General features: G+C 43.9%; 6 protein-coding genes and 3 pseudogenes across 9 annotated transcripts; 4 read left to right on the top strand and 5 right to left on the bottom strand.

Moving 5' to 3' along the window:
* Positions 1-7,135: 7,135 nt before the first annotated feature.
* LOC133899648 (large ribosomal subunit protein cL37-like) lies at positions 7,136-8,440 on the bottom strand. The gene is made up of 2 exons (XM_062340680.1): positions 8,325-8,440; positions 7,136-7,648 (listed from the first exon to the last, which is right to left on the bottom strand). Exons 1-2 carry the CDS (start codon positions 8,428-8,430, stop codon positions 7,323-7,325), a joined length of 432 nt encoding a protein of 143 aa, XP_062196664.1. The 5' UTR covers positions 8,431-8,440; the 3' UTR covers positions 7,136-7,322.
* Positions 8,441-17,525: 9,085 nt separating this feature from the next.
* LOC133899668 (probable peptide/nitrate transporter At3g43790) lies at positions 17,526-41,756 on the bottom strand. 3 transcript variants are annotated; one of them, XM_062340701.1, is made up of 18 exons: positions 41,670-41,756; positions 41,319-41,588; positions 21,526-21,566; positions 21,360-21,420; positions 21,068-21,170; positions 20,878-20,980; positions 20,738-20,791; positions 20,553-20,615; positions 20,112-20,161; positions 19,942-20,017; positions 19,551-19,751; positions 19,315-19,402; positions 19,051-19,136; positions 18,603-18,710; positions 18,292-18,336; positions 18,108-18,196; positions 17,960-18,003; positions 17,526-17,814 (listed from the first exon to the last, which is right to left on the bottom strand). In XM_062340701.1, exons 2-18 carry the CDS (start codon positions 41,491-41,493, stop codon positions 17,714-17,716), a joined length of 1,488 nt encoding a protein of 495 aa, XP_062196685.1. In that variant the 5' UTR covers positions 41,494-41,588; positions 41,670-41,756; the 3' UTR covers positions 17,526-17,713. The 3 variants fall into 3 exon arrangements, with proteins under 3 accessions (XP_062196685.1, XP_062196700.1, XP_062196694.1); XM_062340716.1 differs by lacking the exon at positions 21,526-21,566; XM_062340710.1 differs by lacking the exons at positions 41,319-41,588; positions 41,670-41,756 and adding an exon at positions 22,268-22,560.
* A 1,507-nt stretch (positions 41,757-43,263) lies between these two features.
* LOC133899657 (probable anion transporter 1, chloroplastic) lies at positions 43,264-49,532 on the top strand (annotated as a pseudogene).
* Positions 45,746-46,292, top strand: LOC133899686 (calmodulin-like; annotated as a pseudogene).
* Positions 49,533-55,190: 5,658 nt separating the features above from the next.
* On the bottom strand, positions 55,191-62,112 carry LOC133899709 (leucine-rich repeat protein 1-like). Its single transcript, XM_062340755.1, has 6 exons — positions 61,740-62,112; positions 60,350-60,421; positions 59,501-59,644; positions 59,263-59,334; positions 59,095-59,166; positions 55,191-55,611 (listed from the first exon to the last, which is right to left on the bottom strand). Exons 1-6 carry the CDS (start codon positions 61,955-61,957, stop codon positions 55,542-55,544), a joined length of 648 nt encoding a protein of 215 aa, XP_062196739.1. The 5' UTR covers positions 61,958-62,112; the 3' UTR covers positions 55,191-55,541.
* A 6,211-nt stretch (positions 62,113-68,323) lies between these two features.
* On the top strand, positions 68,324-75,148 carry LOC133899695 (transcription factor TGA2.3). 2 transcript variants are annotated; one of them, XM_062340737.1, is made up of 9 exons: positions 68,324-68,741; positions 69,821-69,946; positions 71,058-71,135; positions 71,226-71,285; positions 73,060-73,137; positions 73,222-73,273; positions 73,379-73,650; positions 74,231-74,476; positions 74,636-75,148. In XM_062340737.1, exons 2-9 carry the CDS (start codon positions 69,884-69,886, stop codon positions 74,780-74,782), a joined length of 996 nt encoding a protein of 331 aa, XP_062196721.1. In that variant the 5' UTR covers positions 68,324-68,741; positions 69,821-69,883; the 3' UTR covers positions 74,783-75,148. The 2 variants fall into 2 exon arrangements, with proteins under 2 accessions (XP_062196721.1, XP_062196728.1); XM_062340744.1 differs by lacking the exon at positions 68,324-68,741 and adding an exon at positions 68,792-69,514.
* A 1,361-nt stretch (positions 75,149-76,509) lies between these two features.
* LOC133899718 (uncharacterized) lies at positions 76,510-91,654 on the bottom strand. Its single transcript, XM_062340766.1, has 5 exons — positions 91,495-91,654; positions 91,281-91,364; positions 87,473-88,065; positions 84,744-84,919; positions 76,510-77,367 (listed from the first exon to the last, which is right to left on the bottom strand). The coding sequence occupies exons 2-5, from the start codon at positions 91,300-91,302 to the stop codon at positions 76,884-76,886; spliced, it is 1,275 nt and encodes a 424-aa protein (XP_062196750.1). The 5' UTR covers positions 91,303-91,364; positions 91,495-91,654; the 3' UTR covers positions 76,510-76,883.
* A 9,989-nt stretch (positions 91,655-101,643) lies between these two features.
* Positions 101,644-104,940, top strand: LOC133902857 (pentatricopeptide repeat-containing protein At1g80270, mitochondrial-like; annotated as a pseudogene).
* A 1,655-nt stretch (positions 104,941-106,595) lies between these two features.
* LOC133909858 (eukaryotic translation initiation factor 6-2-like) lies at positions 106,596-108,464 on the bottom strand. The gene is made up of 7 exons (XM_062352403.1): positions 108,309-108,464; positions 108,077-108,176; positions 107,892-107,977; positions 107,729-107,773; positions 107,458-107,588; positions 107,166-107,276; positions 106,596-107,058 (listed from the first exon to the last, which is right to left on the bottom strand). The coding sequence occupies exons 1-7, from the start codon at positions 108,316-108,318 to the stop codon at positions 106,801-106,803; spliced, it is 741 nt and encodes a 246-aa protein (XP_062208387.1). The 5' UTR covers positions 108,319-108,464; the 3' UTR covers positions 106,596-106,800.
* Between the last annotated feature and the right edge of the window lie 35,715 nt (positions 108,465-144,179).

Consider the following 144,179-nt stretch of genomic DNA (forward strand, 5'->3'; position numbering starts at 1 on the left):
ATCTTTAGGAGTAGTTTTATTCAAATCTCTAAAATCAATGCATATTCTCAACTTACCATTATTTTTTTCTCAATCGGGACAATATTAGATATCCATTTAACATATCTACAAGGACAAATAAACCCCGCAGCAAGCAACCGGCTTATTTCTTCCTTGATTCGTCCATACATACTAGGATTAAATTTTCTAGCCAGTTGTTTGTGAGGTCTAAAACCAGATTTTATGGGAAGCCGATGCTCCACAAGCTCACAGCTAAGTCCCGGTATTTCATGATACTCCTAAGCGAAATAATCCATATATTCTTTGAGCAACGCAATCATTTTAATCTTAAAATCAGCATGCATGTTTCTATTAATAAATGTCGGCCTTGGCACAATTCCATCACCAATATCAATCTCCTCTAATTGATCCGCCAACGAAAAACCTTGTCCTAGCTTCTCTACCTCATTAAAATCATCAATAGTCTCACAAATATCGTTATTTTTGGACCGATACTGCTCCATACGTTGTTGCAACCAATCCAAATAACTTTGCTTATCCATTTATAATATTACATTGTTAAGCCGAGATGTAGAAATTGGTTGTACAGACACATGTACAAAACCATCTCTAGTAAGACTAAGAAAATCATAATCTGAAAGGTCTTGACCAGATAGACATTGCATATTCCCATGTTGCAATCTATCAAAGCATCGGCTAAAACAACAAAAACCGATATATCTGTATGGAAAATCTCTATTTCATCGTCTACCCATTGAATCAATAATTGGTGCAAACTAGAAGGCACACAACGATTTGCATGAATCCAATCATGATCTAATAACACGTTGTAGCTACCTTACACACCAGCAACGAAGAAAACCGTATGCACCGTCTCACCCCCAATAGTTGGCTCCATAGAGATCACACCCTTGGCTTCTATAGGATCGCTCGTGAAGCCATTAAGCACCAAATTTATTTTCACTATCTCGTTGCCCTCTTTTCCTAGATTCTTGAAAACTGAATACGGCATTAAGTTTACCGTAGCTCCACCATCAACTAACATTCTAGAAATCAGCCTTCTATCAATATGTCCTTTAACATATAATGGCTTCAAATGTTGGCTCGACTCCTTAGACTTCTCAAATATGGCTTCCTTCGGACCAAGATTCAATTGATCAACCTCTTGATCAATAGCTCAAAACTCCGAAGGCAAGATAAAAACCATATTAACAACCATACCGTCATGAGGTGAAGTATCATCTCTAATTATAGGAGATTCTTCTAGCATATCACCCTCATAGTCACTAGGTGTCACAATAGATGCTACAATTTGCTTCATTCTCTATTCCTTCTGAATTGGCATTATCGGCTTGATCTCATTAAAGGCTTCATCCCTTACCTTTTCAGCTTGAGCTTCTCCCAACTCTTGCTTGTGTAGTTTTTGTAACCTTCTCTTTTAGGAGCGTAAGAGACCTTTAGGACACCATCAAGGCTAAGATTTAGTTCTGGGCAGTAAGAACATCTTCCTTTCAACCTTCCGATCGCCCGAACTATCGATCGGCTTGGCACTAGAAGCAATTTCTTCAATCTTTGGCGCCACGGATCGTGACACTTCTGTAGATGACGCCGCTTTGGTTCCAAGATCAGTACTAATCACCTTTATAACTTTCTCTTTGTTGCCACCACTCAAACCACCATTAGTCGATTGTTTTTGCACCTTGTCTTCGTCAACAACCGGTTGTTTTTCTTCTATTTTAGATCTAATTTTTCATTAGAAACACCCACATTATTCACATGATACACCTTTTTAATTTACATTCTATCCCTCCAATCATTTGACTGATTTCTTAAATCAAACCAGTCTTATCTAGGATGAGATAGTCTGTCGAATGCCGAATGTTTTGGTGCTATCCGCCCCAGATGAAATGGCTCAATTGACATAGGATGTGGTGCCCAATATCCATTTCAACCCCACGGTAGACACAAAGGACACATTATAGGAGGAGTCCCCCACATCATAGCATTGATGGCCCAAAAGGAGGAAACAGAGCTGCTCCAATATTATTCTCCCATTGCCTTATCCTCCCTCCCCCCCTCCTAACTCATGCTTCGGATGTGATCTTGAACGCTTAAGTGTATTTGACCGACTGCCTCCCTTTTGGCCGGCCTTGCCACTCTCATACTTATCCAAAAGTGCACTAAATGTGGGTTTTGGCTTCTCAAGTTTCTTAGTGATTTTTCTCTTATCTTCATTCACCTTCCAACAATCAACTTCTGGGCCTTTCGGTTTGATCATCTTTGGTTTTCTATTATCATCACCAATGATCACTTCTTTGCCTTTAGTCGATTCGGCTTGAGATGGCCAAATCAAGATTTCTTGCCCTCACAATTAACCATGTTGACAGGAAATGGATCATTATCTAGCTTCATCTTTGAACTTTAAGCAAATTGCAATCGTCCTTTATTAATGACTGATAGAACCTGTCGACGAAAGATATTGCAATCATTAGTAGCATGAGAATATGAATTATGCCATTTGCAATACGCACGCTTCCTTAATTATTTTGCGAGGTGGAATAACAAGATTAGGAGATAAACTAATTTACTTTTCTTGTAGCAATAGATAAATATCTTATCATATTTAGTAACATCAAACGTAAATTTTATCTCTTCTTGCCAATTCTTTTGGGGAGTCAGCTTCAAAGCAAGGAATACAAATAGTTTAGACTTAGACTTTCATGCCCACTCAGCTACACACATATCAACACTCTCATCATCCGATGAGTCATCATCATATTCAACTACATTAACACTAGGACGATCCACTTTGTTCTTCTAACTAAAAATTTGGACTTCTATATACTCTTTGGCACGACTTTCTTGAGCTAGAGCCCACTGCAATACTTGATTTATATGTGAAAATTCTTGTCCTTCTAACATCTCTTTTATATGTGCATGTAAACCAGAAAAAAACTAACTCTACAAGATCTCTATCGAAAAGTGCTACATTAACGGTTTTTATATCTCTAAATCTCCTAATATATTCAGAAATAGACTCATCATATTTTTGTTTAACCAATGTTAAGTGAATTAGCCTCAATTTTTTTGTCTCCATTATAAAAATATTCATGAAAATTTTGCTCAAGTTGTGCTCATGTATAAATAGAATTAGGTGCAAGAGAAGTAAACTAAGTAAATGCATTGTCGAAAAGTGATAGAGGAAATAAGCGCAATCTTAAAGCATCACTACTACTGGCTTCACTAAGAAATTGTCTTGCGGTGTTCCATCATGGTTCTAGCATCCTCCCCATTGAATTTAATAAAATCAGACACTTTGAACCAACACAGATATGAAATTGTATCATAATAATCGGGGTAAGGCTTTTGATAAACATGTGCTCTGCCTTTAGGTTCTACCACAAAATGCTCCCTCAAATGACTAGCCATTTGTTCTCTAATGCTCTCGTGCCTTATAGGTTGCTTGGCCATGGGCCAAGTAGCAGCCGCATTGCTTTGTGGAATACTCTGTGGAGGCACTATTGGCTGCACATATGGAGTATTTAGTGGAGGCACATTAAAATAAGTACCCGGCAATGGACCATAAAGGATACTGGTACCTTGTGGAGGTATCGGAGGCGTACTATATGCTACGGTATTGTATTGAACTATAGGCATGTTTGATAAAATTCCATTAACTCGGTTGTTGTGATTAGCTACATGCAGACCCGAGCTAGTTATATTAGACATAGCATTTGGTAATGGAAAAACAAACGATGTGACTTCTGGTTTAGTAGCATTCAGTGTAGCAAGTGGAGGTGTCACAATGTTGGCTGAATCTAGAATATTAGTTTGACTATAAATTTGTTGCATCGGCGTGTTTCATTGTATTGACATAGGTGACATGAATTGCGCCGATGAACCAAAAGGGGCTTGCTGACTTTTGCTATTGTTATTCGAAGTTGAGGCACTAGCATCATGTGACAAGGACTGTTTTAGTGTATCTCTAATACCTTGCACCTCACGAGCCATAGAATCGAAAAAGCTACTAAGCGATTGATCTAAACCCTGAGCCAATGTATCAAATTTGTTACTCATAGCAGCACCCATGGATTGATCAATGGGTGAACAATGTATTCTTGCAAAGCATGAGGAACATCACTTGCATTGGGCTTTACCTCAGGTTTAGTGTAGATGATTGGTATTGGATCGCTCTTCTTAATCAGCCCTTGCCTTGTTTTATGATAGCATGCAAGCATCATCCTCTCCACCTCCTGTTTTTGAGCTTCAATAGCTTGACAATCATTCTTAGGAAGCTCTTCAAGCGTTGGTGCGATGAAATTGTTGGGGTTGATTTCGGCTTCCTCACTAGCCATGACCGAACAACAGGGGGTATGCGCTGAAACCCTAGGTGCTGAAGTCGATGAGAACCCTCGTTCCCCAGCGGAGTCGTCAATTTGTGTTGGCACAAGATTTTGCAACATGTGTAACACACAAATCCTTGAATCATGGATAACTATCTCAATTTCGTAGGAAAATTGTGACTTGTTTACAAACAAACAAGCAAAAGATTTCGAACAACAACGGTGAGAGTGGTTGCCCAGTTGATTTACAAGTAGATCAACAAAGAAAAACCATCCAAACCGTGGAGATTTGGAGCAAAAGAACTAACCCTAATATGAAAGAGAGAAAAATGAAAGTAGATGCGAAATTTGACGATTGACTGATTATTGCAATTGGCATCCAGCCGCTCAACTATATATTGGGGCGGCTTGGACTTGGCCCTTGTAGAAATACGACTCTCAATCCTAAAACCCACGTATACAAGTCATGTTCGGCCAAAATTAGAAAAAGAATCTGAATAGATCTAAAAATCTAACTCGATTCAGACTCAGACTGAGCACCGGATGGTCTGACGAGAACAAATTTCTGAACACCGGACCATTCGATGAGTTCAATTCAGTTGAAACCCTAAACTTTGTTCTAATGTACACCAAATGTTCCGACGTAGAAATGAACTCACCGGATGCTTGCGTCGGACTAATTCCTGAGACCTTCGAACTCTTTGCAGTAAATTGTATTTGTGCACATCGGATAATCCAGCGTTCATCGGACACCTCACCGGATGGTTTTTTTTTTCCAGAAAGTAAACCTTCTGCAAAAAAACTCTTTTATATGCATCGGATAGTCCGGCATTCACCGGATTATTCACTGGACAAATGTTGCAGAGAGCAACTCTCTGCATCCTTTGTGCAAGAAAATACGAACTCACTGGATATTCCGGCGTGTACACCAGAACCTTCGCTGGATAAATTTTTCTAGAGAGCAAAACTTTCTGCAAGAAATTGCCTTTGTATTCACCGGATAGTTTGGCGTTCACCAGATGTATCGCCGGACAGATTCCAAAGAACGCAACCTCTCTGCAAGAATTTACTCTATGTACTGGATAATCCGGTGACAACACGATCTTAAGCACTGGACTATCCGACTTTCAAAAAACCTGGGCCGTGCTATTTGTTACTATCAGAACAGTTAATGAGCCTCATTTTTCTGGTAGCTGAGCTTTCATCTCCCCCAGTATGACAACACATTTCGCAACAATGGCATATGCCCCATGCCATTTCTTTCTTCTTCCACACCAATCGCAATCGTCTGTATATCTTACATTATATTGGGGTCGATGGCGATGATTGTTTCCTTCTTCTTTCACTGGGCTGGAGATCCGAGGCGGCGATCAGATCATACCGATCATGATGAAAATGATGGGGAGTAAAGTGACAAAGTAACACCAGAGAGAGATGTGAACTACACTGATCAGTACCGGCACATGAGCAAAAGCGTTTCCACAGCGCCTCCCCTGATAGCTTTTTCTCTCGTCGCAACGCAGCGTCCCAATTCCGGTGTTTCTGCAAGCCACCTCGCCATGGATCACGCCATGATCCGGTCATCTTGAGGGGAAGCAAACCTGACTCGATCGGCAACGCAGTCGCTGCTGTTCTTCTTTTCACTTTGCTGCCCCGAGTGACCGAACAGACGAAGAATCTGATTCTCTTCCATCCAAAACCTGAAACCAATCTGTTATCTTTCAATTTTCAGTTAGACAAGTAAAAAAATTTCCTCTTCTGTAGTTATGCCAGTGGAAAGCAGGTACATTGTAGATTGGTGCTGTACGTAAACAACAGTTTCCAATGGACTAGTTAAAATGACTATTTTGTTTCAGACAAACGAAGAGGTAGAGACTTCACTGTAAAATTTAACGACATACAAAACTGAAGAAATTGGGAGCATATGATGATTGTTCCTTTCTTCGGTATCAAGGGCCATAAAGAGAACTAGTGAAGCGTGGGGCAGTGTCAAATACTAACATACCATGAACATGCACAGTAGCCAACTGAGCAAGCAAACAAAGATTCCTTTGCCCAGCGATGGAATCCACCTTGTGAGGCTGAAAACATGGTCAGTTACAGGCATGATCAGTTCATGTGATGCATCTTATAAAATCTTCAAAAGTTCTGTACGGGTGATGCACGTTCTAATATTTTTTTTTCACTGTATATCATGCAAACAAAAAACAGTCTGAAAACTGCAAAAGCGTTGCAGTTAACATTATACTGAACTCCCGGCAATACACCGACAAAGAGTGCCCAGGAGGCTAGGAAAGTTTGCTTCATAAGAGGGTTTACAACAAAATCATCGAAAATGGATCCTTTGGATCATTCAAGTTGTTCCTGGCGATGATAAAACAGAATTCACCGCAGCTGTTTTGTATCCAGGCCGATGCGTGAACCTATGTACTCATGCAGGGAAGAACACAGGCTGTATAATATATGTAGGGAAGAACAAGACGCTTGCTGATGACTGATGAGCAGTGGTTTCTTATCCTAAACCAATGTTCCTTTATAGAAAGAACCATAATGTTTGACAAGTAACAGTTATGACTTATGATGTTCAATTGTTGTTCATACATGATATGATATTTCTTGTCCTCAAGAGGACCATCTGGTTGGCATTACAATAGCATTTATCATGATGTTTGACAAGTAACAGCTAGAACAGCTAGTTATGCAGCAAATACTAGAGATAATGCTGGCCCTGAACTCAGCCAAAAGCACATCATTTTCTTACAAGCTTCAAGGAAAATATCAGAGGCACTGACTACACTAGAATGTAAGATGATTTCATTATGGAAAAGCATAATTACATTTTACAGGCATTCTGTTTCAGATTCTGAACAGCAAAATTGTAGAAAAGAAACAAGCTCCAACGTCTCGATTCGCAAAGATGGTGCTAGAGGAACAAGACACATAGGTCTACAATACAGTGGCGGCTGGTATCACTGCCATTCAGACGTTCTTGAGCTTCTTCATCTTGGATGGCGGCCACCTGCCCTTCTTCCTCAGGCGCCTCTTGCGGACAAGCCGCTTGCGCCGCTGCCTCAACTTCTTGGCCAGCTTCATCCGTGCTCTCTGCTCCATGATCATCTTCTGCTTCGACTCGAGTGGCATTTCCTCGATCTTAGCCACCGTTTTCGGTTCTTCTGGTTGTGCTTCACTGCCCTCTGTGGCAGCATGAACAAGAACCGGCCTCTTCTTGGCAAAAGAAACACAAGTGGCAGTCACATTCAGAGGGCTCTGTAGGGAGACGAGGTTCTTGCATTGCAGCCTTGGGGCTGCAACAAAAGTAATAACAAAAGGCAAACCACTTAATAGGATCTAAAGCACACTATATCGCATATGGATATTCTGAGCTCATATAGTCATATATGCCCAATGGAGTCATGGGTTCATGGCTCCCAGCATATGCAATGCAATGCAATACAATACTTAGCGGCAAATTTAGTACTTACTAACATCACTAGATCAACCAGAGAGAAAAAGGTGTGGACATATAATCATCTGTAGCAATTAGCAAGCATAGTGTGCTCTAGTGCTTAGTTGCATCTTAAATATATCACCATCTAATGACTGGCTTACACTCATATTAGTCGAATAAAGCAGGAAAGGAGCAAAATTTGCGGTCGTAGTTACTTTTTAAGACCCAATCGATACACATCTAGCATATTTTGAGCGTAATGCACTGAAGCTCCCAAGAAATTGCTGCACATTAGGTGTTCGACGAAATTCCCGAAGGACGCAAGAGCATCACAGAGACGCAGAAACGCCCGCGGCTCGAATGGCGCACGCTCAAACCGATACCAGACCACCAATCTCGCCACCTCAGTTCGCGGTAGGGGATTACAGCTTCAGACGCAAGCCAACCTCCCAAGAATTAATCCCAACCAGAATACGGGGGCGTTGGAATCGCACAAGACGCCGGGGGTCGAGGAGGCATTAACCGGAGCTTACTGCTGCAGGAGACGATGGTGGCCGCCGGGGCGGTGGAGAGCGCCCGGGAGTGAGGAGGGGAGGGGGAGGCGAGGAAGGAGACGGTAGGCGATAGGAGGAGCGCCATTGGGGGGGGGGGGGGGGTTGGCTTCGACCTCTCTATGCTAGGGGATAATAACCGGATAGGGCTGTGCAGCCTGTGCTGGAAGAGAACGGCCCCCCGTTCGATTGCAAATCAACGGTCTTGTTTGATCATGCTTGACAAAGGGCGAGAGGCCCCTTCTTTCTGCACATCGTGTGTGGCCCACATGTCACTGAGAGAGAGAGAGAGTGTGCAAAAGAAATATGGAGCTCAATTGGGTCATATTTGGTTGCCAAATCAACGCTAATTTTGGTTATGATTAGAAGTTTCAAGAGAATTTTCCTTTTATGTCATCAAAACTTAAACTTTTGTTTTATATGTTATTCCAAATTTACACGTCACTTCTCTGCCACTAGATTAAATATGTCATCCTGGTATGCCACTCACTTTCTCCTATGCCATCCGAAATATGGCATTCCCTCCCTTCTATACCATTCAAGATATGCCACTCATTCTCATCTATTGGAACTCAGTGTAAACAATAGACTCGAGAGTGGGAGATTTAATCGGATGTTTCATTCATTCATCATCGTCGTACATTTAGACATGGGGGAAGGGATGTCTCCGTGTGGGGAGATGCCCAATCACAATAACAACCGCCAGAGTGGTTATCTCTTGATTATATTTCGTAACACTTCCCTTGATCGTCTGTATAATATGTCATCAAAAACTTTTTTAAAACCTAGTGAAAAAAATAGGAGAATACATATAGAGAGATATATATATACACTTGTATTAATACTATCTTATTAAAAACCTTATATAAGAAAACTTAATAGAAAAACTCATAAAGGAAAATAGTGTAATATTTATGATATGAGGGATCATTAACAAGTTATATATTTGAGGAGTTTACCCCTTCTGAACTTTACAACTCTTGAAGTCATTTCATATCAATTTCATGAATGGAATAAATATGTTGGTAAAGACTTTGTGAATAAATCTGTAGGATTATCACATGATATTATTTGCAAAGTATTTTTATCTCCTTATTTCTGTAATTCATGAGGATAAAATAATTTTGAGGCAATATAGTTTGTGATATTGCTCTTTTCTATAACATATATGTATTTCAGCAATACAAGCAGCATTATCTTCATAGATAATAGTAGATGATTCTGATGAATCAATACCACACGATTCTTATATATAGTTAATAATTTTGTAAAGTCATACACATTCATGTGTTGCTTCATATAATTATTTTAGAATGATTAGTGAAAATAGCCACAAGAGTCTGATTTTGATGACTTCTATTAGAAGTCTTTTCCGCCATATAAGAATACAAAGTCTCTTTGTGATCTTATATTATGTGGATCAAATAAATAGCCAGTATCTGTATATCCAACCATAGCCATGTCTTAGTTTTTCTAATAGATAAACCAATATCACTTTGTACCTTGAAAATATCTAAGGATTTTCTTTACTCCTGCCCAATGGTGTTTGTTAGAGTTGTGCTATGTTTAGCTAGTAGGGATAGCAATAGGTCGGGTGGAGCAAAATCATGCCCGACTCAAAACCCAGCAAACTTAACCCGATCTGACCCTGAAATGCCAAACGGGTGAAAAATAAAATCCAAACTTGCACCCATCGGGTGCCTGTCGGGTTTCGGGTGCCCGTCGGACTGGGAGTTATTCACCACAAAGGCACAGAGCAAGGGTATATCGGGGTAATCGACGGGGATGTGGCTGTTGGAGATGCCCTCACCACCGAAGTAGCAGTGCAGGTGGGAGCGGCGGCTGCAACCGCAGGGCGCCCTCCATGGCTACTCGGACTCAGTGTAGTCCATGGTGGCCAAGGCAGCGGCTGCTCAGAACCGTGCGATGCGCATCCCAGTGTGAGACCATCTCCATGGAGCGTGATGCAGAGGGGCGGAGCACCGGAGCGGAGGGCGTGCGTGGAGGGGGTGACACAGACGGGGTCGTGGAGGGTGCCAGTGGCATTCTGGAGTGTGGGAGCGCAGAGCAGTGAAGAGGCAAAAGCAGAGTGCAGCGAAGAGCTTTGAACGAGAGAAAGCGGTGGAGGCGAATGAGGAATGAACGAATGGATAAGGATAAGGTCTAGGGTTCGATGGCGTTCGGAGAGGTGCTCATGGGTTATGAGTCTGCGTGTGGGTTGAGTAGCCGACGAGCCGATTGAGAACCAGAGAAGTTGGGCTGTCTTGGGTGACCATAGGTTAGTCACGGGGGAAATATCAAAACTGCACCCACACCCGTGACAGTGGGGCACCTAACCCGCCAGACTCATGGGCAGGATTTAGGACTCGAACCCGCACTCAGCGGGTGCAGAACCCACGTGGCTGGTTGCCATCCCTATTAGCTAGCAAGTTATCTATAAATGCAATATTATGCATGTTGCAATTTATAAGATATATTAGCACTCCAAAGGTACTGAGATGTGGAATTTTAGGTCGTAATATCTCTTCTTCTTCATCCCAATATTTGAATGGATCTTTATCTATTTCAAGGGATTGAAAGACCATAGCTATTTTAATGGATATGATATATCCATATTGAATTTCTTCAATATCTTCTGGATATATACAGACTAGTATACAAGTATTTCTAATGGAATATGTTCAAGTTATAGAGTTGAACAAAATTTGGTTTTACCAAATTATTCATCTCAAATTCCATCTTAAGATGATGGCATGTCTTGTATATTTTTAATGATATTGAGATCATCTATATATACCGATATGATATAAAATCCCTTTGAGGATTTCTTTATAAATCCACATGAGCAATCTCATTTGAGTAACCCTTCTATAGAAGAAACTCACTTAGTTTGTACCATTTTTATCCAGCTGTTTTAAGCTATGAAGTGGCTTTACACAATATATGTTGTGATTTGTTTCCGGATTCAGAATTTTAAGCCCTTCATGGACTTTCATTTAGGTTTCTGAATCAAGCAACCAGATTCTGGCAATGATATTAAATATCAGAACATTATTCCACTTACAATTGGAGTATATTTCATTGAAAATCGATGTTGGGTCTCTGCGTGAACCCTTGTGCTATAAGTCTCACTTTGCATCTCACCACATCATTGTTTTCAATCCGTTTGCGGACGAAAACCTATTTCAATCCTACAGGGAGTATATTTTGAGAAGTAGGCATTACTATAGTAAATACCTCTCTTTTATTGAGCGAGCACAATTCTACCTCAATTGCTTTCTTCTTTTTGATCTAGTACAAGTACTTGAGGCATCATGCCATGGCCATGGACTTTGCCCTACGTCCAATTGAAGATCTTTTACAATTTACAAGAAGTAATACTTGTTAATAATTCTTTCTATTGTATGATTCTCCATAATCAATATAGTTTTATGGATAGGATATTCTATTTACCCTTTCTGACTCCTCGTGATTCCCACAACAATAGAGTTAGGATGTTTCGATGCCCAAGCACCTAAATTAGTGTGCACATATGTGATGTGTCTTGGATGTTGAGTATCCACATGCCTTGTATATTGAGTATCCATAAGGTGTCTATCAACTTCAGGTTGATTTGTATTTACTGTATTATTTCCTCGGATGCTTATAAAAAGTATTATCCCTTGTGACCATAACTCTCCCTTTCTTATTTGTATTTGGGAGTTGAGTGGTTTTATTAGATAGCTAGCGCATTGAATGCAGAGATATGATTTAGTAACATATTTATTGTCAGTAAATGTATATGGTAGATATTTACAATGTGTTGCAAATTTATAAATGTTTGAACTTCATGTTCATATTCTTTAGTACGTGGATATAAGGACCGAATATCCATATCTAAGGACTGAATGCATATGTACATTTGATCTCCCCCTAATACTGAAAATTATCCTCATCAGCGTATCGGGCTATGAATAAGTCTCCTATTAGGAGCTTGAGGCATTTTATGATTGACGAAAAATATACCTCATATATATCCACAATTTCTTATGAGAGCCTATTGATGTACGCTGCGGTGGTGATATCGGTACAATATAACCAAATTATCGTAGATGGGAAATACTTATTTGCTTTCCACGTACTTAATTGCAATGGGGAAGAAGTATGCTATGTAGTTGGTCTTTATTAAATTAAATTTGCGGCATGTAATACCTCATGATCCCAACATGAGGTTGGTTCAGTGCAATTCTAAAGTAATGGTCATGTCATGAATTTAACTTTCTTGATGAGAAATTTCACCAAGACCATTTTGAGCGTCTACACATAAAGTACTTAATGATTCAAATTAATGCCTAAGGCCATATAATAATTATTTAAGGCTCGTAAAATAAGTTCAACAACATTATCTAATTCAATGGATTTTATCTTGTGATCAGAATAATTTGCTCTTAATTTGAGCAATAAACTTGTAGATGCATCTATGAGTATCATAAAGTAACTTAATGGTTTATATAATGGTTGAATATGACCACATATATCCCCTTGAACGCGTTCAAGAAAATTGAGTGGCCCATTTTTAATTTTACGGTAGAAGTGCCTTAAAAATAATTTTTCTGTGGCACATACAATGCACATAAAATCTGAGGATTTTAGAAATTTCATAAAATTAATGTTGTGACCAATAGAAATGCTTATAACTTTTCTTATCATCCCTAAACCAGGATGACCAAGGCGATAATGCCATCTCTTCAATTTATCAAGATTCTGAAAAACTATCCTAAATGCAACATGTGGTACAAGATTGATGTCTGTATTATACAATTTAAATGAAAATGAAGGAAATTTCTCAAGCATTTGCTTGTCATATCTGTAATGGTGATGAAAAAATATTCATCATTGTTGTCATTATGAGTTTCTAATAGAAATCATTTTATCCGATATCTTTGTAACTTAATAGGGTATATGCAGAATGAAGATATATGAGTGTACCATCGATTACTATTTGAGCACCCATAGGGAGAATGAATGTGGCTCTATCGGAACCGACAATCAATGTATCATGCGAGCGATTGTCTTAATATTTTCTTACCTCTTTTTAAGAGTATAGAAATATTTTGTCTCCTTCATCTGATTATTTCCCATAAAAATCTATATAAAGTAAATCAAAGTTAACTCATATATAGAATATATCAATAGTATCTTTTGAAGATACAAATAATGACAACAATAAAATTACAATATTTAGTAATACGTAGATAGGTTGATAACAATTTATGGTATTTAGTAGATAAATTGTGGTATCCAAACATGTCTAGGTAATTATATTCTACAAGCATGTTATTTTTGTTAAGGAAGTTGTCCAGTTTTTTTTTATCATATTGTTGTAATGCTCTTGAGGAATATATTGAGAGAGGAACATACTAAGAACAAATTGTATACTTATCCCCTTGAACTTGTGTTCCTTTTTCAACAAATATGAGGTATTGATCAACTAAATGCTTATGAGTAAGGCATTTCTTAGTAAGATGATTCATACATTCATATTTATGACAAACTTGCGAGTTGTTATTATGGTCATTTTTTCTTGAAAATTCCATTAGCCTTGTTAGATTTATAATAATGCTGCTTAATATTGCATTTCCACTTTCCTTTGAATTTCTTCAAGGTGCGGTATTGCTGTGGCAATACCCTGTTAGTCGGAATGAAAGTGGATAAAATATTCTCGATCATATCTGCATCTAAGATGGGTTGATCACAAAAAATACAATTGTCAGCAGAATTTATAAACAACGAAGGTATAATCTGCCACAGACTTAAAGTCTTATAAATGAATGAGTGATCATTCATATTACTCATTTTCCAAAAATACAAAGCAATATATTCGAATTATCCAAATACTATTGAGACTTTAAGTTGAGGTGCAGTTATTACTGCAATGAGGTTGAGGTGTAGTTATTGCTAGAATGAGTCCTTGGGACATTAAATAGAGTTTTATATCCATAACCCAAGATACATAGTTGTGACCATCTAACATGAGTTTATTAAACTCTTTGTTGGAAATATGAGTCATATACTATATAAAATGACCATGTATTCAATTAATTTACCATGATAGTAAATTAAATAACATGAAAATATTGTAATGGTGCAGAATTTGAAATTCAACATGAGTCTCGAATATAGATGTAGTCTTCTATAAAGAAGAAATGACAAAGTCGCTCCTAATGTTTTGCATTTCATTCCTAAGTGAATAGGTGATTTGATAATTACTGTCAAAATATAGACTCTGTTCTATAAATTTTGGTTATACACGTTGAAAGTAGTCATCAAGTTGATATGTATCATAATGTAGACCTCACAATAATGGGTTAGAAACTCGCTACTATGAGCAAGAATGGGTGACACTATAGTCGCAGTCAATGCTCTATTCTCCACTGCCTTGTGTTTGACAAATGTTATAGAAGATATGAATTAAAAATATTTTACACTAATTTTTGCTATTTTTTAAACAAAAATTTGAACCAAAATATTTCAAGAGTGATATTAAGGTGTAAACCTTCAATACAAGACATGCGAAAAATTCACTACTAATGTCTCGGACTCCACTTCTAAGAAAGTGGGTGACATATGGTCAGTGCCGAAGACATAGACTCTGTACTTGTTAAATAATGGTAATAATGCAAAATTAAAATTCAATATGAGTATTGAATAATTATTAGTGTAGACCTTCATGACGGGCGAAAAATTCGCTGCTAAAGTGTTAGTCTCCATTTTGAAAAATGGGTGACATGTGGCCACTTCCAAATACTTAGTCTTTGTGCATGTAAATATTGGAAAGCATATTGAAGGTAATTATCATTTGGTGTAGACCTCACAATAATAGGTGAGTAACTCACTGCTATAACATGGGTGTCATCCAATTAAGATGGACGATGTTATAGTCATAGCTATGGTTACAGTGTCTACTACCTTGTGTTTATGCCGATAAAATGGTAAGGTAATCACCACAAATTTTTCATAAATGTCTGCATATAATTTAAGTTGTGGCTTAAATAAATATTGAAATGCATAAATATTTGAATATGTAATTGCAAATAAGCAATACACATTGTGTAATAATCTGCAATCACATACCATGATAAAGTATTACTGAGGTAATACTAAAAGATATGTAGTAATACACAAATACCACAATTCCTAAAGACCTAAGGGTCTGGATTGCGATATTATATGAAGTTAACAGTGCATAATACAATTAGCATTAAGTTCGAGGACTTAAACATAAATAAAATTTGATGTTTTTATATAATTACAACTATAGCGTGTAATTTTATAAAAAACTAGGGGCTCTCTGCTTTGCATATGCCAGGTTGATATTGGGATTGCAGTCCGATTGTGGCCCATTCGACTCGTTGGCCTAGCTCATTTGGCAAGCCCATGTAGCCTTGTATAAAAGGCCGGTGGGGGTGGGGGGGCTTAGGGTTAGGGTTCCCCATCCCCCAGCCGTCGGGGTAGCTGGTCGCCATGGGCTGAACACCACCGCTGTATATCAAAAACAATGCTCACCTCAAACACTTTCTAGAGATCATCTTAAATAATTTCATTGATATTTTCCACTGCAAAATGGAGCAGTGAGATAAGACTTGTAGAAAACATTTTTTTTACAAAATGGAGTAAAAAAGAACTTTTTTGGCGATGGAATTAGCAAAGGGGACTAACCTCTTTGGTGAAGCTGATGTTTCTCACCTGAGAAGAGGTATGGTTTAGACATTTATCAAAGTAAAAAGTCTCCAACCATTTATTTATAGGTACGAGCAAACATTTGTCAAAGTAAAAACTCCAGCGGCAGCCCTAAGATTTTTATTTTTTTTGTCAATGCACACATAAGGTTGACATGGTCATCTGAAAAATATGAGCTAGAAGCATCCAGCCACAAATTTGGAAATGATTGATTCACATATAAGAAACTAAGAATCATGTGAAAACAGCACCATGAGTCCAGTGACCACGTTGTTACTTGTTACAAATCGCATGTTGTTGGCTTGCTTGTGGCAATCACCTCGGAGGAAGTCAAGCAGCTACTCCAAAAAGGCGGTGTAGGAGGCAGATTAGGAATGCACGAGAGGACTGGAATTATCACAATACCAATGTTTTAGTCGGTTCAAAAACTGATTGCAATAAATGTTCATCAAGCACTAAACTTGAAAGAGAGGAAAACAAAGAAGCATGCCTGTTGGGTTTTCTAGTAGGGCAAATTTCTTATTTGTCATAAAAAAACTTCATCTTCCCTCTGTGCCATTTAAATTTTTAAATTTTCTTCATTGCCATGGATTTTATTTTTCGTTCCTCTCTTGCCATTATATCCACATTTCTGTTCGAGCCTCGTCAAATTCACTGTTTATCAGCTCTGTTTCTCCAAAAATTAGTAGTCCTTTTTTTCTCCAAAAATCCTAATTTTTTTTTATATGTTTCATAATCCATGTGCAACCAATTTTAATTGGATTCACCTAAAAATCTTGTGTATAATTTAAACTAAAATTCTTCAAAAAAAAAAGACTACTTTTATAACTTCTAATAATTGTTAGGGCCACAAATAAAATCTAAAAAATCTAGAAAAAATCACTAATATTTTTCTTATATGATGGACTAATTTATAAAAGTATTCTAACACCTAATTATGGTGAAAAAGTGAGGTCTTTTGTAATGCTCCATTATACGCAACATGATATAATAGATGGAAATGGAGCATTACAAAATAACTCACTTTTTTACCATATAACACAGGGCTAAAAATAACTTATATAAAATAATATTTGTGATTTTTTAGATTTTTGGAATTTTATTTGAGGCACTAACAATTATTAGAAATTATAAAAGTAGTTTTTTTTAGAATTTAAGTTTAAATTCTACACAGGCTTTTTAGATGAATAAATTAAAATGAGTTACACATAAATTATGGAACACATAAAAAAAATTTAGGATTTTTAGAGAAACAGAAGAGCACGTATTTTTGAAGAAACAGAATCGGTGAACAATGAATCGGTGGATAGTGAATTTGATTGAGCATTGAACCAAAATGTGGACGGAATGGCAAGAAAAGAACGAAAGATAAAGACGATAGGGATGAAGGTAGTTTAAAATTTTAAGTGGCACTAAGGGAAGAGAATTTTTTATGGCAAATAAGGAATTTACCCTTTCTGGTACTGTACACAAAACATCCGAACCTTTTACAACTGAATATCTCTGATTACACATCCAAACATAAGACCGAAAGTACTTTACTCATACAATACATGCTTTTTTTCTTGCAGTTTAAAACGCAGGCCTGCAACTGACTGCAGTGCCCCTGATTTAACTCACGATTAACAAGGCAAACTATATGTACATAGTTACTAACGCCTCATCGCAATTGGCAGTGAGAAAAATGGCTGGAATGTCAGTACGAGCCCTATTACCGACACCAAATTTAACATCAGGAACATGATCTGATCACCTGCAAGTTGCATAGATGAAACACGAATTTGCACTTAGTAATTTGTATTTAGCTGCTTCTGCTTGCCATCCTAGGTAAGGCAAAGCCATCAGCAGTAATTAATTCAATTAGCAAAGCTTGGAGCAACCCTGTATGTGTTGTTTACCTGGTAAGAACAACCCACTTATGTGCTTCTGAGCCCACGAAAACCTGTAGAAAAGGCAAGGAGAGGAGTTAAGCAATTGTAATGCACACTTACAAGCCAATCAAAGCTAACCCATGTTATTATTGTTCTGGGAAAGAAAAGTACTCACAGAATTCCCGCTGCTGCTGGAGCTACAGCTTTGAACATTGACATCAGAGTCACAGAGATGCCGTTTGCAACACCTCTTTGTTCTTGTGTCTGCACATGTTTCATCAAACAAGTTAGAATCTAGAAAAATAATAAAGCAAATGTGTTGAGATGAATGAGCCTATTGAGACAGGATTGATGCATACCACTGCAGTGTTTTGAAGAATGTTGCACGCAATAGTAATCGTAGCCTGTTTCGTTCAAAACAATACATCATAATTTGTTCATAACAAAATTTCCTTGTAAGATGACTGAACTCATTTTCTCTAAAAGAACACTTTCTACATTGTTATTAGTACTCTTTCTCTTTATAGGAGGCAGCAAAAGAAAGTTGACATTATCATCAAATTCGCTAAATAAAACTCAGAATTGTGGATTTGTGTCAGCACATATGAGATTCAAATTTTCCTAAACTAGTTGTTGATGACGATAAAAGAGATCAAAGTCACTGACTCACAGCGAACATATTCTTCAAAAGTGAAGCTATGTTGATAAGTATTTTGAGCTCCAGCCCATGTAGGTTGGCCGTGAAAGGATATGTTGCGAGGAGAAGTATAGACAAGATCTACAAATGAAACACCATTTGAATTGGGTACTTGAAAAGATAAATCAGATCAAAGAAGTATCTTAACAAAGATAGGAATGTGCTTCAATACACCTCTTTTAGAAGGAAAAAAAAACCGTGGGGGAACACCCACACAGTTTCCATAAGAAAAACAAATAAAATATTTCCCCAATCTAATATTCAAATCTATACCTATATCTAACCATTTATTTGATTTATTTTATTACGTTGATGGATATTTGTTGCCCAACGTGATGGTAACTATAAAGTTTAAGGTTATTAATTATTTTTACAAGATGTGTACCGGAACAAACCCCACAAAAATGTATATCTCACATACCGCCGCGGGACGGAATGGCTTGATTGGTCCAAAATATTTGGCAATGGAAGGGTAAATAGCAAGTTGATATACCAAAACACCAAAACCTACAAAGATCGAATGAAATTGTCATTAGGTAAATAATTCAATGGCAATGCTACGGGGAAGTGGTAAAGAAGCATGCTACTTATGTGCTAATTTAATTCATTTTGCAGATTTTGTGCTACTTATAGCGCTTCTCATGTGCAATAATTATTAGATTAAAACTTAAAAAAGAACATATACCTGATATGGCTAGCACAGTACCAACATCCTGGGATGTCAAACTCAGGCCTCGGAATTTTCTGCTACTCACTGCCCAGAGTGAAAATGTCTGAAGATGATATTTAGGGAGCATATTAGCATTCGCATGAGCAGTTAATTCAAGGGCTACAATGTTATACCAGCATCCTCTCATATTGACTTGTTACTGAATATGTTGATCTGATGATCATTTAAGCTTGAGAAATACATGAGATTACCTCAAGATAAGCTGTGTCATGGAGAGAAAAGACACAATATAGGATCACTGCTGACATCAATTGCCAGTTCTTTAGCAGGTTCTTCGTAGATTCGCCCCTAGATTCTTTAGATTTTCCACCTTCTGAGTTCGACTCACCAATTTGTGCCTCCAGTTCATCAATAGATTCTACTTTGTCATCATGGTGAAAGTGCAGAGTTTCCTGAGGAAATGAGATAAATGCTAAGGAACTTTCTCTAAATCTTGATAATTTTTTTGAAAGAAATGCTTTTTGTGGAAGTACTGGAAATTTATAATGAACTACTTCTTGATATATTTCATTTACTTTCTTGAAGGGATGTAGTAAGTTGGATTTTTAAGGGAAAAATCATAAGGGAGATGATACGGTATACCGGGAGCCAAATGCATGCAATACATGCTCCTGCTGCTAGTACTGATATGACGAAGCAAGGGAGGAAGTATGGAAACCTGAAAATAGATGGACAATTCAAAGATTTATCTCATGCTCAAAATGATACAAAAGTTTATGTAACAGAAATAGCATGAATAATTAATAAGTTACCTCCCAAATATGGACTTTTCGGAGAAAAGATTTGGGTACTTCTTTGCAGGCTAACACAGTATAGAAGATACATGATGTTAGTCATGTATTTTTGCAGTAATTGCTTTATTGGAATACTAAATACAAATTTCTCATGGTGCTTGTGGAAGACTTAATATTAGCTGATTAGCTGGCAGAGGTGTGAAACTAACCAAAGAATATATTTACACCAACTTTGTTCCCCGTGCGCTATTTTTACAGTCTTGTTGGGTGAGATTTTAAACTTCATCATGCATGGTTTGGTAATGAACATCTATCCTCTTTGTAACTCTATCGTGTTTACTTGAGTTCTTTTGCATACCCATGAGAGGTCAGCTTTGATGAAGTGAAACAAGGTGCAAGTACACTTTGGTATTTCCAATTTTTTAACTTTTCTCGATATAGAAGTGCAATTATCCTCACCTGTGCAAGAAACCCTCCAATAGCTGGTCCGACAACAAGAGCGATTGCTCGTGACGATGTAACCTAGGACATAATGTTAGACATAAGTTAGCTAAAAGTAAACATAAATATCACAAACTGAAGAATTTGTTCGAAGGAAAAAGTTGGAGGTTTGAAATGCAAAACACTGAAGAGATTGTTAGTACAAGAGAGATTCCTAGTGCTTGGTGCTCTTTCCTGCAGACTTCTGAAGCATAGGCCTGGAAAATGCAGATCAGCCATGAGCATCTAATACCTAAGTGTCATTTGCTACCTAGGGCCAGCCATTGACACAGAGATGAAGTACCTTGATTGGTCCCAGTATGCCACAGAGCAACCCAAGTAACCCCCTGGTTACAATTGCCATCCAGTAAGTTGTGCTAAGGCCAAATAGTGTGTTAAACACAATCCTGAAAAGTAAAAACATGATTTACTTCAGCCCAATTGATGAATGGAGCACTGAATATGATTTCACAATGTTGTTGAATTTCGCATACACTGAGAGGATGCTGATCACAATGCAGGGTTTCCGTCCATACTTGTCAGCAAACATGCCCCATGGAACAGCACTGATGGTTCTTCCAAGGAAATAAGTCGCCCCTTGAAGAGAGATTACAGTCAGTAAGAAAATAGCCAGTACCGAGGATGAATCATAGTCGAATGACGATAGTAATTGCAGGTTTACACAGTTATTCGATGACAATGCACGTGAGACCTTAGTTGAAGAATATAAACATATCTACACAATTAAGTCTTGAAATCCCAACCATGAGAGAAGACATTGCTCACCAACAAAACCAGCATAGAACCCGATGTCTTGCTCTTGCTTTGTGACTTTCAAGTCCCTGATCTGTTATTGTAACAAAAGTAAACATTTTATTTCAAAATTCATGGAGAAGCAAGTTTTCTGCAAGTTAATGAAGTAAAGTTTGAGATTTTAAACATCTGTATATACCATGAAGTATAGATAAGGGAACAATGACTGGATCGGCATAGCTGGAACAGCAAAAAAAAAAGAGGGATCAATCAACAATTAATAGATAAAACTAATTAATGTGATTGAACTGAAAAACTGACAACAAAAAAATTGCACGCCTTCTTTGGACAGAATAGGACCGATGTCCCAAAAAAAATTATTTTTTAACCCCCAAAAAATGAGACATAGTCACACATAGGCATAGTGATCAAAGTCTGTATTGGCACTTTAATGTCACTAAAATTACCCAATGATAGTCACTGGGTGTACTTACATGTTATCACTAACATACAACTAATATCAACTACAATGATTTAAATGGCTGTTTTGAACCATCGATCCCTTAAGGTACAAACAAGGACCGTTGCTTTGGACCGCTCCTGATGTCCTATGAATTTCTTCTAAGTGATGTTGTCAACTAGATGTAAGACATGCCCTGAATCCATGGACGTTAATCACCAATAACGGAAAAACCACTAGCTACCACTACCACACAATCAACAAGAATCGATACGCGCAACCAGTCTTGGCGTCATCTTCACCTACTCGCGATCGAAGGCTGTGACAAGACAATTCTGAATCATACTGACATTGAGAACGCTATGGCCTGATCTCTACATTCTACAGCTAGAGCTGCTTCGCATTTTCATAAGGTCATGACCAGATTGATCAATGCCTACATCTCGTATACTTGTAGAAGAGGCTCGATCATGGATCATACCGGCACACAGGCAAGCGATCCAAATGTAGAGGAAGTCCGTGTAGGGTATCCGGTCGCTGGCCTGGACCTTCCTCTCCTGCATGCACCCGGGGCAGCGCTCGTGCCACGCCTTCCCGTCACCGACGAGCAACGGCGCCTCGCCGCGGCCGCCGCCGCCACTACGGGCCATGATCTCGATGGCAGGCAACGCCTGCCGGTGCCAGATGGACGTGCTGCGTGACTCGTCCCAGCCGTGCGGCAGTGCAGATCGTGGCCGTCTGAATCAGATGGTCGCATGGGTTCCGGCCGGGAGTTGCAGGGCATGCTCTTTAAAGCGAGGTCGATCGATCAATGGAGTTTAATCGGAGCCGTGATCCGTAAAAGCTGTGGCCTCTAGATTTTTGTTCTTTGTTTTTCTTTCCTTGGTTTCGGTTCTTGTCGTTGGTTTGGCTAAATTTAGGTGGCGGGATCAAAGGGTTAGCTGAGTCAGTCGTCCCGTCGTTCGGAACGGCTTCACCGCCAGGTAGAGATGGAAATGCGGCTTCGTTCTCCTGTATCCATAGGGAATTCTCTTATCCCAGAATAAGGAAATTTGATCCTCGTGAATTTATGTAGACACAGAGAAGAAAAAATGCTTCCCATCTCCGCTTCCCACTATATATCTGATATCACATATGTACATATTATTCTTAGTATTTAAATATATAAACATTATATTAAATAGAGAAAATAATAAATTACTATTATATTTTCTTGTCTAATCTATAATATTTAACTTATTTTATATTAATTATCCTTGTATGCATCAATAAACTACTTATTTATACTACAGACGTATTGTTAATAAATAGAAATAATCAACTATGATTTAATTTTACATCTCATTTGAGATCCGGTCCCCACAAAATTTCCCACGGGGATGGATATGGGAGAAAACTTTCCCCGATAATTAAATGACGAGGGGATGAAGAAACATTCTGCGCTCGGGATTGGTCCCGTTGCCATCCCTTAAATATGCTGTGGACCATACACATTGCAACTCTCTCTCTAAGGATGTGTCACATCAACGCAGATAATCGTATCTAAGGATGTCTTTTCTAAAGAGTTCATATGAAATTACTAGAGCGGCGGGGCTTTCTGGCCAGTCACGCTATCTACGTCGGCGAAAAAAATTTATTTGTCGTCCGATGCTTGTCTTACCACGCTCGTCATGCGTGGGGTGCTCATCACGCACCTGGCTAGTGCGGTCCACGCGTGGGCCATCTGATTTTCTTGGGGCAAAATATCCCCTTCTAGAAAGGGCTCGATGCACACATCCACCCTTTTCTCCACCTCATCTGCCTCACACCTAGGGACCGCTCCGCACACCATCGCCCGTTGCCTCCCCTCCCATGGCTGCTCCGCCCAGCTGCCTAACTTCTTATGGTGCGCTATTCCCAATCGTCCTCTCCCATCCCCCTCATCTCCCACACCAACTAGGGCAAGGCTACATTTGGTTTCTTTGCCCTCTTCCCTTTCTTTCTTCTGCCAAGACAGCAAGGAGGTGACCAACAGCTTGATCCAGTGGGGATGAGGTCGATTTGGGCGAGCAGAAGCTTGATCCGGTGGGGAGGGGGCCACAGTAGCTCGATTTGGTGACGAAGATGTCGATTCAGTCGACCTGCGGTAGTGGGGAGGATGAGCATGAGCTCGATGTGGTGGGGAGATGCCGAGCAGCAGCTCGATGAGGTGGGGAGGACTCCTCCTTAGTCGGCGCTGCCAGCGTCACATCGCTACCTCTCCCCCTCTTGACGTGGCTTGCCTCCTCCCTGCACCATCACCTCTTCTTTTCTCCCATAGCTGAATCAGCTCATCGTTGGCTCCTCCTCTCTGCCATCAAGCACTTCCTCCACTTCTCACTGCTTTGCCACCCTCTGGAGGCATGTTGGGCTATCTGTACTGCCATTTGCACAATTCTCCACTAGGTGATCGTTGGAGCTCTTCTTTCTTTTTCTTTGTTCTTTTTTACTTCGTAGGGCTTATTTATTATGCCTTTGATTTAATTATTGCTATGATTTACCATGGAATGATGCACGAGTAGAGGTAATCAATTTGTATAAGGTTCCAAAAAAAATAGCTTTTTGTCATCAATATTGTTTTACATTGCTACAAGTAGTAGATTAATTTTTGTTGTGTAATGCTTCCATGATCAATTTTAGTTCTGCAATTATGCATTGCCTGTGAATAAGGTTGCACATGGCACTTATGTGCATTCACAATTCTTGATTTTGCAGAAGCCAACTATTATGGTGGATAAAACTACACCAACATCTCTTTGTTTGTTGCTCTATAAATATGTGTGATACCTATTTTATGAATCTTGATTTCTAATCCTTTGCTTCAGTGGCTGTCGAATATCTAACTATGGGGTATATACATATAAGGAGTATACCATATAGGGACGGGATATACCGTGTGCATACTTAATAACTCTGGATATTACGAAACCGAAACTGCGATATCTGATATTCCCAGAATCTAGAAGGTGTATACTAAGAAGACCTCGATTGCTTACCCAACTGGAGAAGACTAGTATCCATAACAATTTTATCTACTTAAACGATAAGAATGACTCCCTATCGATTACGGATGGATAGGAGGAGGTATATCACCCCTATATAAGGCAGGGACCCAAATCCCTTAGGGGAGACTCTTTTTTCTAGCTACTCTAGACAAGCATCAGGACCTTGACGCAGGAGGAACTTGGCGACTTTAGCCCTAGGTTACATTAGATCTGACCTACTCCTTGTAATAGGTTAATCACATTATTTGTACTCGCATGAATACATATACATAATCATCCACACAGGACGTAGGGTATTACTCCAACCGGAGGTCTGAACCTGTATACATCATGTGTGCCTCGCTTCATGTTCGATCTTTAATCCACGAAGATAACCCCGTTATTTTCTAGACACATTGTCAGGAACAAATCATCGACAGTTGGCGTGCAAGGTAGGGGTTTTCTTCCTTTCAGGATCGACTATGCCTCGAGTGCACATCGGCATCGGATTCTCCGACGTCGGCTTCTACGACTACTTCGGGTCAACAATGATCACCCTCGAATCACCCCTAGCCGGGTCGGAGATCACGTTTGGAAACTACGATTTTACTCTGGGACCATCAAGGTGAACTAATCTGCACTGGTATATTATTGAGTCCAGACTATTGGACGCATACCGCGAGGTGGGACATCTCGAGTGGGATCTCAAGGAGCGCAATGTTCTCCAATGCATGGACACCGACAGCGATGAGAGTGGCAACAACGACTCCACCGCCAGCCAGAGTAGCCGAACAGATCGATTCATGTTCATGGCTAGAGGAGCTGACACCCCACCTGTTGACCCAATCGCGGTAGATCCAAACGCTGTGGTAAACAATGGCATAGAAATCCCTAAGGATCCAACGGAGGTAGACGCCTCTCATGGTACCAGCGTTGCTGACGATATGCCGTTGAAAATATCTACAGCTGGGGCCTTACGTGTCCTTGACACAACTCTCCATCAATGGACCACGGAAGGTCAGATACCTCCTAGTCTTCAACGACGACTTTCGGTGGGCACACCTCCACCGCTAGCATCAAGGGATGAGCTCCCCCAGAATAGCAACCACGGAGCAGCATCGTCTTGACCCCAGCCAAGTCTAGGGAGCGATGTTTTCAGCACTCTGAATGCTAATGTCCAGGGAACCCATCTGATCCTAAGATCTCTTCCGGAGTTGGATCCCGTGAATCCTTTGACCCCTATGGTTAACCAGGTCAGGACCTTACTCGATGCGACCTAATCCAAGCCGCTTGAGCAAACAATCCTAGTAACTCTAGGCGCCTCAGCTAGCAAGGCACTGGCTCGAGGAACTACAAACGTGAGTATCCCTGAGTCGAGGGATCCTAGGTTGGAATCTTAGGTGATGAAGTCTGAGCACCACTTTGCGAGCCAAACTGTAACTACCCTATCTATAGGAAAACCTGAGGAATCGCATTTCTCACAATCGGCATGATCTACGTACAGTGATAGATAACCACCGTGAGGAACACCGTGAGGACCATCTCCGTCAATACGATCACGGATCTCCAGGACGAGATGGTCGACATGACTCCCCTGCTCGAAGGAACAGGCATGATAGTCCTCCCCCACCTCATCTTGAATAATTCGATGGAGGCTATGAAGCTTTCGTACATGAGCTTCAGTCGATACGGTGGCCCGAGAAGTTCAAGCCGAGCTCAATCTAGAAGTATGATGGGAAGATCAACCACAATGAGTGGTTACAAATCTATACCACGATTATTCGAGCTGCGGGCGACGATAACAAGATAATGGCCAATTAGACCACGCTCGATGGACCTGCCAGGTCCTAGTTGTTGAACCTGCCTTCTAACTCGATCCAATAGCGGGCTGAGTTGAAGGCTCAGTTCATAGTCAACTTCCAAGGCACATTCGAGCGTCCAGGAACGAAGAACGATCTCCATCAGCTGAACCAGGGTGAGGATGAGTCACTCTAAGATTTCATTCGCCGATTCAACGATAGGTGTAACACAATCCCAGACATCTCTTACAAGTTAGTCATCATCGCCCTCAAGCGAGGCATCCAGGACACGGATCTGCTTGTGAAGATGGCTACTTGGAAGATCCATATGGTCAAAGAGCTCTTCGAGTTAGCCGACATGTGTGCAAAGTGAGCGGAAGCCCAGGTACGTACCAAAATCCTCAATCTGGCAAGGACAACTCCGAGTCTTCAAAGAACGGGGGGAAGAAGAACAAACTCGGTGATAAGTGCAAGGGTCCAGATACAACCATAGCTGTGATTGATAGGAGAAAGTCGCAAAACACTAGGGACAACAAAGACCTAAGCCGAGGTGGTGGGAAGTGATGTCCTGTTCATCAGACCAGCCAACATGACTTTAACGAATGCCATGTCATCAAAAAGAAGGTCAATGAAAAACTCAAAGCCGTTGTTGCTGAGCATAACAACAAACAGGCCAAGCCGAATGTTAACAGTGATGAGCCCAAATTTCACGAGGTCGACCAAAGTCTAGCATATATCTTCGGAGGATCCATTGCGTATGAATCTAAAAGGCAGTACAAGACGGACGAACGAGAGGTCAATTTGGCTCTGACTGGGTCTACTTGATATCTCAAATGGTCAGAGGCTCCGATCACCTTCAATCAAGTGGATCATCCAGCTACAGTTCCACACCCTAGTCAATACCTAGTTGTGGTCCAACCAACTATCCTCAACATCAAAGTCTGCTGAACTTTGGTCGACAAGGATAGTTGCTTAACCTCATCTTCACCAAGACCCTATACAAGATGGGAGTTCAAAGGTCGAAGCTTAAGGCAGGAGTCGAGCCTTTCCATAGCATAACCCCTAACTCATCGACCATAACCCTGGGCCAGATCGAGTTGCCGATCATGTTGGCACGTCCGACAACTTTCGTACAGAGAAGCTTACCTTTAATGCTACAAACTTTGAGACAGCATACAACGTGATCCTAGGTCACCCAATATTGTGCAAGTTTATGGCAGTGGTGCACTATGCATACCAAATGCTCAAAATCTCGAGTCCCAAAGGGGTCATAACTGTCATGGGAGATCAATGCGCAGCAGTCAAATGCGACATGCAAAGCCTAGATATGGTCAAACACCTCAGTCGAGTTGCAACTACTTCTAAAGGCATGGTTTCCAAGCATCTGAAGCATCAAGCCACCATTGGGATTAAAGACTCCAAGCTTGTAAGTCTTGCTGACACCTCGAAGTCCAACGATGCCGCCAAGGGTGAGATCAACGACGATGCTAGCAACAAAAAAAATGATGGCGGCGTCAAGACAATGCCCCTCGACTTGTTTGAACCAGCCAAGATGATTAAGGTTAGGGCTAACCTCAACCCCAAATAGGACTTGAGCTCATCACTTTCCTCCGGACAAACCAAGATGTGTTTGCATGGCAACTGTCTGACATGCTTGGAGTCCTTAGCAAGGTGATTGAGCATCGATTAGCTATTAAGTCCGACTCTAAACCTATGGTGCAAAAGCAGCGAAGATTTGCAAAAGATAGAAAGCAAGCCATCTAGGAGAAGGTCGACAAACTACTTAAGGTGGATGTGCATCAAGAAGTTTGTCACCCCATATGGCTCGCAAATCCTGTCCTCGTCAAGAAAGCTAATGGAAGATGGAGAATGTGTATCGACCTCACCGGTCTCAACAAAGCCTGTCCAAAAGATCATTTTCCTCTTTCACGCATCGACCAGATTGCCGACTCTACAGTGGGTTGTACATTGTTATGTTTTCTAGATGACTATTTGGGGTGTCACCAAATTAGCATGGGAATAGAGGATGAGGAGAAAACTATTTTTATTACTCCTTTCGGTGTATTTTGCTATGTAAAGATGTCCTTTAGTTTAAAGAGTGTTGGTGCTACTTATCAACAGTGTATTCAAAACTGTCTATAGGCCCAAATTGGGTGCAATGTGAAAGCTTATGTTGATGATATTGTGGTCAAGTTGAGAACTGAGGATGTATTGATTGACAATCTCGAGGAGACGTTCGACAACCTCAGGAAGTATCGTATGATGCTCAATCCAGAGAAGTGCACATTTAGCGTTTCGTCCAGCAAGCTTCTCAGCTTCCTGGTGTTGAGTCAAGGTATTGAGGCCAACCCACGTAAAATTGAGGCTCTTGACCAGATGCGGTCACCCTGAACACTGAAGGAGGTTCAAAAATTAACATGATACATTGCATCTCTTAGTAAATTTATTTCTAAGATGGGCGAGTGAGGGATACCTTTCTTCAAGTTGCTGAAGAAGCATGACCGGTTCGAGTGGACGGAAGAAGCGAAGCGCGCCTTCCAGGACTTAAAACAGTATTTATCGTCTCCGCTAATTCTTACACTGCCTAACAAAAAAGAGGAGTTTTTTTTACATTGCAGCTACCCCACAAGTTGTAAGCACAGCCTTAGTGGTCAAACGGGAATGTCTCAAGAAGAAGGCTAAGGTCCAGAGACATGTTTACTATGTAAGCAAAATCCTACACGATGCCAAGCTACGATACTTGCAAGTACAGAAGTTGTTATATGCAGTCTTGATGTCTTCCCGGAAGCTATGACACTATTTTCAAGCGCATAGAATCACCATCATGACGACGTACTCACTGAACGATGTCATACGCAATAGGGAGGCCATTGGACGAATCGCGCAATGGGCAATTGAGATCAATGAATTCGATGTCTGATATATACCACACATAAGCGTGAAGTCGGGGATACTAGCGGGATTCATCGCCGAATGGACAAGCGTTGAAGAAACAAGGCCAAGAGTGGTCGAGGATCACTAGACGCTTTTCTTCGATGTATCGCTCATGCTTCAAGGCTCGAGAGCTGGAATTGTGCTCAAATATCCAACGGGCGACGAACTCAGATAAATACACCTAATAAAGTATAACGGCATAAGAGATTGTCAGATATCTCATGCCTAACGGCTACAAAAAGGTTCTGAAGTTCTAGTCGATCCCATGTGTGTTCTCTATCGAGTTTATGTTCGAACACTGGTTAAACACGCGAGTCAGTGAAAGTTTGCAAAATACCATCATGTTTTTTTGTTTCCAGTTTTACACTAATATTGTATTATTATTATGGTCTCATCAAGTAGTAACTTGAGGGCCATACATCTAGCAATTTGTCTAGTTGAGTTTCTAGATATCAATGGATATTCGATCAATAAGTCTTAAAGGTGATCTACACGCTTACGGGTCAAGATTGCATCTACTCATGCTAACTCTATTTCATCGATAAGGAAATAGTGACAATAGCATGTTATATAGGCAAAATATCAGCAACGTTTCATGGCAATAATCAGACAAATGCGTACTAAAAAGCTTATTACTCAACTAAGGAGAAAGTTTCGATGATATCCATGTACAAGAACGCCATTTGAAATTCCTCTCAAGGATTTTTATGGTCCTAGAAACATTGTCATGATAAGAAACTTCGAGCACGTTATAATCGTCCTGGTCGTAAGCTGAGTTCATTTGGCGGAAGGTGGGAATTCGACCAGGGTTAGTAACTCCGGGTACTGATGATACAACTTCGGAGGTCATGCCCAGCAAAATTGATCTTTCTTTCGCCCAAGGAACAACCTCTCATTCTAGTGGCTCCCAAATATCATTGCTGAACACATGGAGGGAGGCCGGCGTCAATGCATTGTGTTGACTGGATCATCAATTTGTTCACCAACCTTCAGGAAAAATGTGTGACATTCGACCAGGAGCAGTCGAGAACCATTCTGATCAGGTTGACAGATCTCAAACTCGGGTATCAATTTTTCCAATGTTGCCACTCCATCCAGAAAATCCGAAATACGCCACCAAAATCTACCGCTAGAGATCTAAAACCACTATTGTGGTCCGTTGATAAGATAAATGTGCACCCCCAAAGGCAAACTCGTCCAATCGGGGGTTTCCGCCATAAGATACAAGGAGAAAGGTAAAGTTCTTTAGTAGAATGCAAACAATGGTGGATGAGTTCAAAGGGCGAAACTACAGAGGAGGCAACGGGGATAAGACAATAGAGCTCTCCCTAAGATAATTAAATAGGTCTTACCTCAAGGTGAGACTTAGAAATCATTTCCTCTTCAGACAAAAATTGTGGCGCTTTGATCTGTGTGAAAGATAGGATGATGGCATCGTGCAAATCGCTGCACGACCATCTAATCTCATTTAATGCGCCTATACCCAATTTTTGAATTTCGAAGATCTTTTTAACTCTACTCAGAGACGGACGTCGAGAAGTCAATATTACTGGCCTTCATCGAGTCTCGAGTGCGGATAACAACAAGGTGCTCGACCTAAAAGTGTTTCCACTCGATACTCGGAAGAGTGCCTCTTCTTATTCAATTTTTTCAATTGTAAATTTGATTTACCTTACTCGACCAGGCTTGGATATGGCGGTACATGAGTAGGTGCTTACAGAAATCCTCCCTGCCGAGTAGAGTTAGGATGCTATTATCGAATATCTAACTATAAGGTATATACATATAAAGAGTATACCATATATGGATGAGATATACTATGTACATACTTAACAACTCCGGATATTACAGAACTGAATCTGCGGTATCTGATATTCTCGGAATCTATAAGGTGTATACTAAGAAGGCCTCAATTTCTTACCCAACTCGAGAAGACTAGTATCCATAACAGATTTATCTACTTAGATGATATGAAGGAGCCCCTATTGATTACGGATGGATAGGATGTGATATATCACCCCTATATAAGGTGGGGACCTAGACCCCAGTGGAGGCTCTTTTTTCTGGTTACTCGAGACAAGAATTAGGACCTTGACACAGGAGGAACTCGGTGACTTTAGCCCTAGGTTAGATTAGATCTGATCTACTCCATATAATAGGTTATCCATATTGACTGTACTCGGGTGAATACATATATATATAATAATCTACACAAGACGTAGGGTATTACTCCAATTGGAGGTTCAAACCTTTATACATCATGTGTGCCTCGCTTCATGTTTGATCTCTCATCCACGAAGGTAACCTTGTTATTTTCTGGACACATTGTCAGTAACAAATCCTCGACAGTAGCCTTGTTGGTAGTGCATTCCAGGCGTCACTGTGGGATTGGCGAGAATGTTCTCGTCGGTTGTGAAGCGCTGTTGTGTGGTGCGGTTCATGCGTCGAGGCAAGCACCGAACTAAACATTACCAACTGGAGGCGGTGGTGAGGTATTGAGGTTGTACTGCCCATTGCTCCCCACGTATTTGTTTGGAGAATGGATATGCTCCTGCATATGCATGTATAACTAATTCTATTCATGTTTATTCAAGCTTGCAATTTGCATCTTACAGGTACTTGACTCAACAGGAGCTTCTGGATTTCTTTATCTGCTATGGTTCCGGTAAGTGAGAGATATTCTACATCTACACGCACGTACCTGCACTTTAGATGAAGCTCTACTAGCGATTTCTACAAGTCGATGAAGCTCCCTACACAATCAGCTAGTATCACTCAATCAGTTGAGCTGTATATGTAAAACTGGGGGGAAAACATATTTCTTGCAAAATCATATAGTCATACATTGTTCCTTCCCAGATTAGGTTAGTAGATTGAAATGGATTTGATTCATCATGGGTTTATAGTTTGTTTGTACTCAGGCAGAATCTGGCAAATAGATGTAGAACAAATTATTTTAATCTTATATTTAACTGTTCGCAATAGGATTGTAATATTGTCATCCTTTTCAACTTTGGGCCTTGAGTTCAAAGATCAAGTTCTCCACCTATGCAGGGCACTGGCATAGCTCCAGCATAATATATGTCAATGGATAGATCAACTCTCATAACCCATGCTTGCTAACTTTTTCCCTGTCTTGTTATTTTGGTCTGCTCCTGTACATACCTAACCCTTGATTTTTAATTAAAAATACACTGTGGGAACTACCTAGCAGTTTTGCGTCAAAAGATTATAAGGTTGTTCCCTTTGAATTGTTACAATGCCTTGTCATTGTGCACAAATTCGGTGGCTGCACAAATTCGGTGGCTCTACACAATGAAGTCATTCATTTCTGATAACATTTGCCTTGCCTACTATGCAGGATTGCAGTATTCTGACGCATGCTACCTTGATGCTTTGTAGTGATTTGGATGTTCAAGAGGGCCAATGATTAAACAATTAGCTGATGTCTACTGTCTCTGATGCTGAGTATATACCATGATGTGAAGAGCTACTATAGGTATAGAGGAATATATGCTGGTGCTGCTCCATTGGGCATGGTAATTTTGGCATCCCTCTTGATTTCTTCCTGCTCCCCCAAGTACCACCGCAAAAATTTATCTACATGGCAGTCTATATATATTTGAATTCATCCTGATTTGTGTTGGTCCTTTGGTTAAGACAAGACTAGAAATGCTAATAAAAAAAGAAGGTTGGCCAACCAATATGGTGCGAGCCCATATTTTTTTGTGTCTTGTTATTGTACCAACATCATCCTTCCTGTCATCTTGAGTTCGGTTGTGCTATGTTATTGTATCAACATCATCTGGTTGTTAGATATTATTTGAAGTTTGGGCTGGAGAGGAAGCTTACAAGGGTTTTTTTTCACATGGCACCAGAGATCTAATAAGCGTTTTGCTTGGGACATCTAAGCTTGTTGCTAGCTAAAACTGGTCAGTGCCCCTCTTCTTCATGCCTGCGAGGAAATTCTTTGTTGGTTCCCCGATGGCTATTTCATCCACTTTTTGTACATTATCCAGGAGGTACAGGGCTTCATGGAGCCCATGAAATCAAGTAATTATCTGGTCTGTTGGCTTAGATGAATTGTTTTTAGTCCCTGATAATATCTTTGTTACATGCAAATCATGGTCAAGTTTGGTGAATGTTATTTCTTGAAGCCTTGTTTGTTTATTCAGGAATGTGCATTTTGCTCATTTTTAACAATGCTAAAGATAATATTGAGTTATCAGAATTGTTTCTAAACTATGTGATCTTGTGATGAAAATTGTATCTATCAGCTTTTTTTGATAATTAAGATGTTTGGTCGTGCCGAGGTTTTTTGCTTTATGTATAGCCAATGCTTTGTTTGCAGTTATTTTTTTGAAAGAGATGCTAAACTTTCAGGACAAAGGTCGAGACCAATATTTGTGTTGAGATGTGTACCTTTTTTTTTTCTTTGCACAAAGATTTGTTCAGTTTCCAGAGAATGCACTCATGACAATTGTTATGGCTGTTGTAGGTATCCTCCATGCATTGTGCCTTGAGATCCTCCAGAGTATATGCAACAAATCAATATGGATGGCTTTAATATCCTTAACACACGAAATCAGTATAGGTGCTTCTTTTGTTGGAGGAATTGATTTGGCTTTGGTGTGAGGTGAGATTTGGTTCTACTTTTTTTTGTTTATTTTGGTTAGATTCCTTCATCTGAGATCATGCTGAGTTGAACGACAACGTTGCAGATATAAAATGTGTGATTGATCTATGAATGTATAATTTGTTTTGGGAGACTAATACAGTAGGCTTGAATATGGTATGATTCACAGGAACATGTTGTTGAAATTGGATTTTTATTTGCGGTGTGCCAATTACTCCTCCTCGACGCCAAGCGTGTCCTCCCTCCATACAACCCTGGTTCCATCAGTTGTCTTGCATCGATGCCGCTATGGTTGTCCCCCAATGTGATAGCTGATTCTAATCGATTTGTGCTCTCTTCCTTTTCCTATATATGTGTGCCACGCCTCTGTTCTTTTAAGTTGTTGGACCATTTCTTATTTATCTCTAAAATTTCTTTCAAAGAAATTGTCATATGTTGTTGGACCATTTCTAGTTGCCTATTTATAAGGGGTTGATATTGAAGGTATTGAACTGAACAATTGAACTATAAGATCATCATAGTATCAATATCATGTATATGCTCTTTGTCTAGTATGTCCTAATATATTTGCAATTTATATCAACCAAAAATATATATATATATGAACTCAGATTAAAAGTTATCAAGCTTAATACCCGTGCATGGGCGCGTGCAAGCCACTAGTGGATTATTAAAATGTCGAAAACTTACTGTCATACTTAAAAAACACGTGTCTTGAGATGGTTTGGAGATATATCATCCTTACAAGCTCGGATAAAAGGGATCCCAGCAAGGTGCGCATACAGATCAACACCGGGTCCGGCCAACGTGCTACGGCAGGTGTAACCTCGGTTCGACGTGCACCTGGTCGATGGCGGCTCCCTCCTGCTAGCTTCGTCTGCACGCCGTAATACCATACGTGTAATATTTAGGGCTAGTAGTATTTTTAGTTTTAATTTGTGTGACTAAAGTATTTCAGTATGGTAATTTAATATCATCTTAATAGTGTAAATAGGTTTGTATTAGCTTTTAAGTCCTTGTATTATAAAAATAGCACATCTAAATTAACTTTTTATACGAAATGATATCAAAATATAAGAGATATATTATGTGTATATGGATCCGTTCTACAAGTAAATAATATTGTATCCGAATTGAAGGGGAAAATAAAAAAAATTCCTAAAAGTCACTTGGATTTTAACTTTTCTACAGAAATTATTTTGTTGAAAAAACCCTAAAAATTTGGTTTTGTTGAAAGATATCCCCTAAAAATTAAAAAAAAATTAAAAAAATCACAAATTTTTTTTAAAAAAAACTAGAGACAATTCTAAGACCTTCTGTGAATTTTTTTCAAAAATAATATCCTTTGCATCATATTTCATGGAGAGAAAGTTTAAAAAAAAGAAAAATGTGCAGCTTATTTATTAACTCATGTTATTTTAACTTTGTCATGTCTACCATTATTTTTCCTACATAAATCATTGTTTAAGTAAACTAATAAAAGTGGTTTCACTAATTTTGGATGTTATGAATTAGTTATGAATTAATCTATCTGCAATACAATTATAATGATAATGATGTGGGATCTATGAGATGTGAGATGAGGTGAGATGTGGGCGGTGCTAGGGGTAAGTCGAGAGTGGAACCCGGATGCTATAGATCGCTTGCATCGTTTAAGCACCATTCATTAGTGTCGTTGGCTTTAGCACTTTTCCGTACAACCACATATTCGGATAATGGTGAATGAGCAGAGTATCATACGTCGTGCTGATGCTTGTCGTGCGTCCCTACGACGCGTAAGAAAATAAAGAGGAAGTAGGGTGGCGGGGAGCTAAAGGTGTTCAGGACACGCTCGTGGTAACTCTGGTACCATAGGGACATGTGTAAGTGAGTAGTTTCGGGTATGAGAAAGGTTGTTTCGGAGTCAGAGGATAGACCCGGGTTGTGTGGGTAAAGTTATACCCCCTGCTGGGTGTAAGAACAATTCAAATTGTTGCACTCTTAGTCATGAGCATGCTTTTGTCTATCCGCATCGGTCGTAGAGTTTACGAATTTAGTAATATGATATAGTATGTTGAGTTTGGTTGTCAAGGATTATTGATTATATGAGATGGTTCCTTTTACATATATGTGCAAGTTGATCTTGCAGAATAGATGTATTTTGAGTTAAGTATATATGCTCACACATAGATGTTAGGTTGCTTACGCTTATAAATTTATTTAATATTGTAGTCTACTCCTTGCTAATGACTTAAATGCATAATCTTTAGAGTCGAATTATTATATATACATATTATGGATTAAATCTTGTGAGTACCTTCATACTTACGTTGCTCTTTCATATTCTGACAGTGCTGAGGAGCTCGTATTTAGCTACTTCATGCCCACCAATGTAGCAGGCGAGAATGTATAGTGCAAACTACTCATGTGGCGTGTTTTTGGGTGAGCCTAAGGGTATATAGCTTTACTTAGCTTTTGATGTTAATAGGTGTTATCATCCGTTGCGTAGTTTCTAATTTTGGTTAAGAAGTGATCTGTTATTTACCCTTCTAGCTTCCTTTTATTATAAATTATGTAAATAGTTAAGTACTTAAGAACTTGTAATATAATCTAATTACTCGCTATTTCTTAAGCTTTGTTGTGTTGTTATATGTTAAAAAGACATATGTTTTGATCTTGGACACAAAATATGTGCTGGGACTATCAGAATTGGACTCTGGTTAATCACTATGAATGTAATTATATTATAAATCATTTTTTATGATTAATTAAAATACAATTTAGATGGTTCATGTCGCCATCTTCTTTAAATCCTTAGCGTTAGTCACATGTACAGACCACTAACTTGCTACAAGGACATCAAATAAAGGATCGATAAATTTGAAGATATTTTCATTGGATGTAAGAAAAATTAAGAATCATTTTTAGAGAGATTGTTGGACTATTCCTTTGTGTTATAGCAATTGTTGTTCCAAAAGAATATGTGATCCCCGTGTACATAATAAGTTTTGGATGCTCTTTTCTTTGTCATGTTTAATGAGAGGCTTCAATGGAAAAAAGAATAGTGACCCACTGGTTCCAAAATTTGTTGACCATAAGCCACCAAATGAATGGATGTAGATGATGATGCACCACAACAAAGAGAATTTGTATATAAAAGTTCCTCAAGTAAAGAAGTCTCGCTATTTGGTTATGGAAGGAGATGATGAAGAAAAAAATTTGATCTTCTAGCAATGAAGAGGAAGAGGAGGAGACGGGTATGCTTGGTTCGCGCCTACGTTTAGTCACATCATATATTTTTTGGCAGATGTTTGGTTGACGGTCATAATTGTATCAAGCCACAGTTTTTTAGTTACCGATCCACACGTTATACACTTAATTTTTTAACTAACTTTATCATATTTATAGCTAAGAATTTATTAGTCACATTTAGCTAACTTTAGATGTGGTAAACGTAGGTGTGAACCAAATATGTCATAATATTCTCTATACAGATGATTTAAACGATCATAAGAATAGTAAGATCGGTGATTTGAATGATGATGACACTTAGCTAACTTTGGAGGGTTTGGAAAAAATCAAAATACAAGTGATTTTTGGGGATTTTTGCATTACGTGCTCTATGCTGCTCCATGTATGTAACTATTCATTGTTTCGAGAAAATCACATCAAATCAGAAGTATGTCGCCCGTCACCTAGCTGTTAGTCAAAAGGTGGAATCAATAAGGCAGCGCGCCACTTGATCATCTCGGTCGTAGTCGACCGGATAATCGATCGCGATCCTTGGATCGCATATACCATCACTAGCTAGAAGAAGGCAGAAACCGACTCCACCAGCCGCCTGCCCAGCTAACTAGCAAGACTACTCATCTGCAGGTCTTGACCACGCAAATCGAAAGGCTCCTGCCCGTACGCCTTCAATATTCTCGATCGCGCCCTGGCGTTCTCTGTCGCTCGGTGCGTGACAAGCAAGTGGAAACGGCCGGTGTGCTTCCCGGGAAACTTCGCGTGCGACGACAGTGACGAGTATCAACCGACATGAAATAAAGCCGGGGCCGGCCATCAACTAACCGTTCGCGCGACGGCGACTGCAGCCAGACAGGGAGGAGATGAAGCAAATTTTATAAGATTCTTGTTGAAAAACTCTTTTAAGATTTTGATCTATATCATTATTTTCTAATTCAGTTAATATATATAACTGAGTGAAAGAAATTAAACATGTAACATATATAAAGAAGAGTTTTCCTATAATATTAAATCTTATAAAATTTTCTTGCGAAAGAAGCTAGCTAGGGCGCACAGCAACTGCCAGACCGGGCGGGACAGGATCACAGGAGTAGTATGCATGCAACGGTGTTTAAAACACCGTACGTGCCAGGACACGGTCTGCACTTAATAGTACTAGTGGCTAGTAAGAACTACTACTATTCCGATATATAGTACTCCTATACATTATTGTTCAAAAAAAATATAGTCCTCCTATATCTAGAGCTAGAAATATCAACAAAGCAGTGCCATATATGCACTAGCTAGCTCGTCACTTCGTAATCGATCGCAGGCTAGAGAGAATCCTTCGCATCGCTAGCAGACGGGATCACTACGCCACCACCACATCATATCTCCCGGACCTTTCAGCTAGCGCGTCTAGCTCAGCGCTCGATCCACCATGCCATCCATCGAGCGACGGCGAGGTTTCCGCGAAACTTCCTGCGTGATCAACTGTGGACGGACGTACGGACCGACCACTCGGCCGACGGAGGTGACCTGAGGTGTACGTGCAAGTGCAGCTGGGCCTCCAAAGGAAGGCTTCTCATCGAAGCGTGGATGCTGACAAGCAGGAGCACGCCAACCAAACCGGCCAAGCAGTGGCGGAGCTTTTTGTCAAAATTCAGAGAAGACCATGACAGAATATCTCGTGAATGTGAGAAAGTTAAAAAAAATCGTCGGGTTAAATATATTCTAAGAAGGACTAAATTAATAATATATGATAGATTAAACATAAAATACACTACAAAATAAAAAATATATAAAATATAGAAAATTTGTTAGGTCAGAAGGCACTAGCCCACCTTAACCACAACAATACTCCACCCCTGCAGCAAAGAAAATAAAAAGATAAAGATCTCAACGAATTTATAGTGCGTCCCATTAACCATTCAGCATCGATCAAGGAAGGATTTATTTTAGGGTTTTTAATAATCTATCACTATCATCTTTTTATAATATTTCCGAGCTAGGGGAAGTAGGATCTGTGTTGTCTCTTGAAAGAGATGTCTCACCACTAGACGATGGAGGCATTGTTAGACAATGACTTTATACAACCACTCGCCATTATATTATAATGATAGTATGAGAATTTTTTTTAATTGTCAATATGCACCAAGACTCCAAGAGTATAACTGGATCAAAGCAAAAAAGTCTTTCCTACTTTTCTGTTAGGCTTCCATATGATTTTTTTTTTATGGTTAGGTTAATTTACAGATCATCCCCTACTTTTTAGTGAAATTTATTTAAAAAGTATAAAATAAGAATAGATTAATAGAAAAGATTCTAGGTTAGTTCAGTACAGATATTAATTTGATTGCTCTAATAGAAAAAATAGTTCAATTTCTTCTTTTTCAACTTCAACTCTGTGCTTCATTTATTGTTGAGACCTATCATCACGTATGTACAGGAGGTAATTAAGAATCGGTCCCATACCACACCTAGCTACTAGCCACTTTGCCATAGTACACTATATCTTAGGAATATTCTCGACCAAACCAGGCAAATTAAAAAGACTATATAGAGATCGATAGAAGCTAGCTGCAAGATTTGTGGCTATAGTTTTATTCGGTATAGCTTATTACTGATTTTTATTTCTTAGAAACTATAAGATGAAATAAATAGAATGGTTTATTATTGGCTTTTGAAAAGTTGCATTATGATGAAATAAATTAAAAACTGATAAGTTAGTTGAGAGTAAATTTTCTAAAAAGTTTGTTTACTGAGAACTTAAAAAAATTCAGCAAAAACTAACAACTTTAGGCATAAAGTATAAATGGCTTTCAGCAAAAACTTATAAATTTTAGTTATACCAAATAGGACCTATACCTCAAGATTAAGAAGCTAGCGAGATCCATTATTATCAAATATTTCCATGAAGCAGCAATTTCAAAGTAAGTAGTACTATGAGCAGGGACGGATCTTTAGGGGAAGAGGAGGGCTGAGAAAGTAAGAAGGACATGAGCCCTCTAATTGCGTCCGTCACTGATCGAGTTACTATATTCCAAGTTTGTAACCAAACGAGCCTTGGAGTATGTGCTATGTGCTCATGTGGCCTAAAATGTGTGTGGATGGAGGCATGGAGCATACTGCACTACTCCTAGAATTTGCTAGACCGTGCGCCACGTATAGCTTTTTCGCATAAACTATGGATGGTCCACGATCCGGACGGCCACAACAGGGAACCACTGCTTCTTAATTTTTGTTGCGTAACGGATAACGCACGTACATGCATTTGCATGCAGTGGGCTAAAGTCGTTTCAGAATATATTCGGTCAAATTTAATTAAAGATTAATCTCTCTCGCCGGGACTTGCAGTTGTTCAAATTAATTATGAACGGACCTTTTTTCTTAATAAAAAAAGAATATGATCTGGTAGTGAACAATTAAGGAAGGTAAACAAGAGTTCTAACTCGGCAGCGGTAAATATAATTCATGGGCTAGCTAGCTTGCTGTTACTACTGAGCTTTTTCTTTTAAAAAAATAGTTATCTGCTGTTGTTACTAAGTACTTCTCTCTTCGTTCAATCCCCCTGGTTAATGACTAATTTACTCTTCTTAATTGGCTGCATGCGTGCCGTACGTACTGGATGGATTCTTCAGAATTTCAGAGTTGATGAATTCAATCCTGATCGCCTTTAATTATTTAGAAAATAATAAAGGAACAACATGTACAGTTTCCCTTCTCCACCGCTAGCTCCTTTTTCTCTTTGTCTACGTTGTTCCAGGCCCCCCACTATGCAAGTGTGTGAATTCCTTATCTTTAGTCATCGATGCGTCACCGACGGTGAAAATATTTTAGTCATTGAAAATAACTTAGGACCGGCCCGGTGTCCGGACGCCTAGAACGTGCCGTGCCGCGCGCTTACCAAAGAACAAAGAGAAACGCCACGAACATACGAGAGAGAGAGAGACTCACCGGCGGTGAGGCAGACGACCCAGATGTAGAAGAAGTTGAGGTAGGGGATGCCGGCCTTGGTCTTGTTGATCTGGTCCAGCCGGCACCCGGGGCACCCCTCGTAGTAGTGCTGGCTCCTCGCACCACCCAGCAGCAATGGCGCCGCCGCAGCACCGCTCTCTCCGCCGCTGGCCATTTCGTCCCTCTTGATCTCGCCGGCCGGAGCTGAAGGAGGGCAGGTCGATCGTCTCTCTCTCTCCTCCCCGCCTTTGAAGAGTAGCTAGCTAGAGCCTAGAGTCACAGAAGATGTAGATTAAGACCCGGCCGATCGCGCGTAGCTAGGCTATAGCTAATGCAGCAGTAACAACGTACTGGTGGCTTGAAACAGAAACTTGCTGCGATACAACGAGGGAGAGGAGGGTGGTGTGTGTTCTTATAGACGACGTGAGAGGCAGGAGCCAAACCACACTGCACGTACGTATACAGGGCGCGTACGGAGGAAACAAATTCTATATAACTTTATTCTTAAAAAAGATTTCTTTCCTGTAATGACAAATGTTTACTTCATCTCTCTCCTCTTAAACCTAACTATTGAATCACGGAATAGATGACGTAGATAGGATTTCACGAGAATCTTTCTGGACAGAGTTATATAGAATTTGCTTCCGCAAACAGGTATGTGGGGTCTCGATCGGCACCACGTGCAAACGTCTTCTTCGCTAGCTACACATGACCGAGGAGTCAAGTTAATTTGACCGTTCCGCCGTGGCATGGTTAAGTTGAACGTGATTAGTCCAGCCGTTTGGTTTACTACTCCAACACTCCGCGAGGTCATTGTTCGGCAACTTGGGACAATTCTGACAGTTGGATGTGCTTCAAGACTCGCGCATCCTTCGCCTTGGTCTCTAGAAGCAGAACCCTGGTGGTTGTTTTTTCTATGGCGGTTGTCTTTTTGCGGCCTCCTGATTTTTTGTTTTTCAGCGCTGATTGTGGGCCGTTGGATAGACATCTAATGGCTCATAGCCTCTCTTCAATCTTCATTCATCTGAGACCGCTCGTCGTTGTGCTCGCTTTTTCAAACAACGCTGGCTCGCTCCCCCGCCTTTGGCTGTCTCCGGCAACGCGATCGCCGCCCCTCCCTCGCTAACCTCCCGTCAACACTGGCCCCGCCCCGGCCCTGCTCACCGGTCGTCATCTGCCACCGCGACCGATACCCCCTGTCTTGCCGCCCCGCCTACATCCTCCACCAGACTAACTTACTTCCTCGAGCACCCCTCTAAGTTCAAAGAGCGCATCGATAGCCACAAAACCCGCTCTCCTAACCCTAACACTCACCAGCGTAGCGGCACCGTCGCCTGATCGATCTTCCTGAAATTTAGCAAGCGTGTTTTTCCTTTCTATTTTAGACCATCTCCAACGGTTTCCCTTCAGGGACCAGAATCCCTTCACGACGGGATTTTCGTTCCCTTCAGCGCTCCAACAGTTTCCCTTCACGGTTCCCGTCATGACGGGATTCCCAGGGTCATTCCCTCCAGGATGGGATTCTCTCTCATTTCCCTTCACGATTCCCCTCGAAGAGAAGCTGTTGGAGATGAACGAAAATAAAAGGAATGAGAACGGAAAAGAGAATCGGGAAGGGAACAAAATGAAGAGAATATAGTTAGAGATGGTCTTAGTTCGGTCGAAGCCCAACCGAAATGTAAAATGCACTGGATAGCCCGGTACAGTAAAAGCCTGAAACGTAAATCACAGGCTTGATAGCCTTGTCTATCGGGCGATAATTTCCTGGGCTTTTCCAGTTTTCCTTGCTAAAAAAAAGTGGCCCGGGTCCAGAATGTGCAGTTGAATGTCCGGGCTCCGGTGTGTTTGGAAACGGGCCACCTGGCCGCATCGACGTCGGTGGCGTCACCCGCCACGTAGGCAGATATAACGCCCGGCTCCCGATTTGCCGAGCCGCGGACCGGCGCGCGAGAGCCATTCGTATCCCGAGGCGGGCGCGACGGCCACACCGCTTCGCATTATCGCAGTCCGCACCCGTCCCCCTCCACGGGCTCGCTCGCCGCTCCCAACCCTCGCTCCTGCTGCGGCCATGCTCCTCCGCCTGCTGCCGCTCTCCTGCCCCTCCCTCCCCGCGCCGCCGTTCCGCGCCAGCGGCCGGTCTGGCTCCGCCGGTACCCGCTCAGGGGTTCGGACTGGGGGGAGGGCGCGGAGGCGGGCGCTCCGGGGACGGACGTGCAGCCGGAGACCCCCAAACGGGGCCGCCACGGCGGTGGCGATGGCCATGAGCCGCACGCGGCTGGGAGCGGCGGGGCGCTGCTGGGTTCGGTGAGGAGGCTGCTGCTCGCCGGGGCGGCGGAGGGGGAGGAGGAGCAGGGGCGGTTCCCGAAGCGGTGGGCCATCGTCTTCCTCTGCTTCTCCGCCTTCCTCCTCTGCAACATGGACCGCGTACGTGCCTCTGCTACCCCTACTCTTCAGTCTTCAGCCTTCACATCACCTGCATGACCGCAATGCAACAAACGATCAAACCGGCCGCATGATTCCGCAGGGTGCATGCATAGTACAATAGTAGTATCGATTGGTTTGCGAGAGGTTTACATTAGGCAAATTTTACGGTATATCTAAATAACTGTGATCGTCTATCCTAGATCGTGATGGTTAGGATTAAAAAATGAGCTCTTTTATGGTGGTCCACACTACTTATAGATAAGAGGTAGTATAAATCTAATTCGACGATCCATGTAATTAGATATTTTGATAATAGTGGTAATTTTGTTAAAATTACCCACATGCTTTTGCTAATAGAAAGATCGACGCCGCAAACGTCAGATCGTTAACCCTAGCTGATGGGTAGCAAATGAACTCTCATACCGAATGCAGATTAAAATGTTAAAACGGCAATGAAATATTACTCTATTTAGAGACATATAACTGCAGTTAATTAGTTTTATGTCACGTATTTTTCTTTTCAAAATAACCCTAATACTACCATACTACTCACATATACTACTTATACTACCGATGAGAAATGAGTAGTATTCTGGCTAATCTGGACCGTTAGACTCTAAAAATATATGGCTCATATTAATTTTGAATCACTGTAAAATTTCTCTAAAAAATATGACTTATTACTCTAGAGGTAACAGGTCACCCTTATCTATAAGGAAAAATTTTGTTTCTACCCTTGTCTTCCTCCTTCCCTCTGTTCTTGCATCTCGTTCATGGAGAGGTTGCCAATGGTGGCCACCAGAACCTTCCCTCGCTCCTCTCCTTCAAGACCTACAACCCAAACGCCACCGCCTAGAGACCTGGGTTTGCCCCAACCCGTGCTCCGGCACATGGTTCGGGACCCGATGCTACAAGGGCAGGGTGGTGGGGTTCTTCCTGGACAACGCCTCGCTGGTCGGCGCCGTGGCTCCTCTCCTACTGCTCAGCCAGATCAGGGTGCTCGCCGTCAGGAACAACTCCCTGTCCGCCCTCTCCCTCCCCTGGACAACTCCATGAGCCCATGGCTGAGGCACCTGCTGGTCTCCCTCACAGTGGAAGCCTCAACGTTTCGCTGGGTGCTCTGCTCACTCTTAGAGCAGAGAAGAACGGCTTCCATGGAAGCTTGGAGGTGTTGTGCATTCCGATGCTCGGGAGCTTTAACGTACGTGTCGGGGAACAAGCTCGCCGAGGAGATGAACGGGGATGAGAAGTGATAGAAGAACAGCGCTCTGGTCTGCTTCGAGGGTGGCGAGGAGCTGCGGCTAGAGAGCCTCCTCAAGGCCTTGGCGGAGGTGCCAGAAAAGCGGTGCATTGGTCTGCTTCGAGGGCGGCGAGGAGCTGCGACTGGAGAACGTCCTCAAGGCCTCGGTGGAGGTGCTCAGAAAGGGTGTGCCCGGGAGCACGTACAAGGCGGTCCTCGAGGATAGCATCGTGGAGACCGTGAAACGCCTAAGCACGCTACAATTCCCCGCTAGCCGGAGCAAGGCCCTCAACCGCCATTAGTAACCGGATGTAGCCGGTTATTTTTTTCTAATATATTTAATTGTTTTTCCTTATAAAAATCAAAGGCTCATATCTATTTTGATCTCTTACCTCGTAAGAACATTTCTAAGAGATTTTCTAAAACTCATTTCCTTTATTTTTTTCATATAGGGAGTCCTCCTAATAATATTTTCTCTATAAATCTCTTTTATCTCCAATAAACTCTTAGTACCTTATTCCCTATATATCCTCTACTGTATCACCGACGGATAGACATCGCATGTCATCTCTCTCCTCTTCACGAGCAAACAGAGCAAGACGTTCATACCCCTATGCCGGCTACGTCCACTGCGCTCCGCTCCCTGTCCTTCCTCACAACCCCCTTTGCTAATCGAATCCTTTCGTCTCATATAACTATAATCCATCCATCATATGATATCTCCAACAGTATCAAAAGATGAATCGATTGAACTGAGAGAAGAATGGACGAGGTGGAGCTACAGCTGGCAAGGAGCAGATCGACGACTTAGTTCCGGGAGGCCTTCATCCTCTTCGACAAAGATGGCGACGGTATTGCCCTTGCATCGTTCTTGTTCATCAATAAATTGAATTGCGCGAGCGCATGCATGCAATGCGTCAACCGATTGATGCAAGAATTCACCTGTAGGGACGATCACGACCAAGGAGCTTGGGACGGTGATGTGTTCACTGGGGCAGAGCCCCAAGGAGGCAGAGCTGCAGGACATGGTCGAAGAGGTGGACGCTGACGACAACGGCACCATCAACTTCCGCCAGTTCCTCACCCTCCTCGCCCGCAAGATGCGCGACGCCAGCGCCGATGATGAGCTCCACGAGGACAGTGAGGACAACAGGGACAACCGGCGGTGGGAGCATGGGCCCAATAGGATTGGGAGTCTGAGAGAGGTTCCTTACTTTTAGCTAAGATGATGGTGTGTTTAGGGGATTAGTAAAAATAGGAATTTTGTTTGGTAAGCTGTTGGAGAGTGTTTTTTAGTCAAAATCTTTAAATTTACCTATAAGGAACAAAATAGGATATCTTTTAGAGATACTCTAAGAGGTCAAAGGTGTACCTTAACAGGGCCCTTTATATTAACATCATTTGCAGGTAAACATGAGCATTGCCATTCTGCCTATGTCCGCAGAGTTTGGTTGGAACCCACAAACTGTTGGTCTCATTCAGTCATCTTTCTTCTGGGGCTACCTCCTAACTCAGGTCAGTACGAGCAAGCCTTGCTTCATGCAGGAAATCTGCATCTAGGATCAATGACCCTGGTTTTTATTTTAATCCCATCATCATTGCAGATCGCTGGAGGAATTTGGGCAGATACTGTTGGGGGAAAGACTGTCCTTGGTTTCGGTGTGGTTTGGTGGTCAATAGCAACAGCTCTTACACCCGTCGCAGCAAAGCTTGGCTTGCCATTTCTTCTTGTTGTGCGGGCTTTCATGGGAATTGGTGAGGTAAGCCTTGATTAGCCGCAGACTTAAGTCTGTTTGGTTGGGCGTCACATATTGCCGCAACTAAGGTTAGACATGTACCAACATTGTGGCGCGCCTACCTTTGGGGCAAAATAGAATTGTTTGGTTGGTTGCCATGCCTTAGTCAAGTTATGGCAAACTTAGTATGGCCACTGTTTGGATCTCCACCACAAGGTCTGCCAGAGGTTTGGCAAAAAGTATACGGCAACTGTTTGGTATAGAATTATGGTTTAACTCTAATGTAGAGAGACCTTAACTTAACAGTTCCTTTTCTGCGATGTAATTATTTAAAATGGTCATCAGCCTTAAGTTCATAGTTCTAGAACCCTTGAGAAGTAGATTTACATGGAGCTACACACTCCTGTACTCTCACGGACTCACCACTGGGAATCCATCCCAGCCCCTACTCAATATTGAATTTTCATGCTCATGAACCCGTCTCCACTTGCCCAACTATGACAAATTTCTTTCGGTTGCTTAGTTCTGCATCTTTTGTTGTCAATATTATTTATACAGTTGTATCCGGTATTGATATAATAAACGTATAAATTCATCCCCCAGGGGGTTGCCATGCCTGCAATGAATAATATTCTTTCGAAATGGATTCCTGTATCAGAGAGGAGCAGATCACTGTCTCTTGTGTACAGTGGAATGTACCTTGGGTCAGTGACAGGACTTGCATTTTCCCCCTTTCTGGTACATAAGTTTGGTTGGCCATCAGTCTTCTATTCTTTCGGGTCTCTTGGGGCTGTTTGGTTCACGACATGGGCAAGCAAGGTATTCTTCAAGTGTTGTACTGTACATACGAAATTCTTCCAGTGTTGGGAGTATTGTCCTCTGATTTCATCATATCATCCCTGAATTTTATTGCACGTTTTTTAAGGCATATAGTTCCCCACTTGAGGACCCAGGAATCAGTGCTGCAGAAAAAAAGCTTATTACTAGTCAAACCACAGCAGGCGAGCCTGTTAAAACAATTCCGTGGAGATTAATATTATCAAAACCACCTGTTTGGGCGCTTATAGTTTCTCATTTTTGCCACAACTGGGGAACTTTCATTTTGCTCACATGGATGCCAACATACTACAACCAGGTAATGCTAAACATCAGATTTTCCACCTGAGGATCCTAAACTTTTAACATTTGTATATTAAAATTTTTCTTTGAAATAGGTTCTGAAATTCAACCTCATGGAATCTGGCCTTGTCTGTGTTCTTCCCTGGTTCACGATGGCAGTTTCTGCAAATGTTGGTGGTTGGATTGCAGACACGCTTGTCAGTAGAGGAGTATCTGTGACAACAGTTCGAAAGGTAAAGCGTTCCCTTGGCTTCTAATTAGTAAAATTGGGAGCCAGATTTTTTTCACAAATCCTGAATTTCTCTTTCCACAAGGAGCTATAGAATTGAATCACTATACATTCTCAAAGAGTGTAGTCAAGCTGTGCGAAGGCTCTATAATCAGTAGACTTTAGGGAAGTGAGAAGTCAACCTCTTTTTGTATACATCCTGTTACCTGGCAGATTTTTTTTCCCACTGCGTCACATGTATTTTCACCTCTTTTCTGATCATGCAATCAATCGGATTCTTGGGCCCAGCATTTTTTCTAACTCAACTAAGCTATGTCAACTCACCCGCCATGGCAGTGTTGTGCATGGCTTGTAGCCAGGTAATTGTCCATCTGGCTTGTTTTCTGTTGCCAATTTATTTTGGCTATTTTAAGGTCTATCGTTACATGCTAAGCATAATATGTTGGTTGTGTTCTGTTTTTCCATTCGCAGGGAACTGATGCATTCTCGCAGTCTGGTCTATACTCAAATCATCAAGACATCGGCCCTCGATACGCAGTAATCTCTTCTTCCATGTTCTATAGCCTTATGTAATTGCTACGTGAGAAGTTCTGAAACCTAGGTTGTTCTATAGCACAACCTTTAATTACGTGCAGAACTCATAGCCTTATGTAATTGCTATGCCTAGAATGCAAGAGAATCCATGAGGTGCTAAATGGTGGTTGCTTTCTCCCATCTTTCAGGGTGTACTACTTGGTCTTTCCAACACGGCTGGGGTTTTAGCTGGTGTATTTGGCACAGCAGCAACAGGATACATCTTGCAGCACGGTTTGGCCTAATCTCACTCTCTTGCATCGCATACTAGCAACCTATTTTAGAACCCACCTTGGTTGATGAATGCCATCCCCTAAAAAAATGCAGGTTCTTGGGATAATGTCTTCGAGTTATCAGTGGTGCTCTATCTGGTTGGGACTTTGGTATGGAATGTATTCTCAACCGGCGAGAAGATTATTGATTGAAGCATGTACATAGCGTGCTTATAGTTCAAGGTGACAAATCCGTCTCGGATCGACAACTTACTCCCTGGATACAATTCAAGATAACAAATGTGTTGTTGTGCAACTCAACTCTGGGAAGAGAGGCGACAGCAGACTGATAGCTATAATACATGTGATTCCCAGCACGAGAAGTATCAAAACTCCACTCAATCCAGGATGCTACTTGGCTGTGCTGGTGCCCTGGTAACGAGATGGATGAGTTGAGCGATGAACGCCAGCCGGTCACGCGACTGTATATTTTGTTGAGTATAGGTATCCTGTACAGCATAGCAGAAGAATTCAGTATTCATCATACACCGTGGTAATTTTGACTTATTATTCTTTCCACCTTATTTCTGTAACAGCTCAGCGTAGTTTAGAACATAGAGATCTGGGAAGGAGCCTTTACTAACGTTATTAACATTTTATGAATATTTATCTATTACCTTTATATATATATATATATATATATATATATATATATATATGTATATGTATATGTATATGTATATGTATATGTATATGGGTATGGGTATGGGTATGGGTATGGGTTATGGGTTATGGGTATGGGTAACATATTATTCTGGTCTATATTGGCCAATGAGGACTGACTCTATATATCGGCATCAAGTCTATTGGACAGATATCTCTCTTCCCACAATTCCAGTCTAATGTAACATAGAATCAGAGGAAGGTTTAGGGTTAGAGTTACCAAGATCCAAATTTTGTTGACGCTGTTGTCTACCGCCGTCAAGGGGCCGTTGCCCCCATTCTCTGTTGTCACGCGTGTTTTAAGGTCACCCGTCGCGGGCACATCGCACGTTCTTCAGCCGCTCATCGCGAGCATGTTCAGCCGCCCCTCATCGTCAACGACTTAGCAGCCCAAATCCGCGCCGAACCCTATCGCCAATTCGCGTCGAACTCCGCTACCCTTCGGATCTGTGCTGCGTCGGACCACACCACCCTTCAGATCCGTGCCAATTTCCGTCGCCTTCGTTGCCGGATCCCACCGCCTTTGTCACCTGTCACCGGTCGAATCTCCATATGGAGTTGGTGTGCCGGACACCGCTGTTGTCTTCATGCAACTGTGGCCGCTGCCCGACCGTTAGGCAACTCCCGTCACTGCCCGACCGTCAAGTCTTGTAGCGACACTCTTCAGGAGGCTGTCGCCGTCGAGGTTCTCTATCCTCCAGTCATTATTGCTGCAGTTGCCTCTAGTTCTTACACGCAGAGATAGAGCACATGCACGGACCTCATCTATTGCTGCTCTGCATAAAACAAGGAGGCATTCCTACTGTTGCACTACTGCATGTACTGTTCATCTGCTCCTGTTGTGCTAATGTATTGCTACTGTTCATCTGTTGCCCTTAGCATTTTCAATATGTCGCAATCCACTGTAATTGCTATTCCTATCAAACTTGATGGTCATAATTATCAAGAGTGGGTTTTCTCTATGAAAACTGTGTTGAGGGGTTATGCTTTGGCATCACATCTGACTAGTGTTCCACTTGTTGATACGTCTAAGGATGGTTCTGGTGCAACTGAAGTCAAGAAATGGCAGAATAATGACAGAAGGGTTATGGGTGCTATAGTTACTAGTATGAAGGAGTCTTTGATCATGAGTCTTGAACATCACAAGATAGCTAAGGAGATGTGGGATTATTTGCAGCGTTGATATGTTTAGAATAGTGGTGCCCTCTTGCATACTCTGATGAGAAGACGTCATGGCCTTCAGTAGAATGATCTCTCCATAGATGAGTACTACACTGCATTTGAACGTTTGATGGGACCATTGCTCTCCATGGTCCCTCATTGTATTGGAGGGTGTTCATGCTATTGTGATTAGAAGAATAAGTTCATTGAGAAGTTCCTTATATATCAATTCTTGCATGGACTATGATCATATTTTGAGTCTCTTCGTATGCAGCTGCACAACAACCCCACTACTCCATCCATTGCTGATGTATTTTCTACTTTGATTGTTGAAGAGACTCGTCTTCGTTCACTCACGTTTGCTCTAGTGTCAGTACCTCATACAACTTCTTCAATGACCAACATAGCTAGAGACAGTTCCTCAGAGGGTATTCCTTGTGAGCATTGCAAGAAGATTGTTCATCGTTCAGAGAATTGATTCTCTCGTCATCCAAAGAAGTTGGCTGAGTTTTGTGCCCATCGTGTTGCTCGAGCTCATAATATAGCTCCTTCCTAAGGCTCTGTATCCGTTGTTGCTATTCATAACAGTGATTCTCAGTCTTCGGTTCTAGATTTAGGGGCTTCCTTCTATGTCGCATCTGATAAGTCTCAGCTGGTCGCTTGTAAGCATATCACTCTTGGAGATTCTATTCAAACAAATGATGGTACATCTTGTTATATCACTCATCAGGGTGTACTTTACACTTCCTACTTTTATGTACCTGATGTTTCTTTTGTACCTTAGTTATCCATAAATCTCCTCTCTGTATGTCAAATCCTAACCAAAACTATTTTGTTGGATTTGATGCCTCATCTTGTTTTATTTAGGATCTTCGCAGCAGGAGCGTGATTGGGATTGGTCGTCACCGTAGCGGGTCTCTTGTCCTCTACTTTTTGGACACTTTGTGTCTTCCTCCTTCCACCAGCTCCACTGCTCGTGTGTCATCTATTGCATCGTCATTTGCTTCATCTTTTGCCAAGTGGCATCATCGTCTTGGTCACTTATGTTGATCGCATATGTCTACTTTGGTCCATCAGGGTCGTGCAGATCATATGTCCATTGAGTCCACTTTTCATTGTAAGGGTTACAAGCTTGGTAAAGAGCTCCAACTCCCATATTTCAGTAGTATTTCCCATTCTGCTAAACCTTTTAATCTTATTCATTCCGATGTATAGGATTCTTCACATTTTGCTTCAAAAGGTGGTCATAGCTATTATGTCATTTTTATTGATGATCATTCTCAATATACTTGAATTTATTTCATGAAACATCGTTTCTAGTTGTGTTCTATATATCAATCTTTTGCTCGTATAATCCATACTCAGTTCTCTACTACCATTAAAATCTTTCGCTCTGACTCTAGAGGAGAATATCTCTCTTCTGTTTTTCATTAGTTCCTCACCTATGGGGGTACCTTGCTCAGTTCTCATGCCCTATGGCTCATGTTCAAAATGGCATTACTGAACAAAAACATCATCATATTATACAGACTGCTCGCACACCTCTCATTGCATCTTTTGTCCCTTCTTGTTTCTAGGGAGAAACTATTTCCACAGCTTATTAACCGGCAACCGTCTTCAAAGCTTGCCGAAAAATACCCTGGTGAGGCTCTTTTTGGTACTCCTCCTAACTATGATCATCTTCGGGTTTTCGGATGTACTTGCTATGTCTAGCTTGCGTCTCGTGAGCGGAATAAGTTGTCTGCCCAGTTGGTTGAGTGTGTCTTTCTTGGATATAGCCCTGAGCATAAGGGCTATCGTTGTTATGATCCTTCCTCTCATCGCATGCGAATTTCTCGTCATGTAAACTTTGTTGAGGACCGTCCCTTCTTCTATAATCCCTCAACTCAGCCCTCATCCTCTCCCATAGAGCCCACATCCTTCCTATGTATTTCTCTTCCATCTGGTGATTATGTCCATGTTCCATCTCATATGCCTCCACCCACCTCTGCTCTGGATTCAGCTCCCCACCATATATTTCTCCTATCATCCATGTCTATACTCATCGAAACATATTTCCTTCTGATCACCTGTCCAATCCCACATCTCCAGCCAGTCTTGATGCTCCTATACAAACTGATCTTAATGTTGTTGATGAGTTTCCTACTGGTCCTCGTTATAATCTATGTGATCGTGCGACTATTGAGGCACTTGACAAGTTTGGTTTTCCCCATGCGAGTGCTGTTGTAGCTAAGTAGCCATCTACTTATCAGGAGGCATGTGGTATTCCTGAGTGACAGTTTGCTATGTCTGAGGAACTTATTGCACTTAATCGTACATGAACTTGGGATCATGTTCCCTTACCATCTCATGTTGTTCCTATCACATGTAAGTGGGTGTTTAAGATTAAGACAAAGTCAAATGGTTCAGTTGAGAGATACAAAGCTTGTCTTGTTGCTAGAGGTTTTCAACAGACCAAAGGTCGAGATTATGATGAGACATTTATTTCTATTGATCACATTAGTTCGTACCTTGATTTCAGTGGCTACTACTCGTTTCTGGACTATCTCTCAGATGGATATTAAGAATGCTTTTCTTCATGGTGATTTGCATGAGGAAGTTTATATGCAGCCACCCTCAGGTGTTGATGCTCCTTCAGATATGTCTGTCGTCTTCGATGTGCTTTATATGGCCTCAAACAAGCTCCTTCTGCTTGGTTTGAACGATTTGTTTCTGTTATACAAGCTGCTAGTTTTTCCCCTAGTGATCATGATCCTGCTTTATTTATTCATCTATATCCAAAAGGGCGTACTTTGCTTCTCCTTTATGTTGATTACAGGATATGATGTTAAGCATGTTGCTCATGTGAAGAAGAAACTCAGTGAGCAGTTTCAGATGTCTCATGTAGGCACTATTATTTACTTCTTGGGAATTGAAGTTATGATTACTGAAAAGGGTTTATATCTTTCTCAATCTAAATACATTTAGGATCTCATGGCTAGCTCTGGCATTACTGATAATCGGACAGTTGCTACACCTATGGAGCTTCATTTGCAACTTCATCCTACTGATAGTACACCCCTTGAGGACCCCTCTCGATATCATCGTATTGTGAGTAGCCTTGTTTGTCTCACTGTCACCAGACCTGATATTTCTCATGTATTTCATATTTTGAGTTAGTTTGTGAGTGATCCCACTTTTGCGCATTTTGGTCATTTGCTTCAGGTATCACGCTACTTGAGGGGAACATCATCACAGTATTTGTTCTAGTCCGCTTTAATTTTATGCTTACTTGGATTCACTTGGGCGAGTGACCCGATGGATCGTCATTCTATCACTGGTTATTGTATTCTTCTTGGCATTTCTCCTCTTACATAGAAGTCTAAGAACTAGATTGTTGTATCACGGTCTAGTATAGAGACAGAACTTCAAACTCTTGCCACTACCACTTTAGAGATTGTGTGGCTTCGCTGGTTATTGGTTGATTTTGGCGTCTCTTGTGAAGCAACCACTCCCCTTCTATGTGATAATATTGGTACTATACAAATTGCAAATGATCCTACGAAGTATGAACTCACAAGACATATTGGTGTTGATGCTTCCTTTACCTCATTATCATCAGAAAAACATTAATCTTCAGTATATGCTATCGGAGTTGCAAGTTGCAGATTTCTTTACCGGAGCACAAACTCAAGTGCATCATCGACTTCATCTATTGAACTCAGTGTTTCTGAGTCTTCTATACCACCTTGAGTTTGAGAGTGTTAAGTATACATATATGGTAACATATTATTCTGATCTATATTGGCTCATAAGGACCTACTCTATATATTGACTTCAAGTCTATTGAATGGATATCTCTCTTCCCACAATTCCAGTCAAGTAACAGTACCAAGTATCATATTTGTGAAGAGATGAAGTGTGTGTAAGTTTGACTTGAAGTACTGTTTGAGCGGTTTTACGCGTGAAATGAGCGAAATCATCAAGATTTTTGGGAAGCTTGCTGATCGCCCAGCTGAAGTTAGCGTGGAGTTGTTCGCTATTCTGTGATCACAAACCAGCCTAAACATTAACGGTGAGAAACTAGTTCTGTGGTGCATTGCTACATGCCTCTGTTGTAGGTTGAATTGCTTCTTACCATTCCAAACATCACTCGAGTTGGAAAACTACATTCGAGTCACTGACATGTGGCTCTAGGACCCACTTGTCAACCTCACAACCGAATGGTAGTTCTCAACTTGTGCACCTTTGCAATGGCAATGTTTTTTTCTTGAGAGAGGATGCAACGTCCATGAAGTTCTCTATTTCTGAGCAGGCCCAGGCCCATCGCCGCCTATCCGATAAAGTACACAGCCCACCCTACCATGTTACCCATGCTGGAGTAAACCCAAATGACATTTCAACTATCATCATTACAGCCTATGATGCTAATCCATAAAAAGAAAAGGCAGTTCTGAGGCTGAAAGCCTGAAACAATTTGACCAAAGCAGAAAATTATTGAATGATACACGAACCATGAGTGAATGAAAATGGCATTAAATATTAGTCGTTACAGTACGCGAAATCGGCACTTCGCTGGATCATCAATTCAGGAGGGTTTCCACTGACCGCTAGGTGCCTTCGATAAATACTATCTACACCAATGAGCTGCAGCCCTTTTTTCACTTGCAAGCATTCTAGAAGCCTGTAAACCTGGGCGCCCTTTTTTCACTTGCAAGCATTCCAGAAGCCTACAAGCTATCAGGCTTACTTCTTTACCAGGTACTCCAACAATGTTAATCCGCTGTCCACCTGTATCGCTCAAGTGAAGAGAGTAGCTTGACACTTTCAGCAGTTCGTGTCATATGTTGCAAGCCCTTGCAACTCTGGGCCTTCTAGTCTTGGATTATTGTCAAAGCTGCAGAGATAAGATTGGCTTACAAAAAATGCAGGCAGGTCGGCAGAATGAATTTTACATACAGATATTTGATAGTTTGACTGGAGTGGAAAGTGTCATCCTCCAGCTATCTCATGTGACAGCATTCAAGTGAGCAAGTGAAACAAGTCCAAACATGTATCCACAAGAAATCCAAAAGAAATTATAGCAACACGCGAATCGTTTAATGTCACTTAATTCTTACCCAGCATGTAAGTGAATCAAATTGATAATAACTGTATGCCTAAGTCAGATACTGCAGCATGGATGGAATAGTTCATAGAAGACAATGGTAGACTGGTAGCTAGAGCATCTCCAACCAAACCCTTACCACTTACCCTATTTTTTAGCCAAAAAACAGTTAAACAGTTCTCCAACCGATCCCTCATCTGGCTCCTCATTTTTGAGGGATCCCTACTTCGCATCCATCGATCCTCAGATTTAGGAATCGGCTGCCAGCTCCCTATCCCTCAACAACCGCTCCTTCCCGCCACTGACATCTCCTTCGCCGACCACGCCAGGTACGCGCCGCCGGCTCCTCCGCTTTGCCCTGTGCCGCCGGTTCCTCCGCTTGCCCAGGGCCACCGAACCCCTTGGCCGCCCGCGCCACCGGTCCCTTGGTCGCCCGGTCACCGACTCCAGTCCTAATAGTGCCGCTGCCCCCTAGATTTGAGCGAGAGAGGGCCGGCACAGAGGGAGGTCGGCTGGGAGAGAGGGAGGCCAGCTGGGAGAGAAGAGGCAGGCAGGCTGGGAGAGAAGAGGCAGGCTGGGAGAGAAGAGGGCGATCGACTGGGAGAGAGAGGGGGTCGACACAGAGAGGGCGGTTGGAGAGAGATGGAGGCCAATTGGGAGAGAAGAAAAGGTAGGGCCGGCCGCCTCTATGCCATGATACAATTTTGCAATGCTAGAAATTGATTAACTTTACAATTTGCAATGTTAGAAAATTAGTATCATGATACAATTTTATGTTATGCAGGTGCAGGTTACAACAATGGATGATTTTTTTTGGAATTGATGAGTGAGCAAAACATTGAAAACAATGGACCGTATTGGGTGATAGTCAATTTGTAAGCCCACCTGAGGAGCAACTGCCACATGTAGAAGCTGGTGCGTCCCAAAAAGCAAAAAAGGTCAGATCAAAAAATTTCAGTGTAAAAGAAGACAACATGTTGGTGTCGGCATGGCTAGAAGTTAGTTTAGATGCTATACAAGGGAATGAACAATCGTGTGCTACGTATTGGCAAAGAATTACTGATTATTTTCACGAGCACAAGGACTTTGCATCTGATCGTAATTCCAATTCTCTCCAGCACTGTTGATCTATCATACTAGGTGTTAACCGGTTTTGTGGATGTTATGTCCAGATTCAAAACAGGAGGCAAAAAAGGGTGACAGAGCAAGGTATAATGTTCTCTTCTTTATTTGATTATCATTTCATATGTTGGTGCAAGTCTAATAAGGCGTATTTACATGTGTAGGTCATGCATGCATGTGAATCGTATAGGTCAAAAGACCCAAAGGGCGGATCATTCGGATTGTTACATTGTTGGAATATCTTGCAGCACGAGAAAAAGTGGAAGGATGAGTGCGTCCAAAAAAACAGAAGACATCCGCCACTGGAAGTATGTCGTCCACTCCTGGGACCAACGAGAGTCATCAAGCGGATGATGGGGAGGGTCATACTTCAGAGCCCGTGGTTAGGCCAGGAGGTAGGAAGGTGGAGAAAGAGTGAAAACAATGAGGTAAAAATCATGTTTCTCCTGTAGATAATTTTTACATGGAAACATTGGAAAACATGTGGGCTAAGAAGAATAAGGCAAAAGCTTTAAAAGAGGTTGCAAAAAAAGAACGCTATGATGAGAGACTTGCACTTGAGAAGAAAAGGATTGAATTGAAGGAACAAGATTTTGCGTCAAGGAGAAGGATTGAAAATGATAAGGTGATGAATATGGATCTTAGTGGTATGAGTGAGCGACAACGACTATACTATTACGAGATTGCAGGATGAGATCATCGCTCGGCGGTTTGGCATAGGCTCGGGTTGAGCTACTTCATATATTGAACTTTAAGTATGTCGTATGAACTTTTAGTGTGTTATACCAACTCTATGTTAGTTGTATGAACTATCTATGTTAGTTGTATGAGCGATGTTGTTATGTGATGAAAAAACTGCATACATTACCATACGTTATTACAACTACATGCATACTTAAAAACATTACATAATAGGTACTAACTACATTATTACAATGTGCATACTTAATTAAAAACAGTACATGATAGGTAGCAAATATATTGGTACAGCTACATACACTACACCCCTCCATATTTTTCCCATAGGTGCTCGACTAGATCATCGCGAAGCTGTGAGTGAGTTTCCCTATTAGTAATCACTTGATGAGTTCGAAGGAACTCTTGCAATTCAAGAGCATAGGACGATGAGAAACTGTCACAACTTCTCTCATCTCATCGAAATGGTTGTCACATTCTGCATCTCGCTCATCTTCAACGATCATATTATGCATGATGATACAAGCTGTCATAATTTCGGCTAGAGAGGGAACTACAAGGGAGTGGGACTTGGTGAATGGCAACCAGGGGGCTGGTCGGGTATATGTAGAGTTGCAAAAGTAGCTGTTGGAAAAAAGTAGCCATTGAAAAAAAATAGCTGTTGTAAAAAATAGTAGCCGTTGGAAAAAAGTAGTCGTTGGGAAAAAAAGCTGTTGAAAAAAAAAAGATGTTGGTCAAAATTTGTTAGAAATATAGCCGTTAGAATTAATTTGGTAGTTACAGGAAAGCAGTAAAATATGGGTGCGAGAAATATAGGGGGTAAAATTTAGAGGACCGGTTGGAATGCATAGAGAAATAGGGGGTCAGTCTGGATAGGGAGAACACCTATATGAAGATATAGGGGGTCAAATATTGGAAACCAGTTGGAGATGCTCTTATGGATAGATCACTCTTTTTATCTAACATGTAAGAATATACAAGTAATTTAGGGCATGTTTGTTCACTACCATCGATTACCGCATCTTTGGCAAAATCGTGCCTAAGGTGTGGCAAACAAATTGCTCGCCAAACCTTAGACAAAGTTTAGTAAAGAAATTAGTCTATGACAGGTGGGGTCAAAGGCTCAAAAACTATGGCATGCCAAAACTGTGACAGCGAACCAAACAACTGCCAGAGAAAGTCTGGCAAAGTGTAACAATGAACCAAACAGGCCCTTAACAACCAAAGCAGTGTTACTACAAAAGATATATGCAACTCTCAAATCAGACAGAAACTTAGCTGAGACTCAATAAATCGATTTTTATAACTTGAGTGACATTTGTTTTGTGTTGATGGAATAGCATGGCTAATGGCCCTTGTCCTCTCATATATGCAGAACAGTAGATGCAGAAAGGCAAGAAGCAAATAAATCAGGTAATTTAATAGATGAATTGACAAGGAGTCTGTAGATCATACTTGCTCAAGGGTACATGCTCAAAAGGCCCACTAGTTGGGATTGTGCCACAAAGATCATTGTTTGAGACATCTCTGGAAGCATGCACAACAAAATGAAGTATTGTCATTAAAATTTGCAGAAAAAAACATGTAAATCAGCAAATTCATAACTGGAAGCTGAGCACTTACATCACTTTGAGGCTAGATATTTTTGTCAGTTCCCTGGGAATTGAACCACTCAAATGGTTGTCGTTAAGTCGCCTACAAAAACGAATAAAGGTGAGAGAATATATGGGTTGATTAACATGACATCGAGTGCCACAGACTGTAAAGAATACTAGAGAAGTGATGTTTGCATACTATATATTTAAAGGAAAACAGCGCAGATGCAGACTTGGTTGTGTTGAACTAAAGTATCGGTACTCACAGGAATACTAAGGATTTCAGCTTGCCAAGTTCTTTCGGTATGGTCCCTGTGATGTTGTTGTTATACAGGTCCAAGCTGATTAGGCTCTTTAGATTCCCAAGCTCAGCTGGGATAGTCCCCTGAATATTATTTTTGTAGAGTTCTCTGCGACAATTTAGAAAGATGTCAGAGCAATAATATGAATGCAAAAGTCAATCACCAGTTAATTTCGAAACAATGTTAAAAGTTTAATGGATGATCAATGCAATTATTCAGAGAATCAGAGTATTAGATGAGCTAAGCATATGCTATAAAACAACATGAAACTATTTGTGCATCATAATTCAACATCTAAAGACTCGATGATGCAAGATCAGATGGCAATAGATACTATATATAAGGAAAAATAAGCTACTATTTTGCATAATTTCCCTGACTTAAACTCACTGAGAAATTTGATTTTAAGTATGAACAATTAGAGGTGCAAACAGTTAGAGATGTGAACAGTTCATAAATAGGAATGCGAAGAGTAAACAATCAGTTCTTTTGCTTCTTTTTTTTTTGGCGAGGAATCAGTTCTTTTGCTAGTGGAAACAATGTAACTGTCTAGTATAACAGCAACAGTATATCATGTTCCGAACCCACTAGGGTCAAGGGAAGAGGCACCTTTTTTCCAATTGCACTATATTCTACTTTTCTGGTGATGCAAGAGGCCCTTTCTTTCTAATTGTTCAAAGCCTACCATAAAATCTATTTAAACGGACTTCATTAGAATCCTCTAGCACAAACCTCAGTAGGATCGCTTCAGGCCTTCACAGCTCCAAAAAAAGAAGAGAAAAGAAATAGCAAAGGATGTTTAGTCAGACTCACAGATATTGCAGGTTCTCAAGGTGCCCCAGTTCAGGAACAAGACGGCCTGACAAATTTGAGTTACCCAAATCCCTACAAGATACACAAGCGTAAGAATTATTGAACATAATGACACATCTGGAAAGAAACAGACTACAGCAAGTGTTCATGTCATTGTCATTTCATACAAACAGATACATAAAAAAAAAAAACACATGGCTGGGCACATAAAGTTTTTGGTTCGACCAGGACTCAACATTATTTGAGTGGAGAAAGTCCATAAAATGTCAATTAGGAACATAGATAAAGTTAAGACAGATCACATCAGCAGTAGCACAGCTATTCCATACAACCTTGTCTTCTCATATCAGTATTTTGCGTTACGAAGTTGTAACAAACTGCTAGCTTGAGATTGTAGAAGTAGCTGGTGCTTAACTATACATTTCTGATACACGGTGGTCAAAAATTTTTAAGACGTATTTTGACCTATAACATACTTTGCGTTGTATTCTTTATGATATGCACTTGTACAGACAGAAACAGCACAATGAAGCAACAGGTTGTTCCTATGTTTCTTATAAAGAGAAAATTAACTAATATATTGACTTTTGCAGTCATAGAAAAACAAACAAAAAAGGAAGGCTTGTACGTTTTGCTATAAACAAATAGTGTCATTCTGAAAGTTGCATTAAAAGAAACCATTTACATGAAGCAATTGCTTTCTGCAACCGAAAAGATATGATAGCTACCTTTGACCTGATTACGTAGCAGACTGCTAATCTACTTGTACAATGAAAGTGGGAGCATCTAGCAACAGCTACGCCAAAGTTGCATCAGCATAACACTACAAGCATGCCATGCACACATGATTACAGTAGAGCTTGAACCAAAATACAATGAAAGTCTTATCTAATTGAACATACTTTTGACAAGTACAGCAGAGGGCCACTTTACCATTTGACGAGCCTCTTAAGTGGTTAATATTTTAAAAAAAAATGTCACAGGAAAGGGAGGTCCAAGGCCCTCTTAGGACTCCGGGGCACACTGCCCCTGCGTGATTACATGACTAGAATGTGAGTAATATCAATCAACAGGTGACCAACAAAAAACTATTGGGTCGGTTAACGCTTAAAGCCATCACAGAACAACAATTTTGGAGCTTACCCTATTTGTCCCAAAGCTGATATTTTCATTGCGTAGCGCATATGGTATGCCAGCGCCAACATGTTGATATGCACACCTGAAATAGATCCTTACTTCCAAGTTCCAACAAACAAGCACATCACATCATACAAACCGGCACGCGCTATCGAACTCGACACTATCGCGATTCGCAAGCACGTTCAACTACGAAACCAAGGTTAATCAGAAGCAGCTGAGGGTAGTGGGGAGATGAGGAGGCGGAGCTCACACGCGGGTGACGCGGTTGTCGCGGTTGCACGTGACGTGGAACCAGGTGCAGGGGTTGACGAGCGTGGGGTCCCAGCTCTGCAGCACGCCCCGGGGGTCCGCGAGCGCGCGCCGCAGCGCGTACAGCGCATCGCCCTCGGAGTTGGACGCCGATGCCATGGAGGCCGGCGACAGCACTACCGCCGCCGCGACAACCAGCGCAGCCGCCGCCCAGGCCATCGAGCTCGCTCGCTAGCTAGGGTTTGGATTGGAAGGAGAGGTGTGGGGAAAGTGGCGAAGTGGGAGTGACTGAGTGAGGAGGAGACGACTGACGCGACTGGAGCGGGTAGAGATTCTTGTCCGCGCGGATCTTCTGCGGTGCACAGGCCGAAAACTGATCAAGGTAATAAACAAAGTTTGTATCGGCCCCGCCTACTATTGCGGTAGCGGGCCCCGCTATCACTTACAGATAGTGAGACAAATGAAGTGAGTTGTAACTTTTCAACAATAATATCATTTCGCGGGCTACAGTTACGCTTGTTAACTTATATATCAATCCTGAGGAGACGGAGCCACACGCCTATGCTCCAGATATCTAATCTAGTGCTCCACGGTTGTCGCTGTCAGCATTGTATGCGCGTCCATACTCCTGTGCCACCGTCGAAGACTATAATTATACTTGTTAAGTCACAATAATAGATTGTTAACTTATATGACGTATGACCCGTTAACTTGTGCAAAATCTAGTACTTGAATAACTTCCTAGCGTCAACCATGAGGAGCCGGTGCCACGCGCCCATGCTCTAGACCTTCAATCCAATGCTCCACGGTCGCCATCGGCCAGCATTGCACGCGCGCCAGAACTCTCGTGCCACCGTCGGAGGCTATAAGCTGTTGGATGCTACCAGGGTAAAACGGTTGTAGACCTATAGCCTGCTGGGAAGTCACTGGCCGTTGCCCGTTAGTGCTAGTGTCATGTTGCCCGCGCGGGCGCACGTCTAAGCCACCATCCAACAGCATGTCTGTCTGATACTCCAACTGCCTCGTCGATAGCTCCACTGCTCAGACCTCCAATTCCTATATTATAGGCCTACTGCTCAGCTCAACTGTAAGATCTTCCAAACAAATCAATTTTGCTTGATATTCATTATTGCATTAGTTAATTTGCCTTTACGCAACTTTAAATTTAGGACTTAGCACTTCCATTTCTTAGTTTCTAGTTGCCTAAGCACATTGTTTTCAACTGCATCAAATACAAATGTGAGCCAAAGCCAATCAACATCAAGGAAGGATGCAGCAAGCATGCTTTACCACTAACAGGAAAGGAAACTAAAAATAAAGATAGATGCAAATACTGCAAATGTTACCTCGAAGGTGACATAACTAGGTTTAAGAAGCACTTGGCTGGAATTAAAGGACGGAGTTATAAATTATTTTGAGCCACTTGCCCTGGTCTAGAAAGGATGCAGGGCGAAATGCTCATGATTTGGTCACGGACAATAAATTTTGGAGTCAAATGCTAGATGTTATAAATTATTTCGAGCCACTTACATTTATACTTAGAAGGGTGGATGGTGATGTTTCTACAATGGGATACATTTGTGGTGATCTTCTCAATGCAAAGAAAGGCATCGCAATATGTTTAAATGGAAATGAAAAATAAATATAGCTGCATTTGGAGAATCATAGATGCTAGGTGGGACAGCAAGCTTAAGACTTTATTGCATAAAGCAGGGTATTTCTTGAACCCAAGCTTCTTCTATGAGAATAAGAAAGAAATGGAGGAAGAGGTCCTAACGAAAGCGGTTATAGAATGTGCTACTCATATGTACCCATGATGATGTCATGTTGCAAGATAATATCGGTGCTTTTCGTTCCAGTCTAGTCTTTTTCTTACAATGTACCTTCATGAATACAATGGCCTAACAATTCAAGATTATTTAAAAAAATTAACAACACATAAAGCCAACTATCATATTAAAATGCAGATTTAAGGACCAAAAGTGGGTAACTTAGTCTCTCAAATACACTCCAATTTCTGTCACATGTAGAAAAACTATAAGTTAAACGTAAAATTCGGATAGCCATCTGTCACATCCCAAAATGCTAATCATGTTATTAAGCATGTATAATCATTGTGACATGATGTTTAGACGTATTTGTTTGATAATTTGAGTTCTAAATGTGTTAAAAATACTTAGAGCTGGCCTAGAGCTCTTTAAGAAAACCCTAAATACTTTAGAGAGAAGGAGAAAAGAAAGAAGAATGAAAAGAGGAGAAAGTTATACAATTTTAGCAAAAGAACCCTTCTCACGGTCTGACCAGACCTCACTGTGGTCTGACCGCCAAGGAGCAGCCACATAGGTATTCCACAGTTTGACCGATGCCCCCTAGCGGTTTGACCGCCAGAGCGCAGCAGAGGCACCCCTTAAGTGATCGACCGGTCTCTATCTCGCCCTCCCTCTCTCATTTCATTCTCTCCCTCCCTAAACCCTAGAGAGAGAAGGTGAGATCCGCTCGATGCGTTCATAGACCGACGGTGGGAACTCTCACGACCTCCCGGAAGGACTTCCTCAAGCTTCTTCCCCATTTCCTCCCCGTCGGAGGGGTTTCCTCGCCGTTTCTTACTCCACGAGTTTATTCACCCTCCGGGAGTCCAATCGGTGAATTGAAGCTTCTCTAGAGGATTCTGATCCAATACAAAGTTTCTCTACGCCAAGGTAAACACCCCCTATCGTTTTCCTATCGTTTCCTAGCCTAAGGCGATCGTCGTTTCAATTTTCGCCACGAACCCTGGTGAATACTAGGTTTATATCTCATTTTTTGGGTTTTACGTATTTATACCGTGCGTGTCATCCGAACAATCATAGAATGTGTTCCCTTAGTCCTATGGAGTACTTTGGTGCCCTTCGCCGTCGAAGGTTTCGCCGTAGTCCTCGTCAGTGACCCCGTGAAGGTGCTACCGACAGGGTATGGTGGTCTAACCACCAGCAGGTCGGTTCAAAATATCTGAATTTAGGAGTCAGACCACTGTTAGGGTTGGTCTAACCGTTGGTCAGCGGTCTGACCATCACCATGCCTTCAATCTGACCGCCAGGGCCTAAACTCTCTGCACGCTTGTGGTTTGATTGCCACTTGCATGTCGGTCTGACCGCCATCCATTCAAGACTGTGTGCTTAAGTTACTTTATCTGTGGTTTCAAATTTTGAAACCCTAATCTTTTGGCGGTCTTTTGTAAATATTTTAAACACGATGCTTTTTTATTATTCAAGCATGCATCATTTACACTTTTTTTCATCGTTCATTTGTTTATGCAATGCGTTCTTGATTTGTTTAGAGAGCATTGCGACAACGGTCTAAGCGAGTGAAGGCGATGTCGAGCTACCAGAGTTTTGTGAGTATTGTGTGGACAATATCAAACAACTGCCAGAGTAGCAAAGCAAATATCTAAGCATATTGCACTCTTTTTGGTTGAATTGAATAGAGTCTAAATTGATAAGTTATTGCTTATGTATGTTTGCATACTTAGCGAGTCGTTGTTAGGCTTATATAGGTAGAGCTTATGTTGAGTGCATTACTTCTACCTTGAAATTGTTAATTATCCATATCCTTATCATCTCGGTAACATTATTGATGTCTAACTTAATAGTTGTTCAAAATACTTAGCAATATATAGGAGATCGGTAGAAGTCGAGCGATGATTCAACCATTGTTCGCGAGCTTAGAGCTTATTTATTATTCACAATTATAAGGATAATGATATGGGATCTATGAGATGTGAGATGAGGTGAGATATGGGCGGTGCTAGGGGTAGGTTGAGAGTGGAACCGGATAATATAGACCGTTTGCATCGTTTAAGCACCATTCGTTAGTGTCGTTGATTTTAGCACTTTTCGTACAACCACATATTCGAATAATGGTGAGTGAGCAGAGTATCATACGCCGTGCTGATGCTTGTTGTGCATCCCTACGATGTGTAAGAAAAATAAAGAAGAAGTAGGGTTGCAGGGAGCTAGAGGTGTTCGGGACACGCTCATGGTAACCCTGGTGCCATAGGGACATATGTAAGTGGGTAGTTTCGGATATGAAAAAGGTTGTCTCGGGGGTCAAAGGATAGATCAGGTCGTATGGGTAAAGTTATACCCCCTGCTGGGTGTAAGAACAATTCGAATTGTTGCGCTCTCAGTCATGAGCATGTTTTTATCCATCCGTATAGGTCATAGAGTTTACGAATTTAGTAATATGATATAGTATGTTAGATTTGGTTGTCGAGGATTATTGATTCTATAAGATGGTTCCTTTTACATATATGTGTAGGTTGGTCTTGCAGGATAGATGTATTCTGAGTTAAGTATAGATGCTCACATATAAATGTTAGGTTGCTTACGCTTATAAATTTACTTAATTTTGTGACCTACTACTTGCTAATAACTTAAATGCATAATCTTTGAAATCAGATTATTATATGTACCTATTATGGATTAAATCTTGTGAGTACTTTCGTACTTACGCTGCTCTTTTAGATTCTGTCGGTGAGGAGGAGCTCATGTTTAGCTACTTCATACCCGCCAATGTAGAAGGCGAGAATGTGTAGTACAAACTACTCGTGTAGTGTGTTTTTGGGTGGAGACTAAATGTATATAGCTTTACTTAGCTTTTGATGTTAATAGGTGTTATCATCCGTTGCGTAGTTTCTAATTTTGGTTAAGAGGTGATCTGTTATTTACCCTTCTAACTTTCTTTTTATTGTAAATTGTGTAAATAATTAAGTACTTAAGAACTTATAATATAATCTAATTACTCACTATTTCTCAAGTTTTTACTGTGATGTTATATGTTAGAAAGATATATGTTTCGATCTTAGACGCAAAACATGTGCTGGTACTATCAGAATTAGATTTTAGTTAATCATTATGAATGTAATTATGTTATAGATCATTTTTTATAATTAATTAGAATACAATTTAGACGATTCATATCGCCATCTTCTTTAAATCTTTAGCGTCAGTCACATGTACAGACCACCAACTTGCTACAACATCAAGTAAAGGATCAATAAACTTGAAGATATCTTCATTTGATGTTAGAAAAATTAAGAATCATTTTTAGAGAGATTGTTGGACTATTCCTTTGTGTTATAGCAATTGTTGTTCCAAAACAATATGTGGTCTCCGTGTACATAATAAGTTTTGGATGCTCTTGTCTTTGTCATGTTTAATGAGAGGCTGCAATAGAAATATTCTCAAAAGAATAGTGACCCACTTGTTCCAAAATTTGTTGACCATGAGCCACCAAATGAATGGATCGTAGATGATGATGCATCACAACAAAAACAATTTGTATATAGAGGTTCATCAAGTAAAGTAAAGAAGTCTCGCTATTTGATTATGGAAGGAGATGACGAAGAAAAAAAATTGAATCTTCTAGCAATGAAGAGGAAGAGGAGGGGACGGGTTTGTTTGGTTCACGCTTACGTTTAGTCACGCTATATATTTTTAGTAGATATTTGGTTGACTGTCATAATTGTGCCAAGCCATAGTTTGTTATGCTACCGATCCACACGCTATTCACTTAATTTTTTAACTAACTTTGTCACATTTATAACTACAAATTTATTAGTCACACTTAGCTAATCTTAGATATGGTAAACATAGGTATGAAACAGACATGCCATAATATTTTTCCTATACAGATGATTCAAACGACCATAAAAATAATAAGGTCGGTGCTTTGGACGATGATGACAAATGATAAAAGCTGTTAGAGGATGGATTTTATTCTCTTCATAGATAGTTGAACTTCAACTTAATCTATTTTGTGACTCTTATCATCTTGTGATATGTAATAAGAAAAACTTGATGTTTGTTTTTTCTTTTAAGTTACATACATGTAAGTATTGAAACTTTGCGAGTATTTTATAAAATACGCTATTAGAACCTTGCATCCGCCCGCTATCCACGATTCGCTACCGCCGTGCTATTTGCTATTCGTACCTGATACTGATAATGTTGTTTCCTTCTTTTTGTACGTGGGTTCGGAGGCTCGGAGCTGGAGGACTGCCCTGGCCGAGAAATTTCAGTATTTGCCACCCAATTCGCGTGCCTCTCTGGAATTGCCATCCAATTCGCGTGCCTTTCAGAATATAACACCGGACACGCGAATTTCTTCAGAATACGACATCCGCGCCAACACCTTTGGCGCGGAGGTGCCCTTTTCGCAAATTCGTACCATTATGCCCCTAAGTACTGTTCATTGTCAGCGCCAATGCCGTTGGCGCGGAGGTTTAGCAGTCCAGCGCCAGCAATACAGAGAGTATGATGCTTGTATGCTGCTGGTGCTAGGAGTAGTGGGTCAGCGCCAAAGACTTTGGCGCGTAAAGTACATTTCTCCACGCCAACGGCATTGGCGCTGACAATGAACAGTACTTATGGGCATAATGGTACGAAATTGCGAAAAGGGCACCTCCGCGCCAAAGGTGTTGGCGCGGATGTCGTATTCTGAAGAAATTCGCGTGTCCGGTGTTATATTCTGAAAGGCACGCGAATTGGATGGCAATTCCAGAGAGGCACGCGAATTGGGTGGCAAATACTGAAATTTCTCGCCCTGGCCCCAGCCGGCAGCGGCAGTCGCCCCCGCTCTTCGGCCGGCCGTGTCCGCGGTGCGGTGAGCGAGGACTTCGGGAGTCCGCCAGTCCGGACACTTGCGGTCAGGATACCGGCGGCAGCCAGCTCCCACCGCTCTCGCACTCTCCTTTCGTCTTCTCCAGTTCTCCCAGAGTTAAAAAAGGAAAGCAAAAAATCTAGGGTTTGTTCCATTCCAATTCCGGGGAGCCCACCGCCCTCAAACCCCCATCCCGTCCGCCTCCCTCGCGCGCCCTTCTCCTCCTCCCCGGAAAGAGGCGGCGGAAGGGGCCTGCAGCCGCAGCCGCCTCGTTCGGGGCAGCGCCGCCGGCGGCGGCAGCAGCTCGGGGAGTCAGCTCCCGGCAGCGGCACCCGTGTGGTGCGCTTGGCGGCTTCGCGGCAAGGTAAAGCCGCTCCCTTTCGATTGGTTCGGGGTGGTCCGGGGCCCGCGCCTTTTCTCCCCTGGTTTGCGCGATGAGTTCTGTGTGATAGCTTGCGGCGAGCTTGAGCTGTGCTGTTCTCGCTCCTGGGTCGCGCTTACCGTGTTGGCTTTTTGGGCTCGGCTCTGGTTCCGCGGTAGCTCCCGATAGGACGAAAAAACAAACGGTTGCTAGCCTACTAGGCGATCTGAACTCGCGATGATTGGAAATGATGAATGATCTTGCTGCGTGATATTCATAGTGTCAAAATCTACTGTTTTTGAATTTCTCAGGAGATGCATCTATTTGTCCTGCATTAAAAAAAACAGGGCTCTGCCTTATGGTTCTTAGGTTTTATTTGAAGCAGAGCAATTCATATTCAAATTTGACCCTAAGTTTTTTGCATCCTTTGTATCTTCCCTGTTTACTTATATATCCATGGAGCAGCCTTTATGTACGCACAATCAAATTGTGAATTCTCCGAATGCTAGGTATTCTTTTTCTGTTACTGATGTTTGGCATATTTCACTCTGGACTCCTGCAGTCCCGTAGGATCCATGGTTGATTTGTTCCTTTGTAAAAACGATAAACCAAACTGTATGTATGTTTATAAGGTGTTAGGAGGTAGAAGCATGATTCTTTTGGTTTCACAATCATCACCAATTGAAATGTTATTATGTTCATTTATTGGTGGCAACTGCCCAACTACACAAATGAGTTCGTGAGGCCTGCAAAGGAGTCATGAATATGCATGTCAGGTGACTGCTTGGCTTGATATTCACTATCCTGTATTCGGAACTTTATTCATGAAGTAGATAAGCGCTTGTTTGTTGAAGTGGTACTTGACTGGTATCTCTTGTTTGTTGAGATCTGTTGTTTTTATCCAATCCTACCATTGGAGCCAGTTCATCTAATTATATATTGTCTGCACTCCATTTCTAACTGGGTATTTGGAACTGAATTGGTGGTGGACTGATCGTGTTTACTAGTGTCAAGTTTCATCAATTTTTTAATCTTTTCTTTATATTATGTCTCTTTGACATGTTTTCTTCGTTGACAAACAGGCAGTAACAAATTGACTTAGCCTCCCTCTCTGGAGGCCACATTTTAAGAATTGTGGGTAGCCTATGATGGCAGATGGCAGCCCCAGAACAGATACATCAACAGATGATACTGACGATAACCATGGGGTAAGTCTCGTTGATCTTCATCTGAGGTATTTGACGTAAACATCTATTGTCTGGCTTCATGCTATGGAGTGGAGAATGACCTAATTATTTTTCTTTATTATTGTGTGAAGCATCATTGATGTAACGTGTGATGCCAAAAGTCATTTTAGCTAGAAACCATATATCTGCAAATGTTCCATGTAGTTATATGAGGTCCACTATCGCAGCTAAACAATTTGAGCAAGAGAGACAATGAAAGTTGAACTAGTGAGGTGTACCAAACAAAGTATGTTCATAGAGGTTTTCTTGTAAGAAAATTCTGTAGCGTCTGGTTCCTTCAATTATTTGTAAAAATTGGGGAAGATGTGTGTACTGTAACATTCAGTATACATTGGCATAATGGTATGTGCTACAAATGACTAGTTATATTTTAACTTCTGATTTGAAAATATCTGTGTTGCTGAACCGCTCTTGCAACACAGGTTACATCGGAGAATTCATGTAGATCCCATCAGGACTCTTGATGGTGCTGAGATTTCCTAAAGAAATCTCTAGAATAAACCTTGACATTTAATAATCCAATAGAACTATGTGTGCTGCATGGACAAGTCACATACATGCCCACCAAATCAGGGAGTCCTGAAAAAACAACAAGAGCAGTTGGATTTGTATGTACCTGGCAAAGTTATGTCACGCTTGTTAAATATGATCTGTAAACCATATAATTTTCTTGATTTGAACCCTTCAACTCCTTGAATTATTTGCAAACCCTGTTAGAACTTTTTTGCATTGACAAACATATGGTATACAAGACCCTAGCAGACAAAGTGATAGGGGGAATCAACACTAGTACGATTAATGATTATGAGAAACAAAATTAGGGTCGGTGACCACATTTTACTTTTACATAAGTTTCAAGCACTAGGGCTATACTTTCTCCATTCAAGAATCAAAGTTGAAATTAAAAAAGTAAAGTAATTTTCCTTTTCAGAGAAGTAGAAAACTTAATTTTCCTTTTGAGAGAAGTAGAAAACTTCTCATTCATTTTTAACATAAAACGTTGGAAATCTAAGGGAGGAAAATTCTAAAGATAGGAATGGTGGAAGCTTGATACTTATGCTGTCATCTGCAGCTTGAACCAGGCCAGGGTGCTCTTGTTGCTGTTTCAGACTCCAGTGACAGATCCAAGGATAAACATGAAGATCATAAGGTACATATTTTGAAGTAGCATTAGCTTTTTTATTCATATTTTTGCACTTGCAATTTGCAAGAAATGTTTTGCTCATAATTTAGTTTGCAGACACTGCGGCGGCTTGCTCAAAATCGCGAGGCTGCAAGAAAGAGTCGTTTGAGGAAAAAGGTATGTAGATGTTAGTTTTTAGTCTGCACGTAAAGTAGTGCTTTTTTATAAACTTTTACCTACTTGATGTTTTGTTCTGCTACTTCTTCTGTATCTTATGCATAGTATTCTGCTATAAAAGTTCAGTTTTTCATTTCTTCTGTTTGAGTTTGAGTTCAGTTACTGGTATCATTGTACACAGTATATTGCGCATATGTTGTTGTTTGTATGAGTTTAGCTTCTTGTGGAGCTTTACTTGAGTATCGTGAAAGTTTCTAGTAAACTATTACACTAAAAAGCGTTAGTATAAAGTTGAGTAAATTTCACATCGGACCATATATTAGTGTACTTGGTGCACTTTGAACCATCTTTAACATCAACTTTCACTTTGAACCATATATTTGATGTTAATATTTCAATTTGCACCATGTTTAAGGAATCGACTTTTGACTATGCTCATGTGACAAGCAGTTCCATCCATCTCAACTTACATATTCATCTGAGAGGGTGGACTGCTGTTTCCAGACCAAGCTTTATTCCTCTCGGTTTCATTCTTCGTTACTTCCCCTTTGGCCTTAAGTTGCTAGAACCATCTCTCCATGCCACGTAGGATGATATTGAGTTTATGGTGTTGCCGACCATCCAAAAGGCAACATCATGATAGACATGGATGGAGAGGAGTGGCTGTGCAGGCGGTAACTTGAGGTGGCAGCGCCAGCGAGGAATATAAACAGATGACGAAGTGTACAAGCGGTGGTAATTGGATTCTGGAGGCCCGATATGGAGAGACAACTCTAGCAACTTGAGGCCAAATGGGAAGCATACAACGAATCGTGAAGCGAGAGGAAGAAAGCTTGGGCTGTAAACAACAATCCACCCTCCCAGCTAAATCCGTGGAGCTGAGGTGGATGAAACTGCTCGTCACTTGAACACGATCAAAGGTCCAATCTTTATACGGTGCAAAGTGAAAGATTAGCGTAAAATATATGGTTTAAAGTGACACCTATTGTTAAATGTGGTTCAAAGTGCACCAAGTTCACTAATATATGGTGCAAAGTGAATTTTGCTCTATAAAGTTTTCTATGAAAAGTTCAGCACGATCCTGTTTATTTTCCAATGGGGGTTTGCTTCGGTGGTCCTTTTCTATGAGAAGTCTATGAATGTTAAAACACGATTAGTTATTTAAAACCAGGGGCAAATCATCTCTATGGTACAATTAGTTTGTTGTCCAAAATATCTCATATATCTCTTCTGATCCTATTTTGTTTTGCCTGAAAAAAGGACATCTTCTGTTTGTAAAAGATCCGGCTGTTACGGAAAAATACCTGGGTTAGCTCAATAGGATACATACATCAATACGGTGTTTGTTCAACAGTGCTGCCGGCGCCGGCAGACGGCTAATGGAGACCATTGAGATTAAAGTGCTACCTTAATGGAGAGCATGATGTACTCACTCAGTATTACTGTTCTTGTGCTAATATTAACTGTTTTCTTCAATCATACACCACATACTAGCAACAAGCAAGAAAAATTCACTGCATGTTTTGTTGTGGCCTTTGATCAGGGGCCCCTTTAGTTTCAATGGATGCTGAATATACTCGTCAAGTCAACTTCTTTAAATAGAATCTCATCAAGCCAAACTAATAGTCAGTACATAATTACTAACTGCTTTTGCTTTGAGATTCACAAACTTTTCTATATGAGGCCCACTAAAGGAAGCCCCTTCCCAATTTCACATGTATATTGCCCATGGCTATTGTTGTGGTATTGATCGGTAATTCTGCTATTTCTATAGGCATATGTTCAACAGTTGGAGAACAGCAGGCTAAAACTTACCCAACTAGAGCAGGAGTTGCAACGAGCCCGTCAACAGGTTTACTCCTATTGCATGTGCTGTTTACAGCTCTGGGTGCTATTGGCTTCAATTGAAGTTTGCTTAAGAAATTCTCTCTCACAGGGCATTTTTATATCTGGCTCAGTTGATCAGTCACACTCCAAGAGTGGAAATGGTAATCATTGGTTGCCACGGATAATTTTTGCTTGATCATTACCACAGAAGTATCCAGGCAGTAATTCCCTTCTTTTTTATGGAAAAAACTGCCGTTTTCTTACAGGGGCATTGGCTTTTGACATGGAGTACGCTCGGTGGTTGGAAGAACACAATCGGCAAATTAGTGAGCTAAGGGCTGGAGTTAGTGCCCATGCCAGTGATAATGATCTCCATAGTGTTGTTGAAAAGATCATGTCACACTACAATGAGATTTTCAGGCTGAAAGGAAATGCAGCCAAGGCAGATGTCTTTCATGTCTTATCGGGCATGTGGAAGACACCAGCGGAAAGGTGTTTCTTGTGGCTGGGAGGTTTCCGACCATCTGAGGTTTTAAAGGTATGTAACCTTAGAATGTGCTTATAATCTTTTGGGCCCTCCTGGAGCAGCAAAGCACATCTTATTAATACAATGAGAGTTGAACTATAAGATTTTACTGTAGAATGAACAGATGTACTCCCTCTGATTCCAAATGTAAAGTCGTTTAGCACGTCGACTAGGTATCTGCTGTGACACTTTGACTAGTGATTTATATGAAAATATGTTTTCTGAACTAAAAAGAATTATTTGTTGTGAAAGTATTTTCAATGATGAGTCAGTAATATCAATTTTATGCTCTCAATCCGCATAATTATCTATATATTAATGGTCAAAAAAATCCTAAGATGCTTACATTTGGATCAGCGGTATTATGAGTCTAAAACCTCTAGGATTTATGTGCATACTGAGAATCTGAGATATACTATTATGTTACTTGAATTACTATGTTGGGACATACATGCAAATTACCAATTTGGAGAATGCACAATCATGTGTCTTTGCTTTGTGTTTTGTGGTCATTGGGCAGTGCGTTAATTCTTTTCTTTTTGAGCACTGGTGATTTTATTGACAAGATACTAAATAAATACGAAAACTGCAGCTTCTTTCGACACAGCTTGAACCTCTCGCTGAGCAACAGCTGTCAGGGATAGGCAACCTTCAGCAGTCTTCACAGCAGGCTGAGGATGCTCTTTCACAAGGAATGGAAGCCCTTCAGCAGTCCTTGGCAGAAACCTTGGCTGGGTCACTTTCCTCTTCTGGATCAACAGGAAATGTGGCAAACTACATGGGTCAAATGGCCATGGCCATGGGAAAGCTTGGAACTCTTGAAAATTTCCTTCGTCAGGTATTAACTCTCATTGAACATGTATGTTCAGCATAGATAAGGGGCTTGACTTGATATGTGGCGATCAAGAGAGTCTGGAGCATGTGAATTCTGTTGACTATAGTTTAAAATCATACGCTAAATCCTGCTACTTACGACTCCTTCCTTTGCTGTATCAAGGCTGACAACCTGCGGCTGCAGACCCTACAACAGTTGCAAAGGATCCTGACCACTAGGCAGGCTGCTCGGGCTTTTCTTGTGATAAGTGATTACTCTTCACGACTCCGTGCCCTGAGTTCTCTCTGGCTTGCCCGACCGAAGGAATAGCGAGCACATGTGATTTGACTGCAATACTTTTCACAGTTTGGGATCCGATGGTTATCTTATCAGGAAGGTTTGACAGGACTGCAACAGACTTGATTCGGAGATATCTGCACATACTACAATCGAAAGGGTTGCTGTGTTGATGTAGCTTAGCCATATAGTTAAGTGCGTTAGTTCCTGGTTCATGTTGTATTATCTAGTGCTGTAATATTGTTGTTTCCTTCTGTTCTTCATTACCCATGGGTCTTTATGCTCCTGATTTGCAGAGAATCATTGGAATGCACATTGACATCGATCAATTCTCCTGAGAACATTTGACATGTTGTAAAAAACTATCCAGCAATAATCCAACCAACGATATATGACCAATTCACTGCCTTATGACCAATTCTGTTGGCCATGTGTAATGATTTTTTTTTCTCATTGTAAAAGTAATTGTTGGAGTTAATTTTATAGAGCTAGATTATATCATCCTCTGTAATATATTTTTTAAAAAATCATGATTATTTTCATAGTGTTTTGAATTTTGAGTGTTGGAATGTTATAATTTTATTTTATTTTAAACCTGTCGACCATTGGAAAAGCAACACGTTTATTTTTTAAAACATGTCATTTGTTTTTGTAATTTTTTCAAACATGCACATATTTTTGCATTTTTTTTGATTTTTGAAATATAAAAAAATCGCAATGCAGCAAGGTTAAACATTGAAAACCTTGGTCGAGGAAAGCTAGGCAAACGAACTGAACAAGAGCATGGAACACTCACACTAGATCTGCTAGTGCTAGACAAAGATGCAAAGATGCCCTGCATTTGGTGAGAAGTCTCTTGTTGCACAGGCATTCTGCCTAAATTCTGGTAGGAAAAAAAAAGGACCATACTACAAACTAATAACACTTTCAAGACGTGTCGAATTCAGGAACTTAAGGAGCAACAGATGCCACAAGGTTAGGTAACAATGCAGTCTCAGTCGCAAACCAATGATCATAGTTGTTATGACGTCGTGATATCGCCGCCATAGCGTCGAGATATTGACATGGCGAAGAACAGCATCTCGCCACGGGGATGCCATGGCTCCGGCGTGTATGACGTCCGTCATAGCACCGTTGCGTCCTTTGGCGTCGTTTTGTTTTGCGATGTGGCAGCCACAATAAAGCCACACCACAGCTTTGCCTTAGATCTCCAATCACCCCAGCCTCTATGTCCGGCTCAGATCTGCAGCCTTCCGCTCCGCCTGCCTCTCCGGCCTGTGTGCGTGAGTGGAGGGGGTGATGTTGCAGACTGCTGCTGTGTTGCTTGTGTGAGTGGAGGCTAGACTCTGGAGTGGGTAGTTAACATGGGCTAGGGTTAGATTTGTGGGCTGGCTTGATAGCCTAGCAGCCACTAAGTAATTTTTGCCAATGTTTCCTTTTGTTTTACTCATAATATATTATTGCATATTTGCATACCAAGTGTTTAAAAGGCCTCAATGCCTCAAGCTTTACTGCTCTGCCCCTGCCCCTGATCTGCTCAAGTGTTACGGCTTTAAGCTCTGCTATGTATTTCCCACGCCACGCACCATAAGCAATGTGAAGTTGTTAAGGTAATAGATCAGCACGCCTTGACACACCACCGTAACAACTATGCCAGTGAGTTAGGAATAAAAAGATACTTCGACACGGCTTCGTGAGTGGCAGAAAAAGCCCCGACGTCCTGATCTTCAGGTATAGAAATTTCTTTTGCAAGTGTATAGTAGTCCCTAATCAGTAGTAGTTCAATTTGATCAATACTTAAATCACTCACTGAACATCTGCAAACCATGGTTTCAAGTTCGAGTTGCACAAATCACACCTACGAGAGTTCCACTAAGTTAAAAATAGCGTCCACAAATTTAGATTATTCATGGATAAAGTTTCCTAAGCAGCATCTAGTCCCCATTCTCTTCAATCAACAGAAGTCGGCATGACAGGTTAGACACTCCCTAGTGAACTTCCATTGTCTTATGAGCAAAGTTATACCATAATATATACGGAATGGGAGGCGCAGCAAAGCAGGCGACCGCAGCTTAGCGCCTCCGGTTAAGGCACCAGGTCTTCGCCCTTGAGACTTGCACTGCAAGTTCTGCTTTCATGATGCCCATGCAAAGTACGGGCATATTGCCCGCCTTGTGGCAGTCCAGTTGCCGCATCCATAGAAATACCGCCCCTGCATGGGCCCTGGTTTGCGCACAACGCTCCACCTGCTCAGCACTCCGCAATAGCAGTACATCGGTCTATCCTTTCCTGCGGTGGTGGCATATGGATTAACCAGCACAGGAGATCCCAACATCTCATTTGGCTTCTGTTGGGACTGGACGGGGTCTAGAGAACGGTCAGGGGACGATTGGCAGATTGTTGACTCCGAGGCAGGTTGCCACACAAGTGAGCTGGTGATGGTGATCTTGAAGCCCCGATGCATCAAAAGTGCAAGGAGGCGAGCAGTGTTTCGAGCATCATCAAGGCCGCAGTGGGCACGACCCTCCCATGTAAGGCCAGCCAACTGGACTGCCTCCTTTAAGTTGCAACGGACATCCCCAAACACTTCATGGAAAGGTACCTTCAAGTTGATCCACCTGATAAAAAATTGTCCAGAGGACACAAATTAATAATCACCTTCAGCATCAAAGAAAAAATTTGAAACTCTATTAACTGATCTGTTTCATTCTTCGCAAGGAAATTTAAATTTATACGTTAAGCAAAAATATCCTATTGACAATACTGATCCAATATCCCTCCATAGTACACCTATTCTCTCACTAAGTATGAAGTCAAAACTAGTTTTCCTCGATTATAATACGAGGAAGTTAAATAAACTGCATATTTCATTCTTTAGCTCCAGCATTATAAAAAAAAAGCAGAGAATGTTGCTCGCCTTGTTATAAACCGACTAGTTTGTGCCAATTGAGTATATTTTCAACGTATAAACAGTTAACCTCAGTTTCAAACCAGAAGAGAATTTCAGTTAACCTCAGCATATCAGCTGCAGATACATTTTTCTTTCCAGAATTATTATAGTAGGGACCAGGGTTACCTGAAGCCACCGCCCCCTGGTTTTGGGTACCCGGTATTAGCACACGACCAGTTCACCTGGCGAAACCCAGTTTTGGGTACCCAGTATTAGGGCGACCAATTCGCCTCCTAACCTACCCCTTTCAAATCATCTTCCATATTAAAATGCTTAGAATTGCATCTAGTAAGGTTTTGGAAACCCTGGTAGGGCCAACATATCCTAGGCTACACTGCTGGTCATTGAATCAGTGTCAGCCCAACAAACTCTTACTCAAATGCCACCTGCTTTACAATGACAATACTGGTATCCTACTGTAGTTGAGAGAAGCAATGGGACAGAGAGCTGATCACGCTGCATATAAATTTTTGCCATCTTCCTGGCTGTGTTATGATCTAATACTAGTAGAGCAAAGTGACAGACATGATCATAAAGTCAAAATGCCATGAAGACTAGAAGCCTGAGTGTGGAAGATATTTCACAAACAGCTGTAAAATAATAATATTAAATTCAAGATACTTCGCCCCATAACAAAATAATCATAAATGAAGAGACTTGTATCAAGTGAGGCAAGACCAAAAACATCCCAAACTTTTGGGACATGAGCAGTAACATTTTCTAAACTTTGCCTATCAACAGATCTTTTAGTATTTTTTAACTGGACATACGAGAATGATGTGTGGATGTCTCAAAAGTAGAGATGGTAATAGGGCTCCGTTCCCCAGTGGGTAAATCCTCCATTAGGGGCCAGGGACGGGGAGGTTTTCACCTCTACGGGGCTGCTAATGGGAGAAATCTCCACCCATCGGGTATAACGGGGCTGGGACCATTCCGCAGCCCGCCATCCCCATTCCCCACTGGGGCCCTGAGTGCAGTATGGGTCTGTTCCTGACTCCCTGTGCACTTGTACACTACAGCCCAAGGAGGTGTGTGGTGTCATGTGGCCCAAGCCCAAAGGCTTGTGTAAAGGCCCACCACTGTCAACCCTATCCTGCTCCCAAGTCGCATTCTCTCCCATCCTTTCCGCCGCCACCCAAAACGCGAGCAGTGAGTGTGCGACATTGTGAGAGAGAAATAGATTGAGTAGCAGCAGTACGAGATGAGAGCTTCCATGAGCCATGGCGGAGCGATGAGTAGCGGCATAGGAGAGCCTCCATTGGCCGTATCCTGGGACCTGGTCCCCATGGTTGTCAACCAAGATGCCGCCATTATATGCCTTATTCAAGCACCGACGCTGGACTGCTCTCCAGGATCTAGTACTTGCCTGTGTGATCAAGTTGTCTAGCACTTGCTTTTGTGGTTTATTTGTAATCTTTTAGATGGTTGAAAGATTGAATTATTTAGTACTTGAGATCCAATCGAAGATGACTTCAGGAGTAGGTTGGGAGCTTGGAATGCATACTAATATGCATGTTGTGGACTCCTTCATTGGGCAGCAGTACACTAGGAAGAAGAAGAAGGGTGCGGCTGCCTCTAGTGGCTAGAGCTGGCTCAGTTGGTTGGATTAGGCTCAGTTATTTGGATTAGCTAGCTAAAGAATAGGATCTGGAGAAATAATAGGGAGTGGTTAGTGCCTCAGCCGCCAAGGTGGGAGATATAACCACTTGTGCGGCTGGGCATTAGGAGGGAGGAGAAGCAGAGTTAGTCGGTCAGAGCCTCCCAGGGAGGGCGATCTCCTCTGCCACTGCTATTCCAATTAAGTTAGCCACTGTATTTCCCTTCCAATTCATCAATAAAGTGCCCAGATTCCTAGCCATACCATCCTGGTATCAGAGACCTGATCCTCTGGCCTGCAATGGGCGACTCCATCTCGCCGGCCGATCTCAAGGCAGCCATGGACACCATCCTGCCCGATCTCTCCTCCATCAAGAACGAGGTCACGACGATCAAGGGAGATCAAAGCCGCCTCTCGGTGGCCGTCAACCGCCTGCAGTCCGAGAAGATGGCCTCCGGCACCTCCGACCACAACAAGGCGCCTGAAAAGCCGGAGACCTCGCAGCCCAACCCGACGCCTCGCGAGCCGTCGGCGCACAAACTCCGCTTCCCGCACTACGACGGCGGTACCGACCCGGTGATCTGGCTCTACAAGGCGGAGCAGTTCTTCCGCGCCCACCGCACACCGGATGAGGAACGCGTCTGGTACGCGTCCACCGCACACCGGATGAGGAACGCGTCTGGTACGCGTCCTTCTACATGGAGGGCGCCGCCAAGGATTGGTATTACCGCCTGGAGCAGACTTAATTGGCCGGACTTCGTCGACAAGGTCCAGCGCGCGTTCGGAGCCCCGATGCGCAGCAACCCCCTCAGCACCCTCATGAAGCTGCGCCGCACGGGCACGGTGGAGGAGTACAAGGCGCAATTCCTTCCCCTGCTCGCCCGCTGCCGCAACCTCGACGAACGGGACCAGATCGACATCGTCACAGGCGGCCTGCGCAACCCCCTGCAGACGGATGTCGAACTGCAGTGCCCACAGTCCCTCGACGACACCATGGGGCTCGCCAGGGCCTTCGAGCGCCGCCTGGAACTGGACGACGACGACGACGCCCCTGCGGCCTCCACTGTGCCGCGCGTCCCGCCTCGCGCCAACCCGGCGGCCCGACCACGCCCCCCCTGCGGCCATTTCTGCGCCGCAGACACCGCCTCCGGCCGCCAAGGGCGCCATCCAGACGCCGCCGGCACCCACCAAAGGCACGCCGCCGCCTGCCGACGCCCGGTACAAGCGCCTGACGCCTCAGGAGATGACACAGCGCCGCGCCGACGGTCTCTGCTTCAACTGCCCGAAGAAGTTCACCAAGGATCACCACAAATCCTGCACAATGAAGGGCCTTTACCTCATGGAGTTGGCGGAAGACGCTCCAGTGGACGAGACTCCGGCGGCTGATGACACCTCCGGCGACGAGGACGTGGAAATCTCCCTCCACGCCCTTACTGGTGTCACCACGGTGGACATGATGCTCCTGGACACCACCGTCGGGGGTGCCTCGCTGCGCGCCCTGGTGGATTCCGGCTCCACGCACTCCTTCATCGCCTGCGACACCGCTCGCCGTCTCGGCCTCAAGCCGGCGCCACGGCCGGGCCTCACTGTGGGTGTCGCCAATGGGGACCGCGTTCCCTCTGGCGGGGTCTGCAGCAGCGTGGATGTCACCATCGACGGTGAGGGGTTCTCCATCGACCTCTTCGTCCTGCCCCTCGCCGATTACGAGCTGGTGCTGGGCTGTCACTGGCTCCAGTCCCTCGGTCCCATCTTGTGGGATTTCGTGCGCCAGACCATGGCCTTCTGGCGCTGTGATCACCGTGCCACGGAGCGCCTGGACCTCCTGCAGCTCCTCTTGGTAGAGTTCAGCGACCTCTTCGACGTCCTCACCTCGCTGCCGCCCGCCCGCAGCTGCGACCATCGCATCCACCTCCTCCCCGACACGGCGCCTATCGCGGTCAGACCATACCGCTACCTGCAGCTGCTCAAGGACGAAGGCAGCCGCACCCTTCTTCTTCTTCCTAGTGTACTTCTGCCCAATGAAGGAGTCCACAACAATGCATTTGTTGACAGCTCCTTCTCTGAGACGATGTTGTACATGTCTATTTTTCAGTTCACTTTGCTTTCGACTTTGCTGATTTAAACACGATTTTACTGTGGTTTGCCTCCTACCTCATTCACTATGCAGCATCCTGCAATCGGGTGCGCGCCACCCGTCGGGTCCCATGACCCCGATCAAGGACGGGGGCGGGAGAAACCAGCCCTGAGCACAAGGTCGGGGGCGGGGACGGGGTATCACTCCCCACCAGGGATGCCCCCCCCCCCATTGCCATCCCTACTCAAAAGTGCTAGGATAAAAGGGGTAGTACACGTGTTTCTTTAGATGAGTAATACACTGGTCAGTCAACGCACAACCTAATAAGAATATTAGGGATACAATGTCAGCGGTAACTCAAGAAAACTAAAAAACTAGAGTTGAAGGGATTTGGGATATTTGTATCAATACCACAGCCAAATGCACAGATTTCACAAAATACCACTTATTGTGACACCAACATGTAGACATCGAGCCCGATTGTCATCTAGTCGTGCCCATGCTCCATGAGGCTCTGAAGTCTTAGCAAAATTCCTAGTGTGTGTAGTGGGAGTACACGTGTTTGAGGTCTTAGTGTGGCGTGTGTGGAGGTGCTTCCTACACGTACTGTCTATAAAAAAAGTGGAACCTTGTTGATCTCAAGTTTTTATTTAGTGATATGGATAAAAAAAGTTCTTTCAGATTAGTAGATCTCGATCTCAGGTCTGTGGGCCTGTGCAATCCTGAACAATTTCTTTGGTAAATGGATGTAAGCTGTCACCCATCTGAGCATTTAACAATTCATAAAAGCATGTGAACGAGAAAAAGAAGCAGAGCAATTTGCCTTCAGTTTTATGTTGTACAGTAAACAGATAAAGACGATTGCAACCCATAAGTGTGCACCCCTCAAAAATATAATAAGTGTGCACCATTACTACCCAGGGTCCTGATTTCCACATTTTATTTTAATAGTACAGCATCCAAAGTTATGTTTCTCTCGTATGAATGAAATATAACATACTTGATTTAATGGGGCAGTACAGCACCAAATGAGTTGAGACTTGAGAGAAACAAAAACCAATGATGTTCCCAAACTATACTCTTAATTTGGCATTAATTTATAACTTTTCTTGAGTTTTTGCAATTTGCCGCCTTATATTTCAGTTGGTAGCAAATCACACCTATTATCATGCAAGATATCACCCATTTGCATCAAATGCTACAAAAAATGGTGAAAGAAATGTGCTGGATCAATTGCAGCAAACAATTTAATAATAAGAAGAAAATTACATATGATAGTAATGCTTTCAAAAGTATAGCTGGCCAATTACACTAAACTTGAAGTTATGGGTGGCAAATCACCAAAAAGTTCAGGCAGCAAGCAACACTAAATCAAAAGTTCAGTATGCAGACTATAGGTGTAAATCTGCAACTTTCAGAAAGCACAGGTGGCAGCAGTGCAGTATCCTAATTAGCATATCTTACATGACCATAAGCCGAAAAGTTATAACCACAATCACCAAAATCTAGGGTCGATCGGGTCAAGGAACGGGGTCAAGGAACAATGATTTCTAAAATGTGGGTCGAAAGGGGTAGAGTTCTTTGGGACGCGGGTTGATGACCCCAACAATATGGGCTGATGAACTAGTTATACAGATATATATAATATGATAGTAGTACATTAAATGAATATATGTATTACTCAATGACACACTTAAATAATGTTAGCATTTAATTAATATATTAGCCTGAGAATCTTTAAGATGAATATTAATTTTCTTTGAGATGTTTTTAGAGGAATACTGGCCCTGTTTGGCACAACTGAAATTTATAGGCTGTTGCTGAAAAACTGATTTTCTAAAAAGCTGCTTAAGAAAAACTGTTAGCTTATGGGCTTAATTTTTAGGCTCTCAGCACACAGCTTTTAAGAAAAGCCACTCTCAGTCAGCTTATCAGCTTTTAGTTCATTTCAACAGAAGCCAGCTTCTCAGCTTTTCCGAAGCCAGCATAAGCTCGGCCTGTTTAGCACAGCTTATGGCTTCTGAGAAGCAGAAGCTGCTGATAAGCTATGCCAAATAGGGCCAATAGCCGCAGCTAATCAACACATATATACATGGCTCACTACAAGACTTATCTGGTCAGCCCACCGTCCATTCCAATTTTCACATGATGCCTAAAGCCCAAACCATAGTCACCAGGAATTCGGGTCGATTGGGTCGAGGAATAGGGTCGTGGGACACTAGTCGGCATCTAACAAAAATGTGGTATGAAGGGGGTATGCCTCCGCAGGATGACAAATTAACGATGTGGAGCGCGTCCTCGAGTCATCTGGGTTGATGCCTCATTGTAAAGACTAAGGACATATGCTATAAATACAAATGTTTACCAGTGCATGTATATATCAGCCAAAAAATAACAAAAGAAAATATATTTGGCCCATGCCACACTTACGACTTAGCCCATTATCAAACTAAAGCCCATCAGCCCACTCAATACCCTCATCATCGCCACTAGCAGCAGGGCACCTCCAGTCCTCCATGACACACGACTACTAGCCACCTCTCTCTCTCTCTCTCTCTACAGCAGCAGAGCATCCCCATCACAGAACTCCATGGATCCTCAAAAGCAACATCTTCTTTTCCTCCTCCACCTTGTTCACATAGCACATCGGCAAGCGGCGACTATGGCAAGAGGTGACAGTGGTGTCAAATACTTGCAGCGAGGAACTATGCTCGTGCTCCATCCACCTCTCCCAGCGGCGAACTGGACCCACGATCCGGGTCGTTTGATCCGGGGTCATGGATCGTGGCATCAACCCTGTTTCTGGTGACTATGGCCCAAACAACCCACTACACTACAAGGCATGACCTCCTCCTGTCCTCCTGTAGTACCTAGAGGCTAGTGCTGTATTTTTTTTACTCCACCACCACAAGTCGAAAGACTGCACAACACAGTAGCTGTCGTCTCATCCTCAGCGCCTCATCTCCATCCCCAGCACCAGTTCCCCCTCTCGTCCATGGCACTGCTGACGACCCACTTCCACCCCTGCCGCCACCGACAACTCTCTCCTGCCCTTGCCACCTACGATGAGGGAGACGGACAAGGCTATGACAGGCCTTCACCCAGTGATCGTTCCCTACGGCAGCGGGCGGCGACCCTGTCCGATTTTGCACAACGACCCCATTCAATTTTGACCCTCGATTTGGGATGACGTTCCGGGGTCATGGAACATGGCTTCAATCCTAACTCCTGTGACTATGGTTATAACATGCATATTGCATCAGGCACCACACAATCCACTTGTAAAACAAAAGAGTTTCCTCAAGAGTAATCAATGCGTGAATTGATAAAATTGACCTGACTTAGAGGTTAATAGCCATATAAGATATGTTACCTGTTAAAATAAGGCGGTTTCCTGATTCTCTTAAATCTGCATTCAGATTCCAGCATTATACGGCAGTCCCAGTTAGACCAGGTCACAATAGCAAAGTTTGTGTTCTTAATGCCTTTGTCCTCTAGCCACTTATCATGCATGAGCAAGGCTTCACTTAGAGGCACGCCTCTGTCTACCTACACATGAATGGAGAACCGTATTACTTATCAAATACATGGTATGATAGTAAAATTTTGGCTCATGCTCAATATTTTTCAAAATTGGAAAAATATGGCTGCCACAGAACCAGTAATTCCACATATCAATTGGTTTATGGGTTTAAAAACAATAATAAATAGTAAGTGATAAATATAAAGGTGTACACAACAAATATGATTTCATTATTTGTCCAATGAATTTACTAGACAAACATTGAACTGTATTGCCCAAAACCAATATTCCCATTTATAAATTAAATAAAAAAACATGATAACAACGGTAGTAACTCAAAAAGTAATTAAAATAATTCAATTAATCAGTTATGAACATGTCATTGCTAACCTTGAAATGCTAACTAAGGAACAATGCTATATTTGCATCAAAGCTAACGTGTTAGGCTTCCTTCTCAAGAGGGAAGGGGGGACTTCCATACAATTGAGTTCCCTGGATCAATCTCAAGTCAAATGATGCCCACATTTTACAGTCAACACACAGACAAAGTGCTTAGTTTCTTGATATACTCATCAGTGGCAGATAAGAAATAGACAGTATCTAGAAATCCATGATCATAATGTTCTAGTCTTCTCTCCTTGGATGTACTATCAGCTGTAATTCCATTGCTCTACAGATGGCTCAGGGAAGGGGTGCTTGCTCTAAAACTCCAGCACTAACTACCACTCAGAATCCTAAATGGCATGGATGGGCTACTGCCACATTGACCAATCAGCAATCAGCCTCTGCCAGGAACTGTTTGAATAGCAAGACCAGCTCTTCAGAAGGTCCATAATAGCAAATGGCATCGACATGTACCACAAGTCCACAACCGAACACTCAAGGCAACGTCGGAAACTAGAAGCATGTAGGTTGAGCTGAAGCGCACACAATACATAAAGGATTCAATGCAGGAAAGGATTAGTACATTAGTACTACCTTCAGAGCATGAAAATCGAAAAAAGAAAGTCAATACCATCCATCCTAATAAAAGGGGGGTTAATGTTCCACACCAAGGGCAAAGCCGCACGCATCACTGCAGCTATCAAGATTTCACAAATGAATTTTGGACATCTTTACTACAACCCAAAGGGCATCATAGGGAACTTTCCTACAGGATCTCAACTCTTATGAAATTTCTCTGAAAATCCTAAGTGACTTACTACTACTGTGGCAAAAGTTACTGTGTATGAGGGAGTTGTAATCACCATAGCATACACTGCCACTGCAGAAGAAAAAGGTAGTACCTTGACATCAGCAGGTACATAGACTCCTTCTGTTCTTTTCTATTTGACGGTCTGGAATATGTGTCGTCAACTATTAATATGTTTAAAACTAACAAGATTGGGTACATGAAAATTATATTAATAGGTTTATCATTAGAAATGCTTCCTTAAAAGTATAGTTTTATTAGTATACTCCATAACTCCAACGCAAACAACAACAACAAAGCCTTTGTCCCAAGCAAGTTGTGGTAGGCTAGAGATGAAACCCACAAGATCCAACTAAAAAGATGATGAGAAAATAATAATGATAATAAAGGTACCAGTAATACTCCAACGCAAAGTTACAGAAAATAGTTATTAGAGTTACAAAAACTGCAAAAGGTCGGAAACGTCAAATAAAAAAGGAGGCAGATTATTCACACCAGACCAGATCAGATAGATCCTCATTAGCATTTCGTATTCCCATATTAACTAGAATACTACAAGAACATGAGCTTCAGCATGTAACCACAAGGTTTTTTTATCATTCTGCCAGAGTTGTATACCCCAAATCAAAGAATGCAAGCCAAAGATACAGTTTTGTATTTAAACAGTATATGCCAATTCAGTACAGTAGAGTTTTGCAAGTCTACTTGGCCAAATCTGAACCTGAATGGAATCAGTTATGAATGTTGGAGATCATTTGGTCAATTGAAAAGTAATAGCAAAATGTTCAGAAGAAATTTACTAACTACCAACTTAGAGAATAACTGAAAAAGAGGTGATTACGAAAAAATTTCACACAGTAGCTACGGAAACTATAAAATCCATGTCAAACTGGTATGAGAAAGCTAGCTATGAGATCAAGTGTGACCGTTGAACAAAATACTGACACAAACAGATAACTTGAGAGAGATTTATGTCGGATAATGATAAAATTAGCCAATAAATGATCAGAGACACAGGTACGCCACCACACATGTACGAACTAGGATCGTTAACAGTCTTTGTCCAAGTTAGAATCTAATATACAAATATAAATAATATACAAATATAAATGTTAGCTTACAGAATCTGGTTACACCAGACATTGGGTCTATATTTGAAAACTTAACTTAATTTTTCAAAAATGAACAGAGCAAGCAAATTCATGCGTTTGTGTAACATATAGAATTGATATTAGCATGAAAAATCATTGGCTCCTTACTGTCTATACACTAATACATATATGAATAGTTAGCAAAAATGTGCTATTAGATTAAGCAGCCATGCTGAAACTTATTTAAAATCAATGACCTAGCAATTATTCATAATTGTATTAGAATATGCACCGACCTGAATCTGTTGTATACCAGTAAGCTCCTTGCAAAAATCGGTCAAAAATTGATGATATGTTGGCCGAACATAAGTTTGAAAGGACGCTTCCAGGTGCCCAGTTGCGCTGTTAACCAAGACAGATGGAAACTCAATGATCTCTTGTGGAAATGGATTGTTCACCTTGTCGCAGGTTGCTTCAAAATCAATAACCACAAAATATTGAAACTCTTGAAGTTGTGCATCATGAGGATGACCTTGAGGGAGCATCTTGAATGGAAGATACTGAACTCTGTTCTCAATAGGAAAATTGTGGTCTCTGTTTATTTGATAAAATTGGTTGGCAAAGCCATAAGGTTGTGGCTGATGCGGTAGATGGAAATCCGAATAAATAAATGGCCAAGCATAAAATTCTTGTCGGTAGAAAGGTCTGCTAAGGCCTTGATTTGGAAGAGGAGATGCCTCCCAGACTTTTTCCGCAACAACCGTACCAGTCTTCTTTTCATTATTCTCAGGAAACCCTTCAATCCTACCATTCTGCTCTGGAGGGTCATACTGAGAAATATTTGGCTTGAGGCACCCTAGAGGTGCCTCAATATTAACTTGCATTTCCTCTGCATCAAATAAATAAAATATATAAGAAAATGATAAAATGGTACAATTAAGGCTGCAAAACAATACCAACTGTGCATTTAGAACATCAAATTTGCATCTACTCAATACATTGTATTCTGTCCTGATATATCAAAGGTGTAAGTAGTACATTATGGTCCAAGCAGCGCATTGCTGACATGGCAAAAGTATCTCGAAAGGATCCTGAAAAACTAATGCTCAACTGTAGCAATGATTGGTCGGCTGTGCCGGGTGGATAATAATGGTTCTAAGTAATTTGAACTCAATATGTGTTAGCTGTAGTGTTGTCTTTGGCAGAAAAAGAGGAGAGCTTTATGTTTCCTGTGACCCAAAACTTTCCACCATTCTTTTTCTGAACGCATCCAGAAGTTTCAACTTAAGAGATGCTACAAATAAAATGCTAAGTTGAAAAACACAGCTGAAATCATTACGTGCTTGCACAGTAAGGACCCACTTGAATCATGGGATTTTGATGGATTTTCAACATAATAGTTTTCCTATCTCAATAGCATTTGAAATGGAGAACGACACTAGTAATCTGTGAAAAGGAATTTATACCTATACTTTTGTAGGAAAGAAAACAAGAAGAGTGAAAAAAGGAACTGGGAACTCGAAGCAACAAGCCCCATGTTGCAAAAGCATAAACTAGAGCTTGTTGTTTTGCTAACGTTGATGTACTAAAGAGAAGTGTCTTTTCCATGATTTTCCTTCCTCTGATTCAAACACCTCTCCTAAATTTGTCCCTCTATTTTGTGTAGCTATGCTTTGCAGCTACATTCGTTGCCCTTCTTATGTTTCTTATGTTTTAACCATAGTCACCAGAATTCCAGGTCGACAGGGTCGAGGAACGGGGTCGAGGGACGAGGGTCATGGATGCCCAAAAACATGGGTCGAAGGGGTACTGTTCTTTAGAAAAGTAGTTCGTACCATGGGTCGATGACCCCGGTTCACTGGGGTCGATAACCTAGGTCGTAGGCATGGTTTTACATAGATGTCAGAGACGCAGAGAAGGGAGGAGGGAAAAGCAGAGAGGTTGGCGTTGGCCCATCCCAATAGAACAATGCCAGCCCAACAGAACAATGCCAGCCCAACAGCCCACTGTCGTAGCTCAAAGCCCATGTCCACTTAACTTGCCCTAATACCCTTCCATGACTCAACTCACACACACAGCCACCGCCTGTCGGTCTCCCTTCCCCCCTCGACTTCTTCCTCGCACAGAGCACCTCCACCACCGCCATAGATCCCTTGCTGTTGCTCACCACCTCGCCCCAGCGGATAGCAAAATCGGAAGCTCTCATCAGCCTCATCTCTCTACTAGTCTATTACCCTCAGCATCGCAAGAGAATGCAAAATGCGTGGCGGTGAGAATCTGCAACGTAGACGGCTAAGGTCAGATCCATCTCGTCCCTCTCCACATCCTCTCCTCGTCCTCCCGCTTGTCGGTCTCCCTTCCCCCCTCAACTTCTTCTTCGCACAGAGCACCTCCGCCGCCGCCATAGATCCCTTGTCGTTGCTCACCACCTCGCACCAACGGATAGAAAAATCGGAAGCTCTCATCAGCCTCATCTCTCTATTAGTCTATTACCCTCAGCATCGCCGGAGAATGCAGAATGCACGCCAGTAAGAATCTGCAACGGAGACGACTAAGGTCAGATCCATCTCGTTCCTCTCCACATCCTCTCCTCGTCCTCCCGCTTCCCATGCGGTGTCCCTGTTGCGACCCCATCATGTCCTAGACCCTCGATTTGGGACGGCATCCCAAGGTCAGGAACACGCCATCAACCCCGTTTTGGGTGACTATGGTTTTAACTATTCCTGTGTTTTTTTATTCATATCATTCCATAGAGGCCCTAATAGTTTATCTAGTTCAAATGCAGTGTCACATGGAGCCTTTAGTCACAAGATATTTGGGTAATAAGCATAGAAGTGTTATCAACAGCTGCCTTCCATAGACTGCTGTAGAATTGTACCATTTTCTGTCAAGGCATAACTAGGACATTTTGAGCATAGTATACCTTTTCACAAAATGCAAGCATTACATGTATTGGTACAACACATAAAAAGTCAAGTGGCATAGGCTAATACTTGTGTGGGTGCACAACATGACAAAGATTTGAAAAGTTCAACATAAACATTAACCCAATTCCAGTTGGGTACCCACAACATTCTGAACTTAGCGCATAGCTCTAACTCTGCCCATGGCATTTACTACAAACAAAACAAGCAGCCTGCACGTTTTCCTCAATTCTATAAACAGCTTTTGCTGCAAGCAAAAACAAGAAAACACTTGAAAGCATGAGAAATCCCCAGGATAGAGGTTTTAGTGTACATTTTTTTTTAGGATGATGCAGAAGCAACACTTTTAGCACTAACCATCACAGTAAAAAATAAAGGGAACTCCGCGGAAATCAGTAATGGCATAGTTTGCAGGAAGGCAACAAACTAAAAAGTGATACAGCATCAATTGGTCCTAGCAAAATAATGCACGTGAATATTTAAAGAAACAACACAAGGCCTGCCCTCACTAGATGTTTACTTAACCTTCAGTACATCACAACTTGTACATTCTCGTCGAACCAGGTGAATGAAAAATCTTGAAACCAAGAGAAAAGCATAGCATGTACTAATGTGGTGCACTTTAAACCATATAAACGTAGAACTACAATCAAAAGGGACATTTTTTTTAGCAAAAACACATCCCCGCTAGCAGAAACAAGCAATGTTGAACTTCAGGCGTACCCCAGACAGATCTGCAATCCGAACTTACAAATAGACAAAGAAGCACCACATACAGTGAATTTCCTCACAGGCTACACCACCATCAGTACGGCAGTAACCACCTCTCATGCCAGGACAAAACCTAAAACTCCAAACAGTTCCTACTATTTTCTAGAACTAGCATCTAAGATACTCCACAGCAAAACAAATTTCGTGCGTAATGGCAACACTAGACCAGCATATCGCGATCCCAGTCACTCCAATTAATGTATTCTGAGTAACCCGACAAGTTCACAACCCTGAGACCCTAAGTTCTGCAGTATATGCAATTCGCAGCCTACCCGGATCACCCCCACCTGAAATTCCGCCCGAAAACCCGCGAAAAATCGCGCCTTTTCTGCCGCCACTACTCCAAGAAGCGACCTTTAACACTGGAAACGACGTCACAGAGCAAGATCTGGGTTAAAACGTGACTGACCTGCTCGTTCGCGATCAATCATGGCCGTGGGCGATCCCGCGGCGCTGCACCATCCGGATCAGAACTCCCGCCGCGCCACACGACCTGATCGCCCGGGAAAACCCCACAAAAAAAGGGCAAAATCACACAGATCAGCGTCGAGGACGAGTAGATCGAGCGGGAGAAGAGCTCGGCGTCGGGAGATCGGGGCAAAGGCCCCGGCAAGCGTACGTACATGTGAGAGCGAGAGCCGGAGGGGAGGGAGGGAGGAACAGAACGGACGACGACCACCTCCTCGCTTCCGCTTTCCCTTCCCCTCTCTAGACTACCCCTCCTCTCTCTCCCCCCCCCCCCCTTACCCCTCTCTGTCTCGCACGGAGATGGGGATCGGGTGCAACTGAAGAACAGCGCGCAACGTCGAGATCCAATGGATGGGTGACACGCATGAATCCCGGTTTCTCGCTTCTTAAACCGACTCGGCGGTGGTGGGCCCCGGAAACCTGTGTTTCCAAAACGTTCCCCGCGTTTCGCAATCTCAGGTTCATGACACAAGATTTTTTTTTTTTCGGACAAGATAGATTCAGTTTTGATTCCGTTCGAGACTTTAAGATGTACTACGTAGGTTTTACCTACAAATTTCTACTGTGTGGTATTATAGTGGACTCAAATCGGTCCACGGCTAAACTGAAAAAAAAACACTAAGGACTTAGGTCCAACCCATCTACGGTATTACTCTCTCAATTTCGTAATATTTATCTATCCCGAAGTATCTGTCTCAAATTGTTTATCTATTGCAGTAACAAAGATATTGTATGATGTATTTTACTGCTATGCCCTTAGTACATATATGTATTTACTCCAACGCTAGTGAGTTAGTTGCTCTCATCATTACATTAATTAGAGGTAGCATAGTCATTTCACTGTATTTTTTCACTTAATTTCAGTATTTCTTAATTTGTAAGTAATGATGAGCGTGGATAAATATTACAAAACAGAGATAGTAGACTAATTTAATTTGTCCTGAATCAGAGTACAGCAAGTTAAATAGGCCGGGTTTTTTCCACGTTCATTGAGAGAGTTTTATGCTCGCGAAAGAATCTTTGTTCAGTAAACTCATACTATACCATTAAGCTGGGTCAACAAAAACATGTTTTTGCTGCTCCTAAGCCAAGGTGGCAAGCCGTGATGTCCACGACAGCGAAAATGTTTAGGGAAAATAGATAAAGGAGAGCACACATCGACGATCAACTTATGGGAGGAGAGCATATGCAACAAACATACTTGTCGTCTAAAATGACGTACTCTTTTTTTTGGGGGGCGGGGGGGGGGGGTGGGTTTCTAAAACGACGCACTTCAGTGTCTCGTAGCGTGCCATTTCTGATTTTGCATTTATCCTCAGCTTAGGTAGTTGAATCGCTGCCCACCCGTGGATGCTCAAGTCCAATGGTATGGCGTTGGTTACTGTGTCGTTTGGAGGATTTAAGAGGTGACAGGTATTGTCACATCTCAAAACCCATAAGCTAGTTATCTAGCACGCATAATGCATCATGCTTCATGTTTTCATTTTTGTTTTAAGTATTAAAAATATTTTAAAAATGTTACGTGTTGGTCAATACGTGTTCCCATCATATAATTATGAGTGAGAATTGTTTAGGAATAGTTAGAAAGTACTGAGATCATTTAGTAAGGATAAGAAAAAAGAATCGGTAGAAACGAAAAAAAGAAAAAAAAAACTTTCAGCATGTGGATATAGTCACAACTTGACCGTTAGGGCTCAGAACCTCCACTTAAAACCCCCTCGACTCCCTCTCTCTATCACACTCATTTCTTCTTCCACCAAAAACTGAGAGAGAGCAGAACCCCACCTCGACCACCATGACGATCGAGATTGATGGAGGAAAACTTTCCCGAGCTTCCCTAAGCTCCTCCCCATCGTCTTCCTCATCAGAGAAACTTTTCACGCGGTCTTCTTCTACCTCAAGACCAAACACCACCCCAGAGCCCGATCTTCTAATCAAAGCATCCCCAAAGTCAAGCAACCCTCTAGGAAGCTTTCCCATACCAAAGTGAGACTTCCCTAACCATTTTCTCGTCATCCCCAAGCTCCAACCGGTCCCTTATTCATTGAGACCCGAGCTCCACCCTAGCCATGAACGTCATCATGGGGTCCTCGAGTTTAGCCCTGTGCATATCGCTCAAACCACCCAAAATGAACTCTCTTAATCTTGTGGACTGCTTTCATACCACTCTTGGCCGAAGGCACCGTCGTAGCCTTCACTGGCGACCTTTTCGAAGTGTTGTCGGCCAAGCCCAACGATCAGACCGTCACTAGGGCTAATCTGACCGCCGGGTTGTGACCTAGCCGATTAGACTTCAAGTCAAACTCCATAATCAGGAGTTAGACCGCTACTGTAGTTGGTCTGACCACCAAATTTACTCAGTATCGTTTTATTCTCTATTCGACCCATATAGTCTGATTGTCACCTGGGCCGGTTTGTCTGCCAGCCACTTAGAACCTAGTAACCTTATGTTGTCTCATGCGAGGTTTAAACCACTTCTAATCCAATCGCTTAAACGTTCTTTTGTCAATGTTTTCATGACATGTCGCATTGCATCTTGGTCACAATCATGCATCATGAGCATATATCTATGTTCATTCTTTTGTTCATTTGATGTGTTCTTCCATAGATTAGAGACTGACACATCGATGGTTCAAGTAGTTGAGACCGATATCAAACCAGATGTGTACGTGAGCGAAGTACCAGAGCACCAAGGTAAGCATCTAAGCATATTTCATATTTACTTTGGATTTTATGTTGTCTAATTTGATAAATTATCGCTTTTATGTATGTCATGAATATTTAGCGAGTCAATATCGAATTTTATGTGTAGAACCTATATTGATGCATTTGTTCCTATCTTGATTATTGATGATCCTTATCCTTGTAACCTAGGTATAACTATGTTAAAGTCTAACTTAAAAGTTGTCTGAAATACTAAGCAATGTATACGTCATTGGTAGAAGTCGGACAGTGGAATGTTCATTATTCGCGAGCTATAGGGCTTAATTTTTTTGTTCATAATGAAAATGATGCTGCCATGATGAGATGTGAAAATAAGGCAAGATTTGAGTTGGTGTTAGGGATGATTCAGAAATGGAGTCTCAAAGGTCATAGACCCGCCTAGATTGTTTAAGCATCGATTGTTGGTACCGTTGGTTTAAGCATTTGTCCATACTTTTCACATATCCAAATATGGTAAAGATGAGAATAACACCTCTTGTAGTTGCAATCATTTAGGCTTGAATGTCTACCTCTTGTTTGCTCTAGGAGTAGAACTAAATAGCCTCCGCACCGAGAGACGCATGTTCCAAGCAGTTGAGCTTAATTGAGAAAGGTTGTAATGGGCACCCCCCCCCCACTCTTGCAATTGATCGGTTGCTTGAGCCGCATGGTCTCGTGTTGTGTGGTAAAGAAGTACTTCATTGCATTGTGTAAAATTAATTTGAATTGCCGCGCTCTCGATCATGAGTACGTTTTTGTCCATCCGCGTCAATCATAGAGTTTTTTATGATTAGGGTGAATGTGGTTTTATGTGGTATGTTGGCTCGTGTAATTCTATTTTGAGCGTATGCTCTTATGATGGTTATGCCTACACTTATGTTCTCATGATGGAATAACATAAGGTTCTGTTTGGCAGAGCTCTCAGAGTAGTTTCCCTGCTCGAATCAGTGGGAGCTTTGCCAAACAGCAGCTTTCAGCTTTTAGTTCTCCGAGTGGAATCCGTGGGAGTGATTATCTGAAATGAACTAGAAGTTAGGGAGCTGAAAAAACAGCTTCCCCTGATTCACTTTCCGCAGAGAATCACTTCCTCCATATATTTTATTTTAGAGAATCACTAGAGAATTACTTTCAGTCACATAATCACTTCCTCCAGAGAATCACTCCCCACAGAAAATTTGAATCAGGGAGAACTCTACCAAATAAACCTTAAGTTTGAGATATGTTAGGTGCTCAAGCTCCTAAGTCAATAAATTGTTTATGCGTATAAATTCATTTAACCTTGTAGCATACTCCTTGCTACGCATCCCAAATGCATGATCCTTAGAGTCGGGTAATATGTACCCACTATTGAGTAAGTCTTACGAATACTTTCGTACTCACCTTGTTATTGTTGAGTTTTTTGCAGGTGAGGGTGGAATAGTATATGATTACTTTATGCCTTCCGATGTCGGTGATGGGTAAGAGTAATAGTGGGCTACCCGTGGTGACAGGATGGTGCCCCGGGGCAAATGGCACCATCTATTTTGCTGTTTATAAGTTGTTTTCCACTGCGTAGTAATATCAACAAGCTAGGATATAAATTTGATGTATTTTGTTCATCCTAGCTTTTGTTGTTGTTACATTGAACTTTAAACCATTGAACTTTTAATGATTTGGCTTGTAATATATTTACATTGCTCGTTCTTTATTATGTCTTGATATGATGAAGTTTGTTGCAAGCGTGTTTGTTCTGATCTTGGGCATAGAACACATACTAGGACTAATGAGATTGTATTCATTGTAATCATTGGTGGTTGCAATTGTTGTGGTGAGATATGAGTTAGCATGTGGCATGTCGAAAGACGAACATGTGTTATCTCTCATCTTATCAAACGATCGCCCAATTGATTAATCTGAATAAATTTGGATGGTTCCTCACAGGTATGCTTAGGCACTCCTAGTTTTTCTGGAGAAGATTATCATTAAGAAAAAATGTGTATGTGTTTGATGCATTAGATATTTAGATGTGATGTTGCCTATCAAATTGTTGGCACTGTGCACACCCACTAATAGTTTTGTAGAGCCATCAATATTTGTGTCAAGGGATAATCTCTGATAATGAATGTGGAGTATACTGATCGATGGGCATGTTGATCTACGTTTCTTACGGTTTGATCGAATGGGCTCAAGAATAGGGGGATTTATCTCTGAACCTATCGGGGGCACCCAGGCTGATGTTCATCAAGCCTCTAGGCAAGAGGGGAAGAGACCAGCGGCATATCCAACTTCCCCAAAAGCTTCCAAACGCGTCCGTGGGATACCAACCTCCCTTCCGCCTGTTCTTTGCCGGCTTCTTCGCGAGGACACATATGCCAAATGGCCTAGTCTCACCTGTCAACTATACATGTGCCACATTGCATGGTCCCACCTGTTAATCACACATATGCTAAAAGTTGTAATCTTGTTACCAATGGTCGAAGTATTTGAGTTCTGTGAAATATACTTTAAAAATTATAGTTTTATGTTACAATGATACAAATAGTTATAGTTTTATGAAATTTACTCATGATTATATTTTAAGTTTAATTAACTAGGAGTGTAGGTTTTTTTTAAGTTTGATACAATAATACATTGATGGATGAGTCGTAAGGTTAACTATCACTACTAGAGAAATGGTTTTTTTTTTGCCACCTCATCTCTTCCAGACCAACTAAAACTGGTAGTGATTTGATTTTCAGTACTGGTCCATAAGAAAAATTGTGACACTGCCGGTTCTAGAAGACAATCGGTAGTGAAAGGTTATTATCACTACTGACTCAAAACAAAAACCAACAACGATAGTATCATTTTTGGTTTATGTTATGAACCGGTAATGAACTAGGAAGCTAGGCCCGAACTTTACATTCAATCCAATTTAGGTTCGGGTTAATGTTGTTGGTGATATGTCATAGAGGCGATCGCGTATGCAGATTAGATTTGCAAATGAGATTTAATATGATTGAATATCCATTAGGGTTTAGAGTCATGATAGACTTTAATATGATTAAAGGCCCATTAGCGTACTCTATATAAGAGTAGGCAGAAGACGTGGGCACATGAGTTGATTTCGCCACCAAACCCTGCCTGCTATCTCTTCCCAAACTCTCTGTAAAACCCTAGTCGGGTGCGGTGCTAGCACATCGGCGTACGGCGTTCCATCCATGTACGTGTGGATATCATAGAGGCGTTGCTGCTATTGCAGCACTGATCTCCTCAGTGCAAAGATCGTGATGCTGGTCGTGTTCTGTGGTTGAGGAGCGTGACGCTCCCGCTTAAGGGTTGTTGAGGAGCGCGAGCGCCTAGTCGACAAAGTGGTCGACGTGATCGACTACTTCCTCTACGTGGTTGCAGAGCTAGTCGATGTGATTGATTACTTCCCCTTTTCTTCTCGGAGCTGGTCAAGGAACACAATTCGCTACTCGGAGTTGGTCGTGGAACACGCAACGCTTCTTAGAGCTGGTCGAGGATGCGCACAAAGTTGGATCGGTCTACTCTAACTTTTCTTCCGTTGCATTGCGCGTCTTATGGTAACGATCCATGATCCTCTACTTGTATGGTTTCCTGTTTGAACGCGGTAGAGAAAATATTTGTGCTAGTCATAGCCTACTCATTCCCTAACAATGGTATAGGAGTCTACATGCATAATTTTTTTATCTCAATTGGTCACATATATGTGATATGTGGTAGTAATATATTGGATCTATTATTGTTCTTATAATTGGTTCATATGATGGATCGGTCGATGCACGGTTTGGTGAAATAGGGGTCAAATGAGATGTGAGTCGATAAAACCTTATGGCCAAAAGATTAGCTCGATCTCTCACCTGGCCACACATGCGACTTGCCCCTACCGGCTGGAATCACCATCGGGACTAACAACGCGGACTCTATCAAGCAATCATCAAGGGATTTATCAGTCTCCACAAGCCCTATAATCTCACAAGTTTCTCTAAAGGTGGAGTACGTAACCCCCTGTACAGTTTGAAGGTTCTCATACGAGGTTGCTCCTCTCACATGGTTCAAGATCACCAGCAAGTAGTACCTCTCTCCTTCAGCAGGGTTTGCGTAAACAATTCTTCCAACCTGTAGTCTCTATTTTCTTTCGATCCAATTCTTGGTAGACTTGAGCCATCTTTTGTGTTTTGTAACTCTTTATATAAGAATTGTCGTGCAAAAGGGTACACACGGTTCATACGGAAATACTTAGTAATCATTGACCTTTTAGATTTCTCCTGATTGACAACATCATTCAGATTTGCAGTAGCTTCGTATGCACCCATATGCATATTAGGCAGGTGTAATTGAAGTTGCAAAACTGAAGGATAGACATCATACAATGAAAAACCAAAAATCATGTACACAGCCTTTGTAGGAGTTATAAACCTTGCATCCCTATACTATTTAATCTTATTGACTATTGCACCATTATTATTTGTGTGGTCAAATGAGAAAGATGCACAGTCATGACCATTATAAATGTACTTAAAGAGGTACTTCACTACCTTGATGCTTGAGAAAATTTTGACATTGATGTGACAGTTATAACGCCTGAGCAATATGAGGTTTAACAGGACCACCCATCTATTATCCAATTTGGAACCTCTAATTTGTACTCAGGTGCCGTCATCCCTTCTCATATTTATATAGGGTATGAATCTTTTCCTTACTGTGTGGCTGGACAAAACTGTCAAGGATAACGAAAACGACATTGTCAAGTGGTATGATGTTGCAGGACTGAGTTACATGTATACGACCTGGAGTATAAATATGAAATTACATATGCTACAAGCATCTAAATCTAAACTAAAAAAGGAAATTGCTACACACATTTCATAATAAAATGAAATTATATGTCGTCAAACTCAATTTTATCATGGACGTGGTATTGGTAGAGGTCTGCAACCCAGTGAGTTCAGATTGGGCCATTTCAATTTGAGCAACTTTTAAAACACATAAAGTATTTGATGTTAATCACCTAAAGTATGCTAATAAGAACTAAAGTATGTGCCGTACCTAAAGTATGGTAATCACTTAAAGTAATTTTAAACCACCTAAAGTGTGCTAATAAAAACTCACAAAATTAGATGTCAATTAGTACTATCAGTCTACCATCATAAAACTCCAAATTACCTTTTACCACATGTGTGTTATTTGAAGGTGTATGCAACTCGGTCAGTAAGGACTCTAGCATCCCAATTTGTGTCCGATGTACGACGCCTACTCATAATGTAAATTTGCAGTCAATGTAATATCTAATATATAATGAATAAATATACTAGAAATATTATTTTCGTACCATGCCTCATCAAATTCGATGTGGTAGATGAAGCGAGCTGCACGTTGACACTGGAAGCCGTTGTTTCCTTTTGCTAGCGATATTCACGTTGCTTTATGCATTTGTTCTATTTCTCCTGATTAGTCATTCGGGCATACCTTTCCCTCTCTCTCCGCCTCTTATGTTCCACCGCGCCAGTATTATTGTATAACGACGCACTGTATTGCGATGGTACGTCTAATGTATCATTGGCACATTCAAATCTGGTGTGGTAGGTGAAGCAAGCTGCACATTGACACTAGCTTCCATTGTTTTCTTTTGCAAGCAATATTCACGTTGCTTTATCTGTTTCTTCTCTTTCTCCTGATCAGTCATTTGGGCATACCTTTCCCTTTCCCTCTGCCTCTTTCGTTTCACCGCATCAGCACTATGCGGTGATGGTTCATCCGATGTGTCTAAAGCATGCCCACCTACCACATTCAACACTCCTTAGTAAATTAGGATGAATAAATTATATATTAAATAGGAAGCACATGTTAAACATCACCTGTCCTGATGACATTTGTTAATTATGTAAAAAGAGTGCAACCATCATTACTTTTCTTGTTTGAAGATGAACGTTTGTCCTTCTCACGTAGAAAGACCAATGCATGGTGTACTTGTGGCCTTCAACAAGTGAGCCATATCTAGATAAAAAAAAATAACATAAGACCAAAAACAAGGATTCAGAAGGAATGCAAACATTCTCGATGGAAAGGAATGCAGGAAATCCTCATCAATTTTGATTTACGTACATGAATGAAGTAACGAACATTTTTTGACCTACATGTTTTTGTTATTAACTGATTTGTGGCGGGGATCCGCATTACAAAAAGGCAGAGATGGCACAACACAGATTGGTGGATTCAATTAATTGCTCAGTTCCTTATGGAGGGGGTAGCCTATCATGGAGTTGTTGGGTACCGACATTCAGCACTAGCAATCCATGTAAAACTATCATAGAGCTGTTGGGTACCAACATGAAACAATTGACCAAAAAAAAAAAAAAATCAGTTGCACTACATCTCCACTACTTGATTATCCTTAACATACAAATGTCTCCAGAAGCTTAATTTTATTTTAATTGAAAAAATCAAGACTACATAAGTCCAGTAAATATGAGCAGTCAATGATAAATCATGGGCTTGATTAAAACAATCACATCATGATGAAGCCAAAAGGTAAATTTGAGGGATCAATGATAAATTATGGGCTTGATTGAAGTAATTTCAACATGATGAAGCCAAAGGTAAAAATAGTCGTGGATCAAGCTCATGTACTCACATACCTAATGGCGGTGGTCAGGACGTCAATCGCTCTAAAGGCGGTGATCACACGAGACAATTATGGTCATGGCTCGACGACAGCTACGCTCGACGATGAGGGTCGGGCGGTCGATCGGCAGCGGCCATGCGTGACGATGAGGTGCAGGCGCTAATTGACGATAGACACACGTGATGACGAAGTGCATGCACGGATCAATGACAGACACGCACGGCGATGAGGTGCGGGCATGGATCGGTGGCAAACACGCGTGAGCAGGGGAGCGACGGCCACCGGGGATGAGGGGTGCATGATTCGAAGATGAGTGCGCAATGATGAGGGGTGCGACACGGTGATAGCCAGACACGATCAAGGGCGCGGTTAGGTATGCAAGGAAAGCAAAGATCAAGGCAATGATGACAATTAGCAAGGTATTGATGGCGCGGTTGTTATGCAAGGAAAGCAAGGTATTGAGTCTACCATTGAGTTTGCCAACTTCGGATCCTAACTGTTAGATGCAAGGGTAGACTCATGAATCAAATCTGAATTGTTGGATGTCAATTGATGAGGATTGATCTGAGAGCTCTGATTGTTTCAAGGAGATTTTTTTTAAAGAGTAATCTAATTCAAAATTGGCTCTTTTATAGTTTAGATTTAGGTCCCATGACCCATTCCCATGCACACATCGCGCGTGAGTCTAGCACTCGGAAGCAAATTTTATAGGATCCTGTCTAGCAAGATCCTCGTGAGACTTCATCTACATCATCCATCTCATAATCTAATGACTATGCTGAAAAGAAGAGAGAAGAAATCGTAGGATAACATCCTATTAAATTTTCTCGCCTGGCACTCGGCACCCCTGGAAAAAAATCCAAAACCCGTAGCCGTCAGCTCACCGCACCAGCCGCACCTCCGCTCGCCTCGGGTTAGGGTTTTAGCGGCTCCTCACCCCTTGCCCCCCTTCCCAAAAGGAGCTAGGGTTTTAGCCGCCTTCTCCCTCCCCCTCATGTCACATCCTCCCCGCGCCCTGCCGTCTGGAGACTCCTCGCACCGTGCTACGTGGGCTATCCGCTGTGCCGGCCACCCCCTCAGGTAGTGATCCTCCCTGGCTGCCACTGGTTATCAGATTTGCTCTAGAAGCTGCTGTCCTCCTGATGATTCCGTGGTTTTTTTAGCGGCGGGCTTATCTGATCTGCGTGCTGCTCCATGTGATCGGTACTTCATCTTGTCTTGCAGCGCTTAGTATATCCATGCTTCTTTGGCTATCTGCATTTGATTTCGCAAGCCAGAATGCGTGATCCCCAGTTAGTAGTTCACGATTTCCAAACGAGGCAACGATCATGTCGTTGTCGGGTAAAAGTTCGCATCTTTGTTGAATTGGTCATTTCCAAGTAGTAGGAATTACTGGTATTATCTCTGACCTCTGGTTCACATATTGTTGTTGGGTATTCAAGAATTGAAGTATTAGTATTGAAGGGTGAAATCAGCATTATTTGTCCTGATCCTTTCTAGTTGTTTGTTTCGTGTTAGATTCAGTTATAACAAGTTATAAGCATGTAATATGCTAGATGTGTTTGAACAAAGAGCATTGCCCCTGCTTATTTTTTCCCTTTCAAACGTCCTGCATCAATTGTTAGTCTGTTTGCTCTTGTTTTGCGGGATGTAGTAGATATTCCTGTTCTATCTGCCTGTGTATGCTTGCTTAGGATCACACATAATATTCCATGTTGCACACACAGTTTATTATGCTATTTGAATTGGCTAATTGTTTGCTGCTGATTTAGGCTTCGTGCCCACTAAATTACGAGCGTCCGTGGTTACGCAAATCTTAAGGTACTGATAAATGCAGATGCAAAGAATGTAGAGGGACATTGTGAGGACGATTACTGTAAAGTGGATTGATATCATCAACCAAAGCCGTCTGCATTCCAAATGCCATTTTCATCTGGCCAATTAATGTGGAGCAGGAGTTTCTCCTCTCAGGTCGGTGCGAAGTCCTGTAATAAGGAGGATGAGTTGGAGGATAGGTTTTCTGATCTAGAGGTTCTACTTGAAGCGGATAAAACTGATACATAGTTAACATCTGAAGATAGTTCTGATGAGGATGCTATTGATGAAACTGGCGTGCATGATGTGGAGGCTGATGCGAAACTTGAGAAGGAGCACATGAAGGCCTCTCAGTCCCCCCTTCTTAAACTCATGTTGGACAGTCCAAGACATGGCGTGACTACATCACTTAAAAAATGGGCTAAGGATGGCAATACATTTGATAGGAGTGAACTCTTCTTATCATTCTTAACCTTCGCAAGCAGAGGTGGTTCTCCAAAGCTTTGAAGGTATTTAACTTACCCTGGACATGGTTCTATTTTTTAATTGATTACGAACCTTATTTATTTGTATGTTGCTAATAGTTATTGATAATATGCGAAGTGTGTGTTACTTTTACTCCTTGACGACTCGCAATAGCCTTTTAGAGGGAAAAATAAGTACTACATTTTACCCATGTATAAAACTTATTTGCATTCTGAATGGCTACCTCTGGATTTTTCTTTGTTTTACTTATTTCGGGAGCTATGTTAGAGGGCTTTGTTCAATGTAGTTCTGTACATTTGGTGTGGCAGTCTTTCTTGGCTACTACTATTCTACCATATTTATTGCAAGCACATGTAGCCTCAAGGAGTCCTTCAACAATAGTTGTTGGATTACTACAACTTATACTTCGAAGATGAGGCCTAAAAAAAATAGTTGTTGGATACTTGAAACCAATTTAGATAACTGATCTAATTGAGCAGCTATAGTAGGCATGCAAATAATGAGGACAACTTTGGCGGTGAATACATTTGGCCCATTGCTCATTATCACTTTCTGAAATGCATATAGGCTGTCCATTATTTGATTATTAATAGGTGTAAAGAACCTCTTGGTAGTACATTTAACTGATTGGATCTACACTATACAGTAACCTCTGAAAAGATAACTGGTGTTGTTCCATAATGATTGCTTATCTCAGCATGGTTGGTGTCCAACTCTAAATATAGTTTCTTCACCATTTGCTGCAGCTTCTGGAATGGCTTGAAGAATCCAAACAGCTCGACCTTGGAGAGTGCGATTACGCTTCACGCCTTGATTTGATGGCTAAAGTCCATGGTCTTCACAGAGCTGAACAATATATTGAGAAAATTCCTGCATCTCATAGGGGTGAGGTTGTATACAGAACACTTTTGGCTAATTGTGTTGCTGAAGCAAATGTCAAAAAAGCAGAGCAAGTCTTCAATAGGATGAAGGATCTTGGACTCCTGGTTACTGTGTTTACTTGCAATCAGCTTCTTCTACTCTACAAAGGGTGGACAAGAAGAAGATTGCTGATGTTCTCACAATGATGGAAAAGGAGAATGTGAAACCATCTCTCTTCACTTATAAGCTCCTTGTAGACACCAAGGGAGCTGCCAGAGATACAGAACATATGGAGAAAGTCATTGAATCAATGCAGGCAAATGGGGTTGAGCCAGATCATATGTTTCAAGCTACAATTGCTAGGCACTAAACTTTCGATGGTCACCATGAGAAAGCAGAGGCAATTTTGGAGTCAATGGAGGGTGATGATATCAAGGAAAACCGTGCTGCTTGCAAGATTCTGTTACCTTTATATGCTTTTCTTGGCAAAAATGATGATGTGGAAAGGATTTGGAAGTTATGTGAGGATCATCCTCGCCTAGATGAGTGCCTGCCTGCTATAGAGGCTTTTGGTAGGCTCGGTAATGTTGAAAAGGCAGAGAGTTTTTGAGGATATGTTTGTGAAATGGAAATCACTCTTCCAAATACTACAATGCTTTGCTAAGGGTGGATGCCGATCAAAACCTTTTAGACAAGGGTAACGAACTAGCAAAGCGGATGGATGAAGACGTTGTCAGGTTAGGGACCCCAGCGCTGGATGCGCTTGTGACGCTCTACGTAGATGCAGGAGAGGTGGAGAAAGCTGATTCCATATTACACAAGCTTTCTATGAAGAACAGGATCACGCCTCAGTACAACTCATATCTGATGCTGCTTGATAGTTATGCAAAGAAAGGAGACGTCCACAGTGCAGAGAAAGTGTTCAACAAGATGCAGCAGATGGGTTTGGGAGATTTCGACAGTACCAGTTGCTGCTTCATGCATATTTCTACATGCAAAGGCCCCTGCTTACGGATTTAAAGAGAGGATGAAGGCTGACAACATCTTCCCCAACAGTGCTGTGGCAACTTTAATTGCTGCTACGCATCCGTTTACCAAGAAGAAATCAATATCTGAATTGCTCGATTAGGTTGTGGGATGACAGATAAGTCTTGATACTTAAGATATTTTTCCTTAGCTTCTAAAAACCAAAGTTAGTTTAGGGTAGAAGCAATCTGAGCTCCTGTTCAGGTTGAGTAGTCAAAGCAAATTTGACTACTCTAATGTTGTAGCTCAAGCTTTGAGCAGATAGGGAGGAGCTGAACCCATGCTAGATCAGCAGCAAAATCCTTTAGGACACTACTCTTGTAACTCTTTAAATAGAAATATACACATAACAGAAAAAGCTACCAAGTTCTGCAGCACCAAAACACCTTGTCATTGTCTCCTTTCTCTATGTGTGTGTGTGCTGCCCATTTCTGCAGCAAGGGCAGAGAGGGTGCTGCTGTGTTCCAGCAATAGCCACAAGCTAGAGCCGTCCTATGCTTACTTGAGCTCTAGGGGAGGTGCTGTCCGTGAGGTGCAGTAATATGTTGGAGAGAGTTTCAGCCAACATGGGATACTGTTAGGGCCCTCATGTTGCTTTTGGGTTTCTGCTAAAGTATATGGTGAGATAATAATGTCTTAGTCTTGTAACGAACTACTGGTGCATGTTCGCATTTGGATTCCCATGCTTTACTGAACTTCGAGTCATTAAAATTAGACAATATACATGAGCGTATTTACGAAATAGACAATATGTAGTCGTATTTATTAATTTAGCATCCGTATTCGGCGATTTTCGGTACATCGTGTACCGAAAAAGATATTTTCGGCACACGGTGTGCCGAATATGATACTGTTGCACGTACTCGGCACACTGTATGTCAACAATAGATTGTATTCGGCACACGGTGTGTCGAATACGGACAACAGTACCGTATTCGGCACATTGTGTGCCGAAAAACACTTTATTCAGTACTGATATAACCGTGCACCGAAAAAGTATTTTCCGGCACACTGTGTGTCGAATACGGCACTGTTTTCCGTATTCGGCACACCGTATGCCGAAAATGTACTGTATTCAAAAATCTATTTTCGGCACACGGTGTGCCGAATACGGGCAACAGTGCCGTATTCAGCACACCGTGTACCGAATACGAATACTAAATTAATAAATACAACTACATATTATCTATTTCGATAAATACGCTCAAGTATGTTATCTAATTTTGGATTTTGGGCATAAAAATTGAAGTCACTGCCCTAGAATCCTGTGTGTTAATCCTCAATATCTTTGATCTAGGAATGGAGATTAGCATTCTTGCACGATGTTTGTCTGTCACTATTCCTCATTTAACCTGCTAGCTAGCAAAGCTAAAGTTTGCATCTCAAGAAAAAAAGCTAAAGTTTGCCATTTGCGTGACATGTAACCTTTTGTGATCTTGCATGGAGAATCTGATGGGACCAAAAATTTGTTGAATTGTGGAACTCTTACAACCATAGTACTCTTTCCGTCCAATACTATGAGGCATGTTTTATTATGGTCCAGTCTTCAAAATTAGACTTTGACAATGATTCTTACAAAATATATTATTTATAGCTATAAGACTAATATAGTGTGAAATATGAATCTAGTTGTATAATTTCTATATACTGGACATACTTATAATTTAACTAATTATTGGTTAAAGTGTACAAAGTTTAATTTGTTCAAAATAAAACACGTATTGTATTTTGGACGGAGGGAGTATAGTAATACAACTGTGAAGCGTGAACGGAGTTATCTAACAAGGCAATGGTAGGCAAAACATTCTTAAGCCGGACAGTATTAATTATACAAGTAGTACTTTGGAATTGGGATAAAGCAATTGAGATGCTAACAGCTTGATCAATCTGATCAAAATCCTCAGTGACATAACTCTGCAGAATCTTTGCCTTGCCCTTTGACAAACAGGCAAAGTCCAAGGTCCTAATAGTAATCCTGAACCATAGAGTTCTTCAGGTCGGAACCAAGCGCCCCGAGCCGAGGGTCCCTCAGCCTGAACACGCTCTCAACCACCGAAACCTCGGTCGCCGTGGTGTCCGAGCCGCAGAACGCCGTCCAGTCGTTGGCTGCCATGCCGGCTGAGACGACCTCGCTCCCCCTGTTGATGGTGCCGCCGACGAGGGGTACCTGCAGCAGCGTCGAGAGCTCGTCCAGGTCCTCGACCGACGTCTGCGGGTGAACCTACATGATTCGCAGGTTTTGTTAGAACTTAGAAATAGGGATCAGCGTTCAGTGTGTTCAACTCTCTGCTGATATTTGAGGTGAAAAGCTGGTTTTGATGAGCTTACAAGGCCTCCTTCGTTCGTGAAGGTGCAGTAGCTCCCAACCAGGATGTTCCCTGCAATCGTTTGCCTGAACACTTCTACCCCGAGAACATCTGAGATGGCCTCTTCAGTTTCCTGTCCCATACAAAATTAGCCAGGCAAGACCCAACCTCATCAGGCATTCAGTTTTTTTTTTGATATACTTCATCTTCATAGGCAAAATACTACTTGTTCATCCGATACACGGGACATTTGGAATGTAAGGAGTGAAATTCTTAGCTGTATTGAGCTTTGAGGGGTATGAGAAGGGCCTTGCCTTGTCCAGGTCTGGATGTGCGAGAGCAACATGGTCGTTGCAAGCAATGCAGTTTCCCAGGGCGGAAAGGCGCTCTTCGACGCGACGGATTTCCACCTGATCAGGCAGGTTGTTCTTCAGATGCTGGAACTCTGGAGACATGAGAAAAACCAGAGGCAGGCACGTCAAACTGCGGTCCTGTTCTGTCAGTGAAGAGGAAAGCGATGCCAATGCTTGCATTGCCCTCTTCAATACGCTGTTCGCACCATTGAATTCGCGGAATTCACAGTACCTTGGTCGGTGATGGTATGGGGCAGAAGAAGCCCTCTCTTGTTACCTGACCAACAAAAATCAGAGAAGAAACATGCAACTAAGCCAAGCCAGCTGCTTCACGCAAGAAACCATCGAACCCAACCGCGATCAAGTTGGCAAGCTAAGGGATAGGCGGTACTCACCGACGCACAGCCTCCCGACGATCCTGGTGCCGCCGATGGATGCCCTGACGACCGGGACGCCGCCGGCGAGCTCGGCCTCAAGAACACTGCGAAAACCGAGGCACGAGTAACACACGGTTCGTCGGAATCTCAACGTGTTGGTTGATCAGGCACATAACATATAGAGATGATTCGGGTCGTCCAACCTGTAGAAATTCTGGGAGCCGCCGCCGGCCGGGACGATGCAGTAGGCGTTGGTGAGCCTCGCGAAGACGCCCACCTCGCACGACTTCTCGAACTTGACGCCTGCGGCAGCAAGACGGGAACAGCAAGCAAATCAAACCACGCGCGATCACAAGTAATTAGCGCGGATCATCGCATCAAGTGCGTGTGTAAGTAACGTAAGGGCAGGCGGAGCGGAGCGGAGTGGAGCCTTACGGGACGCCATTGCCGGGCCCGCTCGCGAGTTCTCGCAGACGAGTGGTTGGGGCTTAGCGGGGACGGGCGCGAGGGGGCCTGCGGGATCGGGGCTCCGCGCGCGCAGGCGTGGTGGTTGCGATTTACAGGTGGGTTCTTGATTCTTATACGAGCGAGCCAGCGAGCGAGCGATTCCCCCGTCTTGTCCTGCTGGAGTTGGAGTTGGTTTCGTCGTCTCCAAGTTTCCTGATTTGGTCACGTTTTGGTTCCGGCCGGGTAGTCTCGGGTGGTGCCGTTGGAGCCAAGTTTCCATGCGGTGGTCGTGGTCAGAGTTGTTTCCTGTGAATAATGGAACAAGGGAGGAAATTGTTTTACCTATTTGTCAGATTTTTTGAAAAAAAAGTATTATTAATTTTTATCGTCGTATCAAGATGATATGACCGTAAGACCATCTCCAAACATATTCCCTTCATCTCGTTCCCTTCCCGATTCTTTTCCCCGTTCTTATTTTCTTTATTTTCTTTTATCTCCAACAGCTTCCTTTTGAGGGAAATTGTGAAGAGAAAGGAAATAGAATCCCGTCCTAAAGGGAATGACCATAAGAATCCTTTCGTGACGGGAACCGTGTAGGGAAACCGTTGGAACGCTGAAGTGAACGAAAATCCTTTCACGACAAAATTTCACCTATGATAGAAATTCTTGAGTGTAGTTTAAAAAGTTTTTTTAGCCACTGTATAGCTAAGATACAATTTATTTGTCAGATGGAACTACGAAATCTCATTCACAAATCGCTGCCGTATAGACCACTTTATCGCGCGCGCGTGTCCATATAGAAATTAAGCACTCTCCAGTCTCCAGTAGTCCATCTGTAGAACAAGGGAGTAACCGAGTAAGCACACCTAAGCGCTTGACGAGTTTGGATAGACCGCCACTATGTCGGAGCGTCCAGCTGCATATGCATTAACCAATTAAGATTTCTAGCTTACACAAGCGATATTAACGCACCTGAACAAGTCATCCGCCAGTTCTGGATGTAGCCATGTGTCAGTGGTAGTGGTACCATCCGTGAGAAAATTAAAGTGCCTAGTATTCACAGGAATCTCTGCCTTGAGATTGGTCTGAGAAGTGGTAATTCAGTTGCCACTTTCCCTTTCGGCACTAATATGATACATGGATTCTTATGCAGGATTGCTAGTAGATTGCATATATTTGAAAGGGAATTACACCGGTTATGATTCATGAAGAAAACAAGACACGTTACTACAGAAATGCCCGTTACAAACTGTATATCATAGACAGTTTTTTACAGTAAGAAGGACGTCATATACGGTTTCTAACAAGAAGTGTCTGTTGTAGAAACGTGCCATCTCCGATTTCTACATACCTTGGACGGTTTTTATTCTAAACTGTATGTGGCGACGATTTACTAGGAAAAACGATATGTGACGAAGTTACAGACGGGTTTAATGTATACCCGTCTGAAATCTTACAGACGTTTTCCCCAAAATCTATTAGTGGTTATATTAAAGACGGGTTTAGATGTAAATCGTCTATGATTGCCTATATTTCACCACGCGCCAGCCCGCGTCCTGATTTTCCCGTTGATCGTGTGACTGCCTCTCAAGTGGCTATGATTTTTCTACCGCACGAGAAGAGAAAGGGGAGGGAGGGGAAGGGAAGAAAAGGGACAGGGGAGGGGAAGAGAAAGGTAAAGGGGAGGACTGCAAGGCAAGGTGAGGCCGGGCCAGTCTCTCCACACATCTCCCTTGCAAATTGAGACCGACTCGTTGTCCAAAGGTACGGCTGCCTGTTAGCTAGCTTTTGTCAATTAATTAGCTCTTGTCAATTGGTTTCCCACTGAAGTAGAGGAAATCAATGCAAACGTACTGCAACTAGTGAGAATAATTAGTTGAAAATATCTTGAATGTTGATTTGTGAGACAAATCGATTTGTTAGCAAATTTTCAATTAAGTTTTGTAATTTTGAAAATCACATATGGCTGACCGTAGCTGGATTTACCTCGAGAATCATACTTGTGACAGTACCTTAATGGTGTATCTGGATTCATGTATGCTGCTGAGGCGGATACATTGAATAGGAATCAGAAGTTTATGTGTTATCCATGCATTGACCGGAGAAATGAGAGAAAGTTTCAAAATGCACAAAATATATATGCACACTTAATTATGCGTGGATTCAAAGAGAAATATACTTGTTGAACCAGTCATGGTGAAGAAGGAGTGAATGACCCCGATGGTGATACGTATGAAGGGGGTGCTCCTGACTGTGATGTGGATGCAGTTATTCCTGATGGGGATGTCAAGGATATTACTGATGATTTCATAGACCAAGGTGATGCTATTCTTGAGAATTTGGAGGAGATGGTCCGTAATGCTGAGGGATCTAATGAGTATAATGACAGAGAATTTTCTAAATTCCAAGAATTCGTATGGTAGTCCAATGTACCGTTTTATTAGGGATGTAAGAGGAGACTCACGTTGTTGTATGTGGTCCTCCTACTTTTGAAATTGAAGGCAAGAAATGGTGGTCTGATAAGAGTTTCACTGCACTATTACAATTGATATCTTCATTGCTTCATAAGAGGAACATGTTGCTCAAATCCACTTATGAAGCTAAAACGATTATTTATCCTTTGTGAATGGAAGTGGAGAGAATCCATGTTTGCAAGCAAGATTGCATTATTTAACGTGGAGAGTATGCAAACTTGACTGAGTGCCCTGTTTGTGGAACCTCTCGATACAAGCATCAGAAATATGGGAGAAAAGGACCCCTACAAAGGTAGTGTGGTACATTCCTGTAATTCATCATCTAAAGTGTTTGTTTGCCAACAAAAAGGAGGCCAAATTGCTTCCTTGGCACAAGGAGGGCCGTAAGAATGATGCCCTCATGCGGCACCCTGTTGATGGTGCGCAGTTGCGAAACATTGATATAAAATTTTAGGAGATTGCTGCAAAATTGAGGAACATTAGGTTTGCTCTGAGCAAAGATAGAATGAATCCATTTGATAACATGAGTAGCAGATATAACACCTAGTTGGTAGTTCTGTGCATATACAATCTTCCTCCTTGGCTCTGTCAGAAGAGGAAGTACCTTATGATGTTTATTTTAATCCAAGGTCCTAGTCAACATGGCAATAACATCGATATGTACCTTAGATCATTGGTGGAAGACCTTAAAGTGCTATGGTCAGAAGGTGTTGAGGTATGGGATGCATATATGCTTGAGTATTTCAGACTATATGCCATGTTGTTTTGCAAAATCAATGATTACTCTTAGCAATTCGTTAGGGAAAACTATAAAAGAAGCAAAGCATGCCCCCAATGCTTAGATGCTACCGATAGTATGTGGCTCAACAACTCAAGAAAAATAATGTACATGCAGCATCGATGGTTTCTACCCAAGTCACGTGCATATAGGAACATGAAGAGAGAATTCGATGGCACGAGACAGAATACATTAGCTTCTAGGCATGCCAGTGGTACGAAGGTCTATGAATGTGGTCCTTAGGAAGAGAAAGCGATCTAGTTCTGATGAAAATGTCATGTGGAAAAAGAAATAAGTTTTTTTTGGGAGCTATGTTACTGGAAACACCTAGATGTCCAATACTGTCTTGATCCCATGCACATCGAAAAGAATGTCTATGATAGTCTTGTCGGTACCTTGTGCGATATCGCTGACAAGACGAATGATGGTATTAAGGCACAGAAAGACTTGGTAGATTTGAACATATGACCCGAGCTTCATCCCATAACAGATGCCAAAGGCAAAGTGACCATCCCCCCAGCTATGGGATATTGGCAAATGTCAAAGAAGGAGAAACAAGAATTCTTTGAGTTCTTGTACGGTGTAAAAGTTTCTTCTGGTTATTCGACCAACATAAAAAAACTTATGTCCTTGAAAGATTTGAAACTTATTGGCATGAAGTCTCATAATTATCACATGATGATGATACAGATGCTTCCCATTTCACTTAAGAACATATTGCTAGTCTATGTCAGAGAGTTGATTATGAGCCTATGTTTTTTTTTTCAATGCAATTGCTCAGAAGGTCATTGATCCCGCATCACTCGATGCCCTAGAAAGAAATGCGGTAAAGACCATGTGCCACCTTGAGATGTATTTTCCACCATCATTATTTGATATTATGTTCCACATCATTATTCACATTGTCAAGGAGATCAAGTACCTATGTCCAGTTTTCCTACATCAGATGTATCTATATGAGAAATTCATGGGGTTCTGAAACCATATGTAAGGAGTCGATCTCAATTAGAGCGCTTGTCGGTGTATTCAGAACCAGGGGTCCCTAAGTCCCGAGGCCAGGCCGACCATCCACCACATGTCACCACCCTGCAAGGTAAGAAGAAGCTAAGTCCCGGGAGAAGGTGCTCGGGGCCGCCGCCTCTGGTTCCCGAGCACCCTAGTTCCCCGATGATCCGCAGAGCCCAAATACCAAGAAGGAAGTGCTCGGGAGAGAGTGCTCGGGGCTGCACGTGGCAGCCCCCGAGGACTCGGTGCCTCGAAGGTCCCACCGAAGTGCTCGGAAGAGAGTGCTCGGGGCTGCACGTGGCAGCCCCCGAGGACTCGGTGCCCCGAAGGCCCCACCGAAGTGCTCGGGAGAGAGTGCTCGGGGCTGCACGTGGCAGCCCCCGAGGACTCGGTGCGCCGAAGGCCCCACTGAAGTGCTCGGGAGAGAGTGCTCGGGGCTGCACGTGGCAGCCCCCGAGGACTCGGTGCCCCGAAGGTCCCACCGAAGTGCTCGGGAGAGAGTGCTCGGGGCTGCACGTGGCAGCCCCCGAGGACTCGGTTCCCCGAAGGTCTCACTCAAGTACTCGGGGGAGAGTGCTCGGGGCTGCACGTGGTAGCCCCCGAGGACTCGGTTCCCCGAAGGTTCGCGCAAGATCATTCAACGACCCGAAGGGTCCCGTCGTCAGGGTGTCATCCAGTCAAAGGCCCAATGCCGCATTTAATAGGCACGCGCGGTCTGATATCCTGACATCCTGACATTCTCAGCTGCCCACGCCCCAGTGTCAGACCCTGCCATGCACTGGCAGGGGGGCGTGGGTCCATTAAATGCACGGGTCCCGTCCCGTTTCATCCAGGTGCCTCGGGATAACGTTGCCAGAATCGAAGCGCTCCGCCTGCCACCCTGCCCTGGCAGAAGAACAAGACAGGGTGGGCGCACCGGGCACCTCTGAGGCTGCCCGGTGGGCCCCCTTTATGGCGCCCGAGGGCTTCCACAGTGGCGGGTGGTCGGATGCGCGCCGCATTTCTCCACCGCCCCTGTCACTTCGCCAAGACGAAATGATTGCGCCTTTCTCCGTGGCACCTTGGCATTCGCATCCCCTCTTTCCCATTCAGGATATGTTGAGGTCGGCGCGCCTATAAAAGGAAAGGATGGAGAACACGTAAAAGGAGAGACAGCCCCCGACCACAAGACGACCAAGAGACCAGATAACCAACAATCTCCGGCGAGCCAGGCAAAAGATAGATCGACAGACACTCGAACCAGCTCAAGTTAAGCTAGAACATAAGAGCCTCAGGCTCTTTGTAAACAGTTCTCCCCTTAGAACCAGATACCTCCTTGAAGAATCCCCTTCAAGGATAAATATAGCGCTCATACAGGAGTAGGGTGTTACGCCTCCGTGCGGCCCGAACCTGTCTAAAACCCGGCGTACCCACTTTTCCTTGCATTAGGGTGATCGTCTCCCACTAGCCATCGCATTTATTTCCGTTCCCGCTTATTTCCTACCCAAGCTTTTCCAGGATCATCCCCCCGGCCGAATCTCTAAAAAGGGGTCTCTCGGGATCCCTGCGACAGGAGTTCACTCTCCGACAGCTGGCGCGCCAGGTAGGGGGGAATATCCCTGGATTGTTTGTTTCACTTTTTTCTCCACAGGAAAAGATGGCCGGTGGGCACCGTCTCCAGCGTTCCGGCTCCACTTCCAGTAACGGAACGCTGCCCCACGACCGAGAAAGCCCCGTCGCTGCTGCGTGCCCGCGGCAGCCGCCATCCACGCGTGCGGTTTTTCCCGCCCAAGGGGATCAAGGCGCTGGGCCCATCAGCGCCGCTGCCGCTGCCGACGTACTTTCCGACCCCCAGCAGGTGGTCGGGACCCCGTCCGCCAGGTCCGCCTCTGGACCACGTCGGGTGCCGCCTCGGCGCAGGCTCGCTTTCAGTGAGGCCAGCCCAGGGAGCGCGTTGCTTGCAGCACATGCTCTCCTCAGACACCCGCCCATTCAGGCCACGCCAAACACTCCGGAAGGCCGGTGGATGCAAGATGTCGTCGCTTTGGTCGGCACTGCTCGTCGCCAGGTGCAGGCCGGGAGTCCTCGCGCCACTTCTCGGCACGGTGCCGCCAGAGCCGGCTCCTCAGCGGGCAACACCCGCACGGGCCGAGGGGTCTCCAAGCGGAGCGCCATCCCCCTGGCCATGTCCGAAGCCCGGGACCTTCGTTTGCACCTTGACGAGCGAAGGGGCCACGAAGATGCCCGAGTCACTCTCGAACGTCAGCGGGAGACCCGGCAGGGGGTTGGGGCAGAGGACCAGGCTTCCTCTCTCCCGGCCCACGACCACCGGGGATCCTCGGCTCGCCGCTTCTCGCCACCGAGAACCCCCGCTCGTGCTGCGGGGTACGGCATCGGTTGCCGTGCCTTCCCCACCGAGCTCCGCCGGGTGAGGTGGCCTTCCAAGTTCCGCCCCGAGCTGCCGGAGAAGTACGACGGGTCCATCGACCCCGTCGAGTTCCTCCAGATCTACACGACGGCCGTCCAAGCGGCCGGAGGCAGCGAAAAGGTGATGGTAAACTATTTTCATGTTGCCTTGAGGGGTTCCGCCCGCTCTTGGCTTATGAACTTACCCCCAGGATCTATCAGCTCCTGGGATGACCTGTGCCACCAATTCGTGGCCAACTTTCAGGGCACGTTCGCACGTCCCGGTTTGGAGTGCGACCTCCACGCCGTCCAACAGCAGGAAGGGGAGACGTTACGGCGATTTATACAGCGTTTCAGCCAGGTTCGCAACACTATTCCGCGAGTGGCCCCCCATGCTGTTATTGTTGCTTTCCGGCAGGGCGTCCGTGATGAGCGGATGCTCGAGAAGCTAGGTACGCACAAGATCGAGACCCCTGCGGAACTTTTCGCACTGGCCGATAAGTGCGCCAAGGCTGCGGAGGCCAGGGCGTGGCATGCTCCTCACCCCGCTTCCGATCAGCCAAGTTCTTCCCGCTCTGATAAGCGGGAAAAGAAAAAGAGAAGGAAGCGCGAGGCCGCTCCCGTCGAGCCAGCCCAAGTCCCCGCTCACAGGGTGCCGCAAGAGCCCGATCACCGGCAAGAGCGTCGGCCGGGTGTCGATCGGCGCCCCGTCAGGGCCTCTGCTCGGGCTCCTCCTCGGGCCTCTGTGCCCGCGAGGGCCCCGGCACCGGCTAGGGCGCCAGCTCCGGCAAGAGCCCCGGCCCCTGGCCGAGCTCCTATTCCAGCGAGGGCCCCCGCTCCCGCGGGGCCCGAGCCAGGTAAATGGTGTCCCATACACCTGACCAGATGGCACGACCTCACGGAGTATCATACGGTCAAAGGACTCGTGGAGCAGCGCCAGAGGGAGCGCGACGAGTCCCGCGGAGGAGGCGATACCGAGGTCGTCCCCAACAACGCCGAGCTCGGCTTCCAGGAGCCCGAGCATGCGGTCGCCTTTATCGACGGGGGCGCTTACACACCCTGCTCGCGCCGTGGCATCAAGGTCATGCGGCGCGAAGTGTGCTCGGCAACCCCGAGCGAGGAGGCCACAAGACCCCTGAGGTGGTCGGATGCTCCGATCACGTTCAGCATGGCTGATCACCCCGTCAGTACTGCAGCCGTGGGACGGCTACCTCTGGTAGTGTCTCCCACTATTTGCAATGTTAAGGCCGGCAGAGTGCTGATCGACGGTGGTGCCGGCCTCAACCTCCTTTCCAAAGAGGCTTTTGAGAAGCTGCAAGTATCTTCCCGACGCCTAAAGCCGTCACTCCCCTTCTGTGGAGTAACTCCCGGGCACTCCCTGCCCCTCGGGCAGGTTGAGTTGCCTGTCACGTTCGGGAGCCGGGACAACTTTCGCACGGAGTGCGTCCTCTTCGATGTCGCGGAGCTCCCTCTCCCCTACAACGCCATCCTCGGGCGTCCGGCGCTCGCCAAGTTTATGATGGCCGTGCATTATGCATACCTTACGGTTAAGATGCCCGGCCCCGCAGGCTCTATCTCCGTGATCGCTGACTCCGGCGGCGCTGTCTCCTGCGCCGAGCAATCATACATGGCTCTGGTCTCAGCGCAGGCCGAGGTTGATGGCTCTTCAGGGGGCCCGGGACCCTCTTCATCCAGACCCCGACTCACCGCCGACACCTCTGTTCCAACGAAGGAGGTCGAGGTGGGCGAAGACGCTACCCAGGTTGTTCGTATCGGCAGCGACCTGGGCAGCAAATAGGAAAGCGCGCTCGTCGCCTTCCTCCGGGCTAACGTGGACGTGTTTGCCTGGCAACCGTCTGACATGCCCGGGATCCCTAGGGAGGTGATCGAGCATCACTTGGCTGTGCGTCCGGACGCCCGCCCAGTGAAGCAGAAGGTCCGGCGGCAGGCGCCAGAGCGCCAGGAGTTTATCCGCGAGCAGGTCCGCAAGCTCCTCGATGCCGGATTCATCCGAGAAGTCCTCCACCCCGACTGGCTAGCAAACCCAGTCATCGTCCCGAAGGCCAACGGCAAGCTTCGCATGTGCGTGGACTACACCGACCTTAACAAGGCTTGTCCTAAAGATCCCTTCCCCTTACCCCGCATTGATCAAATCATAGATTCAACCGCGGGATGTGATCTTTTGTGCTTCCTAGATGCAAACTCTGGGTATCACCAGATTCGCATGGCCGTAGGGGACGAGGAAAAAACTGCTTTTACTACCCCGGTGGGGACTTATTGCTACATGTCAATGCCTTTCGGCCTGCGCAACGCTGGATCATCCTTCCAGCGCGCCATTCGTATCACTCTTAACTCGCAGGTTGGCCGCAACGTCGAGGCTTACATCGACGATCTCGTGGTCAAAACCTGAGACCGCGCCACCCTGCTCAAGGACCTTGCCGAGACTTTCAACAGTCTCCGCTCTACCCGCCTCAAGCTCAACCCGGAGAAATGTGTCTTCGAGGTGCCGGCGGGCAAGCTCCTTGGTTTCTTGGTCTCTGGCCGAGGAATCGAGGTCAATCCGGAGAAGATCCGGGCCATCGAGCAGATGCGACCCCCGGTTCGACTCAAGGAGGTCCAGCGCCTCGCCGGCTGCATGGCAGCCCTCGGGCGCTTCATCTCCAAGCTCGGGGAGCGAGGGCTCCCCCTCTTCAAGCTTTTGAAGAAATCCGGTCGTTTTGACTGGACGTCGGAAGCCGAGCAGGCCTTCCGCGACTTAAAGAAGTACCTTACCTCGCCACCCGTTTTGGTGGCTCCCTCCCAAGGTGAGCCCCTACTACTTTATGTTTCGGCCACTCCACAGGTCGTGAGCATAGTACTGGTGGTGGAGCGCGACGAATGTTCGGGGCCGGGTGCTGGGTCCCAGCTCCCGGAGGCCCCCGACCGTTCACTTATCCTCGCGGCTCCCCCTGGGCAAGGGGTCGAGCCCGAACACACTGCTCTTCCCAGCCAAGGAATCGAGCCCGAGTGCCCGGCCAGCCCCGACCATACCGCCGACCCTGGGGGCTGTGGCAGCCCCCCGGGTGGGGCCACCATCCGGGCCCGCCGGGTACAGCGACCGGTGTACTTCGTCAGCGAGGTCCTTCGGGAGGCCAAGACAAGGTATCCCCAGGCGCAGAAGCTACTCTATGCCGTGCTCGTTGCCTCCCGGAAGCTGCGCCACTACTTCCAGGCGCACAAGATCTCGGTGGTTACCACTTATCCACTTGGACCCATTCTCCGGAACCGGGAGGGCACCGGGCGCGTTGTCAAATGGGCGGTTGAGTTGGCGGAGTTCGACCTACACTTCGCCTGTCGCCAGGCAATCAAAAGCCAGGCACTCTCCGACTTCTTGGCAGAATGGACGCCCGTCCCCTGCGTCATCCCAGAAGAGATCTCTGCCTATCCTGGGCACGACGCGCCCGGGTACTGGGTTATGCACTTCGATGGCTCCCTCTCGCTGAAAGGCGCAGGGGCCGGAGTGGTTCTCACCTCCCCAACGGGTGAAGAGCTCCGGTACGTCGTACAGTTGCAGTTCCGCGCGTCCAACAACATGGCGGAGTATGAAGGTCTCATCGCCGGCCTCCGGGCTGCGGTGGGGCTTGGGATTCGTCGCCTCCTAGTCAAAGGGGACTCCCAACTGGTCGTCAACCAGGTATCCAAGGAGTACCAGTGCACGGATCCTCAAATGGCGGCATACGTGGCTGCGGTCAGGAAGCTCGAGAGACGCTTCGATGGCCTCGAGTTGCGGCACATCCCTCGCCGCGACAATGCTCCGTCCGATGAGCTCTCTCGCCTGGCCTCCTCACGTGCGCGCGTCCCTGCCGGAGTCTTTGAAGAAAGACTCGCACGGCCTTCCGTCCTGCTTGCCGAACAGGATGAAGGGGAAACCTCGAACTCAATTCAGGGGACCCCGGCGGTGCCCTCAGTGGGAAGCCCCGTCAGGGCGCCGCCGTCCGGCGAGTGCGCTGTGCTCGCCGAATGTTCTCAAGATGCCTCATGGATGTCTGACATCCGAGGGTACTTGAAAGAAAAGTTCCTACCTGGGGATGAGGCGTCTGCCGAAAGGGTTGCTCGGCAGTCCAAACGCTATGCCATAGTAGATGGGGATCTCTACCGACGTAGCGCAGGAGGTGTCCTCCTGAAATGCATCTCTCGGGCAGAAGGCGGCGATCTTCTCGCTGAGGTCCACGAGGGCGAGTGCGGTGGCCATTCATCGTTCCGCACGCTGGTCGGGAAAGCCTTCCGGCAAGGTTTCTACTGGCCTACAGCTCTCCAGGATGCTTCCGAGCTGGTTCGGCGCTGCAGGGCGTGCCAGTTCTATGCAAAGCAGATTCACCAGCCAGCTCAGGCTCTCCATACCATTCCCCTGTCATGGCCTTTCGCGGTCTGGGGTTTGGACATTCTGGGTCCATTCCCCCGAGCAGTCGGGGGCTATGCATACCTATATGTCGCTATCGACAAATTCACTAAGTGGCCGGAGGCGGTCCCAGTCATCAAGGTGACCAAAAACACGGCGCTCCAGTTTATCCGCGGCATCACTAGCCGCTTTGGTGTCCCCAATCGGATCATCACCGACAACAGCACCCAGTTCACTAGTGCCTTGTTCGGGGACTATTGCGAAGATCTCGGCATCAAGCTTTGCTTCGCTTCCGTCGCTCATCCTCGGAGTAACGGGCAGGTCGAGCGCGCCAATGCGGAGATACTGAAGGGCCTCAAAACCCGGACCTATAACGTGCTCGCTAAGCACGGAAAGGGATGGGTAGACGAGCTACCAGCCGTGCTGTGGGTCATTCGGACTACGCCAAGCCGCGCCACCGGGGAGACTCCGTTCTTCCTCGTCTACGGCGCCGAAGCAGTCCTCCCCTCCGAGCTCACTCTGGGCTCCCCTCGAGTGCATGCATACTCTGAGGGTGAGCAGGAGCATCAAAGGCGCGACGACGTGGACTACCTGGAAGAGCGCCGACGGCTTGCTGCTGTCCGGGCGGCTCGGTACCAGCAGAGTCTGCGGCGTTATCATCTGCGCCATGTCCGGGCCCGGTCTCTCGAGGTGGGGGACCTAGTTCTCCGACGCATCCAGTCGCGCGAAGGAATGAATAAGTTGTCCCCTGTGTGGGAAGGTCCCTTCACCGTGATCGCGGTCCCCCGGGCAGGTTCTTTCAGGTTGGCGACGGAGGAAGGACAGCCACTCCCGAATCCATGGAACATCGAGCATCTTCGACGCTTCTACCCGTAGATTGTCGTGCTCGCGGTTCAGGTTAGCAAGGCCGGGGGCTTCTCCCCGCCCAAGCAGTCTGAAGGCTTCGCCCCATGGGGTAAGTCGCTGTCGCCCAACCTTGTAAATATTGCACATTAAGTTTTTCAATTAGCAATCGCTATGTCAGAATACTTTTTCTGGATTCCGTATGTTTAATCTGTCTGGTGAGGAGCTCGGTTGTGCGAGAAAAAGTTCGCTCTCTCTCTTTCCCCGCTGGCAAAAGAATCCCGATCGGTATGCATGCGAGCAGTCGCCGCTGACTTACGTCCGCCATGGTAGGCTGTGGTGTTCGGTGTCGTGACAGGCTCCCGGGCACTACCGAGTTTCGGGGTGCTCCGGGTAATCCCATCGCTCGAGCTGCTCGAGTAGTCCGGAGCTCGGGCCCCCAGGGCGGGCTGTTGGTGCTCGGTCTGGTCTGTCATACCCGGGCGCCACCAAACCATAGGACCTCTGGGTTATGCCTCTGCCCGCTCTTATCAGCCGATTTGGGTGTTCGAGAGGTCTCGGGTCGAAAGCAAGAGTAATCTATAACAAGTACCGCACTGGCAGAGCGCACCAGACAAAGAAATCCTATTTTTTCTCTTAAGTCACAGACTGGCGATCGCAAGCAGCTCGGCCGCGAGGGCTTCAATGCCCCGGTCTTTGGTCGGCCCCAAGGGTCCTCGGGTGGTCCTACCACTTAGGCTTGGGTGGTCGAGATCACCCGACCCTAGGAGCCTCGTATGCCTCTGGGCACTCGGGCGCTCCGTTGAAAGAATCGAGTCCCCGGGCACCCGAGCTCGGAAGCACATCCCTCCTGGATCGATGAGCCGGAAGGCCGACAGCTGTCCGGTGAGTGGTTATATTCAGACAAGTCTGCTTTAAGTAAATTTATGTCCTCGAGTCACTCTCGGGGGCTCTCGCGGTTTAATCTGTTCGGCGAGGTGGCCTCCTCGCACGCAAAACCCTGCCGCGTGACTACTTTTTCCCAGAACGACAGACGGTTTGCAGAAAAGAGTAGCGTGCTTGCGATAACGTCTGACCGAAGCCCTTCGTGGTGGTCGTGGTGTTCGGTCCGCTTTTAAGGACCCCGAGCACTACCGAGTCCTCGGGTGCCCTGGGTAATCCTATCACTCGAGCTACTCGGGTAGTCCGGAGCTCAGGTCTCGGGGGCGGGCTGTTAGTGCTCGGCCTGGCCCGTTTTAAGCCCGGGCACCACCGGACCGCGAGGACTCTTGGTCACATTCTCGCCCACACGCGTCTCCCTTCTACTAACTGAGTGGTCACAGGGCGAAAAATTGTTCATCAGGCACGGCGTGTTCCGAGCGGGATTGATCCATCTCCCGGGCAAGGAAGTCTGTGTCTTTGTTCTTAACTTAGGCGATGCGGATTCGCGAGAGCTTGAAGGCCGACTGTGCCAGCAACAGCGATCAAGACAACTTCCTCCTCGGGGATGGGAAGGTCGGGAACGGCCTGACTGAGTACTCCCCGGGACTTCAAAGTAAAACATCGGAAGAAGCGTTGAACACATAGAGAAACTGGAGTTGCGAGCCCAGGGAAAAACAGCCATTTAATATTCACAGGATACTTCCAAGGCATTTTCTAAGGGTTCACTCCTACATCTATAAACAAAAGAAAAGAGGCTACAAAAGATCTAGTCGGTGGCAGAAGCGTCGGCTGAATCCTCTGAGTCATCCCCGGGGGCTGGCGGCGGCGGCACCTCTCGCCTGAAGCCGGCCGCCACCTCAGCGGCGGTGCTCCGGACCGCTGCCCGGGCGGCCTCCCCCTCAGCCTCGACCACTCCCTCCCGCGCCGGCTCCAGTGGGAAGTTCGGGTCCCTGCTTCGGTAGCAGGCCAGGACGTGCTCGTCCACGGCACGTGCCAAGCCACGTCCCTTCCGGGCAGCGAGTTCCTGGACTGCCCAAGGCAGGGTCTCGAGGCGCTCGCAGACCTGCTGCAACCCCAACACTTGTCGTGCGGGGCCGTCGCCCTTCTTGTCGTCGACAAGCCGTCCGAGACCACCCTTCTCCACGGCCCGTCGCATCCGCCGGAGTATGTCCTCCAGCATATGCTCGAGGTTGACCCGCGAGACAAAGGCAGTCTCGATTTTCTCCTTGGCGGCCCGCAGCTGTGCCTCGAGTCCCTGGTCCCCGGCCGGACCGGAAGAACCGCCAGCCGCGGTGGGGGCGGCAGCCTGCTTCGTCTTGGCCACCATCTCGGACAAGGCGCGTTCGCGCTCGGCCAGTTCCGCCTCGTGCTTCGCATTCTCCTCCGCCCTGGTAGCCGCGGCGGCCGTCGCAGCAGCAGCTTCGCCCTCTTGGCGACTCAGTTCGCCTTCTCGGCGACTCAACTCATTCTCCCGCCGGGCCAACACATCCTCCTGCTGGGCCACCGAATCCTCCCGGGCACCGAGATCCGACGCCGATAGCTCGTTGTCCACTTCCCGGATGGAGACATCCTCCTCCCAGCGCTTGATTTCTTCTCTGATCTTCTGGAGATCGTCTTCCCAGCGCTGGAGATCGGCGCGCGTCTTCTCGGCCGCGCCCTCCCGGCGGGCCAGCTCGGCTTGCCGCTCCTCCGCGGCCTGCTCCCGGGCTGCGACCGCCACCTCCCTCTCCTGCGCCTGCCCCATCCTGGCAAGGGCCTCGGCAGCTTGCTGCCTCGACGCCTCAGCCAAGCGGGCGGCGTCTTCTCGTTCCCGCGCGACTTCTGCCCGCGCGGTCTTCAGAGTTTCTCGTTCCCGCGCGGCTTCCGCGCGGATGTCTTCTAGGAGCTTCTGCTCCCGCGCGGCTGCCGCACGGGCCTCCTCCTGGGCGCCCGCCAGCTGCGCCTTCTCCAGTACCAGGCGGACACGCTCGGCTTCGAGCTCCCCCTCCTTGGCCTTGACCACTGCGCCCAGCTGCCCGACTGCTACTTGGACGCCTTTAATGGCGGCCAGGAAGGGATCGGCAGGCCGGCCGGGCACTGGGGGGGCCCAGGCTTCTCCGCAGGATGCCTCCAGGGGGGTCGAGCTCTCCGCCGAGCCTTGCGCCACCATCCGCCCCGGGCTCTGCCTGACCGGGGTAGGCTCCGCCGGGGCCAAGGTCTCGGACGGCGGCCGCATTCCCGCATCGGCCGCCCTGTCCGCCGGCCCCGGCAGAACATCCACCTCCACCATTATCCGCCCCGGGCTCTCCGCGCCCGGGGTAGGTTCCGCCGGCGCCCTTCTCTCAGCCGCCGCCTCCGCCTCTCTCCCAGGGGCCGCCACGTCAATTGGCATCTCCGCCGTTCCTATGCCGGCCTCCGCCGTTGCAGCGGGCAGGCTCGGCTCTGGCCCCGGCGCCTGCTCTCTCTCCGTCACAGCAGCGCCTGCAGCCGGCCTACGGGAGACAAGTGAAAGTTGTCAAAACTCAGTTCGGGCCGGAAATGCCCATGGAAAAGCAAGCAAGAAGACTCACCGATACCGCCATTTGGCCGCTGGGAGCCTGATGTCCGGGTCCGGCGCTGTCGGTCCTGACTCCTCCCGCCGCCTCTTCCATTGGGGGCTTGGCTGAGCCGCTGCGCGGGGTACGGGCGCCGTCGTGCGGGCCACGGGTGCCGCCGCACGGGTCTCGGTCTCCGCCGTGCGGGTCGCGGGCGCCGATGCAGGCCCCATCCGCACCAGGCGCGGCTCCAGCACCGGAAATGCCGCCGCTGCCGTCGGCGACGACGGAGAATCCGGCACTAGGATCAAGGCCCGGGGACGCTTTCCCCGATCTCCCGGCGCCAACTCCTCAACAACTTCAGTGGCGCCCTCCTCTCTGGTACGGCGGCTGCCGCTTGCGGCGACCCCTTCACCAGCCTGCGCCGAGCTACCAGCGACCTCATCGCCAAGTAGTTCCTCCAGCCCGGGGAGTTCGGAGGCCTCAGGACTCTGGCTTCTTGGCCGGTCCACGGGCCCCTGGGCATCGAACTCCGGCAGCCCCGCCATAATGGCCACCCGGCTGGGGTTGGCACAGAGCGCCATCTCCGACCATGGGAGTTCCGCCCGGCTCATATCCTTCGTTCCGGTGATCACCCTTGTCATCCCCCGCAGTTCCGCCGCCCCCAGATCCCATCTCGCGCCAATCTGGGTCCTGGTGATGTCCTCCGGCCCGGTGTAGAATCAGCTCGGCCGGGCCCGTTCTCGCAGAGGCGCCAACCGACGGCGCAGAAAGTCCACAACCACCATGACTGAGGTCAGCCCGCCCTCGCGCAGCTCCAGGATGCGCTCCAGCACCGGCTTCAGTCTCGCATCTTCTGGTGGCGGCGCCTCCCACGTCGATCGCCGAGGTTCCGCCGCCTTCTTCGGCAATTCGAGGCGCTCGTGGGGGTCGATGTCGACGAAGAACCAGTCCCGTCGCTATTCCTCCCACTTGCTGCGCATCACCTGGGGAATGTAATGATCCCCCAGACCTTCCCGGAGCCGAAGGTTGCAGCACCCCGCGACGTCCGCCGTGGAGTGCCCCCTCTTCTTCCCCACCGGCCGAAGGACGAAGAAGTGGCGAAGCAGCGTCGCCGACGGCATCACCCCCATGAACATTTCGCAGAGATGCGCGAAGACCGCCAACGCCACGACGGAATTGGGGCTTAGGTGCACCAGTTGAATGCCGTACGTCTCTAGCACTTGCAGAAAGAAGGCGAAGAACGGCGGCACTAGCCCCACCGCCACGAAGGAGGTGAAGAGGACGGTCCGCCCAGGGACCGTCGTCGCCGGCGTCAGAGTCGCCGGCCTCACCACCACAGCACCCTCCTGACCCTCCGGCACCAGCAGCTTCCTAATCTTGTCCGCCGCCTCCTCGTTCCTCAGGCGAGACTCCGGCAAGATGCTGTCCGAAGTCTTGTCCCGGCGCCCTCCTCCAACCCTCGTCATTTCGGCAAGAGGAGGGATGTTTTCTGGTGGTGAAAAGAGAGAGGAGGGAGAATGCTCCGGTCGCCTGGGAGTTTCCTGAGGTCTTCAGAGCACAAAGAAGGCAGGAGCGCAAGTGCAAGAGAGCGTAAAAAGGGGAACAGACCGATCCGTTCCCCCTTTTATATCTCAAAATTCGAAAACTGCCGCCCGAACGGTTCGCTCGGCGAAGCGTCCGCCCGAACGGTTCGCTCGGCGAAGCGTCGCCTCGATCGGCGCGACTGTCAGGCGAATCTCTCGCCGATCGCGCGATGTCAGCGGTTGCCAGGCGTATTTTCCTCCATCTGCGCGGCGACCGCGCGTGCCGCCCGTATGGTTATCATACCCTTCGGAAGTTGTGTGGACACGCGTCCACTCATTTTCCCGTTGGAACGTACTTGAGGTCTAGGTCCGCAAGGGCCACCTCTCGAAAGCTTGCCACATGGCGTCCGCGCCAGCCTTGGCCTCGGTCGCGACGAAGGGCCCATTCGCAGTCTCCATCCTATCGGCTACCAACGGGCCCGGGGGCTACTGTCGGTGTATTCAGAACCAGGGGTCCCTAAGTCCCGAGGCCAGGCCGGCCATCCACCACATGTCACCACCCTGCAAGGTAAGAAGAAGCTAAGTCCCGGGAGAAGGTGCTCGGGGCCGCCGCCTCTGGTTCCCGAGCACCCTAGTTCCCCGATGATCCGCAGAGCCCAAATACCAAGAAGGAAGTGCTCGGGAGAGAGTGCTCGGGGCTGCACGTGGCAGCCCCCGAGGACTCGGTGCCCCGAAGGTCCCACCGAAGTGCTCGGAAGAGAGTGCTCGGGGCTGCACGTGGCAGCCCCCGAGGACTCGGTGCCCCGAAGGCCCCACCGAAGTGCTCGAGAGAGAGTGCTCGGGGCTGCACGTGGCAGCCCCCGAGGACTCGGTGCGCCGAAGGCCCCACCGAAGTGCTCGGGAGAGAGTGCTCGGGGCTGCACGTGGCAGCCCCGAGGACTCGGTGCCCCGAAGGTCCCACCGAAGTGCTCGGGAGAGAGTGCTCGGGGCTGCACGTGGCAGCCCCCGAGGACTCGGTTCCCCGAAGGTCTCACTCAAGTACTCGGGGGAGAGTGCTCGGGGCTGCACGTGGCAGCCCCCGAGGACTCGGTTCCCCGAAGGTTCGCGCAAGATCATTCAACGACCCGAAGGGTCCCGTCGTCAGGGTGTCATCCAGTCAAAGGCCCAATGCCGTATTTAATAGGCACGCGCGGTCTGATATCCTGACATCCTGACATTCTCAGCTGGCCACGCCCCAGTGTCAGACCCTGCCATGCACTGGCAGGGGGGCGTGGGTCCATTAAATGCACGGGTCCCGTCCCGTTTCATCCAGGTGCCTCGGGATAACGTTGCCAGAATCGAAGCGCTCCGCCTGCCACCCTGCCCTGGCAGAAGAACAAGACAGGGTGGGCGCACCGGGCACCTCTGAGGCTGCCCGGTGGGCCCTCTTTATGGCGCCCGAGGGCTTCCACAGTGGCGGGTGGTCGGATGCGCGCCGCATTTCTCCACCGCCCCTGTCACTTCGCCAAGACGAAATGATTGCGCCTTTCTCCGTGGCACCTTGGCATTCGCATCCCCTCTTTCCCATTCAGGATATGTTGAGGTCAGCGCGCCTATAAAAGGAAAGGATGGAGAACACGTAAAAGGAGAGACAGCCCCCGACCACAAGACGACCAAGAGACCAGATAACCAACAATCTCCGGCGAGCCAGGCAAAAGATAGATCGACAGACACTCGAACCAGCTCAAGTTAAGCTAGAACATAAGAGCCTCAGGCTCTTTGTAAACAGTTCTCCCCTTAGAACCAGATACCTCCTTGAAGAATCCCCTTCAAGGATAAATATAGCGCTCATACAGGAGTAGGGTGTTACGCCTCCGTGCGGCCCGAACCTGTCTAAAACCCGGCGTACCCACTTTTCCTTGCATTAGGGTGATCGTCTCCCACTAGCCATCGCATTTATTTCCGTTCCCGCTTATTTCCTACCCAAGCTTTTCCAGGATCATCCCCCCGGCCGAATCTCTAAAAAGGGGTCTCTCGGGATCCCTGCGACAGGAGTTCACTCTCCGACAGCGCTGCATGATTGAAGGCTACACAACTAAGGAGGTTGTTGAGTTGTGTACAAACCATTGATTCAAAGGGAGCCATTGGTGTGCCAATTTCTTGACATGAGGGTAGACTGGCAGGTAAAGGGACCCTAGGGAAAAAGCCAATAACTCCCGAACAAAAGGCTTATGCTCATGATTATTTCCTCGTTTTGCAACAGTTGGTTGAAGTTTCACCATATATCGAGGAGCACAATGCATTTCTCATTCAACAGAATCTAGGGTGAAATGATGTTTGGATAGTAAGAGAGCATAACAAACAGTTCAACACTTGGTTACGAGACTGAATCAACGCGAGTTCATGCCATAGTGACACACTTAAGAAATTGGCAAGGGGGCCGATATATACTATTATGATGTGGCAGGGTTATGATATTAATGGTTACACATTTTACACGGTTCAACAAGATGACAAAAGTACAAATCAAAACAACAGGGTGCGTATAGATGCTTATGACACCAATGTGCAGAAGAGCACCTACTATGGGTAGATAAAGGAAATATAGGAGCTCGACTATATAGGCCTTAAGGTACCATTGTTTCATTGCCGTTGGGTCCAGGGACCAAAGGGTGTGATGTTGGACAAGTACAAGATCACTATCGTTGACTTGCGGCGTGTCGTACATAAAGATGAATCATTCGTTCTTACCAAGCATGTTACCCAAATCTTCTACGTGTGTGACATAACATGAAAGAATGGACATGTGGTTCTTAAAGGCAAAAGGCTTATCACCTGTGTCGAAGATGTTGATGAGGAATAGTACAATCAATTTGATGAAGCTCCTCCTTTTGCTGATTTTGATGTAAATATGCCTTAATTGCATTTTGTGTAAGTGATGTTACCGTTATGAAAATAACTTGATGAAAGGATTGAATGGCCAAAGAGGTTGCCTAAGTGTTTCAGCTCTTTTGAATGGCAAGGTTGCCTCATGAGATAAATAAGGAGTATATATAGGCTAGAGGTCCAAAGTTAGTCGGTGCCCAACTACCCATATTTTTTTGTGAACGCCGAATGATCCGGCATGCACAGCTCCAAACATTGGACCATCCAATATGAATCGTCCATTTTCCACTTAACAGAAACCTTCTATACTTTACTCCAATGAAGCATCAGATGTATAGACTAGATCATCCAGCGCGTATAAGTCTATTTTCCACTCAAGAAAAATATTCTGGACTTTAGTCCGATAAAGCATTAGATGAATACATCGGATCATCTGGTGAAGCATCAAATGTACACGCCGGACCATCCGACGTGTATAAGTCCATTTTACACTCAAAAGAAAACTTCTGGACCTTACTCCAACGAAGCATCAAATGTATACGCCAGACCATCCGACAGAGCATCAGATGTATACGCCGGACTAGACTTTACTCTAGCGAAGCATCAGATGTATACCTCGGACCATCCGATGTGTATAAGTCAGATCATCTAGGGTACCACAGACAGTTTTAAGATAAAAAATCGCCTGTGAGTCCAATTCTACCATAGATGGGTGTTTTAAGAAAATCGTCTGTGAGTCCCTTCTACCACAGACGATTGTTTTAAGAAAACTATCTATGCCCTTGAATTCGTGTATAACCCTAGTGCGCGAACCCAAATATTTAGAATACTCCCACCTCAGACCCTCCTCCTCCGCCGCCACCTCAGATCCTCCTCCGTCACCCCTCGCCTCGGTGGCACCCCTCCTCAGCCGGCATCCCTCCTCCGTCGTCCCTCGACTCGACGGCACACCTCCTCAGCCGTAGGCCCGGCCCTCCTCCACCTCTCATCGCCTCGGCAGCACACCTCATCAGTCAGCGTCCCTCCTCCGTCGCCTCTCTCCTCAGCGGTGCACCTCCTCAGCCGGCGCCCCTCCTCCGTTGCCCCTCGTCTCGTGGCTCACCTCCTTAGCTAGCTCCCCTTCTTTGCTGCATGTACTAGCTATCATCAACTGCTGAAGATCCTTTCACAAAATTTGCAAATGGCTTGATTTAAACAAAATGCAAATGGTTGGTGCAGAACGGTGATTGTTTATATTTAATTATGCAAAATTCTAGTAGAACATCTCTTTATTAAACATGAAATGTCCTGCATTATATTCTGTGATGAACTAAATTGTACCAAGAAACATACACAAAAGTCTTCTAACACGTAACACCTAGATGATAGGTAGGACCATGCACTGGATCACATTAATCTCCTTTAAGCCTCTTCCTTTTGAACTGCATGTGTTCCTTCTCAACTTACTGCAGTCATAATATTTCTCATCTTTATGAAGCAATAGTTACTGAATTTAACTAATGTTTCGCTTCATTTTTCTCCAACCGAGTTAGGCGCAAAATAGATAGTTGTTACATTTATAGTTTCGAGCCATAATGTTCATTAGCTATTGTGCTTAAGAAATAAGAACCTATTAAATAGCTAGTTCTATATCAAAGAGGATTTCTGTAAAGTGGTTTTTGATTCTAACTAGTTCATTTTTCCTATTTTTTCCTAGGAAATGGCATCAAGTCATGAATCTTCGTCAGGATCATCCTCAAACCTTCACCCCTCAGGAGCTGAGGATAGGGGTGATACATACACTACCTCAGCAAGCAGTGCATCCAAACGGTGCAGGAACCCAACCTGATGGACAATAGACAAAATCACCATCACCCAAATCAACTTGGGTGGGTTGCCTACGGTACCTCGTATAGCGAGGAACCATTTTTGGAAAGTATGTGGCCTCATTACTAGAGAAAGTATGTCGCTGCTCTTGGAGAAGTGGAAGTCCCTACCCTTGTCAAAAGCGGATGCCTTATGGGAGACCCTACATAATTATTTAGAGATTCCAAAGAATATGGAACAAGCATGTAAGAAGAAAGCTCTAGATCTAATTGCGAAAGCATGGAGTACACACAAGAGCGTCCTTGTGAGGCAATGTGTTGCAAAGGGTCGTGAGCCCTTTGATGACTACAAGCACATAACAAGGGAGGATTGGGAGGCGTTCATGAGGAGCAAGAGTACTCCTCAATTTGAGCTAGAAAGTGAGAAGCACAAGGAGATTCGGTCCAAGAACAAGCACAACCACAAGTTAGGCACAACAGGGTATGAGGGCAAAATTCTCTAGTGGCAGCAGGAGGATGAGAAAGTAGAGAAGGAAGGTCGCCCAGTGCCATTTGCTGAGTATCCTGAAGGATGCTACCACAATTGGTCGCGAGGCAGGGCCATAGTGTTCGGAAGTGGTGATGTCACCTTCGACTCCAAGGAGACTCAGGATGTCTCCGAAAGAATAAAAGAGAAGCAGCTACAAACTAGCAAAGGGAAATTCAACCATGTCAAAGAGAATGACATCCTCACGACTGGGGAACCCAGAGCATCCAGGGCGGATTCGAGGCATCTCTAGATATGAGGGTTAATTGCATGGGTGGCATGAGGATGGAGGGATGTATAAGAAGAGGAAGGGTGAGTGCATGGATTTTGACCAGCTGATGCAGAGAATTCGAATGCAGGTCACTCAGGATGTCATTGCATCATTGCCCAACATCCTAGAGTCCTAGGGACTACAGATTGTGCTAGTCACTCAGAGTCAGGTGGCACTAGGAAAGAGTAGCAGTGCGTCCCAGAATTTGGTGGATATGGGCCATCCAGATCCCATAGATGGACTAGAGGGGCCCACGTAGTGCGCGCTACTTATTAGGCTAGGCGGCTTAACCATTGAGGTCGCTCGGGGTGTCGTGCACCCATAGCAGAGGACATTGCATTCTGTTGAGCTGACTCCAGGCTACACAATGGCATATGTGGACCATGTGTATCCAAACTTTTTGGCCCACAAGTTGGCGACCCCCCCATGATGAGATCACATTGCTAGGAGATACAGTGATGCAGAGGATCCAGTGGAGGGGGAGGGACATCTAGCTCAATCCTCCGCCACTCTACTCGTCGGGTTCGAGATAGTCCATTGTGCCCCCCCTCCATCATTATCGGACTAGGGAAAGAAGTCAAAGGCAAAATCGTTCTCCAAGGAGATGTTGCCCATTTTGGATGAAGAGGTCACCTAGAAGTAGCCAAAAGAGCCGCCTGAGGAAAGGGCTAAGAAAAAAAGTGTACAAGGAGGTTAAAAACCCTAATTACAAGTATGGTCGGTCGTTTCTATCATCTAATGACATAACCAAAGCAGGACCTGCATATGTTACTCTGCATGACTTCTACACATAGGCATGCAAAGCCAAGCAGACAACATCTTTGTTAAATTTGCGTCGAAGCATTTTCACACTGATGTTGGCTACTTCTTTATGGGGTTCAATGATTTGTACGACCTCTTCAACCTCGATAGTTTGGATATGTCACTCCTAAGATGCTTCACACTGTAAGTTTTAATAAAACCCGACAATTATACCATCATAGGACCATGTATATTGCATCTAACTTTTTTTTTTCTTATATGTAGACACATGATACAAGACAATCAGGCTGCGAAGAAGCGTATTGCATCTCTGGACCCTGGACCTCTATCTCTAGAGAGAATTAATTATGATGAGAAATTTGTGGTGGACTATATTGCAAGGACCATTGGTAACAAGAGCAATGTTATGTTTGCCTACAACCCGAGTGATCACTGAATTCTAGTGGTCCTTGTTCCAAAGGTTAAGCAGGTGTGGTACTTGGATTCTATAAATAGTACCAAACGAGACTATTCTAGGTTGCAGTTAGTTATCGATAGGTGAGCATCCTTTTAAACCATGATTACTTCAATTTTTACTGTTTCCTAAGTATCGAGGATTAGTCCCTGATAATGATTCCTGATGTAACTGCTTAATGTACGCGTGAACTACCCTTACAGTGTGATGAACTCAAGAGCTCCAGGGGTTATCCAGGTTTAGACCCCCCGAAGGATAATAGCCCAACGTCCTGTATATTTTGTTATAAGCATCTGTGAACTGGTTATAGATAAGATCCTCTCTCTAATCCTAGACCTGTTCTCCTCTTTAAATATAAGAGAAGGAGAACTTACAAGTAGACCCCTTTATGTAGATCCATACCTAGCTAGATATTCTTTTTTCAGGCCATCACCATGCGGAGTGTACGCTACACCTTGCATCGATGGTACTGCAGGGCTCATCCCATTCCCATGGACGCCTCCACCTTTATTTTACTCCGGTAGCCCCGCCTATCCTCTCGCCATGAGCTGCAAGCTTATCTGCCAAGTCGTTCCATCCTAACCTTCCGTGAGTCCGCTTGCGAAGTCGTCCACTTACATGGTTGTTTTGCAGAACCTGTCTCATTTGTCACGCGGCGCCAAGTTGGTCCACAAAACCTTTGGAAGGATGGGACACTGTCCATCTATGCCAGTCATGACTTTATTCACTGAAGGAAGGTGCCTCTAGAAGGAAAACACTTGAATAAAAATCAATAAATATGATTAGACAAGTTATTTATGAACGTCTCGTGACCAGCAAGAGTTGGTTGTGGGATCACAATACATTGCAAGGTAGTTGGTCGCGCAAGCCTCGCGCTAGTTGATCGAGCTTTGACCTGGTTGCGTGATGGGCTAGGGCTCAGTAATATCCTCCGTCGGTCATCATACCCCTCGTGGGGCCCGTTAGCTAGGACGCTCCATTACTCAATACTCCGACACTAAGTTTGACACTTTTAATTGATATTATTGGTGCATGATGCATGTAGGACTTCTGACATCCACATTAAAAAATATGGTGTTGGTAACTAGGAAACATCCATCCTGACTTATTGCTTCAAATTCCCGGTATGCATATTTAAATACACTCTTCATTACGTATTATTTGTAATCAACTCATATGACTTAATTCGTATTACTACATTGCTCAGTGACACCAGCAGCTCCCAGGCAACACATGCGGCTTCTATGTTGCCTACCACATGCTGCTACTCACGGAGCAATGCCCCAAATATCCCCTGGTATGTTGATAAAATGAAAATTTATTGCTCACATTTTAATGTCCAACCACAGTATAATTTGCTCATATTTTTCCCTATTGGCATACCTTCAACCTGCCTAATACCAACCTTTGAAAACAACAACTATGTGAAGTTCGAGGATGGCTCGCCCTTCTCTTATGACTCAAGCACTATACAAGAAAGGAGAGTTACATAATACTGGTGGTCTAGACACATGATTTTTCTGTTTATACATTTTGAGTGAGATGGATACTTATGTGTCTCATGAATATATACTTGATGTTTGTTTATATTTACATAATGAATTTCTTACTGTATGTGATATCTACTGTATATGATGTGAATTTAAGACCTATGTGATATGTACTATATGTGATATGCATATATACTTAATGTTTCTGCCTAAGGACGTCCACCAGCAATAAAATTAGATCTGGTGAATGAAAGACACAAACAATTTTTAGTGAAGAATTATCTGAGGTCTCTAGCCACATACAGGTTTTTAATGGAAACCGTCTGCATCATTTACATAGGATGGTGGTCTGTGATGGATATCATAGATGGGTTTAATGTAAAACCATCTGTAGCGTTGAGGCCCACAGACGGTTACCTCTAAAATTGTTTGAGACACACAGACGTCTGTAGCGTTGAGGCTCACATACGGTTTTTGCTTAAAAACCATCTGTGGCATGTCATGTTACATACGGTATTTTTTCCGTATGTCGTATCTTGATACCATGAACACTTTTTTTAGATGGCTCAAAAATCCGTGTGTAACATGATTTGAAACCATCTGTAAAGGGTATTTCTATAGTAGTGACGACTTCTACTATTAAAAATCATGCTTGAAGCTCTTAACAGAACATAAACTGATGTAATCTTGTCCCAGTAGTGCTGCAACAATCCTAGGAAAAGAAATAGCCCACGTATCAGCTGCTTGCTCGGAGTCTCTGTCTGAGAAGGTTTAGTGCTCGGTTCGGTGTTCTTCTGGTGAATTTTATTGGCTCACTGGCTGTGAACAAATTTCTCCTTGGTGCAAGCCGTTGCACAAATCCTGTTCAATTTTGCGAAGCATATACCGGGCGACAGCGACTATCTTTGAAATCTATTCTTTGGTCTGTCCAAAATTTTAAGATCATGAGAGACTGGCTTTATTGCTGAACCTCTTAGAGCCGCAAACTCCAAGTGACGTTCTCCTTCAATAAGTCATGACGCATGGCCTTCACGATCCCCTGAAGTGAGGATGACATACTGCCTCATTAGCTAGTTCATTCTTCCTGTTCGCTATTACCGTTGCCTGCCTATTTCACCTAGTCTGAGGTCAGGTAGCGAGTCGTTAGATCATCTTTAATCATATTTTCTTCATTTCGTTCTCTTTACGATTCACTTCTTCATTTCCATTCTCTTTATTTTCTCTTATCTCCAACAGCTTCCCTTCGAGAGGAATCGCGAAAGGAAAGGAGAGAGAATCCCGTTCTGGAGGGAATGACCCTGAAAATCCCTTCGTGACGGAAATCGTGAAGTGAAACCGTTGGAGCGCTGAAGGGAACGAAAATCCCGTTGTGAAGGGATTCTGGTCCCTGAAAAGAAACCGTTGGAGATGATCTTAAGGTTGGAAATGTCTGCAAAATGGGGTAGTACTGTTTAAAAAGCAAGCAATATTTGTCCAGCACGTTCGTGTGTCCTGCTGCTAAACTTGTTGAACCTGTGTGAATGTTTGCGATTTGGATTTGATTAAACCGGATGTTTCGTGTGATTCAGTTGCTACTTATTTTGAGCCTGCGTGGAAGGGACGTGTTGAATTTATATTTCCGTCAGAAAGCAGAAGTAATCTTATCAAGCTTCTTGATACTCCCTGTGTCTGGGAGAGAAAATCTCATGAGGTTGGTAAGATACTCACGCATGACAATCAGACTAGGTTATGCTACATGCACTGCTTAACGTTTCTGAAGAACAATTGTGCAGCTCCAAAGATGAATGATTAGGGCCCACGTGCCATGGATCCATATCAGTTTTCTTATTTTTTTTATTATACTAGTTAAGTGTCTGCATTACAACAAAAATAAAAATTACACAAGATACATCAAACATATACAAAAGTTATTGCTTACATCATGACTTAGAGTCAGCTAAAAAGACACCTACGAGGCCACTTATACGCACGCTTTGGCCATAGTTGATCCTTGTTATCACCTGCCGAGGATAGGGACAGAACAACACAGTCATAGCTATCAGAAAAAAATAGTTTAGGGGAAAATTACATAGATTGAGATTCTCTAGTAATAATACATAATGCATCTTCCAGAAGAAAGCATAAGTGTATTAGTATCATATCTATAAAGACCATAGAGTTGTGAATTGTAATACCATGAATAACATTCGTGTAAAAATAGTCTTGTTCGAGGGGTGTTCGAGGGGTAAACACTGAACGGGAACAGGGCCCGCCCATCGCGGCCATCGCGGCCAGATCTGGACATCGTAGATATCGCCGTCGCTGGTCGTCGGTGCCATCTCCTTCGATTCCAGCATTTTCTCCGGCGTGGAGGTGAGGGATGAGGTCATCGGGGCCATCTCCTTCAAATTCGACAGTTTCGCGGAGGAGCTCGCAGATCGAGTGGCCGAGATCAGCCCATCTTAACTAGATATGGTGGCCGGGGGCGGATGTAGGGGCTAGGCAACCATTGCAGAGGAGGGGAAGGCGCTACATGAGTGGAACGAGAAGAGGAAGGCATGTGTGGAAGAGAACGATGGGGAACCTACTTGTACCAATGGACGGCATAGGAGTCGGCGGGATGTGGGTCGAGGTAGGGTGGTGGGGAGGTGGAGGACGGGAGCAGGGGCTTCCGGTCGTGTGAGGAGGGTTGCGTGGTCTTCGCCAGGGCGAGTGGAGTGGTGGTGGGTTGCGAGATGTGCTGGTGGAGTGGACTAGTGATGGTGGAAGGGGATGGGCATAGGAGGGGAGTCGAGGTGGGCAGGGAGGAGTCGATTGGAGGGTGGCTCAGGAGGGGGACGAATGGATGCCGGGTCCATGTGTCAGCGTGGTGTAGGGTGAGGATAGAATAGAGACAAAACGCGGGTTGGTTGAGAAAGTATACTAGGTATTTTTTAAATAGTAAAGATTTTTTATACGAACTATGAGCATGCTCTGTCAAAACTCCATGCTAGAAGACTAGAATACGCTTTGCTGTTTCGGACACGTAAAGAGTAAATACAGGAAGCGATATATGGTATTATCACCAGACGCTTCGCTCATCCGATCGACGGACTCGGCGCCGGCGCTGCCGTGCGAAAGGAAGTACAGCCACGGCGGCGCTGCACGGGAACAGGGGCTCAGCAGGGCATTCGCGGGCCGCGCGGCTGGACCCCTTCAAGCAGTCAGGCGGGCCACGGGTGGGTTCGCCGGGCGACACCGAGCAATTGCAGCGCAAAGCAAAGCAGCCGAAGTTTAGTCCCACCTCGCCATTTCGTGCGGAATCCACGGCGGATAAAGCGCGCCCCATTCGCGCTCCCATCTCTGGGTCCACGGTGTCGGGCTGAGCAGCGACACACGTCTGGCCCTGGTGCACACACACGGTCGTGACCTGTGTTTGTATAGTGGTGCGATGATGCCTGGCCGGCCGGGTGCAGATGGGTCCCCTGATGTTTGTGCTGGATTCGGCACACGAGCCCCTTGTACTGGTGAACTTGTTGCGCATTCCCGTAGTTTCCTATGCGAGCGAGCGAGAGGCTGCCGGCACCCCTGTGCAAACCGTTGGCGTCTCCTCGGTGATGTCGAGAAAGCAGATCGTGAGCAATCACACGTTTTGTTTTTAAAAAATTTTATTCGTTCTCTCACGGTGCAGGATTTCAATAGCAACAGGTTTCAAAGATATGCTCTTTTGTTCGTCGGTGCACACCGACGCAATATGATAAAATAGACTACGTGTGACGACGCAACACAAAGAAATTGGTAAAATCCTAATTGTGTATGGTCTCACTTATTTTTTATGACAGCTGGCAGATATATATATAGAGAGAGAGAGAGCGTCGCGTGGTTGAGACGTGCAACGATCAGAGTCGGTTACATCGTCACGATCGAAGTCGTGACCAACACGATTTTCATTAATAAGAATGAAATCGTAAAAGGAGGCCGCATCTGCGTAAGGAATTAGACCCGATTTAGGCGGATCATTCACGCAGGTGCCGCGTGCCTACGCCCTCCGCCCTTCCCCAGCGCGATGCTACAAGCGAGCGCGTGCGTGTGTTCTTCTAGTCCTCTCATTCACACATGTTAAGTGGATGAAGGAGAGAAACTCTTTTAAGTTGGTCTCCATCCACATCCACTAGTAAGGTGAGATTAAAGATACACGCCTCTCATATATGGTTGGACCTTTAAGATTTATTTAGAATTATACAAATATAATAGGCTAAGCCCATATATTCTAACAATCCCCCATCATATCTTAAAGTCCCACAAAGATTTACCTTTTTCTCAATACTGTTTGATATATCAATATTTCAGTAGAGATTATTAAGTTGAACATCCACCTAGAATATCAAGCTACATTCATTCACCACTTGGACAATAAACTAAGCCTTGAATTGCAAATCTTGTGCAAATAAATTTTACTTGAAGTCATAACTGATACTTAGCTGTTAGTAGGCTACCCCACGGGTAGAGCATATAAGTTGTACTTCGTGGTCTGTTCATGAGTTTATTATAAATCATCTAAGTCTCATAAACTGCGACCAACAGTCAGGCTCATATAGGTGTTCTTTCAAGATTATCCTATAGGTTAAATTAAAGCTAACATAACACATTAAGGCAATAGTCAACTTGCCTTACATATTTCGAGAATCTTACATCTTTACTCGAGTGGATTGTGTGATACCCTCCTTCAGTTCACTAATAGTTTGTTTTTCCTAAGTCCTAATTTACGACTTTCATCACATAGATTGGGTCAACACTACTGTATAACTCGTATGAGTCTCATACCCATCTTCTTCAATGTATTATCTATCACATTTCGTGATAATCCATTTATAAATTGATATGTCATGTTCTTAGCCATTTGAATATAATCCAATATTATCACACCGGAGTTTCTCAATTTTCTGACAAATTTTAATATTCTTTTTACATGTCTTGATGATTTCATGTTGTCCTTAGAACTGTTTACTTTGACAATAATCGTTTGATTATCACAGTTCGTAAGGATAGTTGGTATCGGTTTTTTATCACTAGCAAATCCATTCAGAGCTCATGCAGCCATTCTGCCTCAACAATGGTTGTATCTAACGTTGTGAGTTCTTCTCCCATAATTGACCTCGTTAATATGGTCTGTTTGCAAGACCTCCATGAGATAGCAACAACGTGAAAAGTGAATACATATCCACTTATGGTCTTGATCTCGTTAATATCAGATATCCAATTTGAATTACTATAACCCTCTAGTACTGATAGATACCTAATATAGTGAAGTTCAAAATTCATAGTATCTAGCAAATAGCGCATGACTCGATCAAGTGTATGCCAATGATCATCACCCATGTTAGAAGTAAACCGACTCAATTTACTCACAATAAATGAGATGGCAGACCTTGTAGCACTAGTTAGGTATATGAGTGATCCGATTATTTGAGAGTATCTCAGTTGAGCCCTAACAATTCTTTTATTCTTTCAAAGTATTAAGTTAGGATCAAAAGACGTTGGAGCGATCTTGTTGTCCATGTAGCCAAAGCGTCTCAAGATCTTTTCCACACAATAGGATTGCAAAAGTGTAATTTCATTCTCACCTCTGATCAACTTAATGTTTAAGATCACACCAGCCTCTCCCATCTTTATATCAAAATTTTTAGACAGATATGGTTTGATCTCATTAATCACATCAATAGTTGTCCCAAAAATCAAGATGTCATCAACATACAAGCATAAAATAACTCACTCACCCCATCATAGTGATAATACACACATCTATCAGCTTCATTAACAACAAAACTCGCAGATGTTAATGTTTTATCGAACTTCTCATGACATTGCTTATGAGCTTGTTTGAGGCTATATAAATATTTCAGCAACTTACATACCTTGTCCTCCTGACCCTCTACTACAAATCCATCGGTCTGATCCATATAGATTTTTCCTCATCCAACTCTCCATTAAGGAAAGTTATCTTAACATTCATCTAAGAAAAGTTATCTTAACATTCATCTAATAAACAAGAAGATCATGTGAAGTAGCCAAGGAGAGTAGTACTCTTATCGTGGTCAATCTAGTGACAGGTGAATAAGTATCAAAAAAATCTTCGCCTGCTTTTTGGGTATAACCCTTAGCCACAAGCCGAGCCTTATACTTTTTGATAGTACCATTAGGCGTAAACTTCTTTTTGAACACCCACTTACAACCTACAGGTTTACAACCATAACGTGGATCTGTGACTTCTCAAGTCCCGTTGGCGAGAATGGAATTCATCTCGCTACGAATAACCTCCTTCCAGTAGTCTGCATCTAGAGATGCATAAGCTTTTGAAATTGACATGGAAGTGTCATCCACAAGATATATAGTGAAATCATCACCAAAGGATTTTATTATCCTTTGTCTCTTACTCCTTCTCGGAGCTTCACTATCCTCCTCCTTATGAACTAGCTCGAGTGGTTGTTCAGAATACTCGAGTGGTGTGATAGTTTCAGGAATTATCTCAGAGGTTTGACTAGAAGTGTTATATATATCATTCATAAGAAATATGCTCTCAAAGAAAGTGACATCTCTAGGCTCTATAATTGTATCAACTAGCATGTCAGATACCTCAGATTTAACTACTAAAAACATATAAGCAATGCTCTTATGAGCATATCTCAGAAAGACACAATCCATTATCTTAGGTCCCAACTTGCGCTATTTAGTTATTAGTACATTGGCTTTCGCCAAGCATCCCCAAGTGCGTAAATAAGAAAGTGATGGTATTCTCCCTTCCCAGTCTTCATATGGGGTTTTCTCCTTATTCTTAGTAGAAACTCAACAAGATCTCCACCGTCATACCTTAATAAATCCATAGTGTCTAACATGGTATTAACCAAGTCAGTCGAGGTACGATTCTTTCTCTCGGCTATCCCGTTTGATTGGGGTAAATAGGGAAGCGTTCTCTCATGAATAATTTCATATTCCTTATAGCATAAGTTGAAATAACTCGAGAAGTACTCTCCACTATGATCCGACCTAAGTCTTTTGATTTTTCTTTCCAATTAATTTTCAACTTCTACCTTATAGATTTTAATGTAGTCTAGAGCCTCATCTTTCAATTTTAATAAATACACATAACAAAATCTAAACGCATCATCAATTAAGGTCATGAAATATCATTTTCCACCATTCGTCAACACACCATTCATCTCGCACATATATGAATATATGAGTTTTAATGGTACCCAATTTCTCTCATCGGCTTCCTTGTGAGGCTTACGAGGCTGCTTAGATTACACACAACTTTGACACTTAGAACCTTTGACAATGGAAAATTTCGGAATTAAATTCAAGCTACAAAGCCGAGTCAAACAAACAAAGTTTATGTGACATAACCGTGAGTGTCAAACACTAACCTTATCTTCATTAATATTGTCACTAATATGGTTCACAGATTTATTATAGAAATCAGAAAGAGAAAAGCGGAACAAGCCTCTACACTCATAGCCCTGACCAATAAAAAGTCCATGTTTAGACATAACTACGTAATTGAACTTGAGTACCATATTATACCTGTCTCTATAGAGAAGGGAACCACTAACTAGATTCTTGTTTATTGAAGGGACATGCTGTATGTTCCTCAGTTGCACGATTTTTTCCAAAGTAAACTTTAGATCTACCATAAACAGAAGCATGAGACATATTCCCTATTAAGACGAAAGAATCTCGAGTGACCTAATAAGAAGAGAATATTGAACTGTCAGCACACATGTGTATATTAGCCCCGGTATCAATCCACCTACTGGTAGACTAATTCACTGAAAGAACAATAAGTAGATTATCATACCCACTAGTTTCATCTCTAGTGTTTCCAATGATCATGTTGATAGACTTGGTGTTCTTCCCTTGATTAACATGTCTTCCTTTGCAGTCTCGGCAAATGTTTAGCCCAATAGCTAACCTCGCCACACACAAAGCAAGGTTTATCATCTTTGTTGAAGGGATCGATGATGTCCTAATAGGGGGTTGAATTAGGACACTTAGAATCTATTCGGCTCCAAAAACTACACAAGATAAACCTATATTAATTTCCATCTAGATGTGCTCTAGGTTTATCTAGTGTGTCTACTCTAGCGATCAAAGCGCTTATAACCTATCTCAGAAGGTAAATTGCAAGAATTTAAATACGAAAACGTAAATAAGATAGAGAGAGCAAACTCAGCATAAGGATTTTTATCCTGTGTTATCGATGGCATGAATGTCACCCCTAATCCACATTGGAGCTCCACAAAGGATATGCTCCCGGTCGGCACACGGTCACGACTCTTGAGCCACCAAATCACAAAGACAAGGCCTCCACCTAGATGAGCCACCAAGGTAAGGTCTCACCACTAGCCTCTCTTTCGGTTCCTTGCCATCGTGATCACTTCGGAGCTTGAGTCACCAAGGCAAGTGTCTCCTCATCCCTGTACACGTTTTTCGTCGCCACTCCACACCAAGTCGGATGATCAACAAGTTTGCCGGTGAGTCACCAAGACTCCAAGGTGCCAACATACCAAAAGGTACAAGCTTGGATCACTCCTTGATCCACTTTTTAGACAGGAATCACCTAGAAACACACTCTCTAGACCTATAAGCACTAATCACTCTCTAATTGTGTGCTTAATCGCCTTGGATGATCACTTTAAGTACTTTTTGGGCTTGGATGTCTTCTTAGGTGTACATAAACTTCTTAGGACTCCAGTTATATCAAATGACTGAGTGGAGGGGTATTTATAGCCTCAAACCCGCGCACTAGTCGTTATCCCAACAGCTCAAAAAAGTTGTTAACACCGGATGATCTAGTGAGAATAATAGTACTAACACTGGATCATCCGCTGAGTACACTCTCACAAACTAGCCGTTGAAACCTTAATTAAGCCTCTGTGAACACCAGACACTATGGTGTATACTTCATCTCCATCACTAGACTATCCGGTGAACTGCATCCTCTCTGTGTAAATTGCTTCGGTGTAAGCATCTGGTGCATATTACTTTATCACTGGACTATTCGATGCCTTGAACTTCATTCTGTCTCTTTGCACTATTTATTCTCCAGTGTATTTTCCGGTGTAGCCTTGCTTCATCAGCGAACCTTCCGGCGTGTTGATCTTTGATCTTCCACAGCTGCAACCTTCTCTGGTGGAAATACTCTGGTGTGTATCTTCCTCTGATCATCGGACTATCCGGTGGGTTGTTGCATTCTTCCTTCTGGTTAGAAACACTTTGGTGTTGCCATTCTTTGATCACCAGACTATCCGGTGAGACTTAGCCTTCATTTTTAAGCACGACGCCCTTATCTGAAAGAATTGCTCCGGTGAGCACACTTGCTAATCACCAGACCTTCCGATGAGATCTTCATACCTCTCTCCCCCCTTTGTTAAATATTCTCCGGACCATCAGATGAGGTAAATCTTCCTAGGATTTCTTCAATTCGACCAAACTTTGTCCTGGCTGTGATGGTTTGTTCATGTATTATATTCGATGAGACCTACTAACATATATTATTGACAAACATGTTAATCTCATTGACTATGTTGTCATTAATCACCAAAATCACAATCATAGCCTAATAGGTCCATTTTCTCTACATTTGTTCATCATCTTCCTCTTGAAGTTAGTGGTTTGCTTGACCTTATTATTTTTCCTTTTGTACTTACTGTTAGAGGACCGTTGCACCATATTTACGCTAGATTGTCCATCACCTCCTTTGTTATGCACATGCTCGAGCTTTCTCCTTAACATCAAGAGACGTGATCAAACTCTCAACAGAAATCTCTTGTCTCTTGTGTTTTAGAGCAGTGACAAAATTCCTCCATGAGGAAGGAAATTTGGCAATGATGCCCCTAGCCATAAACTTGTCGGTAAGGTACACTTTAGGAACTCGAGTTCTTTTACAATACACTGAATCTTATGAGCTTGCTCAACTACTGAACGATTATCGACCATCTTGTAGTCATAATATTGCTCTATGATATACAGTTCATTATCTGCAACTGACACATCAAATTTTGCATTAAGTGCATCCCATAACTCTTTTGTGTCTTTTATGTGCATGTACACATCACAAAGATAATCAACAAGAGCACTAAGAACATATCCTACAAAGAGTGTGTTGTCTTTCTTGAACTTCTTCTCCTCGTCAGAGGAAAGAGTTCCTTCAGGCTTGCCAGACGCAGCCCAATAACAGTTCATAGCTGTAAGCCGCAAAGTGGCTATGACCTGTCATCTCTTAAAGTGCACACTGGTAAACTTGTCTAGTCTCAGTGCATCGGTAAAACCAGCCATTGTTAAATTAAAGTGTCTACAATAAAGTTTTTTGATTGTTGGAAGTAATAGCACTTTCAGATTTAACTTAATTCAATTCCTAATATAGCATGAACAAGAACATATACAAATAATCAAAATTAACTAAGATTCGACTTGCTCCAACGAGTCTCGACTAGATACTCGAGCAGAACTTTGACTAGCTCTGACGAGTCTCGACTAGATACTCAAGTAGGATTCCAACTCACTCCAACGAGCCTCGACTAGATCGACTATCACTTGAGTAGAGCTCGACTAGATACTCTAGTAGAGATTTCAGTATACGTACCCGATGACGACATGAGATGCAAAGACCCCCATGATTTTGATGCAGTAGGTGATGATGACGATGAAGTAGTCTAAGTTGATCTCAGTGTAGCACACGATGATGCAGATGAAGTAGCACATGGTGATATTGAGGAAGCAAATCATAAGCAATTGCGCCAAGCACTTGCCAAAAATATTATTCGTCCTCTCCCAGTGCAAGATCCCAGGAGCGACGGGTTCCGGAGACCTGCTCTCCCGTTCGTTGATGCATGCCGACACAACAAG

The sequence above is a fragment of the Phragmites australis genome, chromosome 2 (assembly GCF_958298935.1).
Source record: "Phragmites australis chromosome 2, lpPhrAust1.1, whole genome shotgun sequence".
Lineage (NCBI taxonomy): Eukaryota > Viridiplantae > Streptophyta > Magnoliopsida > Poales > Poaceae > Phragmites > Phragmites australis.

Coding starts and splice junctions, on each gene's coding strand:
- LOC133899668 (XM_062340701.1), bottom strand. CDS start 41,493: ATGGCCAGCGGCGGAGAGAGCGGTGCTGCGGCGGCGCCATTGCTGCTG. Junction 21,421..21,525: donor TCCCTTATCTATACTTCATG/GTATATACAGAT, acceptor TTACAATAACAG/ATCAGGGACTTGAAAGTCAC. Junction 20,792..20,877: donor GCATACTGGGACCAATCAAG/GTACTTCATCTC, acceptor TGCATTTTCCAG/GCCTATGCTTCAGAAGTCTG.
- LOC133909858 (XM_062352403.1), bottom strand. Junction 107,277..107,457: donor CACATCCAGACCTGGACAAG/GCAAGGCCCTTC, acceptor TGTATGGGACAG/GAAACTGAAGAGGCCATCTC. Junction 107,059..107,165: donor TCACGAACGAAGGAGGCCTT/GTAAGCTCATCA, acceptor CGAATCATGTAG/GTTCACCCGCAGACGTCGGT.
- LOC133899709 (XM_062340755.1), bottom strand. CDS start 61,957: ATGGCCTGGGCGGCGGCTGCGCTGGTTGTCGCGGCGGCGGTAGTGCTG. Junction 59,335..59,500: donor CTGAAATCCTTAGTATTCCT/GTGAGTACCGAT, acceptor TCGTTTTTGTAG/GCGACTTAACGACAACCATT. Junction 55,612..59,094: donor GAGCATGTACCCTTGAGCAA/GTATGATCTACA, acceptor TTATCTCTGCAG/CTTTGACAATAATCCAAGAC.
- LOC133899695 (XM_062340737.1), top strand. CDS start 69,884: ATGATGGCAGATGGCAGCCCCAGAACAGATACATCAACAGATGATACT. Junction 69,947..71,057: donor ATACTGACGATAACCATGGG/GTAAGTCTCGTT, acceptor TGTCATCTGCAG/CTTGAACCAGGCCAGGGTGC. Junction 74,477..74,635: donor TTGAAAATTTCCTTCGTCAG/GTATTAACTCTC, acceptor TGCTGTATCAAG/GCTGACAACCTGCGGCTGCA.
- LOC133899648 (XM_062340680.1), bottom strand. CDS start 8,430: ATGGCGCTCCTCCTATCGCCTACCGTCTCCTTCCTCGCCTCCCCCTCC. Junction 7,649..8,324: donor CACCATCGTCTCCTGCAGCA/GTAAGCTCCGGT, acceptor CTTTTGTTGCAG/CCCCAAGGCTGCAATGCAAG.
- LOC133899718 (XM_062340766.1), bottom strand. CDS start 91,302: ATGATTGATCGCGAACGAGCAG. Junction 84,920..87,472: donor CTGGTATACAACAGATTCAG/GTCGGTGCATAT, acceptor ATTCATGTGTAG/GTAGACAGAGGCGTGCCTCT. Junction 77,368..84,743: donor AAACCGCCTTATTTTAACAG/GTAACATATCTT, acceptor ATTTTTTATCAG/GTGGATCAACTTGAAGGTAC.